The sequence below is a fragment of the Ovis aries genome, chromosome 4, assembly GCF_016772045.2.
Source record: "Ovis aries strain OAR_USU_Benz2616 breed Rambouillet chromosome 4, ARS-UI_Ramb_v3.0, whole genome shotgun sequence".
NCBI lineage: Eukaryota > Metazoa > Chordata > Mammalia > Artiodactyla > Bovidae > Ovis > Ovis aries.
The window spans coordinates 23,021,815-23,165,993 of record NC_056057.1 but is presented as its reverse complement, the minus strand read 5'-3'; the positions used below and the strand labels follow the sequence as shown (position 1 = coordinate 23,165,993).

The 144,179-nt window shown below is 36.9% G+C and overlaps 1 protein-coding gene across 5 annotated transcripts; it reads left to right on the top strand.

Moving 5' to 3' along the window:
- The first annotated feature begins 31,596 nt into the window (after positions 1-31,596).
- Positions 31,597-128,742, top strand: ETV1 (ETS variant transcription factor 1). Of its 5 annotated transcripts, XM_012176422.4 has the most exons (14): positions 31,597-31,700; positions 31,799-31,995; positions 32,127-32,258; positions 33,101-33,188; positions 34,541-34,588; positions 43,817-43,870; positions 83,271-83,400; positions 86,483-86,671; positions 91,017-91,264; positions 109,137-109,205; positions 110,758-110,826; positions 114,993-115,162; positions 120,993-121,094; positions 125,995-128,742. In XM_012176422.4, the coding sequence occupies exons 3-14, from the start codon at positions 32,214-32,216 to the stop codon at positions 126,214-126,216; spliced, it is 1,434 nt and encodes a 477-aa protein (XP_012031812.1). In that variant the 5' UTR covers positions 31,597-31,700; positions 31,799-31,995; positions 32,127-32,213; the 3' UTR covers positions 126,217-128,742. The 5 variants fall into 5 exon arrangements, with proteins under 5 accessions (XP_012031812.1, XP_012031813.1, XP_060270919.1 ...); XM_012176423.4 differs by lacking the exon at positions 31,799-31,995; XM_060414936.1 differs by lacking the exons at positions 31,597-31,700; positions 31,799-31,995; positions 32,127-32,258 and adding an exon at positions 32,399-32,571.
- The last annotated feature ends 15,437 nt before the right edge of the window (positions 128,743-144,179 follow it).

The window sequence follows — 144,179 nt, the reverse complement described above, 5'->3', positions numbered from 1 at the left end:
TTCAACTTCAACATCAGTCCTTCCAATGAACACCCAGGACTGATCTCCTTTAGAATGGACTGGTTGGATCTCCTTGCAGTCCAAGGGACTCTCAAGAGTTTTCTCCAACACCACAGTTCAAAAGCATCAATTCTTCTGCACTCTGCTTTCTTTATAGTCCAACTCTCACATCCATACATGACTACTGGAAAAACCATAGCCTTGACTAGACAGACCTTAGTTGACAAAGTAATGTCTCTGCTTTTTAATATGCTATCCAGGTTGGTCATAACTTCCCTTCCAAGGAGTGTCTTTTAATTTCATGGCTGCAATCACCATCTGCAGTGATTTTAGAGCCCAAAAAAATAAAGTCAGTGACTGTTTCCACCGTTTCCCCATCTATTTGCCATGAAGTGATGTAAGTTTATTATTTTTTAAATTAGATTCCACATATAAGTGGTACATAGTATTTTTCTTTCTCTGTCAGACTTATTTCACTTAGTATGACAATCTCTAGGTTCTAGGTTCATCCACTTAACTACAACTGATTCAAATTAGGTTCTTTTTATGGTTGAGTAATAGTCCCTTGTATATATGTAGCAGATCTTTATCCAGTGTTCTCTTGATGGACATTGAGCTTGCTTCCATGTCCTAACTATTGTAAATAGTGCTTCAATGAGCACTGGGGTGCATATATCTTTTTGAATTATGATTTCCTCCAGATATTGTCCATTAACAGGGTTGCGGGATACTATGGTAGGTTTTTATTAGTTTTTAAAGTAACCTTCAAAAAAAAATATAGTAACCTTCATACTTTTCTCAATAGTGGTTGTACCAAATTACATTCCCAGAAATAGTGTTGGAGGGTTTTCTTTGCTCCACACCATTTCCACCAATTATTCTTTGTATACTTTTGATGGTGGTCATTCTGACTGGTATGAGGTAATACCTCATTTCAGTTTTGATTTGCATTTTTCTACTAAGCAGTGATGTGGGACATCTTCTCATGTGTTTTTGATTACCTGTATGTCCTCTTTGGAGAAATGTTTATTTTGATCTTTCGCCATTTTTTTGATTGGGTTGTTTGTTGTTTGTATATTTTGGAGATTAATATCTTGCATGGCTAATCAGTTCAGTTTAGTTCAGTCACTCAGTCGTGTCCGACTCTTTGTGACCCCATTAACCGCAGCACAGCAGACCCCCCCCTTCCATTATCAGCTCCCAGAGTCCACCCAAACCCATGTCCATTGAGTTGGTGATGCCATCCAACCATCTCATCCTCTGTCGTCCCCTTCTCCTCCTGCCTTCAATCTCTCCCAGCATCAGGGTCTTTTCCAATGAGTCAGCTCTTCTCATCAGGTGGCCAAAGTACTGGAGTTTCAGCTTCAACATCAGTCCTTCCAATGAACACCCAGGACTGATCTCCTTTAGGATGGACTGGTTGGATCTCCTTGCAGTCCAAGGGACTCTCAAGAGTCTTCTCCGACACCACAGTTCAAAGCATCAATTCTTTGGCACTCAGCTTTCTTTATAGTCCAACTCTCACATTCATACATGACTACTGGAAAAACCATGGCCTTGACTACATGGACCATTGTTGACAAAGTAGTGTCCCTGCTTTTTAATATAGAGAACAAATAGGTGGTTGCCAGGTGTGAGGGAGGCTGGGGGAGGAGGCATACATTTGAGCAAATTAACAGGTACAAACTTCCAGTTATAAAACAAATAAGTAATAGGTATGAAATGTACAATGTTGCAAATATAGTCATTAATTTTGCAATATCATTGTATAGTGACATATGATTACTACATTTATCATGGAGATCATTTTGCAAGTATAGAAATATCAAATCAATATAGTATGCACTAGGAACTAACAGTGTTGTAGGTCAATTGCACTTCAAAAACAAACACATAGAAAAAGTGATCAGATTTATATTTACCAAAGGCTAGGGTTGTGGGTAATGGAGAAGGAAATGGCAACCCACTCCAGTGTTCTTGCCTGGAGAATCCCAGGGATGGTGGAGCCTGGTGGGCTGCCATCTATGGGGTCGCACAGAGTCAGCCATGACTGAAGCAACTTAGCAGCAGTAGCAGGGTTGTGGGGAAGGGGAATTGGAGGAAGGAAGGTACCAACTCTCAGTTATAAGATAAATAAGTACTGGGGATGTAATGTACAACATAACAAAGATAATTAACACTGCTGTATGTTATATATGAAAGTTTTCAAGAGAGTAAATTCTTGGAGTTCTTATGACAAGGAAATTTTTTAATATTTATTTATTATTTTATCTACATAAAATGATGGATGTTTACTAAATTTACTGTGGTAACCATTTTGTGATGTATGTAAGTTAGACCACTACGCTGTACCCCTTAAACTTACACAGGGCTGTAGACAATTATATCTCAATAACACTGTAGGAAAAAAATAAAAATGAAATGTCTGCCCTCTCCCCAACTCACTTTAGCTCAGGGGCATTGAAAACTGCTTCCAGCTCCCCCTTGAGTCTTCCTCAGCTCTTTTCTTCCTACTTATAACTAGCTGGAACTTTCTAGCACTCACCATGCATCTTCAAAACTTTTGGTTGTTAGCCATCTTCTATATTATAAAGTCTAAGCTTCTGAACATAGAAATCGAAATCGTCAAAATATGGCCCCTACCTCTTTTCAGCCATGTATCTACCCTATCCCTGACCTAGTATATTCTCCTGAAGGAAAAAAAAAATATCAACATTTCACATAACAAGTTTTGCCCCATTTCAATGCCCTTCCATCAGTCAACAATTGAATTTAAATTTCTTCCCATTGAAATCATCTCTTTGAAGATCCAGTGTGAATGCCACTTCCTCCCAAGAGCTTTTCCTAATCTTTTCAGCTGCAAGAGATTGCTGTCTTAAAGTCAGTAACATTCTTAAAACACTTAGATTTTTTCTTGTTTTCTATTATGTCCCCCTATTAGATTTTTCATTTCTTACAGACAAAAATAACACACCATCTTCCGTTCTATTCATCTCATGTTGTACTTGGCATAAGCTTTTGGACTCAGGATGGTTGTTTCAAAGGAACCACTGATGAATTAATGATAGCAACCTGTAAATTTAAATAATAGTTTTCTAGAGACATTTAAATTATGAAATATTTATCTTTGGCATTTTTAATTGTTCTTCGAATACCAAGGTGTCCTTGCTTTATTGACTATATATGAACTTTAAAAAACTAACCCATCCAACACTAGAACTACAGTGGGGAATGCAAATAACACAATGACTTGCCCAAGTCATACTATTAAGGATTATACTGTGTCCAAAAGTGTGTTGGACTAATTCTCTGTTCAAACATATTATATGTTAATTTCATTTGAATATATGTACACTTATATTTTTTGCCTTTTCATACTGTTCATGAGGTTCTTGAGGCAAGAGTACTGAAGTGGTTTGCCATTCCTTTCTCCAGCGGACAACGTTTTGTCCGCTGGAGAAAGCAAGCTTTCCTCAGTGATCAATGCAAAGAAATAGAGGAAACAATAGAATGAGAAAGACTAGAGATCTCTTAAAAAAAATTAGAGCTACCAAGGGAACATTTCATGCAAAGATAGGCGCAATAAAGTACAGAAATGGTATGGACCTAACAGAAGCAGAAGAGATTAAGAAGAGATGGCAAGCATACACAGAAGAGCTATACAAAAAAGATCTTCACAACCCAGATAACCATGATGGTGTGATCACTCACCTAGAGCCAGACATCCTGGAATGCAAAGTCAAGTGAGCCTTAGGAAGCATCTCTATGAACAAAGCTAGTGGAGGCGATGGAATTCGAGTTGAACTATTTCAAATCCTAAAATATGATACTGTGAAAGTAACGCACTCAATATGCCAGCTAGGGATGGTACAGGGAGGGAGGTGGGAGAGGGGGTTCAGGATGGGGAACACATGTACACTCGTGGCAGATTCATGTTGATGTATGGCAAAACCAATACAATATTGTAAAGTAAAAATAAATAAATAAATAAATAAAAGATACAACCAGAAAAAAAAAAAATGCCAGCAAATTTGGAAAACTCAGCAGTGGCCACAGGACTGGAAAAGGTGAGTTTTCATTCCAATCCCAAAGAAGAGCAATGCCAAAGAATGTTCAAACTGCTGCACAATTGCACTCATCTCACACACTAGCAAAGTAATGCTCAAAATTTTCCAAGTCAAGCTTCAACAGTACGTGAACCATGAACTTCCACATGTTCAATCTGGATTTAAAAAAACCAGAGGAACCAGAGGTCAAACTGCCAACATCCACTGGATCATAGAAAAAGCAAGAGAATTTAAAAAAAAAACAAACACATCTATTTCTGCTTTATTGATTACACCAAAGCCTTTGACTGTGCAGATCACAACAAACTGTGGAAAATTCTTCAAGAGATGGGAATATCAGACCATCTTACCTGCCTCCTGGGAAATCTATATGCAGGTCAAGAAGCAACAGTTAGAATTGAACAGGGAACAACAGATTGGTTCCAAATCAGGAAAGGAGTATGTCAAGGCTGTATATTGTCACCCTGACAATTTAACTTATATGCAGAGTACATCATGCGAAATGCCAAGCTGGATGAAGCACGAGCTGGAATCAAGGTTGTGGGAGAAATATCAAATAACCTCAGATATGCAGACGATTCCACCCTTATGGCAGAAAGTGAAGAGAAACTAAACAGCCTCTTGATGAAAGTGAAAGAGGAGAGTGAAAAAGCTGACTTAAAACTCGACATTCAAAGAAAAAAAGATCATGGCATTCGGTCCCATCATTTCATGGGAAAAAGATTGGACAACAATGGAAACAGTGACAGACTTTATTTTCTTGGGCTACAGAATCACTGCAGTCGATGAATGCAGCCAGGAAATTAAAAGAAGCTTGTTCCTTGCAAGTAAAGCTATGACTAACCTGCTGCTAAGTCGCTTCAGTCGTGTCCGACTCTGTGCGACCCCATGGAATGCAGCCTACCAGGCTCCCCAGTCCCTGGAATTATCTAGGCAAGAACACTGGAGTGGGTTGTCATTTCCTTCTCCAATGCATGAAAGTGAAAAGTGAAAAGTGAAAGTGAAGTTGCTCAGTCGTGTCTGACTCTTAGCGACGCCATGGACTGCAGCCTACCAGGCTTCTCCGTCCATGGGATTTTCCAGGCAAGAGTATTGGAGTGGGTTGCCATTGCCTTCTCCGATGACTAACCTAGACAACATATTAAAAAGCAGAGACATTACTCTGCCAACAAATTTCCTTCTAGTCAAAGCTATGGTTTTTCCAATAGTCATGTATGGATGTGAGAGTTGGACTGTAAAGAAGTTGAGCACCGAAGAATTGTTGCTTTTGAACTGTGGTGTTGGAGAAGACTCTTGAGAGTCCCTTGCATTGCAAGGAGATCAAAACAATCAATCCTAAAGGAAATCAGTCCTGAATATTCATTGGAAAGACTGATGCTGAAGCTGAAACTCCAGTACTTTGACCACCTGATGCCATGAACTGACTCATTTGAAAAGACCCTGATGTTGGGAAAGAATGAAGGCAGGAGAAAAAGGGGGTGACAGAGAATGAGATGGTTAGATGGCATCACCAATTCAATGGGTATGAATCTGAGCAATCTCTGGGAGTTGGTGATAGACAGGGAAACCGGGCATGCTACAGACCATGGGGTCACAAAGAGTTGGACATGACTGAGCAACTGAACTGAACTGAACACTTATATGTTAGCATATTTATATTTCACATTTGTAGAAGTTTCCTGTATAAGCTTATTCTCTTGGTTCAACAATCCTGTATAATCATCAGAGTTCCATTGACAAGCAAGAAACATCGATCCTCATGTTAAGGAGACTGACATCCAGAGTTTTTCAGCTGAAGTACGCTGATTTCTGGAATAAGCTACAGTTCAGCTGGGCTTAGCTACAGACTGATGACTGGGTTCAGGTTTTATTCATGTGTTTTTTTTTCTGATATCCAAGCTAAAGGGGCAGCAGCTATCCAGGGCATACTGATTTTTGCTTTTTTCTAAATTCTCACACTATCATTTCTGCCTACATTCCATTGGCCAAAGGAAGTAATTTTTATTATGTTTCCATTTATATTTAATATCTGAAATATGAATGTATGTCAAAAAGGTTTATTTCTAAAGATACTATTATGCTCCTTGTAACAAGTTCAACATGTAAGAAAATAAATGAAAATTAACCAATGTGAAAGTTTAATTTCTCTGTCTCCATTATTAAACTGGAAATATGTATATATGTACTAGGTTTTGTCTCCATACTTGACAAAATATTTAATGACTGGTCCATACTTATTATTCTTTATTTGGTAATATTTCTACTATATGAAAAATTATAGCGAATTCATTTAAATGTTAGCAATTTAAATGAGTAAAGCTATGTTTTAAAATATCACACCACTATATCTAAAATGGATAACCACCAAGGACCTACTGTATAGCACAGGGAACTCTGCTCAATGTTATGTGGCAGCCTGGATGGGAGAGGAGTTTGGGGCAGAATGGATACATGTATACATATGGTTGTATCCCTTTGCTGTCCATCTGAAATGATCAAAACATTATTAATCAGCCATACTCCAATACAAAATAAAGAGCTTAATAAGGAAACAAAATCACTCAAAAATATTGAAGTACTTGTGTTTTCTGTTTGCATCAAATAGAACAATTAAAAGGTACAATTTTTAGTGGACAAAAATTAAATTCATGAGAAAATTGGTTAAGATCTGAATTTTCAGGATTTACTCTGGTTGATTCTGATACATGTTACCCCAAATCAGTTTCAGTCAACACTTCCTTAAAAGGGAAACATCATGGATCATATTGATATAGATACACTGCAGAATCTTTTACACATTGAAATGGACTTCCTTGTAAAAATGATGTCATTAAACAAAATATTCAGCATTTATTACTTTTTACTAAATCGTTGCCACCCTGAGTGATTACTAGTGATCCCCTATTGTCTAAATAATATATTATATGTTATGCAATTTTATTTAAAAAATCCCACTACTTTGCCATGATACTTAGTATTATCTATCAATATGCATTTAGTTAAATGTTTTATTAATAATACTAAGATGGTCAGTAATACGGAAATTCCTTTCAATTCCTTTATGTACTGAATGAGACAGTTTTAGACATCTCAAATTAATGATAATTTGGGGATTCAGTTCAGTTCAGTTCAGTCGCTCAGTCGTGTCCGACTCTTTGCAACCCCATGAGTTGCAGCACGCCAGGCCTCCCTGTCCATCACTAACTCCCAGAGTTCACTCAAACTCATGTCCATCGAGTCGGTGATGCCATCCAGCCAATTTTTCATCTGTCGTCCCCTTCTCCTGCCCTCAATCCCTCCCAGCATCAAAGTCTTCTCCAGTGAGTCAACTCTTCGCATGAGGTGGCCAAAGTACTGGAGTTTCAGCTTTAGCATCAGTCCTTCCAATGAACACCCAGGACTGATCTCCTTTAGAATGGTTGGATCTCCTTGCAGTCCAAGGGACTCTCAGGAGTCTTCTCCAACACCACAGTTCAAAAGCTTTAATTCTTCAGTGCTCAGCCTTCTTCACAGTTCAACTCTCACATCCATACACGACTACTGGAAAAGCCATAGCCTTGACTAGATGGACCTTTGCTGACAAAGTAATGTCTCTGCTTTTGAATATGCTTTCTTCCAAGGAGTAAGCGTCTTTTAATTTCATGGCTGCAATCACCATCTGCAGTGATTTTGGAGCCCCAAAAATAAGTCTGACACTGTTTCCACTGTTTCCCCATCTATTTCCCATGAAGTGATGGGACCAGATGCCATGATCTTCATTTTCTGAATGTTGAGCTTTAAGACAACTTTTCACTCTCCTCTTTTGCTTTCATCAAGAGGCTTTTTAGTTCCTCTTCACTTTCTGCCATAAGGGTAATGTCATCTGCATATCTGAGATTATTGATATTTCTCCCAGCAATCTCGATTCCAGCTTGTGCTTCTTCCAGCCCAGCCTTTCTCATGATGGACTCTGCATAGAAGTTAAATAAGCAGGGTGACAGTATACTGTCTTCACGTACTCCTTTTCCTATTTGGAACCAGTCTGTTGTTCCATGTTCAGTTCTAACTGTTGCTTCCTGACCTGCATGTAGGTTTCTCAAGAGGCAGGTCAGGTGATCTGTTATTCCCATCTCTTTCAGAATTTTCCGCAGTTTATTGTGATCCACACAGTCAAAGGCTTTGGCATAGTCAATAAAGCAGAAATAGATGTTTTTCTGTAACTTTCTTGCTTTTTCCATGATCCAATGGATGTTGGCAATTTGATCTTTTGTTTCTCTGCCTTTTCCTTAGTTAACTGTTTTTTCCCTTTGGAAATTAATATGCAACTAGAAACTATTGTTCAACACTCATACTGAAGACCTTGGATATGAAAATTAAAGGTAAAAAGTTGTATAAATGATGTTACTGTAGCAAATTTAAAGATTCAATACTGAAATCTCTCTAACTCTGTTATTTTATATTTGTTTGGGTTGACTATCTAACCCAAAACCCACTGGCCCAGTTTTATTAGAATTTCCATGTCAAAATAGGCCTAACAATTCTGAATTTTTCTCCCACAAACTGTTAAATAATTTCTATTCTCATTCTCTTTAGGAATTCTGAAAAGAGCAACCCCTCAGGTATGTTATTTGCGTCCAGTTGCCAGTTAGAGATCAGGTAAGACAGATTTCATAAGCAAGTGGGTCCCTAAACTATCATTACATCATTACATCATAAATAAAAAATCATTTATTCCTGCCTAAACATTTTGATTTTCTGCTGTCTTGTAAGGTGGAGTGGAGAGGCAGGAAGAATGTTCTAATCTGAAACAATTTGTAATGAAATGAATTGTCCATTTCTATGCATTTACTGTTTTATTGATTGACTTCAACTAAGGTTTGTATCAGCCAAGACATATGTGCAAATTGCTCTGAAACTATAGTCATGTTTGGCAATGTTGGTGTTTTAAGAAATTCTTTGGTTTTCATTGGAATCATTTATCCCTATTCATAAGGTAAAGTGTTTGAATTTCTCTAAAACAAAGTTCCTGGATTGGGAGTTAACACTAACTTTACCATAGTACATGATGGTAAGAATGAGGATGTCTCGCTCTGGATCTTATTTTCATTCCTATAAAATAAGGAATTGGTACTGTCATGAGCTTCCAGGTCCCTTCTGATGATAGGATACTGGAGTAATAGACAGCTGTGCTTAGCCATTATTTTTATTTATCAGTATTTGTAATGATCAAAATACAATGTACATTGAAGGCAGAATGTGTGATAGGATAATTTATTGAAATATCAATTTGTGTGTTTTGTTTTCATTGCTATGGATAAATAATGTTGGCGAGGATGTGAGAAAAAGAGAACCATATGCGTTGTTGGTGGAAATGTAAACTGGCACAGCCACTATGGAAAAACAGTGTGGAAGCTTCTAAAAACATTAGAAGTAGAACTGCTGTATGATTCAGCAGTTGCACTGCTGGCATTTATTTAAAGAAAACAAAAACCCTACTTCTGAAAGATATATAGATGCTCATGTTCACTGAAGTATTATTTACAAAGCTCAGATATGGAAAAAACTTACATGTCTATCAATGGACGAATGAATAAAGAAGACACACACACACAATGTAATATTACTAATCCATAAAATAAAATGAAATCATGCTATTTGCAACAATATGGATGGAACTCAAGGGCCTTATACTAACTGAAATAAGTCAGAGAAAGACAAATACTGTATAGGTAGGTGTGTGTGTGTATACATTAAAAATATATCTATAAGACTAAGTTTATAGGTACAAAGAAGAGAAGTGATTACCAGGGATAAATGGGAGAACCATTTTGTTTTAGTAATTGAGTAAAAAATTAAATTAAAATATGATTTTTTTTGAAAAAGTGTGAGGGATATTAAGCATATCATTAAAATCATGCTTGACTAAAGAACTGAGACCTTCTCCCATTATCCAGTTTTTCTGTAGAAGTTGTGGATTTCTGTGTGGTCCTAGAAAGACAGATGGATGTTGCCAAAATCATTGAATTTGGATTTCTTATCAACCAAACAAGAAGAGGCTTGGAGTCAGATTCAATTAGATTTAATGACAAGAAAGATAATGTCACATTTCTTGCTTGTGAGTTTTAGAAACTCAAAATTATGACAGCAAGTATTGAGAAATAAAAATTCCTTTGAAAATTAACTATAACATAACTTCAAATAATTAAATTAGAACTACTTTCCTCTGTTACAAACATTGAAAGGCAAAGTTCAAACTATATATATCAAAGACACATATATGTTCCAAGAGAGTAAACGTAGTGTTATGGTTGTTAGAATGTATCATCATAGGTAAAACTTTCTAAGACCTTTTTTATGGAATAAAAGTGTATAATTTCAGCAATTCTAGATATGACTTACAGAGAAGGCAGTGCTTTAATATTTGTACTTAAAGCATGTCTTACACAATATAGAGAGGAATGATAAAATTAATGATAATTTTAAATGTTAATTTTTGTTTACTTAGAAAAGCATTCTATAATATATGTACATATAAACACCATGGCAAATTGAGACAATAGATGAAATTTTAAAACTTTATATTTTAGTACCTTTAGTACTTTTTCCTGCTTTTTTAATTAAGCTTTTAATTTTGTACTGGAATATAGCCTATTAATGATATTGTGATAGTTTCAGGTGGAGAGCAAAGGGTCTCAGTCATACATAAACACGTATCCATTCTTCCCCAAACTTCCCTCCTATCCAGGCTACCACACAACATTGAGCAGAGTTCCCTGTGCTATACCATAGGTCCTTGTTGGCTATCCGTTTTAAATATAGCAGTGTGTACCTATCCATCCCAAACTCCCTAATTATCCCCTACTCACATCCTTCACCCCTGACAACCATAACTTCATTCTCTATTCTGTGAGTCTATTTCTGTTTCTAGGACTTTTCAATGCACAGAAAAATTTAAAGCTTTCAAATTTGTTTTTACAAACCCAAGGGGTGAAGCCTAACATAAAAAAATACAGCATTCTTTAGTCCTTATCTTTGTACATTACTATGCATTCAAGAGATTTGCCTCTACAAAGCTTAGTTATTTTGAGAGACAGCCCAGTGAACTTGTCCCCATTCATGAAGCAGTGGTGGGAAAAAAAACTGTACTGTGTGTCAAGTATCCTAATTCTAGTCCTAGTTTCTAATTTGACATCTGTGTACTTGGTTAAATTGCTTAACTCTTTTCTCAAAAGTATTGTCTCTAGGTTAAAAAGATCATAATGAGATACTCCAAAGCTTCAGCCAGCTTGAATTTGCTATTACAATGATTATTTTTTCCAAATACTTTATTTCCCTAGCCTTTAGCCAAATATGCAAAGAACTGCCATCTTGACTGTCATTCATGTATTAACGTTGACAGTTAAAGGAGTCACTACAAAGATTCTCTCATCAGCTAATACTTTTAGAATTTCGTTTTCTTATACCTTCAGAGTCCATCTGAGTTACACAACAAAGTGAATCTCACTACTGGTATGTATTGATGCTTTTGAACTGTGGTGTTGGAGAAGACTCTTGAGAGTCCCTTGGACTGCAAGGAGATCCAACCAGTCCATTCTGAAGGAGATCAGCCCCAGGATTTCTTTGGAAAGAATGATGCTAAAGCTGAAACTCCAGTACTTTGGCCACCTCATGAGAAGAATTGACTCATTGGAAAAGACTCTGATGCTGGGAGGGATTGGGGGCAGGAGGAGAAGGGGACAACAGAGGATGAGATGGTTGGATGGCATCACGGACTCGACGGATGTGAGTCTGAGTGAACTCCGGGAGATGGTGATGGACAGGGAGGCCTGGCGTGCTGTGATTCATGGGGTCGCAAAGAGTCGGACACGACTGAGCGACTGAACTGAACTGAACTGAAACTCACAGCAGTGTTAGAAGAAAAGCAACATTATCAACTTTGTTTTAATCACAAGATGCCCTCCAAAAGATATAAGTTGTTTCAAAGAAAATCCACAATCTAAGACTCCCCTATATTAAAATTATTCAACAAGAATATGTTGCAGGCATTGATGCCAGCTACAAAGGATGAGATCTAAAAGTGTTTTAGGTGATAGCAATTATCTTTGAAATAAACAACATCCTTTAGTCTATATATTATATTTAATTCACTAAATATAAGGCCTGTATGTTTGCTTTATTTACTATTTTCTTCTAGAGATGCCCTTTTCTAGAGGCATCTGTTATGTCATGTGCCTACCACTAATAGAGAGCCGAAATATCAGGGCTCCAGCATTCTTTTGAATGGAAAGATCTAGAATGGTTGTTGGAACTCAGTTCGATAATAATACACTCAGAATGGGGATACTTCTTTTTTTTTTTTTTTTTGCACATTGGCCTTTATCAAAGGGCTATTTGCAATACTTCAATGAGACTAAAAGGCATTCATTTGAAACTCTGAATACTCAGGTACACAGGATTTTAGGGCAGAAAAGAAAAACTATTGGTTCCATTTTATAGCTAGGTGAAGCAGAGACATAATTTGAAATCCAAAAGTTATGGAGGAGGCAATGTTAAATCTAGAGCATAATGAATTTTTTTTAAAGACATAGAGTCAGCTACAAACTGGCACTTGCCATCTACCTCTGCAAGGATTAAATCATGTGCTGCTGCAGGTGCTGACCTTTAACATTCCCTGAAGGAGTTCAGGGTGGAGAGCAGCAATGAGGCACTCTGTGCTCAGGGATGCGGGGGAGGGGCAAGAAACTAGCAGGACAGGTCTTCAGATAGTTAGATATATTCAGGAGCCAAATTAATGAGCCCAATTTTTACATCTCCCCATATCTAGAATGGCACTAAAATCTTTCATTGTAATGACTGTTCCTTGTGACTAAAACAGAAAGCTTCATGAGACTGGTAGAAACCTTCTGGAAAAATATGTGCTTGATTGCATGTATTCCTTCTCCCGAAAATCACATATATACTGACCTTGCACCCTGGCTCTTCAGAACAGTTTCTCAGAGCTATCTGAAGCGTTGTCTCCCAGACTGCAGTCCTCATTTTGCCCCAAATAAAGTTTAACTCGCAATTCTCATGATGTACAGTTTTTTAAGTCAACATCAGTTTTATTCAGAAGAACACTGCATGCACTTATCACTTATACTATCTTAACAGGTAGCCAGCAAGTCTTTTCTTTGAAAAATTGATAACTACCAAAGACACTTAAATTAATGTAATGTTGACAATGGCCTTCCTTTTCTTGTCTTTCTATTTGACTTGAAGATTGATGTCCCAATTCACCCTAAATAAAATCCATATAAGAACATTATGCTTGTGAGGCAAAAGCACTACATGTTCCACTGCCCTTCCTCTCAGTCAGAAGAGACTGTTGACTGATTGTCATCTAAAGTCCTCCCATTAAGACATTCTGGAGCCCTATTCATGTGTTAGAACCAAGACAGAAGTCTAGAAGGAAAAAAGAACAATCAATGCAGACTTCAGTTAACATGCAACATCAATAGAATTGGTGAAAATTTCCATGGCAACACCCCTGAAAATGTTGTATAGCAACTATATTGTTGTATAGCAACTATATACTTAAACATTTATCTTCCATTGGATGGAAAGAAAGTTAAGCCATTTATCTTCCATTGGATGAAAAGAAAGTCGGATGGGTTAATTCTGTCGGTGAAGCATTCTGGCTGTCCTTTATATTTACCAAAGTACAAGAATATTTAGCAAACAAAGTTTGTGTCTACTTCTTAAAGAAAAAGAATAAGAATAACTGACATGAAGTAGGTAATACAGGAGGTGGGAGGAATGCAGTCTGTCTTGTGAAGTGTCTATGAAATTTTTACATCTAAACAGCAAAGAAATCTTATCTTTAGTTTCTTTAACCCACAGAAGATAAGCTAAGCACTCAAATTGTAAAAATTCGTGTGATTAGACAAATATGACATAAATATTTACCCCCATATTTATTTTATTTTTTAATATTTACTTAGTTATTTGGCTATGCCAGGTCTTAGTTGAGAGACATAGAATCTTAAGTTGCGTCATGTAAACTCTTAGTTGCAGAATGTGGGATCTAGTTACCTGGCCAGGGATCAAACCAGGCCCCCTGCATTAAGAGCTCAGAGTCTTAGCCACCAGGGAAGTCCCTCATCCCATATTTAAAAAATCTCTCTCTCTCTCTCTCTTTCTCTCTCTCTCTCTCTCTATATATATATATATATATACACACACATGTGTGTATGTGTGTGTACACTCAGTTGTGTTTGACTCTTTGTGACTCCATGGACTGTATCCTGCAAGGCTCCTCTGTTCATGGGATTTTCCAGGCAGAACTAAAATGGGTTGCCATTCTCTTCTCCAGGGGATCTTCCTGACCCAGAAATCAAACCTGTGTCTCTTATGGTTCCTACATTGGCAGGAGGATTCTTTACCACTGAGCCACCTGGGAAGCTCCTATACACACATACTTACTGTAAATTACCCATATTTTCAAACCCTTATTTAAAATTCTCAACTTTTTCCTCTCTAGACTTAAGAATTATGTATATATGACATCTTTTTGCCTTTTCATACTGTTCATGGGGTTCTCAAGGCAAGAATACTGAAGTGGTTTGCCATTCCTTCTCCAGTGGACCACATTTTGTCAGAACTCTCCACCATGACCCATCTGTCTTGGGTGGCCCTACGTGGCATGGCTCATAGCTTCATTGAGTTAGACAAGGCTGTGATCCTTGTGATCAGTTTGGTTAGTTTTCTGTGATTCCAGTTTTCATTCTGTCTGCCCTCTGATGGATAAGGATAAGAGGCTTGTGGAAGCTTCCTGATGGGAGGGACTGGCCTGGGGGAATCTGGGTCTTGTTCTGATGGGTGGGGGTGTAGTCAGTAAATCTTTATTCCAATTTTCTGTTGATGAGCAGGGCTGTGTTCCTTCCCTGTTGTTTGGCCTGAAGCCAAACTATGGTAGGGATAATGGTGACCTCCTTCACAAGGGCTTATGCCAGCAGTGTTGTATTCAGTACCCCGACCTTGCAGCAGGCCATTGTCAACCCACACCTCTGCCCAAGATTCCTGGACACTCACAGGCAAGTCTAGTGCAGTCTCTTGTGGGGTCACTGATCCTTTCTCCTGGGTCCTGGTGTACCCAAGGTTTTATTTGTGCCCTCAAAGAGTCCTGTTTCCCCAGTCCTGGGGAAGTTCTGTAATCAAATCCCACTGGCCTCCGGAGTCAAATTCCCTTGGGGTTCTCAGTCCCTTCGCTGGATCCCCAGGTTGGGAAATCTGTTGTGGGTTCTAGAATTTGTGTAACAGTGCAAGAACTTCCTTGGTATAATTGCTGTCTAGTTTGTGGGTCATCTGCTGGGTGGGCTCTAAGGCGGGGCTCACACACTGTGACTCACAGCTCAGCTGCAGCCAGAGGCCCTGTCCCTGTGTCAGGCCGCTGCTGACCAGTGCCTCCATAGGAGACACTCAAACACTCTACAGCAGGTCTGGCTCAGTCTTTGTGGGGTCTCTGTGTCCTGGTGTGCACATGGTTTCGTTTGAGCCCTCCAAGCATCTCTGGTGCATATGGGGTTTGATTCTAGATGTGATTTCGCCTGTCCTACCATCTTGTTGGGACTTCTCCTTTGTTCTTGGACGTGGGGTATCTTTCCTTGGGGGGATCCAATATTCTCCTGTGGATGGTTGTTCAGGAGTGAGTTGCAATTTTGGAGTTCTTGCAGGAGAAGATGAGTGCATGTCCTTCTACTCTGTGTCTTATTCTCTCTCAAGTTGGGAAAGGAGTACGTCAAGACTGTCTATTGTTACCTTGCTTATTTAACTTATATGCAGAGTACATATGCGAAATGCCAAGCTGGATGAAGCACACACTGGAATCAATAATCTTAGATATGCAGATGACATCACCCTTATGGCAGAAAGTGAAGATGAACTAAAAAGCTTCTTGATGAAAGTGAAAGAGCTGGCTTAAAATTCCACATTCAAAAAACAGATCATGGCATCCAGTCCCTACACTTCATGGCACATAGTTGGGGAAACAATGGAAACAGTGACAGACTTTATTTTCTTGGGCTCCACAGTAACTGCCGGTGGTGATCGTAGCCATGAAATTAAAAGACACTTGCTCCTTGGAAGAAAAGCTATGACAAACCTAGATAGCATATTAAAAGTGAAAGTTGTTCAGTCACGTACGACTCTTGTGACCCCCTGAACCATACAGTCCATGGAATTCTCCAGGCCAAAATATTGGAGTGGGTAACCTTTCCCTTCTCCAGGGGATCTTCCCAACCCAGGGATCAAAACCCAGGTCTCCCACATTGCAGGTGGATTCTTTACCAGTTGAGCCATAAGGGAAGCCCAGCATATTAAAAAGTAGAGACATTACTTTGCCAACAAAGGTCTATCTAGTCAAAACTATGGTTTTTCCAGTAGTCATGTATGGATGTGAGAGTTGGACCATAATCAAAGCTGAGCACTGTAAAATTGATGCTTTCGAACTGTGGTGTTGGAGAAGACTCTTGAGAGTCCCTTGGACTGCAAGGAGATCAAGCCAGTCAATCCTAAAGGAAATCATTCCTGAATATTCATTTTAAGGACTGATGCTGAAGTTGAATCTCCAGTACTTCAGTATACTCCAATATTGATGTAAAGAACTGACTCATTAGAAAAGACCCTGATTCTTGGAAAGATTGAAGGCAGGAGAAGAAGGTGATAACAGGGAATGAGATGGTTGGATGGTATCACTGACTTGATGGACAAGAGTTTGAGCACACTCTGGGAAAGGAAGCCTGGTGTGCTGCTGTCCATGGGGTCACAAGGAGTCAGACATGACTGAACAATTGAACTGAACTGAACTATGATATCAGTTGGAAAAAAAATCTTTCATAATAGCTTATAACTAACTCCTGACAATTATAGCAGTCATTTCCTAAATTCTATATATGTTATTCACTTTAGCAAAAAGGAAATGCCATTATCCTTCTTTATTATTCTTGCATTAAAGATACGCCACTTCATTGAGTTATAGAATTACGCTGAACATAAGTCAACCATTAGAATGAGATTATGAATACCAAATATACATATGTATGTTACCCTTTTCATTCTTAAAACTTTAGGAGAATATAAGGGAAATGTATGCATGCTTAGTTGCTCAGTCATGTCCGACTCTTTGCGACCCCATAGACTGCAGCCAGCCAGGCACCTCTGTCATTGGGGATTCTCCAGGAGAGAATACTGGAGTGGGTTGCCAAGCTCTCCTCCAGAGGATCTTCCTGATCCAGGGATTGAACCCATGACTACCGGATTGCAGGTGGATTCTTTAACATCTGAACCACCAGGGAAGCACAAATATACATATCTCTCCTACCCTTTTCATTCTTGAAAGTGTGGGAGAATAGAAGGTAATAGGAGAGACTTATAATGCCTCCAAGTAGTCCTGTCCTAGACAAGGGGCTCAGCATTTAACAAGGATCCATATACTTAAATAGACATTAACTTGTATTTTTGTCCCTAAATTTTATTTTGCCCTGAAAAGATTGATTGATTTGCATTTAAACATCATTTCAGTTGTTCTTAGTAATGATCTTTTATCAGAGATTCTTCTTTAGAACCAACAATATAGACAGCAAATGTTGTTACAAGTTACCCTTAATACTTCTCATTGCCTACACCCCAACATTTTATTATTTTAGTCATGGCTAAATTGATAATACAAATTAAGAAGGGATTTATGCTTGTGGAGATTAATGAGACAATGGAGAGAAAGAATGTTTTTAATGATAAAATTATATTTATACTGTAGGATTTCCTTAGTTTCATAGTTCCTTAAACAGTTTGGATCAGAGGATGAAGCAGAGGCCGTTATGGTTTCCCCATCTATAGCTACAGCTGTCACTCCATTGGAGTTGAGGCCAACATTCTGGATTCCAAGGAAAGGTGGCTGTAATAAGGGAGAAATAAAGTGCAAAACAGCTGGTAGAAAGTTAAATAAAAATAATCTTTGATAGTATATAGCTGCTATTATAAGTATTAAAAATTGGTCATTTAAACTATAATAACAAAAACCTTATAAACTGGATGTTATATTTCAACAATGTAGTAACAGGGCTTAGAGAGATTAAGCAACCTGCCTGGGATCACACAGCTGTTAAATGGCAGAAGCAAGGTTGGAATCAACAGGCATAGCCCCAGGAATTTATCTTTCTCAGTGTCCACCTCTTCTCCCTTCTCTATGTTGAATGCAACCTATTTCCTTTTTTCCTAATGTTTATTTATTTATTTGTCTGTACCAGGCCTTAGTTGTGGCATGTGAACTCCTAGTTGAAGCATGTGGGATCTAGTTCTCTGACCAGGGATTGAACCCAGGTCCTCTGCATTGAGAGTGTAGAGTCTTAGCCACTGGGCCATCAGGGAAGTCCCAACATATTATTATTTGGCTTCCTAGGTAAGTAGAAGCCTATTTCCATTCAGAAGAACTTCAACTGTAATATCAGTTATTTTTAAGATGATAAAATAAAATGGTATAATCTGCTAGAAAATGAATGTGCCAAGCATTGATCTAGATAAGAGATAATTCCTTTTATCCTTTTATCAACTCTGTGGTGGAGGTATCTAATTATCCCAATTTTTCAAAAGAACAGATAAAGGCACAGAAAAGTAAAATAACTTGCCCAAGGTCACACAGATGCTAATTAGAGAAGCTAGGATTTGCAACAAGTCAATCTGGCTCAAGATCTCATGTTCCTGAGTGAGCTGATTTCTCTATTAGGCACATAGACACAATGCCAAGGGCCTGCTGTATTTTAGAAATCATAAACATGCTTTAATCTGAGTTCCTTTTAAAATAAAAAATGGAAATAAAAATGAATTTAATAATAATAAGTATAGTAAGTATAATATCAAAATATAATACATATAATTAATGGTTTCCCAGGTGACTCAGTGTAAAGAATCTGCCTGTCAAGCAAGAGACCCAGGTTTGATCCCTGGGTCAGGAAGATCCCCTGGAAAAGGAAATGGCAACCCACTATAGTATTCTTGCCTGGGAAATCCCATGGACACAAGCCTGGTGGGCTGTAGTCTATGGAGTTGAAAAGAGTCGGACATGGCTTAACAGCTAAACAAAAACAACCCAACAATAATGCAGTAATTCTGAATATATAATAATGATTTCTTATGCCAACACAATCTTAAAATATAACAATATAATTATATATTTTATTAATAATATTTAAAGGAGGAAGGAGCCCATGAAAGCAAAGATGTTCAGGATCCACAGAAGTCAAATATAGCCATGTTCTTAACTACTGTGCTATGATGCTTCTCATTATTAATAAAGTTCACAGTCAAACACTCTTAAGTTTATTTGTGGAAATAACTTTCCCCAATAGTTATCTGCCTATTATTTAACATCCTTCATATTCATCAGGCAATGATATGTCATTATCTCTTCCCAACTAAAACAAAACAAGAAATAAAAATCATCCTTTTCATGCAAATATCAGTCTTTATTTCTAAACTACATACTGAAATCATTTTTAAAAAGCAGATACAGTAAAAGGTAGCTGAGGTCAATTTCACAAAGCCTAGGAGTAAAGTCAAACAAATTATTTTACTAGGTCTCATTAATTTAATGGAGATCCAGTTTTTTTTTTTGTTTGAGGGTGGATAGGTGATATTGGTTTGAAGATGTTCTGAAAACTAAAAAGTAGTTTATTATTATTATTTTTAAACTTTTCTTGAAGTATAGTTGATTTACAATGTTGTGTTAATTTCTACTGTAAAGCAAAGTGATTCAGTTGTCCATATCTATATTGTGCTTGTATTCTGGCTTTACAGCTTAAAAAGCTAAGAGGACTCAGTACCAGTTCAGTTCAGTTACTCAGTCATGTCCGACCCTTTGAGACCCCATGGACTGCAGCATGCCAGGCCTCCCTGTCCTTCACCAACTCCTGGAGTTTACTCAGATTCATAGAGGATAGAAATCAGTGATCAGAATGCTGAAAGGTCAGAACTTAAGTGAAAGCATAAATAAAGGAAGTAGAATTTTAGGCCTTGTTATGGACAATATTAGAGAGAATTTATAAGAAAGCGTAATAGATCTCATCTTGCCTTGAGCATGCCTCTAGTCAACTATTTATTCAGTGTGTATCTGGTGAAGGCTCAGTGTGGGCCAAGTTCATTTCCAGGCAGGCTTGTACATAAAATGATGAACAAGAACACCAGAACCCGCCCTACTCCAGGAAACTACTAAGCCCACAGACCACAACTAAGACCTGATGTAGCTAAATAAATAAATATTTAAAAAAAACAGTCCATACTGCTTTCCTGGAGCTTGCGTCTTGGAGTGGGGAAGGAGGAATCAGGAAACAAATAAAAACTTGGGCATATATGTAAATAAGTGGGAACATCTTAGACAAGCTAAATGCTGTGATGAGTAAAGCAGATGAATATGCTGGAGAGATGAGGTAGGGGAAACACAGGGTGAGTCATGGAGGGCCCTTCTAAAAGGCTGTTTTACTGTGCTCTCTCTACTTCCAGCTTATGCTTTCCGTCTGGCGGGGGTGCTGTGTTATTTGTGTCTTCCTCATATAACACAGCGCCTGGCACACTGTGATGATGAGTGCTGAGACCTGCTGGTAGCAGCTGCACTTCTCCATTTGCTAAATAGAGAATTTAACAAGAGGAAATAAGTTTCCACTTCAGCATGAGGGATTTAGTTTAGTTATTACTAAGCATATCCCAATCCTGAAGTGTTAAATCCCTAAATGGTGTTGTAATTTGCACTTCTCAATTTCCTCTGGGTCTTAGCTTGCTCAGGCTGCCACAACAAAATACCACAGACTGGCTTAACAATGGAGACTCACTGTCTCACCATTGCGAAGACTGGAAATACAAGATGTGGGTGCCAACCTGGCTTCTCACTGTGCGCTCAAGTAAAGTACCATAAGTCCCCTACCCACAAACAAGCTTCATTCCAAAAGTGCATTTGTAAGTCCGATTTGTTCTTAAGTCCAACAAAGTTAGCCTACGTACCCAGTTAACACAGTCAGCTATGTAGAACTGTACTATCATAGGTTTATAATACTTTTCACATACCAAATAAAACATTTTTAATCTTACAGTACCTTGAGAAGTACAGTAGTACAGTACAACAGTTGACATGCAGGGGCTGCCATTAACAGTCAAGAAGAGTTACTGATGAGCAGAAGAGGAGGTGGGAAATGACAAAGCTGAAGGATTGTCAGCAACAGGACAAGGGCAAACTACACTGTCATTCTGCCTGACATTGATGGCACAGGTTCTGGTTCCCTGGTGGAACCAGATGCACATTTCCATCTTTGAAATTTCGCAACTTGAATATTCGTCTGTAGGGCACTTATTGTAAAGAAAGTGGGAAGGGGTAGGGGAGAGACAGAATGAGAGAATCCCTCTTTCTTGCCCTTCTTACTTTTTTTACAAGGCCACTAAACTCACCCTCAGGAATCATCTAATCCTAATTACATCCTGATAACCATCAGATGGGGCTTCCCAGGTGGCGCTAGTGGTAAAGAATCTGCCTGCCAATGCAGGAGACTCAAGAGACGAGGGTTTGATCGCTGGAGGGGACGATCCCCTGGAGGAGGGTATGGCAACCCACTCCAGCCTTCTTGCCTGGAGCATCACCATGGACAAAGGAGCCTGACAGGCTACTGTCCATGAGGTCTCAAAGAGTTGGACACGACTGAGCAATTTAGCATGCGCACATGCAGCATCAGATTAGGGGTTAGAGTTTCAACATACAATATTTTTTTTCTTTTGGAAGGGGCGAACACAGATATTCAGTCCATATGCTTTGTTTTAGCATCTTTAACAATAGGATGTGTTTAGTAATTCCCTTAAGAGTCATTCCGCAGCTAGGTGACAGGAATACAACCATGAGTAAGAGGAATTCCTGTCTCCTGGAGCCTTGCGTCTAATTGTGGCATAAATTTGAATGGCAAATAAATGGATTCAGTCTGTGATGGACTGGGCATCTGAAAAGAGAGAAGTTCTTATAGTCACCTGCTAAGATGGTCTCCAATGATCCCACCCTCCTGTTATTCTTCCACCTTCTGTATCATCCCTCTCTCACGAGCTATTAGTCTGTACGACCAGTAGCCTGTGGCAGAACTGTTGGTTAGTCACTTTCAAGATTAGATTGTAAAAGACAGATTTCCATCTTGAGCTACCTCTCTTGGATTATTTGCACTGGGAAGCCATGTCATCAGCAGCTCTGGGGAGAGGAACACATGGTGAAAATCTGAGTTATGTGGCCAATAGTCCCAAGGAACTGAGATGGCCAGCCACCATATGAGTGGACTTAGATGCAAATTTCCTAGCTCCACATGTCTGCAGCTTGAATCTCAAGAGGGACCCTGAGCCAGAAACACTCAGCAAGTTTCCTCCCAGATTCCTGACTCACAGAAACTGTGAGATAATAAATGTGGATTAACTTAAGCCACTAAATTTGGGATAGTTTGTAACTGTGTGATAGATAACTAATGTAGATCTTTCAGTGCAGATGATTTGAGAGACAATGACCTAGAGTGTTCTTGATCAATGGTCAGATATGGGAAGCTTAAGTGAGAATTGATAAGCTCTCAATAAGCTAGAAAAATAAGAAGAGTAGCAATGGCGTTGATACCAAAATTGATGCACTACTGATGCCTGTTTGAGCTGTAAGGTTGAGTTATCCAGAATCCAAGCATTGATATCTCACATTTATGTCACGATTGAGTCAAGTAACAAGAGCTATTTATAATGAATGTCATGGCCTTTTCCTCTGTTTTAACTGGTAACACTTATTATTTTAAGAATTCTGAGTTATCAGGAGTAGGTGTCAGAATGTGTATATGTAGAAGAAAGAATATCTTTGTCTCAACTCTAAATGCAAAATTATTTTAAATTCTCATTCATATATATACCTGCTTTCTGAATGTCTTTTTGATAATGCCTTCCTTTATGGACTCAAATGATATCTAGAGCAGCAGATACAAATCTTTCCTAACAAACGTAAGGCTCTCATCATAAAAAAAACTTATTTTTTAGGGTAGACTATGTTGCTCCAAAATACATTTGATAAACCTTTGGGCACTGATATTATTTGACACCAGAGAAACAGGTAGTAATTTCAATTTAGAACATAAAAATGAACCAAGAATAAAAACCCAAGTTGTATTTAGAGTGTGTCTTACAGATACAAAGAAGATTTGCAGCTTTCTTTGATGTGCTCACATGAAATGCCTGCAGTCAAAGGGCTATTTTTAAACTTGAGAAGAAATTCGGGACAAAAGGAACATTTTAAATATAAAAGAGAACTCTCGGGAAGATCACAGAGAAGTGAAATCACTATTACAAAGTTCAAAGACACATTGTTCTTCAAATACCAAGAAGCTGACTTAAGGATCATTGGTGACCCTCATTCTGGGACGGTTTTTCTAGGTTTTAAGGAAGTGATGGCCTTGAAGCTGTTCTTTTGCCCCTTTTCAGAAATTGCTCTGTTTTGGACCACTTTTCCGCTTTACTTTTTTGAGACTAATCCCACTGTTGTCAGGCAACATTTTCTGTCTCCTTCAACTCCCAGGCTAGAGTTTTTGAACTCAGTGAGGAGATCCGAATTGCAGGTAATTAGCATGTCGTGTCAGGCATCAAGTTGGCTGATCACAAGAGGCTAGGGAAAGGAATCTGAGGTGTCAGTCCCTGGTTGGAGCAGGAAAAATATCAGAGATCAGGAGTTGCTCCCAAGCAGATGGGAAGCTGGAAAATTATTTTAAAACATGGGCAGGAAGCCAGGCGGACCAGTCCCTTGTATTAAGGGCCATTCTAAAAGTCAGCCGGAAGGTCATAGTGATAGATCTGTGACCTCAGGCCAAGGAGGACTGAGCCAGAGAGGCGGGATCTATTGTTTGATGTCAGAGAGAAGCTCTAACAAACAGGACAAGAAAGGCAACTTCTATGAGTACCAACTCTGAGAGGCAATTTAAATACATTAGCTCATTTCTTCCTCACAGCAATTTTGGAAGATAGGTTTTATATCCATTACATAGATGTGGCAACTGAGACTCAGAGAGATGAAGCAATTTGGCCTTTGGAGCCACCATTCATGTCCATGACTGTCTGATGCCAAATCCTCTTTCACTACACCACTTTTTATTTTCCTATGAGTGATTTTATTTAACACAGTCATTGACTAAAAATAATAAACTTAGGGGACTTCTTTCATAAGGGATCTCAAGAGCATCAAGTACAAACCCTTCATTTAATGAGCTTAAAAATGAAAGAAAGGTCACAGTGGTACAGGTTATGATTCTGAATTATATAATTCAGATACTTTGCTGTTGGTCACATATCGGATCCTTGGAAATCACAAAGAATGTTTATCTGTGTCAAAAATGAAAGAAACCAATACATAGGAGAAATATATTTAGCTCAGTGCATCTTTTAATTTTCTTTTTGATGATAATTTTAAGAATTTTTATCTAAAAGCCATTTGTACGCAGGTAGTCAGTCCGTTTCAACTATCCAGTAAATTTTGGTTTGTTTTCAGAACAGTCACTGCCTACAACACTGCTTACGGAATATCTGAAATGCATTTATATTTGTAGAATAAGGTAATTCAGTAGCATGGTGTCCACTCACTGGTTCATTCATCCTAAAACACTTTCTATATGCCAGTAGCTGAGAACGCAATTGTAGTCACAGTACTAAGGAGTTTATTGAATGAAGGATGGCAGTTAACATTTACACAGAATTTAGAGCTATCAAAAAATGCCAGCGCTGAGAGGCCACAGAAAGGAATGCTCCTAATTCTACCTCGGAGTAAAAAACAAGCTATACTTCCAGGAAGAGATATAAACAAGCTATACTTCCAGGAAGTACTTTGGAAAGTCTGTCTTGAAAGAGCCCTCCCAAGGTGTAATACATTGATAATAAAATGATTAACTTGTTAGTCATTCAGTTCAGTTCAGTCGCTCAGTCGTGTCCGACTCTTTGCAACCCCATGAATTGCAGCATGCCAGGCCTCCCTGTCCATCACTAACTCCCAGAGTTCACTCAAACACATGTCCATCAAGTTGGTGATGCCATCCAGCCACCTCATCCTCTGTTGTCCCCTTCTCCTCCTGCCCCAATCCCTCCCAGCATCAGGGTCATTTCCAATGAGTCAACTCTTCACATGAGGTGGCCAAAGTACTGGAGTTTCACCTTTAGCATCAGTCCTTCCAATGAACACCCAGAACTGATCTCCTTTAGAATGGACTGGTTGGATCTCCTTGCAGTCCAAGGGACTCTCAAGAGTCTTCTCCAACACCACAGTTCAAAAGCATCAATTCTTCGGCGCTCAGCTTTCTTCACAGTCCAACTCTCACATCCATACATGACCACAGGAAAACCATAGCCTTGACTAGACGGACCTTTGTTGGTATTAGATTGTTCTAAATCAAGTTGTGTCCCAGGAGAATAAGATTCCATTTCTAAAATGGACCTTGAGAATCCCTTTTTCCCTAACTTGTCTTTTATATTTGAGGAAAGCACCTCCACCACACCTGCGTCTCCCACCATGGTCCAGAAAACAACTATGAAGATAGAGACTGGTGACCTCTGCTGACGTTTTAGTGTTTAAAGTTATCAGTGCCATGCTTTCAAATCTAGAGGAAATGCCAGTGGTCCTCTTTCCAAAGAAAGGTAAAAGATTTATGTTTTGCTCTTTGTTCATTATTTATTCCAAAATTTACAAGTCACTCAAAGTTAAGATTCATGACTATCTAGATATATTGTTATTCTATATGAAAAGTTCTGTGGTTCTTACAAAACTAACTATAAACTGCTAATGTGTTCATCCCTTAAATGGACTAAAAATGACCATGATATGTGCATTTTGTATTAAACCATTCCACTTGCTAAAAGAAAAATGTAATGATCTTTTATGTCACAACTCTAATCAGACTTCCTGTACGTACATGTAACTAATAGTAAGAGATAGGGTGTGTATTCTTTTAGATGATAAAAATCAGTATTTCTGGGTAATTCAATACTTATAGAAAGGGAAAAATATAGGTATATACATTATACATTCGCAGTGGGGTTGATATTGCCCCAAGTGTTGAAAATTGGTTCTTGGAAGGATGGATGCTAGTATTATACTAATTTGTGATCTTACAAAGGACTACAGGATATAAACAGATAAACAGTGTATCCATAATATCAAAATTTAATAGGAAGGAAATTAGGAATAAAAAATGTCCACAAAGGCTCTTTGTGGGGTAATAAAAAATGTTGAGTAACACTGGTGTGTAAGTATACAAACACATATGTCTCATATATGTATATATAGGCATCTTTATGTTATTTTTCTTTTAGAACAAAACAGAATATATGATATTCTGTATCTGTCCCTTGCTTTTATGTTTTAATATGCTATATCACATATGACAAAGAATTGATGCTTTTGAACTGTGGTGTTGGAGAAGACTCTTGAGAGTCCTCTGGACTGCAAGGAGATCAAAGCAGTCAATCCTAAAGGAAATCAGTCCTGAATATTCATTGGAAGGACTGACGCTGAAGAGCCGACTCCTTAGAAAAGACCCTTACTCTGGGAGAGGTTGAAGGCACGAGGAGAAGGGGACAGCACAGGATGAGATGGTTGGGTGGCATCACACCTCAATGAACGTGAGTTTGAGCAAGCTCCGGGAGATGGTGAAGGACAGGAAAGCCTGGCTTGCTGCAGTCCATGGGGTCACAAAGAGTCAGACACTGCTGAGCGACTAAACGACAACAGCATGTCACATGTGAAGCAGGATTTACACAGGCCAATACTTGCAGGGATCAGGTATGTAACATAAATAAGAAAAATAAGAATTAGGGAAGAGGGGTGGACAGCAGCAAAACTGATACCCATGCTCCTGTACACAAGGGGGAAGTGGGATTCAGCTCCAGTTGACGGTTGCTATGTGGGAATTTGGTCTCAGTGTTATCATATCCTCTGATTTGCCAAGCAATAGTGGAAATACAAACTTTACGTGTTGACACGGAATTTTCCAAGTGTGTCAACATTTTGTGGGTCAAGTGAAACATGTCCAAACTAGTAAACATCGCAGGTCTCCCTTTGGACTTCTGGTAGAGGTACAACCCGGGGTTTCCCCAGAATGATTCAGAAGCTAACTACAACAAAATTCCTTGAACAGAATTTTCATGTGATGTGCTTGCTGGGCTTCAGTTCAGGTCTACTGAAGTAGAAACTCTATGGATCCATCCAGGAATATGAATTTTTAACAAGGTATTTCTTATGTAATCTCAAGTTTGAGAACCAAGAGCACAGCATACTTTTTAACAGCTCTATTACCTCCATAATTGGATGCTAAAGTAAGAAATGATCATACTGTTTAAAAACCATGTCCTTATTGGTGGGTATTGAAGTTGCTTCTACATTCCCCCCTCTATACATAATACTTCAGTAAATGTCCTTTTGCACATTGCTTTAATTTTTATAGATTTCTTAAATCAGGATTACTGGGTCTAATTAAGGTCTAATAGATATTGTACATTTTAGGGTCTAGCAGATACTGCAAATTTACTTTAAAAAGGGTTCAGAAAGTTACATTCCAACCAGAAATAAATACGAGTGTCCTAATCCCAACAGTAACATCACTGGACATTAGAATTGTTTTTCTTCTTGAATAAAGATTTAAAAATTTTCTTTTTGTAAATGAAAAATGTATGCAGTTAAGAATTTTTTTAGAAATAATGTTTACATTTTCTCTATTTGAGGAGTTTGGAGATATTTCCTTGTTGAGAATGGCAGGTTAGAGTGGAAGCTAACACCTTGTATACAGTGTCAATTTTATTGACACCTTTACCTGCTTCCTAGGGTCTACCCTTCTCTCAAATTGCTGCTTCTCTTCCCACAGGGAGTCCACTATAGCCACTGTGTTTCACCATTCTGGTATATGTTTCTGAGTTTTATGTTCACTTGTTCATTCCTATCTCCACTTGGAGGCTAAAATAGGTAAGACTATTTTAACAGTCTATCTTTTCCTTATTTATTTGATGTAGCTCTGTGCAAACTAGGCCATTAGCAATTTACTATAAAAGGTATTTAAAGAATTATATAGGTTACTGTTTTACTTAATAATCAACCCAATTTGAACAAAATTTTACTTAATTTCAACCATATTAACCCATTGAATCAATCAGTACCCTTAGTTTCTCTTTTTGCTTTTAGAAATGTGCTCTATTTATGCATTTTCAGTATAATGCTATAATAAATTAACTCCAGAATAATAGTGATTGTTATTTTATTAAACAACAGCAGAGGAACTATAAAGATTTAAATAGCTTTATATGCATGTTAAAAACTTTCCAACCTCAGAAATGGATTTTTATGGGGGGAGGAGGGAGAGAAATGGGCTTTCTCTCAAGAGTTTTAATTTCAAAACCCAAATGGAATTTCAAAATAGAAGTAAATAAATGTCAAAGCCTCTTGGCCTCTGCTCTGCCATTCTATGCCTGAAATCCTGCCAAAATGAAATTTTCCATTCAAGAAGAACTGGCATTTTACTAAGCTGATTTTTAAAGACTCACTTTTAAAAGTAGTGGAAACTTTGTGCAACTTTGGACGTTTCTCTGTGAATAGAACAGTTGCCTCTGTAGACATTTTCCACAATGATAATGTTTTCTGAAAAACGAATTTTTAGCCCTTTCAATGTCTTCAGCCACTGGGTCTACTGGTTTTTCCCAGTGCCAAGCATAGAAGATAAACAGTAATCAAACTACAAGCTAGTGTCTCACTAAGTACCACGGCACAAAAAGGACAGAGAAAAAGGACAGAAGAGAAAGAGAGAGGAGGGAGAATAGTCTGATAGTCCATTTGCTATACAGAAAGATTTATCTCAAAACTGTGTGCTCTTTCAACAAAACTGATCTGTAGACTGGCTTGAATATGTATCATCATATTCAATTGCTGTTAAGATCACACAGTTAAAAGCTGAGTTCGTTTAAAGAATCCATAGAGGGAATATGGAGACCCTGCAATACGTAATCAAATCCGAGGATTAAGTCTCCGATTCTGTTTGTCAATCCAGCCTAGGTGGGGAGAAGCGGCAGTGCTTTGGGGTGCCTATGAAAGAGTGAAGTTTTGGGAAATGGAAACTAAAACTGTCAGCCAGTGAAAACCTGCAGTGTTCGTAAAGGAAGCTTTAAAAAAATCAATAAACTATGGGATGCGTCTAAGGTAGAAATGAACATTACAGAACGTTGTGAAAAAACTGAAATCCATTTTACTGTTTTTTAGTCTAAGAGCAGTGACTTGCAGCAGCAAGCAAAAGTTCCTAGTTTGTCTTTAACGCTTTCTCGCACCTCTCTTTAAATTCTCTTCCTTTCCTCTTTTGCAGCTCTTCTCATACGCAGTGTACCCTGGAATTAACCCCGTCTTCCTTTCATTTCTAACTCCCGCCCCCACCCCCACCTCCACCCCCGCCCTTTATGCTCCCAGACCCAAGCCTACTTTTCTTCATCTTCTAATATTTGCTGGTTGATGGGGCTTGGAGGAGGTAGCGAGGCAGAAAAAAGTTTTGTGGTTTGGAAAACTTGGGCCTTTGTTGTGTCATTTCCCCTACCGCTCCCCGCCCCCACCACGTGACCAAGACAGGCCGGAATTTTGTGAATGGAGCTGAAAGGTGGGTGCAAGGGAGGGAGAGGCTCCGCCTCCTTCTCCGAAGAGGCCAATCTCCTAGCGGAGCGCTGCGGGGTCAGCAATAAACAACAATGGGCTGGGAACAGACGGTACGTTATTGGCTGCGGAGAGAACCTCGCGGGGCCTGAGCCCGAAGCTCCGCCCCCTCCTGTTACCCTGGTTACCCGTCCGGCTCCAGCCGCCGAGAAGGTCTTTGGAAACTGTTGCCCAGATTAGAGCGGCTGGGCTATCCCGGGAGTGTTGGGCGGCGGGGTACGCTTGCCGCCTGATTGCACTCTCGGAAAGTACCCGAGAGCCTCACCGTGCCGGCCTTGAAGCCAGGCTGCGCCCAAACCTGTCCCCGGCCGGGGTAAATGTGCGGTTCCTGCTTAAAATACTCTTAGGTGCGCGCCTTAGGACCGGCTAACTCTGATTTACTGCTTTTAAAGAACTCACGGTGTGTGCCCTTGCTGTCCACAGTTATTGTGTCTCCCCAGTATTAAGGTTTTTAATATTATTATTAATAAAAAAAATTGACACTTCCATGGGTCCGAAATTGAGTCTTGTTCGCTCATACTGCAGTTTAATATGGCTCCATAATGTTCCATTTAAGGAAAAACTTTCGATTAGAAATTGAGAATTGTAGCACGTCTCCCAACAGGCTGAACAGCTGCCGAAAACTTCCTTTGGTCTTTAGCTCTGGTCGCCACCAGGATCACAAATGAATTTTAACAGCGCTGAGTCCCCGGTGCCATTCCGAGGCCTCTCAGCCCGGGTTGGGCCGAGGCTTTCTTAAGTGACTCTTTACAGCTCAGCCCAGTTGGAGGGTCAGGCAAGTGGTTTCAGAATTGCAGCCCTCCCTTTTTAACGTCCTAGTCATTGTCCTTGAAACCCGACTCCCCTTCTCCCCTCGCCACCAATTCCTGGCTCTAGCAGTTTAAAAACTAGAGAGGAAGTGAAAGCGTCAAGTACAGTAAGTGACACCCTCCGCCTCCGTGTATACATAACAAAAGCTCAGGAAACGTGCGAGTCCCTAGGATATCCGAGCCACTTCAACCCATCCCTGCCCCTCCCCACTTGCACCGGGGACTCGAAACACCTAGTTGCAGTGCACACGTGGGACACGTTTTTATTTTATACTTTTCCTCACTTAGATAGCTCTGTAGTTCTCTCAGTTCCCTCTCCCAACGCAACCCCTTCTAAAAAGCAATTCCTCTGCTTCTCCCAAGGGCTTTCCCCACAGATCTTACTGTCTCATGAAAGACTGACTTGAGGATGACGTTTAAAAAAAAAATGTTTTTGATACACCATAACGGTGATGATGGGCGTTGAAAAACGGGAAGAGGACTTGGGCCAAAAGCTTAGTAGGAACGAGGCTGTATTGCCAGGTGGGTTCCTTATCAGGTTCAAAGTGGAGGGACTGGAGATCTCGAGGGAGGTGAGGTAGGAGACTAAGGACGCATGGTCTTGGAAGATCGCGTTTCAGAATATATATCTGACGCGAACGAAAGTGCTTTAGGAAAGTGCTTCAGCCGGATAGTGGACCAAACACACCAGTTAGGACAACTGGTGACTCGATACACATGGCTTCAGTGTCCCCAGGCGCCTTAACAATAAGCAGCGGGTTAGGACGGCAGCCGATTTGCTCTGTGGAGTTTCCAGGCTGCGGTCACAGCGCCGGCAGGCACAGCACCAGCTTGGGCAGAGGGGCGCGGGAGATTCACGAGAAGGGGCAGCGAGCCTCCTGATTGACAGCCCGAAATCTGATCTTGTGAAAGAGACGTGGAGCCAATGGGAGGCAGCGATCCATCAGTTTGGATTGGAGGCCCCTGGAGGAGAAGTAGAGGAAAAACCACCGAATTGAGCTCTGTCAGAGGCGCTTTCGGCTTCCAAGGGGGAAGTGCTGGGCAATAATTAATGTTTTTATTAAAATTGGAGGGAATTTTTTGCAGCCGTTCGCCTAGCGTGGCTTTCAGGTGGGTCTTTCCTACAACTTTTTATGTCTCTCCAGATAATTGCATGGTTGTGGGTTGCAAAAACTATCCTTACGAAAGAGGTGTCTCCGTCTCTTTAGTCCCGTTAGGTGCAAAGCAAGTCTCGCTGATCGCCATTGCTAGTTTTGCACACGTTTGCGAATCAGAGCTGCCCGGGGTACACCGACCGCGCAGGGAAACATCGAGAGTGAAAATAAATACATCGACTCTTGTTCGAATTTTTGCTACTAAGGAAAATATGTAAATTGTGAACTCTCTTGGCTCTCTTTGGATCCAGGTGAAGGAGGCTGTGTAGGGAGGGTTATTTTTGTGAATGGGACTGTCGGAGGATAATTAGCTATGCAAATTCAAGAGCTTCATTCATGATTTTTTTTTTTTAAGCCTAAAAGCCATCTTGTTCCCCTCTAGGTTGATAGAAGTCCAGATCCCGAGGAAATCTCCAGCTAAATGCTTAAAATATAAAACACTGAGCTGAGATTTGCGAAGAGCAGCAGAATGGATGGATTTTATGACCAGCAAGTGCCTTACATGGTCACCAATGTGAGTGATCAGTTCGAAAGTTGCTGTTTATAAACTTGACTCCGACGGAGGGGGTGGGGGGAGGAGGGCGAGTGAGAAGAGGGGGGAGCAAGGGGGTTGGGACTGCAGATACTTTATCTGCTTTGTTGCCACTGTAGGGCGACTCTGCTTCTAGAAGCCCAGTCTTCAAAATGAGCTTACCTTTCAGTGATTTGGATAAGGCATAGTTTTGTTTTTAAGACCCCCCCTTTTTTTTTCTGTTTAAAGTGCTCAAGATGAGTGGAAGAGGAGAAGGAGGGCAGCAGCAGCTGCTGCACTCAAAGTTTTTGGCTGGGTTTGTCTGCCACATTGAAAAGAATGAAGTTGAGACAAATGCTGACACTTTTTTGTTTACATGGGTTTTGTTTCCTTTTTTTTTTTCTTTTCTTCTTTCTCATTGTCTCTCTTATATTTTTCATTTCATCACTCTCTTTTTGTTCTTTTTTTAGGGGATTATCTGAGAGAATAAACTTCAACTGTGTTTTAATCTAGCTTCGATCTAGCCTAAAAACGACTTTAAGTGTAATTGCTTAGTGTTGTTTTGATACATGAATCTATGACTGATACACAGTGTATTCAGATCGCACAGGGAAGCAACTCTCCCTGGCTGTTGAATTCTCAGCATACGCTTTCACTGTCAAATGAATACAGAAAATGGATATTGGGATTGATACCATGGACTTTTATTTTTCTGTTTAAGGAGAGCATCCAGTAGACTTATGTATGCCTGTGTGTGTGTGTGTGTGTGTATGTGTGTGTGTGTGTGTGTGTTTGACATCTGAAGTTTACATTCTTTTAAAAGAATTTTATCTTTCCCTTTGTAGAATCAGCGTGGGAGAAATTGTAACGAGAAACCAACAAATGTCAGGAAAAGAAAATTCATTAACAGAGATCTGGCTCATGATTCAGAAGGTGAGGTTTGATTTAGAGCTGAATTCCCCCTCTTTACCTGTACTTCCCACCCTCATAAAGAAGAGAAGCATTCAGTCTTACATTAAGAATAATAAACTTTCAAATGATTGCATTTAAGCAAAACTTGTATTTGGAGCAATTAATGTGATGTGACAGTTTGCTGTTTTATGGCCCTGTCACAAACTAATGAAAGAAGGAAATAACTTAAAAGTGACATCCTTCTTTTAACCATTTTGTGTTTAAATATGTTTGTCCATATGGCATATAAGTAATCCCATACACTAAGGTAACAATTTGAAAATATCCAACACAGAGGAACAAATTAGACAGCTTAATTACTCTCTTCTCCTGCATTAGAAGTTGAGCAATATAAGTGACTGTTTGGTTTCCCATCTCCTTACACTAAACCATATACTGTTACCAAACTTTTCAGAGATGGTTTTGATGACCGTATGGTGTGGTCATAATATCTTGTTTATAGGCCTTTTAAGTGGTCAGTGAATCATAATTAAGGCCTAATTAATAATTGTAATACATATTTAGGAAATTAAGTTGAAGATTCTTTCTATGAACTGTTGATAGGAGGTCAATATGTTATCAATTATTCCAGCCATATGGGGGCATTCATAATAAACTTAGATTTAATTATCAAGGTTCAGTTTGCCATTTAGATTAGGTATATTGAATTCTCGAACTTCTTCAAATCATCATATAAATAGGAATAAGTTACACATACCTCTCCCTCCCCAGTGACAGAATACACAATTTCGGACTTGATAATAAGCAGGTGCCAGGGAGTTATCTCTTTACTTTTGTAAACCTATTAGTGTAGAAATTTTCCTCTAAAATCTTGTATTTAATAGTTGTCCCTTTGAGTTTTGAAGCAATGAACCTCAAAACATATAGTACTTTGAGAATTATACCATGTACTGTTAAATCTTTGATAGAAGATTTGGAAGACAGAAATAAAGTGTTATTTAGTCTTTCTGATTTTTCCCCTACCACTATTTTAGCAAGAATTGAATATGTTTAAAAAAAGTTTCTGAGGATAGGCACACCTTTATCTCAACCTTTTTTGACTTCTACTGTAAGTGTGTTGTTTGAGGTCTCTAGGCTTATTTATTAAGCTGTGTGTTAAAAGGGGGTAAAAAAGATACTGAGAAGCATTGCTTAGTAGGCATCAAAATGGGCAGGATTATTGGTATAATTATGTTATGAACCCTCATTTCTTTATTGATGCCCCTCCCCAAATTAAATTGATCTATAGGACTAGTTTCATGACAAACATTTCTATTTAATGTCGCCTAAAAGGTTTTCAAATCTTTTGTTTATGTCTTTGACTTGTTTTTTAGAACTCTTTCAAGATCTAAGTCAATTACAGGAAACATGGCTTGCAGAAGGTAAGGCAAAAAATTGCTTTCAAAGGAGGGGAAAAGCAACTCTAGAAGGGAAAGATTAAAAAAAAAAAAGTCCTGAACTTGCTGTCTTAATGTTCAGCCCAATTAATTGAGCTCTAAAAGAGCCACCTCATGTGTCATGCATATATTAGAGCCTCTGATGAGTTTGTCTTTGGGGAATCTGGGACTGCACTACCCAGTGTCATCACAAATTACCAGGAGAAATTGCTTCCAGCTCACAATCACATCTGCTTTTGGCAAGAACTAATGCACCAAGACTTCAAGTTCTAAGCCTCTGTTCAGATTTTAATTGCAATTGATCAGGTTTATATTATTGTACCTCGAGAGACCTCCTAGAGCCAGAACCCGGCTTGCTGTTTCCTTTAGAGCAGCGCATATCATTATTTGGTGTTCTGGTGGAGGACTTTTCTGATGGCAGAAATTAGTTTCACTGGGTTCATCGGGACGGGATGCTTCAAGATTTAAGTGCAAGTGTCTTCTTTCCACCTTGCTCGCAACACAGAACGTTAGGTGTGTATCCAATGCTAAGGATATCTATGGCTTTAAAATAAACCTTCGGGGGATTGGAAGATTTTTAAAATGTTTTCTGTGTGTTACTATGATGTGATGTTTGTTGAAATTGACTTTTGCCATTTTATTGCTTGTATTAGGATTTATTTAATGTAGCAAGGAGACATTTAAAGGCATTGCTTTTAATTTTGATTGCTTTTTGATAACATTTTGTGTTGCCATCTATTGTATCTTTTATTGTAACTTTATTTTATAGGAACAAGGAGATACTGCTTCAGTACAGCTTTGTGCAACTTGAGATATGTCTAATGTTGAGGGACTTTTGTTGGTGTCTATAATTTGAAATTTTTCCTTTGGATTTGTTATGCTAAATGTGAAATAATAGTTTTATTATATTATGTGTCTTGTGGGAAACATGAAGAGAAAATTATAGATATTTAAGCATTGAATATAGTTGTGTTATTTCTATCTTTACATTATATGGGAAACATGCAATTTTTGGAACAGATTTTTTTAAAGATGGTTCAAAGAAGAGAGAGGGTCTTTGAAATGGAATTGAGCATTGCTGTTGCTACTTTGAGGCAGACTGCTGTGTTTTTTCGGGTGGTCTTGCTTGTAGTTGATCAAATTGCTGTTAGCATGTAAAATAAGTTTCTTTGTGTTGCTGATATCCTAGTTTTTCCAAAGAGCTCCTACAATCTTTATGAAGCTTTTAAGTTAAATAATAGCTTTTCCAGAAGCCCTTTGAAAGAGTGATTGCACTTGTATGTTAATGAAAGTTTTAGTCATATTTAAAGGTCATTTTGCTTGTCTCTGTAAATGAAACTTACTGCAATAGATTACTTATTATTGCAACATAAACCATACATTCAAACATAACTTTCTCAACAAAAATCTGCACAGAGGCTCGTGCATGAACTTTAGTCTGTTAAGTTTTGCAGAGTTGAAGGTTGTAAGAACATTACATTTATGAGGGAATTTATTCACTTTTCCAAAATACCTTCTAATATCTATTTTAATTGTTCTAAAAGGTTTGTTGGTTCTTAAGATGTTTGAGTCTCACTGATTCCAAATCAGTGCACTTGCTGGCAGATTTTGAATGTGCATAGCAACTCTGTTCCTGGAATTTAAAAATGTGGAACTGTGACAGACTCTTACCATTTTTAATCACTTTCAGTGCAGTGTTTCACTTTTGACTTGTTTTGTTTCTTTGTTACTCAGATAAGTGATTTGGTAATTTATCTGAGTTTATTTTAAAACTCAGCGCTGAATATTCTTACCTGTGATAATTAACCTGACCTATAAATTGGATCTGAAGATTTAGTTTTCTATAAAATAAACCTAGAAAGTGATTGATGTATTTGAAAGAACATGGACTTTTACTTGGAAAAGAATTTATAAGCTTAAATAAGTTCAGGGATTAATCCCTGGAGTGTTTTATTGAATAACCAGGTGGGCTCCTTTTACAAACCATGAATAAGACTGTATTTTAGAATAATTTAATTCTATGATGATATAAGCATTAACAGTAACTTGATTTTTAAAAAATCTAATAGTAAGTAGAAAGGTGAATTTTTCTTTTTATTATTTGTTAATGAGCTGCACATTTATTTTTATTTTTAGCAATTTTACATAATTATGATATTTGCATTAGCATTTTAACTTATTCTACATCTTGATCAACATTAGCTGAGATCTCAAAGTTACATTAGTTTATTCGTTGCTAGCTAGATCTGTTCATTTATGTCCTTCTGGACATCCAGAAATCAAACATTGCCAAGCTGTCAGACTGTGAACCGTTTACTTATTTCTTTTCATAATGTTTTATCTCTAAGAAGGATACCATAGAATTTAAGGCATCTTGACCCTTTAAAAAAAAGATCATTAGCAATTAACCAAGTTTCTCCCCTGAGTAAGAATCCCATTGGAAAGTTAAACAGGTCTAAAAATTTATTAGACAGGAAAGTCAAGTTAGTTCTGATGTGTCATAGAAATTTTTTAAAAAATAATCAGAGTCCCTGAATACTTGGGAAACAATACATTATCTCAGGTTTAATTTGTTTTTTTCCTATAAGACTTTTTATAAAGTAGACCCAAAGTATACCATGAATTAATCATAAGTAAATTATTATACATTATGAAATGTGTTGTATGTCCAAGGAAAAATTTGGGGTAGATAAAGCAAGATTTGTATGAGGGTGAGGTTGGAACCATTCTTTTCGGTTCACTAAAGTGTTCTCCAAAAAATATACTTCCATTCCCCCCCACCCCCCCACCGCAATTTCTGAACAGGGATCAAAAATATGTTTTTGAAGAATATAACTTTATATTAGTATCACTTTTGAAGTACTAACGTTGCAATTTCAAGGTTTGTGTTTTTTTTTTTTAACATATATGCCACACTTTAATCACATCTCATTCTGAAGAAAATTGTAAAGGTAATGTCTTCAGTGGCCACAGTAGCAGTTAAAAAATGGAGAATGTGCTTATTTAAAATTTTGCCAAAGCCACTTTCTTATGTTGTCATTTTCCATGTACAATACTTTATTGATTCTTTGACTTTTGAATTAGATTGCCATTGACAGAAAGGCAATTCCAATTATTTGATCCATGAAATAATGAGTTCAAATGTCCATTCTAATAACATCTTGGTAACATACCTTTTTAGTGGTGCTTTAAGGAAAGATATCCTAGTATTCATCATTATAATGGAACCTTTTGTATGTGGAGGACAGAAATAGAAGGATGTAGAAGTGAGTTAAGAGGCTCACATTTTTAAAAGTTACTCATTAAAGCTTACCTGCTAACACAACTTAGAGCGAAATGATACATTTCATATGTAGCTGATATAAATTTATAGCAACTTTTGAGTGTTATTTTTGATGTTGGTTTAGATGTCCGTGAGGTTTCGTCAGTAGTTTTAAGGATAAATGTCAACAATGATTGGCTCCTATCAGGGCAGATGTTTTTCAGTTGTGATGTAAGTTAAATTTCATGCTGCCATGACACTTGAGTCGAAGTTGTATCTCTAAAAATAACTTTTCTACACTAAAGGTTATTATTACCTCATGCCCTTGTGCAGATAAGCTTTTTCCTTTTGTCTTCTGTGACCTTCCATTAATAATCAGGTTTGCTGAAAAGCAGAGATATCATTGTATCTCCTCAACTTTAGTGGTTGATACTAAATTTATATTCAAAATCATTTATCATGAATTTCCTTAAATGATATGTTGTTACTCAGTATGCATAGTGTCACCCACAATACAAAGCTATTACAATGCATTCATTTTTATTTTTCAAAAATTAGACTTTCTTTTTGAAATCGAACATAAATTGAATATGTACTCATAGATTTTTTTCCCCTCCATGTGATACAGTTAGGAGAAAAGGCTTAAAAACTTCATTATTTTGTGTGGTTAAAAAAAAAAAAGAGGAATTGAGAATTAGACATTAAATTACAGAAGTCCATACTATTTCTTAGTGTTGAGCAAGAGTCATTGTGAGGGGGCAAGAGGGAGCTACTGCCCATCTTTTTCTCGTACCATGAAATACTCTAAACTATGAAACAAAGACTTCTTGTTTGGACCTGATTAAGGGATACCAGTTGGAATAAACACATTCTATTTATCAGCATTTATTGACAGTATATAAATGCATTTCATCTAGAATCTATTTGCAAAATAGAAATATTGGTTAGAAATAAAATTTGGATTTCGTATAGCCTAGATACAGTTTTTCCAGAAGGTCTTAATATATGCTAATGAAATTACTAAGCTAATTCAGTTACAGAAAATTGTACTTTCTTAAATTTCATAGGAAAACTTTATTCCCTTTGACTGGTGTGCAACATTGTAATTAAAATAATAATAATAACAATAATAATAGAAGTCAGCTCTCAGTACCTTACAGAAAATGTTTTGCTAACAGCAACAGCTCTGAGCTACGCTTAAGTTTTCAAACCTCTATATAAGTTAAAGTTAGGAAACTGAAGTTGATTCGAGGCTAAAAACAACTGAAAGTTACTGTTTTCTTTCTCTTTGAGCATACAGAAAGCATGACTTTATCAATATTAAAGAATTTTCTGCCATGGAGGAATAGCCCCTTTTTTGTGCTGTTTAAATATATTTATACTTCTGCATTAATTAATGCTTATGCATTGGTACAGTCATTTTAATGTTAAAAGCGGATGTGGTGTAAAACCTGGCTTAGAGGTTTCATGATTATTTCATTCCATGGCCTGAAGCTTCATTGTAGGATTAAGCAAAATACAACTGTGTGAAGGTTGATTTTCTTGTTGTTTTATTTAAAAGAAAATTTAAATTTCTTCAGAGAAACTTGTTTCTTACCCTGTGAGAGGGAAATGCTATGAAGTTAAGCAATAGACTATTATAATCTTAAAATAAAAAGAGCATTTGAAGAATAAGCAAGAAAAAAAAGGCATTTCTTTAATGCTTTGTCATTTTTTCCCCTTTCTCTTTCCTTCCATTCTTCCTTCATCCATCCATCCATCCATCTGTCTTTCCATCTTCTTAGTTTTATACATTCAAATTTCTGTGACAAGTTACCCTATAAAGCAGGATGGATTAAATATATGTAAATGTATATATGGATTTCATTTTGTCATTTATTTAAACATATTCATTAATGGATCTGAACTGTGTTTGAGATAGAGCAGTAAAATTGGTATGTTTATATTGCAAGTTCAAGTTGACTAGCCTTAACTCTCTGGAAGGGTGTGACATGAAAAGATTGCGGTTGAGCCACATGGCTCATGCTGGACTGTGTTTTTGTGAATGGAGGCAGAACTCCAGTTCTGCCTGCTTGTCTGGAGGAATTGCCGAGGAGATCAGCTGTCTCATTCACGGGCAGAAAGAATGACTCATACATCTTCCGCCTTGTTTGGCTCCAGGTCATTGTTACAGTGGATAGAACTGGTTTTAATTAAATATTAACCCCTTTTCAACTTGACATTTGTGTCATTTGTAAGTTTTCCACTTTTCCCCTAGCTTTAAAAGAAAACCCAACAGGCGCCTAGTTTGTAAGAATAAGACGGTTTTTGCTTGTCTGCAGCCAAACTTGGAAAATATTTCAACATTCACCTTTTCTTAAGTAGTGATTACTGCTTTATTTGAACGTTAAAAGCAAGCACAAAAGAGAGACAAACTGTTTAAAAATTGTCTGCTCTCCATCTCACCCCCCTGCCTAGGCAATGTTAGTTAAGAAAGTATATATTAAAATTCAAAATAAGGATTAATGATTCTGTGACATCAAGATTGTCGTTAATATTTTCATGATTTTCTTTCTCATAATATATATTGCAATGTAATAAGAAAGACAAGGAGAGCGGGGGGGAGGAAAAAAACAACTTTCGATGATAATCTGGGTAAAGCAAATAGCTGAGAGTGCACGTACTACGCTTTTAAAGCCGAAGTCCTGAGACTTGATGGCAGCTTGTCTATTAATGTGCAATGAACTGACAGAAGCGCTCCAGCTATTACCAATAAAATCCACATGCTTCATCTTCTTGAAAGCCTTTTATTGGTCTTTTGGTATATACTTTCTCTTCCCCTTTCTTATTCTTCCCCTTCCTCTTTAATTACAGTGTGGGAAAACATTTTCATTCCCCAAAGGTGATTATTCCAAGCATAGTTTATAATAGATAGTAGTAAAATAACTATATATATATATACACACACACACATATATACATATATATATACATTTAGTTTGGCCTCTATTGTTAATTTTCCTCTTTGGAGTGGGTATGGCTTGCCACAAATTTTCAGGCAGCTGTAGTTTGCTACTTCATAGCATTTTCGTGAATGGAGGCAAAAAAGGAAATGTATAATATGAGTGTGGCAATACTTTGTCATATTTTCCTTGCCCAGATCCAACTTGTGTTTTTCGTTAACTGCTTTCCTTTGACTCTAACTTGAAGTTAGAGATAGACTGAAGCCTTTGTCTATTTAAGTGGCATGCTGCTTCATTTGGTCTATTCAGTTTCTTAAGATTAGCTTCTGTGAAAATGTGAGTCATATGTTTTTTGTTAAAATTCTGTAATATGTTCAGGCACAAGTGTGAAGTATTTATTCAGTATGTTAAGGAGTTAGACTAGAAATAGCAATTCTTATTCTTTTTACAAAATTGTTAGTATGTAGCTATTTTCTGTCTCTGTGAGGTATAACTTCTGATTTCTTCTCTTCCCAAAGTTTTGCCTCTGCCCCCCTCCACTGTCAACAACCTTCCCCTCACCCGCACCCCACACATATGCCAACATATACTACTTACCCATCAGTTATTTTTATACCTTTCTTGTAGTGATATATATCATGGAGTTGCAAATTTGTCTTATGAAAGTAGAAAAAAAAAAAAAGTCTGGCCTTTAGGACATTCATACCAGCATATTCTGTTACAAATATATTTGTTACTCACTTGCTATTTTTAACTATTCCTGTAAAGGGGTATTACGTTTTTATTAGATTCTTGTAAATGTTGGCTTTTTAAAAGCATAGTAATCGCTGTGGTTGATAACTTTCCATCTCAATGGTTATCTCTGTTTAGCTATTAATTTAGAGCAAAAACCAAAACGTGTAGATACGATAGAAAAAGTGTATAGGATTTGATTCTGTCTGCCCGCTGTCATTTATTAAATAAATATTTAAAACATTTTTGTACTTTTTTTGGTGAAAACACTTTAAAGGACATTTGTCCACATAATTTGTGAGTCTTTGAGAAAAATGAGGCTTACTGCAATGTCAAAAAATGATTATAACTAAGAGAATACTAATGTACAAATTTTAGCTGTGATTTTTTTTCCATCTCCAATCTAATTCATTAGAAGTGAAAATACTAAACTTGCGTTGTAGTAATTTTAGTAGTACTTGTGTATGAAAGGAAAAAAATGGTGGGTGGTAGAGTTTTGGAAAGAAGAAAATATGTAACATTTTTTGAGTATCTGGTATTGTGACTGGCATTGTGTTTAGACTATTTCATTTAGTCTTCATGAAAAATATGTATTATCACTGTTAAACTGATGACTAAAATGGAGTTCCAACACTGTTGCACAGTTTACACAGCAGAGCACAGAAAAATGATTTGAAAGTTGCTTGATTTGGTTAACCTTGGTATCAGATGTTAGTGGAACCTGAAGCAAATAAACCTTTTCCTCCAGTACCGACTGGTGAAATAGGCATCAGTTCTAATTTGGAAAAAAAGTTATTAACTTGTCTCATTTCCTTTAGTGGCAAGGAACGTAATTTATCTGTAATAAACTCAAGTATTGGTAAACAGAAGAAAGTTGTTAGAAAATAGTTGAATGTCCTGCTGCATATATTTTGGCAATTTGCAAGATTATCATTTATTCTGCTCTTGATATATAACAAATTTTTTTCAACAAATGTTTTTTTAAATCCTATTAAATAAGCTGACACACTAGACATTTAAATTGTGTGTATGTTGTGTTTCTTTCTTATATAGAACTTTTTAAATATCGAATTTCTCTTTATATGGATTTTTTCTTAATTCTATTACCAACCCCAAACTTTTTCAACAAAGACTGATTATTTTCATAAGAATTCCTCATACAGAATAGATACTTAAAAAAAATTACATCTGTTTTAATATGACTTGATTAGATAAGTTTCAGGATTAGGTAATATTAGTGAAATAATACTAGCCAATCAGATTATACCTAAAGTTAATTAGGATGGTAACTCATTATATTTTTGCCAAATTAAAAGTGACCCCACTTTTATGTAGTTTGTATGTGTGTAATTGTGCATATTTTTGTGTGTATATGGAAACTTGTTTTTGTGATATTATGTCAATTTGGAATAGGTTATTTTGATGCCTGAATTAACTGTGATAAAAATATTCTAGAAGTAAAAAATATACTTCTGTTTTGATTGCTGAATACATTAAGTTCTTGCTATTCATCGTTTTATTCCTTTACTAAAGACAGGGAAGTCATTTGACATTATGACTGATGAAATAGTGATATTCTTTTTGTTAGTCTTGAGTGGTCACCTGGAAAATATTGTGAATGAAAATATGAGGTTTATTTTTATTAATTATTATTTTTATGATTGTGACCATAATCACTGAGATATAATATTTTATTCCATATGACCAAAATCAATGACTGTCTTTCATGTAAAAAACTTCATCACATCTTTTGGCCAAATTTCGGGCAAATGTTAATTATGGTAGTCTAGCAGTAGGCCAAACACATCGAAAACAGACATTTCTAAAAGGCAGAGGGGTTTGTGTAATAACTACACATCGTTTGAAAGAATTCTGTGATAAATTTAAATGGGCTGCTTAAACATCGGCAGTAGGCGAATTAAAATACTTCTTACTCCATTCTTGCCAAAAACACTGCAGCTAATAGAATTCCTATAGCTGCTTTTATTTTCATGTTTCTTTTATTTCCATGTGGCAAGTAAAATGCCGAGGAACTACAACTGCCACCATTTTCTTTCTGATATATGTGTTTTCTGGTTGACATTGATGATTGCTTCTATTTCCCTTCTTGAATTTTGCTGTCAATACCATTTGAAATAGGAACTCACTGGCAAATAATCGTAGGTTTGGTCTCAACCTAAAAAAAATCTCCCATGAGAGATTTTACTTGACATTCTTTACACTTTGGCAGTTTCTCTCTTAATTTCTTTTTTCATTTTTTTTTTTTTCCCCCTTCAGCTCAGGTACCTGACAATGATGAGCAGTTTGTGCCAGACTACCAGGCTGAAAGTTGTAAGTACCGTGTGACTCATCTCTTGAATTTGTCTTTGTTTCCTCCTCTTATTCTTTCTCTGGGCTTGGTCTCCTCTTCCAGTGTCTGTTCTTGGTTCTGTGTCTGTGCCTTTTCAGCTTACAATCATGAGGTAACTGTATTTGTCTGGTTGAGACAGCAGAATTCCTCTGTGATCTGAACAGAGCTTGGGAAAACTGGCTGGGCTTAAAAGAGGATCCTGTTCCCTATTTGGTTAATATCCTTGGAGGAGAAGCAGGGTGCGAACCATGAATGCTCAGGTGTTTACTTTCAGCTTTTCAGTGGGTCCACCAGGAAAAGTCGGAATACTGATGGGAGACAGTCAGTAGTTAAAATCCTGACGAGATTTGTTGTATGACGTAAAAATCTTGGAACAAGCATTCTTTGGCTTACTGTATTATTTTACATTAATGAATATTCACTTGCTTGGATTTCATTTTTATCTTCATTATTTGCTTCCTGGACACAATGACACAAATGAAAGTTGCCATTGGCTTCCCTTAGAATCCCTTCGGTGTTTCTTTCCCTGAGCCTCACTCCAGGGCCTTTCAGAGGATACAAGAGAAGTGATTCAGGGGTTCTACCCCTCTAATAGCCCAATGAGCATTTTGCCTGTATAAACATGGTTGCCTCAGAGTTTACTTCTGATATTTATGGTTTGCCTCTATTAGCAAACTGCAGCTATTGGCCTGAGATATGAATAGTAAAGAAAAGGGTATAAATGCCATTCTGATTTTAAAACTGATCTAATACATTTTGTTCTCTTATTAATTTTTTATTAAAAAATTTTTTTAAATGAACATGGCGTACCCTGCCTTAGTTTTATTTATTTTACTTTTTATTTTTTTATCGTTTTTGGCTGTGCTGTGCCTCATGTGGGATTTTAGCTCCCTGACCAGGGATTGAACCCATATCCGTTGCATTGGAAACAGGAAGTCTTAACTGCTCGACTGCCACAAAAGTGTCATTTTTGTTCTTTTAGCACCATTTAAAGCTCTAACTTGTTTCATTTTTCCAGACCATTGACAGTTTCACAGGAGGCAGTAGCAAGAGCAACAACAGATGCTTAATACCTTATAACTTATCAAACTCGTATTTTCACACCTAATATCATAAATCTAATACAAATACCTACGTTTCTTTGAGTAACAGATGTTTGTGTGCAGTGCTTTCAACTTTTATGTTTGAAATCTTCTGTTTCCCAGGTGTCAAGGGTTGTAAGAGGTTTCTTCCAGATTCTCTCCCAGTTTACATAGTTTAGTTCAGCACCATTAAAGTTCTTTTTCATTTGTGGTGAAATATATGTATGCCAGAAAATTTTCCTTTTGAACCATTTTTAAGTGTGCAGTGTGGGGCTTCCCTGGTGGCTCAGATGGTAAAGAATCTGCCTGCATTGTGGGAAATGTGGGTTCAGTCCCTGGGTCAGGAAGATTCCCCTGGAGAAGGGCATGGCAACCCACTCCAGTACTCTTGCCTGGAGAATCCCATGGACAGAGGAGCCTGGTGGGCTGCAGTCCATGGGGCTGCAAAGAAGTGAACACAACTGAGTGAGTAACACTTGGGGGCAGTCACACTGTTGTGCAAACATGAACACTATTCATCTGAACTTTCTCATGATTTCTACTGAAACTCTCTACTGTACTTACTAAAAATTAACTCCCTACTTACCTGCCCCCAGCCCCTGATACCTGCTATTCTATCAATTTAACTTCTAATCTGAGAAAATAATGTTATGTACTGTTTAGTGTCTGAACATAGTTATTAAACATAGGATTTCCAGAAATCTGTTCAGCTAAGATACAGACCTTTGTTACAGACTCAGAAATTCCCAGAAAGATGATGGCTAAGGATAACAGCTTGGCAAGGCTTCCCTTTCTTTGATAAAGTGTAGGAAGAGAATAGTCACATTTCTGCATGTCCTTTCCTGTTAGGAACCAGAGTTCTTTCTAAATACTCTACCTGTCATCTGAGAGGGAGAGTTAGTCTCATGGAGTCACTTTACATCTGAAAAAATTGGTAATTTTAATACTCTGCTCCCTGGTGGTTCAAACTGTAAAGAATCTGCCTGCAATACAGGAGACCCAGGTTCAATCCCTGGGTCAGGAAGATCCCCTGGAGAAGGGAATGGCAACCCACTCCAGTATTCTTGCCTGGAGAATTCCATGGACAGAGGAGTCTGGTGGGCTACAGTCCATGGGGGTCGTAAAGAGTCAGATAGAACTGAGCGACTAACCTTTCACCTTTCACAAATGCCTAAAGATAACTCTTTACACCTTTTTTGCCCTCTCTAAGTTTTTCATATTCTTGGTTAATTCATCTTCTTGAACTCAGTTCTCTTGGTTCACAGCGTATGATTATTTTTCTTTCTCTTTTTACTCCTCTGATTACTCCTCGGAGAAGGCAATGGCACCCCACTCCAGCACTCTTGCCTGGAAAATCCCATGAAAGGAGGAGCCTGGTGGACTGCAATCCATGGGGTCGCTAAAAGTTGGACACTACTGAGCGACTTCACTTTTCACTCCTCACATCACGTATCTACCTTCTCTCTCTTGCCCAGGGTTTTGTCTGCAAGCCTTTCCTCTTCTTTTTCATATGCCGTGCCTGCACAGTTCCATAGACCAAGGGTCTATATCTATACCATTCAGTATAGTAACCACCCACCAGATTCGTTACTGAGCACTTGAAATGTGGCTAATGAGTCTGAAGAAGTTAATATTTAATTTATTTAATTTCTGTGATTTTAAATTTATGTGAACACGTGGCTATCGGCTACTGTAGTGGTCAGCACGGTTCTGTTGAAATAGGTCTCCTACAATGCTTATTGTAGGGTTGGTCTCCAGTCTGCTTCTGTCTATTGAATATCTGCCCCTGATCCCCCACTGGGGTCCTTGTGCAAATTAGAACTACGCAGCACCTCTGGACTCATCCCTTCCACCCTCAGCTGAGCATCAGCATGAAACACCGTTTACGCAACACCCCCTGTTTTCACTGCGAGGCTTCACTGCGAGTTCACATTCACTAAGGCCAACAGTGAAATCTTCCATTTTTTTCTGCCCAGCATCTCTCTTCAACTTCTGTTGCCTAAGTTGATGACATCACCAATCCAAGCGGAAAACCTTTAATTTATCTTCAGTCCCTCCCAGTTCTTTATCATCACTCCCTTTGGTTACCAAGTTGTTAATTCTACCTCTCCTCTCAGGAGTATCGTAATTTCATGGTCTCATTTCCATTTCTCTTTCGCTACCTTAATTCACACCCATATTCTGCCTCCACTGAACTTGTGAGTCAGCCTTTCTATGGGGGTCCTTGCCTTCAGATTTCCTTCCATTCTGCTCTCTGCAGTGATACTGATGCACAGCCATCTGACTTTGTTAATTTTCTTTGAACTTCTTTCAGCACAAAATTCTAATTTAGCTGTACAGAACATTATTCCATGTCCTGGGCCTTGGCTACCTTTTCGGTTTTAACTGTTGCTTTCCCAGTACCCTGTCCCTCCCCATTCTCTAAACTTGAAGCTTTCTAATTTTTCAGTTCCCTCAAAGAGTGAGACCTTTTATGCCTCTTTACCTTTGCACATGTTCATTTTGTTTAAAATTTTTAAGATCTTTCTTTGCAGTCTGTGGCATCTCCAGCTTCAGATTCAGTGGAGACTTCATCATACTGAGATCTTTCTTGACCTTTCTTTGCATCCTTAGCCTGCAGAGTTAAGACTCATGACATCTTGTATGTTTCATTTATTATTATATCTTAGATACACGTCAGTAAGACTGTGAACTTCTTGAGGATTAGGAGCATGTCATATTTCGTATGCCTGGTCTGTTTTAGAAGCACAGGAAGTAAAATTGTCATAACCATGATCAGCGTCTTAGTGCTTATTTTCATTCAAGTATTTTCAAAGTCCCAATTCCTTTCTTAAGGTATAAACATATGATCATGCCTTAAAGAATATATATAGCTTTCATCTGGAAAACATGCCGAAACCATGAATGTGTATCCAGGCATTTTCAGAATGCTGAAATTTTCCTTCAATTAGTGAATATTTACAGTTTAACAAATATGGCTCTGGGACTTCTGAATAAAGAACGTCATTATAAAGGGAAACCTATAAACACGAGTAAAAATAAATCTGAAAGAGTCCACTAAAAAAGAAAGTAGAAGTGCAATTTATTCAAGCTTCATTGAAATAAAGGACTATTGTTCTGATGATGGTGACCTGCTAATTTCAGTCTTTACTGAGGATGGAATAAGAGGGATATCATTTTAAAAGAGGAATAAGGCATATGGATTAGATTCTAAAGAAGATTTCTGGGTGGAGAAGTTTATCAAATATTGGAACCGAAAGGCTATATTGTCTTCTAAATGCCCTTTATAAATGTTTGATACTTGTCTGTCTGGAGATTAGTGGAGCAGAGGGACCCTATCTCTAGGAGCAGAAAGAAGCTACATCCTCTCTGTGTGGCCCATCTATTAATTCTATGGGGCTATTTTTTTCCATTGTGAATAATCAGATTTCCTTACATACCTCAATCAAATAAAATGCTTCTGTTTTTGCTTTTATTGCTTTAGCTGTTTGGTAAATGTAGGCTAGATGAATGAATGGCAAATTTCTGCCCAACTTTGTATTATAGAACATACATTTGACTGTAACACATATAAACATATATAGAAGAGTACTGACCAGAGCATTCAAAAAATCTGAAAAATGAAATTAAACTGTAACACTTGGGTATTTTTCTAAAAATTTTCCTGAACATTCCTTATTTTTGTTTATAAAGCATTTCACTCAGAAACCTGGAATTTTAATGATGTCATGCTATAGTCTGGTAACCTTTCAAGGATGCTGACTTTCGAATCATATATAGACATGAAAACAAGTGAAAACAAACAAAAAACCGCCTACAAGCCCATCCTAGGAAATGAATGGATGCTAAGAAAAACAATTATGTGGCTTGAACAAATTGTTTCTTAGAAATGAGTCCAGAATTCAGACATTGCTGACAAAAACAGAGTAACTATAGGATATACTTTCATCCAGATGAAGTGGAATTATACTCTTTAGAAAAGAGAATTGAAAGGGTATTTAGAATATAGATCAACCTTATGTTTCCAAAGTAGATACAAGTTTGTGTACACCTTGAATTTTTGTAAATCATGTGTTTTAAATACAATACATTGATAACCTTATATTTAAATAAAATATTTTTATATAGCTAATCCTTTGAAATCTACCACCCCTCATTTTCTTCCTTTACAAAGTTGTGCTATTATTTTTCTAACTAGCTTGTTTCCATTTGATGACATTAGTTCTTTTTGTGCTTCTTCTACAGTGATTCACACAATAGATGATGTTCACATTTACATTTTACGTTCTTCCAGAACATTCCCATGGGTATAGCCAGGATTAGGCACAATTCCCAGTAGCACAGTTCCTTGTAACTATACTTCTTTCCTTTATATCCAAGAAAAAACATTGGAATGCATGTCAATTAGAAGGATGTCATTAAAGGAATAATATTGCCTAGATTCTTCTCTGGTTTATTTATGAAAGTAAATATAAAAAGGTTGCAATTTTCTTTACTTTAACTGAAATTTGTAACACAATAGTACTAGTGACCCATTCAGAAAATAAAGACAAACCAGTGTGTGGGGGCTTAACTGTTTAAAGTTATTATTATATGGGTGATACTTTGTGTATGTAAATTAAATCCATAGCTGCACTTCATTTTCTTAGAATTTTTTTTTTTAAGAATAGCACTTTGGATCCCTTTTGCAGTAAAGTAGAGATAAAAATACCTTAACAGATTCTTGTATAAATCTGCTTCTGAAAAAAGCTGAAGTTAGACAGGTCTATGCAGACCCTAACTGAATAATTCCTTTCATATTAACATGTATTTCCTAGATTGGAAAGTTCCATTTATGGTTTGTGTTTCTTAATTTTCTTTTCTGCTAAGCTACCTTCCTGCATTCTGTTCCTTTCTACGTAGACAGTGAGTACTTTATAAAGTTTACTTTTTTTGTGACGACTTTTGAAACCTTTCTTACCCAATCATTTTTTGGATGTGACTTGACAGGACGGTTTTGTCTTTCATTTCTCTTTTTTACCAGAGGTGCGTACACGTTCAGGCTTCCTGGTGGCTCAGTGGTAAGAACCCGCCTGCTGTTGTAGGAGACAAGGGTTTTATACTCTGGGTTGGGAAGATCCCCTGGAGGAGGAAATGGCAGCCCACTCCAGTATTCTTGCCTGGAGAATCCCATGGACAGGAGAAGAGTCTGGCAGGCTACATCCATGGGGTCCCAAAGAGGTGAACATGCCTGAGCCACTGAACAGCAAGAACACGCACTCCCAGAGGAATTCCATTTCTGGGATTGGAGTGCATGATTTTGCAACTGTGTCTTGTCTTCTTTTTAAACATTTTCTGAGGAAAATTTGAGTATGTTGCTGTCATCAGACTCAAACTATCCATTTGAAGGGTGAAGTGTCTCCTGCTTTTTCATCTAAGATCATCTGTGCGCCTAAGATCTCGGCCGTCTCCAGCCCTGGAAGGCTGTTCGCTTTGTGTGTGCTTTTTGTTGTGGGTTTGGCTGTTCTTGGTCTGTTTGTTGCTTTGTTTTATGTCTTTTGCTTTTTTTATTTTAACAGTTTAAATATTTTATCAAAGCAGTATATTGATAGAGGAGGAGAAAAAGCACAAGTCAGATCATTCCCCGTTTTCGCACTCCTCTTCTGTAGAGGCAACCATTTTTTTTTTTTCCTTTGTAGTTAGCTCACATACTAAGTGATGTAATTGTACTGCAACTTATTGATTTATCAACTTTATATTTTTTCCTTTTGCCCTGTTCAGATAGATGATTATTTGGGGTAAATTTTAAGTTATTTTCCTGAAAGTCATGTTATATAATTTTATATGAGTACAGTAATCTTATTCTCATTTGAGTATAAACATGAATTACTTGGGAAGCTTGTTCAATACAGCATCATGGTCCCAGTCCTGTGAGAGTTTGACCTTTTAAGTCTGGAACTGAGCCCTGGAATTTCTAATGAGCTGTTAGGTGATTCTGATACAGGCCTTCTATGGAAATAAGGTTAGACAATTTTTTATTCTGTCCTTTACTTATTTGTAAAATAAAGGTAGCAACATCATTTTTTTTTTTGCAATTAAATTGTAAGGTGAACGCAATTCATTATGTAATAGATATAGTTTCTGAAAATGTTAACAAGTAATATTTTACCATATTATTACTGAAAATACTAGGCAATTAAGTCCATATAAAAATGATATTATTGAAGTGGTTTCTTCATTTTTGCTTGAGTTATTTGTATTTTCTATTTCCAAAGACTATTTTCTACTTATTTTCTCTTACCTTTAGCTGTAAGAGAGTCATTGCTGATTGTTCATCCCTGTCATCCTAGAATCAATTCAATTAGAAGGCTACCTAGTAAACTTGGAGTCTTCCCAATCTGGTTAGGAAAAAACAAACACTGGGGGCTCTGTCCTGTTCCAAGCACCTCCATTAAGGTTTCTTACCAGAGAGCTCACTCTGACATTCGTAGTGCACATCTACCCTATGTATGTCATTTTGGAGTCCAGCAGCCACATTTTCAGCAAAACCAATTTTTAGTTTGTTGATTGTTTCATGCACTCAGTGTATTTAGTCACTCGGTCATTTCCAACTCTTTGCAACACCATGGACTGTAGCCCATCAGACTCTTCTGTCCTTGGAATTGTCCCGGCAATTGTCCAGTGATGCCATTTCCTTCTCTATGACTGTTTCATAAGGAACATATTTTTCAAATCAAGATAGAAACCCAATGGAAAATAAGCTGCATCTTGCAATAATTTTCATTTTAGATAACCCACCAGAAATCCACTGAATTCAAGAGAAGAAATAAAATCTAAATTATATCTAAATTATACACCTTGGCCCTATTTTTTTTAAACCTTTATTTACTTAAACATAAAATGACAAAGAAATAATCTCTCAGACTCATGCCACATTATGATTCTGTGACATTTTTTTCTACACTCAAAGGAGGCAAAGGAAAAGTAACATCTAAATATGGTAAATGCTTACTTGCATTAAAAAATGAACTTTAGGAAAAGCATAAGTAATGGGGAAATGTATAAATAGAAATTATAGTAGATGACTATGGACTTACAAGTAAAAAGTTGCATCAGTTTTATTAAAATATACTCTAGTAGATAGATATTTTTAATAGTTTTTGGTTTCACCAGTTTATTCTTCGTAAGACAGATAGTTGAGACTCAATGCCAAAATGAAAGCCAAAATGAAAACCAAAATACAAAGCAAAACGACCCCCCTCCAAAAAAAAATTGGGGTTTTTATAGCTGACAGCTAAAATTATATATCACAAGCCAAGATATTTGCCTTTTGTTTCCGATTTTATTTATTCTTTAATTTGGCCTTCAGCATAACAAAGTATCCTAGAAATTAACTTCAGAAACACGCTCAAAGGGACTATGTCAACAAATACTTTCCAGTCACCCTGCCTATAATTAGTAAAAAATTATTTTGAGAAAAGTGATCTGTGCCTTCTTTGGTTGAACTTTACTCAATATTAAATAAGTATACTGTTATGCAGTAACTGGACTTATTAGTCTAAGAGCCAAACCGTATCTATTGGAAAATTTAGGTAAGGGATGAAGGTGGAAAATTATTTGTAGAACTAAGATTATGTTCTTTTTTTCTAGTATTTTTAATATATGCAAGACACTTATGTATAGTGATGAATAAAAAAGCAAAAAAAAACATTGATTAGTATTTACAAATAAAGCCAAAATGATGATGAAAGTAAGTACATTTTTGAGCCAGCAAATTTTGTATGTAAATTTTATGTAATCAGATGTAAAGGAGACACGAAGAGAGAATCTGAGCCAAACTAGTCCATGTGAATCTTTCTGTTATAATTGTATGTTTAGTGTTTTTATGGAGTTTTATTTATATCATTCTTTTTCCATTTTTTCCCTTTTATAATGTTAAATGTCTGCTTAATATGCATAGTGCATATTTGCTTCTGTCTGTTATTGAATTTTCTCCTAATAAGAGTTTGTGCTGTGTTTCACTAAGTAAAAGTGGTTGATTTAATGTAGTTGCTTTTTTAAATCTAATGAATTGTGCCCCAACAAGTATTACTGTGATTTGGCATTAGCTGAGGCTGTTGTTAACTCAAGAATGTATTTATTGAGAATTTGTCAGGAATGGCTAAGTTAAAAATCCTACTTATATAATGTCTGATTAAACTTTAAGAAAAACTACTTGTGGAATGGTTTTGTATGCCGTCTTTAAAGCTTATTTAAATCTAAGTTTTAGCCAAAAGTTCATTTTACTGTAGACGCTACATTGTTAAACCATTTAGGTTTGTTGCTGCTGCTGCTGCTAAGTCACTTCAGTCGTGTCCGACTCTGTGTGATCCCATAGATGGCAGCCCACCAGGCTCCGCAATCCCTGGGATACTCCAGGCAAGAACACTGGAGTGGGTTGCTATTTCCTTCTCCAGTGCATGAAAGGGAAAAGTGAAAGTGAAGTCGCTCAGTCATGTCTGACTCTTAGCGACTCCATGGACTGCAGCCTACCAGGCTCCTCCGTCCATGGGATTTTCCAGGCAAGAGTACTGGAGTGGGTGGCCATTGCCTTCTCCAAGGTTTGTTTCAGTTACTCCTGTTTGTTGGATTTACGGTCATGTTAAGCGTAATTATCAGATCCTGTGGAATAGGTTTTGAACTGTGATTGTTTCCTTGATGTGTATAGGAAAATATTATATTCATATTTCTGTTTGCAAAATTGGAGTGCTTGTATATGCTTACAAATGTGAGCCGTATCCATTATATTCATTTTTATGAATTGAAATATGAATAATAAATCTTAGTGGTAAACATTTTAATTTTTCTTATGAGATTTTAACTTAGTTATTGGCACACATGTCTATATAGTTTTATATTAAAACTGAGCTCAATAGATTTCGTGCTTGTGCTCAGTTGCGTCCACACTCTTGTGACCCCATGGCCTGTAGCCCGCCAGGCTCCTCTGTCCATGAGATTCTTCAGGCAAGAATACTGGAGTAGGTTGCCATTTCCCCCTCTAGGAGATCTTCCCAACCCAGGGATTGAATATGTGTCTCCTGCATTGGCAGGTGGAATCTTTACCGCTGAGCCACCTGGGAAGCCCATTAAGTAAATTTGTAAGGCACCAAAGATTTATTCATTCAACAAATGTGTTTTAAGCCTATTATATACCATGCTTTGATCCAGACATTGGTGATAACAGTGGTGGGAAAACCAGAAAACAATTACCTCTACTCTCATGACGCTTTTGTTCTTACCAAGTGTACTAATATAAAGTCTCACTCATCTCATGTTGAGGGATGTGCAGTTGTATCAGGGGTCAGTGTGTATGCACAATCATTGTGTCTGTTCTGAAGAAAATATCCTTGGGTGTTTTTTCAAACTTTATTTCCACAAAAAGCACTCTGCTTAAAGTGGTAGCCATGGATTTCCCAGGGGATGACTCTGTGTTCACACCTCTTTATTCTTAAACCTGAATTCCTGTGATGGTTGACTAAAAGAAGATATTTTTATGGCTTTTTAAAGTTTATGTACCCTCATGTTAATAATATACATTGTATATTACCGTATACAATGTATTAACCTTGACTTTTTGAGATCATACTCATTCTCTAAGATTCAGTTCATTTGTCCTTTATTCCTTAATTATCTTAGAATTGATGACTTCCGTGTGCCCATAGATGCTTTGTATACATCTCAATTTAAACATGATTTCAATTGGCTTGTAGAGAATGGATCATGTCCTACTCATCCTTGTATAATTCACATGTTGTGGGTATTCACTGAATATTGAACTGAATGACTAGTTTCTTGGGTGCTTAGACTCTTTTTAAAAACATTCATTCAGAGGTAGCTTGCATTGTTTAAAATCTTGTACAAATATCTGCTTTTATTTTCCTGTGTTTCATTTTTCTTTGAGGGATAATGGAAAGCTGTTTCCACTTAAGTAACATTAGAACTAAGTCTCAGTTATCAGATAAGAGCGCTCTGATAAATATTACTTAAGACTCATATCTCACAATACATTTCTCAGTAATCTTTATTTAGCACAAATAATCTTAAGTAACTTGGTATTGTTCCCATTTTATACAGAGAGAAATCTAGGATGTGAAATAATCTGGTAACCAAGGTACATGATTTGAGATTCGAGAGGTCAGACACCCTCATTCTGGCCCTCTCTGTGGAGATCTCCCTTCCCCGAGAGCCCAAACTTAGCCCACTGATAAAGATTTCAAAACTGTTATTAATCTTGGAAAAAATGTACATCACAAACAATGAATGTTCTTCATAGGGAACATCAATATTGTTTGCAAATTCTCCTTATCAAGGTGTGATAAGCTGAGGGAGACAAAGAGAACCTTTTTTATAGGGATTTGCCCCAAGAAAGATATTCTGTGAGCTGATGTGAGGTAATAGCCGGAAAGCATGGTGGGAGGGCTTGGTATTTGGGAACTATACCAGTTCTTATCAAGGTTACAGTGATTTTTTTTTTTCCTCTTCCTCAAATATTTTATCTTACTTATCTAGCATTTGAGAGATTTATGACAATATATTTTCATGTTTATGTGCAGGTTTTGACTTCAGAAATGTTTCAGACCTGGCATGTTTTCCTTATTGGGGGAGGGTGGATGGGGAAGAATGGCTTGGGTAATTAAGACAGTAGTTGTAGTTAGCAGCTGCAGAGTTAGAAGAAATAGTACTAGCCACAGTAGTAGTGTTGATGGAATTGCCAAAATAGTAGTAAATGTTCATGAAGATCCCAAAGCTGCAGCTTGTGGGTTAGTGATATTAGCAGTCTTATTTTAAAGATGAAAAACTGAAAAAAAAATGTTACTGGGCTGTCTCTGGTTTTAAAAAGAAAGTGTATGCTCATACTTGTGCCAAAGTGGGAAGATAGCAAGTAAAAATTATACGAACCCAGGCACTTTCACTTATTGGAGAATTTTTCTTTATCGAATTCTCTGTAACATTGGAGTAGAAAATATTTTTTTCTCAACCGTTTTCTTATTAAAGAAGGTACTTTTAAGTTCTGCAGACTTATTAGCACAAATATTTATTTGTTGGATGGAAGAATGAATTTAATTACAATATCTCTATACCAGTCTTTTGTGTATCTGCACTAATTTTAGTGTGTCTGTGGTGGTGGTGGTTTAGTCGCTCAGTCGTGTCTGACTCTTTGCGACCCCATGGACTGCAGCCCACCAGGCTCCTCTGTCTATGGGATTCTCCAGGCAAGAGTACTAGAGTGGGGAGCCATTTCCTTCTCCTTTTAGCTTACTATTACTTAGGCTTTTCACATTAAATAAGTATAATCAAGAATCTATAAACCACTATAAAATTCTGGAAATGTTTTGATCAAAAAAAAATATAGACTCCCCCCCACCCCGCTTTGTCCACTTTTCCCTCTGAACTTTTTAACACTGACATTTAATCCTAAAGCATGATATACTCTTCTTAGATTGTCTTCCAGCCACAGAGCTGCCAGCAGTTCTGTCAAATCCTCCAAAGGCCACTGGACTTGGTTAAAAGTGGCTCTTTCCTAACAAGATGTATGGATAACATTGAAGTAAACCCTTCAGTAGTGTGAGCTTTTTCCTTTGAAATAGTGGTCATGCAAAGAAGTTTGAGCTTTTTTGAGCTTTTACTGCTGTTTGAGCTTGTTTTTCTCTGAGTTTATGGACACAACAGCCTATTATGTTGATTTCATTTGATTCCTTAGTCCTTGGCACTGGGGCTATAGCATCAGGTGATGACTCAGTTATCTCTGCTCACAGGAATGCAGGGAAAGCCAAGTAACTGGATGTTACTGCTCCATCTTTCAGGATGTTTTTGCCTTCTTCAGTAGCCCCACATTCTTGTTTCCTTCTTGGGCAACCAAACCTTGTTTTCCTTTCTGAAAGCTCTACTTTCATTCACAGTTTTATGTCAGATTAAAGGCTGGTGCATTAGAAGGTTATCAGCTAATCAATAAACTTCAGTCATCCCATCTAGTGATAAACCTGTTTCATTGATCAAAGTGGAAATTTAGGCCCTTAGCTTTTAAATGGCAATTTCAGAAGGTTTGAAGAATGTGCTTGTGGAAAGTATAGCCCTATCTTCTTACGTGTATTGAGAGGCAGTTATTATAGAGTTTATGAAGTGTGTCTGATGTACACATAAGATCCACATATAAAAATGTCTATCTGGATTTTATCTATAATATTTTTCTGATTTTTCTTACTTTTTTTTCCAAATTCTAATCAGTAATTCTTTCTCTCTTTCTCTCTAAATGTATAAAACCTGTATTTGTCAGAACTGGTATTATGATGTCTTCTAAACCTCTAAGGTAAATTTTCAATAAATGCACATGCAGAAATAAAAAAAGGTTCAAATGCTGTAATTGTGATATCAGAAAAAAACCTCATTTTCCTATTAATTGTTATTAAATGGATAATAGCTTAAAAATCTTAAGATTTGGCATCTTGAGCGTTTTCTCTTGGTTGAGTTCCTACCATTGCTTTTTTTCTCCATAATGAAAAATAAGTGTAGCCAACAAATATTCATACAGTCAGGCATTATGCTAGATGCTAAAGAATGAAATTTAAAAGCAATATTAGTGATAATACTAATCTCTATTTGTTTAGCAATTTAGAATTCATAGATTATTTTCACACCTACATCTCATTTGTACCTCGCAAAAGCCCTGGGACTTAGGCAGAGCAGACAACTTCATGCAGGTTTAATGAAATTCCCAGTCTCTTAGATCGTGAATGGCAGAGCCAAAATTTATCTTGTAGTGTTTTCTCTTATACCCATCAGACAAATTGCAATAACCCATCATTCATTGAAATGATACCACTGGGCAAGTGAATTAAAAACATATAAGTATTTTGGTAATATGAATATATACATACATAAATTTGTTTATATAATAAGTTAAAGGAAATATGGAAAACATCCAAAAGTTTCTTATTGTGTATGGATGTCTTCTAATTTATAACTTAATATCCAAAATAAATCATATATGGAAAACAAAGGTGGAATAGACAGCCCTTTAAGTTCCTTATTACCCTATGAAAATCACCCTCATACTTTGAATTGTAGAAGTGTGGTTAAGTCCTGTGTCTACATAAGCCTGCAGCTTCCGGAATCCTGGATGTTTGATTAACAAAATAATAAAGCGCTCCAAAGAGAATTTTTAAATTTTGATTTGGAACACTATATCTCTTTGGACATTGTGTAATTTGGCCAGAAAAATGTTCCAATATTGTCCTGAAATTAATTGAACACTACATTTGGCATTTTGTCTGGTACAACTTTTTTTTAATATTTATTCAGCTCTTTTATAGTATTAATGCTGAAGACACTAAATACATATACATGGTATATGTATTACCCCACGTAATATAAATATAGAATCCTTTCAACGAACCAAGTGCAGTGTACTACATAAGAGCAAGGAATTGGACCTAGGATGCTTGGTTTCAGATCTCTGTTTATTTGGTGTGTGCTTTGTATAAGCAACGCAAAATAAAACCTGGATAATAAGGTTCTCATCCCCTAGGGTAACTTGAATTTTAGGATAACTTGTGTATTTTTACATAAAATATCTAAGTAATAATCAGTGAGTGATAAACTACTGTGCCCTTTTATATAAGGGACTTGGGTATTAGAATTTTGGTATTCACAAGTGGGAGGAGATCCTAGATCTAATACCCCGAGGATACCTACAGAATGATTATAATATGAATAACACGGAGAAAGCCCTAGGTATGGTTTTATTCTATATACACACAACTATATATGAAATATACGAAACACACAATTCATATTATTGTTCATTTGCTAAGTCGTGTCCGATTCTTTGTGAATCCACAGACTGCGGCACACTGGGCTTCCCTGTCCTTCACTATCTCCCGAAATTTGCTCAAAATCATTGCAATATTTTATGAATGTACTCATTTTGAATAACTTACCTTTATGTATTGTGTGTTTTGTCTTTGCCATATTCAGAAATTATATCTATACCTCCTTACTTAACTGTTTATTGAAACATACTGTAAATTTGTATAAGAGCAATTTGGTCTTTTAGTATGGGTTACACTAATAGTTCAGTGTATATCCACAGGGATGCTGTCAGGAGACACTTGGAAGTATTTGTACAAACCTATTGTCATTTTGACCATAAGGATTCATAAACAGAAGGTTGAACGGGAAACATTTGCTACTTGAAAAAAAGGCCCAGTTATAGGATCAGTTAACATCTTATGTTTAAGATTATGAGTTATGCACTCTGGTTGATCAGGGACACCCTAATCTGTGGGTCTAGGAAAATTGCCTGCATTTCAATGTTTTTGTTGTTTTTGAAGTTGATGTATTCATTGAAAGGGAAAAAAAGTGTTGATTTTTCAATTAAGATGCAACCTTTACAATGCAAAGCAATAATAATTATAGTGTTCACTCAGCCTGAAGAAAATATTTCACCAGTTAAATAGCAATAATCAAGATGAGAACTATATTAGAAGGGTGCTAATTTTATGATCATCTCTTATTTAAATAATAAAAATTAACCCCCAGGACCTTTGCTGTAACACACTGCTTGCAGTGAAAGCCATATCGGATTTAGATAAGGCCTGGGGAAGCACATTCAAAAGTTAATTGGTTGCTTAAGTTGTGAATAACCTAAGGTCCTCCTTATAAAATAGAATGAATGAATTAGCTAGGGAATGACTGAACTTCTACCAGTCCAGTAGTGTTTGACCCAGCAATCGGGCTCTGCGTGCTAAATTTAAGAAAAGTAGATTCTAGCTGTATTAAAAAAAAAAAAACCAAAACCTGAAATTATTAACATAAAATGATTTTCAAGCACTAAGTAAAGTAAACATCTTAAACAGTAGATGTAATTTCATAAGGTGACACCATGACTTTGAAGCCCAAATGTCTAGGTTCAAATCTTCAGTTGCACAGTTCAGTTCAGTCGCTCAGTCATGTCCGACTCCTTGCGACCCCATGAATTGCAGCATGTCAGGCCTCCCTGTCCATCACCAGCTCCCAGAATTTACCCAAACTCATTTCCATAGAGTCGGTGCTGCCATTCAGCCATCTCATTCTCTGTCGTCCCCTTCTCCTGCCCCCAGTCCCTCCCAGCATCAGGGTTTTTTTTTTTATCAAAGAGTCAACTCTTTGCATGAGGTGGCCAAAGTATTGGAGTTTCAGCTTCAACATCAGTCCTTCCAATGAATACCAAGGACTGATCTCCTTTAGGATGGACTAGTTGGACCTCCTTGCTGTCCAAGGGACTCTCAAGAGTCTTCTCCAATACCACAGTTCAAAAGCATCAATTCTTCGTCACTCAGCTTCCTTCACAGTCCAACTCTCACATCCATACATGACTACTGGAAAAAACATAGCCTTGACTAGACAGACCTTTGTTGGCAAAGTAATGTCTCTGCTTTTCAATATGCTATCTAGGTTGGTCATAACTTTCCTTCCAAAGATTAAGCATCTTTTAATTTCATCGCTGCAATCACCATCTGCAGTGATTTTGGAGCCCCAAAAAATAGTCTGCCACTGTTTCCACTGTTTCCCCATCTATTTCCCATGAAGTGATGGGACCAGATGCCATGATCTTCGTTTTCGTTTTCTGAATGTTGAGCTTTAAGCCACCTTTTTCACTCTCCACTTTCACTTTAATCAAGAGGCTTTTTAGTTCCTCTTCACTTTCTGCCATAAGGGTGGTGTCATCTGCATATCTGAGGTTATTGATATTTCTCCCGGCAATCTTGATTCCAGCTTGTGCTTCTTCCAGTCCAGCATTTCTCATGATGTACTCTGCATAGAAGTTAAATAAGCAGGGTGACAATATACAGCCTTGACGTACACCTTTTCCTATTTGGAGCTAGTCTGTTGTTCCATGTCCAGTTCTAACTGTTGCTTCCTGACCTGCATACAGGTTTCTCAAGAGGCAGGTCAGGTGTTCTGGTATTCCCATCTCAGAATTTTCCACAGTTTCTTGTGATCCACACATTCAAAGGCTTTGGCATAGTCAATAATGCAGAAATAGATGTTTTTCTGGAACTCTCTTGCTTTTTCCATGATCCAGCAGATGTTGGCAATTTGATCTCTGGTTCCTCTGCCTTTTCTAAAACCAGCTTGAACATCAGGGAGTTCACGGTTCACGTATTGCTGAAGCCTGGCTTGGAGAATTTTGAGCATTACTTTACTAGTGTGTGAGATGAGTACAATTGTGCGGTAGTCTGAGCATTCTTTGGCATTGCCTGTCTTTGGAATTGGAATGAAAACTGACCTTTTCCAGTCCTGTGGCCACTGCTGAGTTTTTCAAATTTGCTGGCACATTGAGTGCAGCACTTTCACAGCATCATGTTTCAGGATTTGAAACAACTCAACTGGAATTCCATCACCTCCACTAGCTTTGTTTGTAGTGATGCTTTCTAAGGCCCACTTGACTTCACATTCCAGGATGTCTGGCTCTAAGTGAGTGATCACACCATTGTGATTATCTGGGTCATGAAGATCTTTTTTGTACAGTTCTTCTGTGTATTCTTGCCACCTCTTCTTAATATCTTCTGCTTCTATTAGGTCCATACCATTTTTGTCCTTTATCGAGCCCATCTTTGCATGAAATGTTCCCTTGGTATCTCTAATTTTCTTGAAGAAATCTCTAGTCTTTCCCATTCTGTTATTTTCCTCTATTTATTTGCATTGATCACTGAGGAAGTTGCACAGTTTACCACATTTGGGATCTTGGGCCAGTTACCTTTTTTAAGCCTTGTATGTAAAGGGGAAAGTAAATGGATTGATGTAATAATTAAATGAGGTATCTTATATCAAGGTTTTGGTATACGGGTTAGTATTTGATAACTCACTATCTGTGTCGAAGGAAGACATTATCAGTGTCTATATTCTTTTGAGGCCAGAGGATTTCTTAAGCTACCAGTGACAGTTTCAGAATCGTAGGACTAATTATATAGTTAAAAATAATTAAAATGACTGCATTTGGTTGATCTAGTGGTGAAGAAATTTGGTTTGTTTCGTCATTCCTGCTGCCTACCACCTGCTGGTAATATACTTATCCTAGATAGAGACCATGAATAGATTGTTCTTTAAAAAGTAAAGATCTCACCCTTTTTTCCATTACCAACCCAGAAGGAGGGAGCACTACAGATGTAGCATTGTTATCTTACAAAATTGTGAAAGGTCCCGTACTTTCTCTCGTTTGTGTGGTAGGTTGTCTATGCCTAGTGCTTGAAGTATTTCTTCTAAGAAAGATAAACAGTGTATTTATGACTCTTAATTGGAAAAAAAAGTGGCGGGACAGATGAAACCATTTTTTTTCTTAATAGATTATTTTACTAAGGTATAGTTGACTTCTAATGTTGCAGGGACACAGCAAGGAGATTCAGTTATACATAAACACATACATTATTTTTGGAATTATTTTCCATCATAGGTTATTAAAGATATTGACTATAGTTCCCTGTGTGATACGTAGATGGAACCATTTTTAAACCGTGGTTAAGAGTCATCCTATTTTAGAAATCTTGTGAATTATTTGCACAGATATGGTGCCAAGATAAAGACAGACAAATATTTAAGTCTTTATTTATGTGGAATACAGTTTTTGTGCATATCAAGGTATGTTAAAAAAACAAAACAAAACTGTGATCCTTGAATTCAAAAAAACATACTAGGAAATTTGGAAGAAGAGGGTGAAATATGTCTGGGATGGTTAAGATACAGTACAGTGAGAAGTTAACATAGCCACGAAGAGTATACTGTAGGTTCTGGGATCCTAACTAGTTAGGCTCAGTACCTCAATCTACTACTTTTAGCTGAGTGACCTGGGCAAATCACTTAATCTCCCAATACTTCCACTCCAATGCTTCCTGGAGCTTACAAAAAGGCTCTCAGTGGCAAAGATGCTATAGATATGGAACAAGAATAAAACTAAACAGGGTATTCATAATTAACATCATTATTATTATAAAATTAAGAAAAGTCCTATATGACTAACAATGAAAAGAATGCTACATAAATTCTATAGCTTTTTTAAAAGTAAGAGATTATTGTAAATTGGAATAGTTAAGAATGCCTGCATGAAGAAAATGAAACGTGACCTGGAACTAGAAATCAGATCCTCAGAATAAAATGACCCATGAAATGCAGTGAACCTGGAGATTATCCACCCTTCACGGGGTGTAGTGAATACTTGCTCGGTGCTCCTTGTGTGCTGGGTACTTTTCTAAGCACTTTATATGTATATTCATGTATTATTCTATGTTTACAACAACCTTGTGTACTGTGAGCTATTAGCTCCTTTTATTCAGGTGGGAAAATTGAGGCACAGAGGGGTTAAGTGGCTTGTTTATCATCATAGAATGACCAGGTTACAGATCTGACTCTCAAGTTTACACCCATAACCACTTTCCTACACTGTTCCAGATAGAGCTTTGTGCCTGGACTAAGGTTACTGGGGCAAGAGAATTTGCCACGGTGACTAGAAGTTGATGCCCAAGTCGTTAGGCACTTAATCCTCCTTAGTGCCTAATTTTCAATATTTCTGTGCATCTAGCACCCCAGTTGGCTCTTCATGATGTGTATGATTTCCCCAGTCATTATGGGAGGACCCATTAGGTTAGATTAAGGCCAGGTGTTAATTTCTCTGCAGGAAATTTGAACATTCTCCATCCCTTGGGAAGAAAGGCAGTTGTATTTGGAGATTAGGTGTCATTGGATAGCAGGAGAGACGGAGTTTGAAGGTCAAAGTAAGGCAACATTTGTGAGGCAACAAAAATCAATCAGGTATATTTGGGGTTTATTCCTAAGGAAAAACAGGCCAACTTGGAAATTTCTAAGCATGCAATTAGATGTCACATTATTGAGGAAGAGAAAGTAGAAAGAAAAAGGCCAAGGGGCATGCACAATATATATATTTTGTACATATGTTTCAGCAGATAGGTACACTGTCATTAACCATATTTTAAAAACATACATACTAAGTAATGCACCTCTATCAGAACTGTTTTAATCCTATCAGTGGAATCTAATGTGGTAAATCTAAGAAATGTGCAGTGGCTAAGAATTTAAATGCAAGCATTGTAACAGGAGAGGGGAATCAAGCTTTATCTGACTTAATATTTATCCTCTGCACACCCTCAGTTTACAAGGCTCCTGTTAACTTCAAAGGGGTGAGGTGGAGAATGCAAACCAGGCCTGTTGTGTTTGTGATCATACAGTTGTTGTGCAGGTGGTGTCCATGTGTTTTTCCAAAGCTCATCTTTTCTATTTGCACACATGGAAAGAGTACTGAGTCCTCTTTGATCTGCATATTTTTGTAGTTTCTTAGAGCTATCCATTACAAAAAAGGGCTAGATAAATTCTTTGTGTGTTTTGGTGCTAATATAAGCTGCCAAATGTGTTAGCTGGTGACAGTATTTGACACACCTTATTGTCACTTTACACCTGCAGTTATAACAGATGCATTGACAGAGCTCTGTGTACCAAAGAATGAGGTTACATTTCAGAATACAACATAAAATGGAAATCTAAAAAAGAAGTTCATTCTGCTTGTGAGCTTCTTACATTGTATTATGTTGGTAAATAGTTCAGGGGCTTGAAAAAACATGCTGTTTGTTGTCAATGTTTGTCATCCTCTTTGATCACTCAGTGGTAGAGAAATGATCATTCTTGTATAATTTGTGATCAGCAGCAAACATTATAATATTCATTTATATTCACATGGGCTTGCTGTTAACATCTAAGTGTCTCAAAAGGCAAATTTTAAAGAGATGGTTCAGGGTGACATAGCAGCAGACATAGTTTTGACAGTTTTCAAAGAAAGCAGTTAAACATTAGAATATGTTGATTGTTCGGCTATACCACCTCATTTAAGCAAGGAGATACATTTATATGGATCTTACATCTTTAATTGTTAAAATCCACAAGGATTAGTAGATAATATTTAAGTGAAATTTATGGGAAAATTCAATCTAGTGGATAATTTATTAACTGGTTCGTGCATCTATATATTGTAACATAAAGACTTACATTGTGCGAGGATTAGTATGATTTGATATGTATTTTAATGATGTGCTTCCCTGGTGCCTCTAATGGTAAAGAATCTGCCTGCAGTGCAGAAGACCCAGGTTCAATCCTTGAGTTGGAGAGATCGATCCCCTGGAGAAGGGAATGACTACCCACTCCAGTATTATTGTCTGGAGAATTCCATGGACAAAGGAACCTGGTGGGCTACAGTCCATAGGGTTGCAAAGAGTCGGACATGACTGAGCAACTAACACTTTCATTTTTCTTTGATGTTACCACAGAATGCTTTGCCCAAAATAAATGTAAAAGGATTTTTAATATTGAAATATTATTGCTTCCATGCTATGATTTTCTATTTCCAATAATACCTGTATTATACTGCTGTCCAGTTATGCTCAACGTGTTATGTTTAAGATGATAATCTAATTTCCCCTTATTTGCAGTTAGCAAGTCAAACTAAAAAAATATAGATTGGAAAGTTGCCATGACATTATTGGCTCTGGAGCCAAATTTAGTAGCTGGTGAGAAATCTTGGTTCTGTCAGATGGGGTGGTTTCCTGAAGGACCAGAACAATCGTATTTCATGGCGTTTTCCCCTGTAATGTGGCCTCCAGGATGCACTTGTGGGGTCCTGCAGTAGAAAGGCTTTAGAGTAGGAAATAAAGGTACAGACATTCTTCGAGCTAGCAGCTGGGAAGTTATAGCAACAACTCTATGAAGTGTAATAAAAATTGGGGGATAATTTTCAACACATTTAAGAAGCTCTTCTGGAATACTGTGAAGAAGATGAAAATTAAGGAAATGTCTTAGGTGTTCAGCATGTGTAAATAGTTGCATAATGCTTGATTTCATAATTTTAGCTATTCTAACAATTGTATATTCCTGTATGTGTTAGTTGCTCAGTCGTGTCCAACTGTCTGTGACCCCATGGCCTCTGTCCATGGATTTCTCCAGGCAAGAATACTGGAGTGGGTTCCTATTTCCAGGGTATCTTCCCAACCCAGGGATCAAACCCAAGTCTCCTGCATTGCAAGCAGACTCTTTACTGTCTGAGCCACCAAGGAAGCTTCTTATATATCTCTAGATCATATCAACTAAGTCATATTTAATTGTAAATTTATATAAATATGTCTTAAAATAAATTGGGTTGTGGGACATAAAAATCAGATTTAAGAAATTGATATCCATGGATAAAGTCATTCTCAGTAACTGTTCATTGTGAAGACTGTGAAAGTGTACAAGAGTAACCTCTTAAACTCCTTATGTAATATTGTGTACTGACTTGGTTCATTTGTGATTCATAACTACCAACTGTTACACTGATTAAAAATTAAAGATGTGTTCCTCTAGGAAAAAAAATTATAATCTATCATGTAATACATTTTTGTAAGAAAAACATATTCAAAGGAAGTTATCTATAAAAAATGAGTATGTTAAAAAAATTACCGAAATCACTTATAAAATGCTAATATAATTCTGAAACTCTATTCCAATAACTGTTTTCTTGGGATTATATTCTGTATTTGTGGAAATGAGATATGTGTATATACTGATCCTTTACATTTGCTTCCTGCAACATTTGAAAGTAAAATCAGCTCCTCATATACAGTATTTTATGTGGTATCTCTTGATTATTTATTCCATGACCTAGGGTGAGCCTATCCAAGGCTTTCTTGGTTGGTTTTCTTTACTAGCCTTTGACTGGTTTGTTTATTATATTGATGAAGGCTGGGCCTGTGTCAGTAGAGACTTTTACAGTTATTGTTTTGATATCACTCTTACGCTACACACTTTTAAAAATTATTTAGTTTTCATCTCTGCTCTGCCGAGTCTTCGTTGCTGAGTGGGCTTTTCCCTAGTGGTGGCAGGTGGGGGCTACTCTTCACTGTGGTGTGCAGGCTTCTCATGGCAGTGGCCTCTCCTGTCGTGGAGCACAGGCTCTAGGGCACGTGGGTTCAGTAGTTGTGGCCCGTGGGTTTTAGTTGCTCCAAGGCATATGGAATTTGCCCACACCAGGGATCTGACCCATGTCCCCTGCATTGACAGGTGGCTTCTTATCTGCTGCACCCCCAGGGAAGTCTCTGTGCTATAGATTATTTTAAGGTGATATTTGTTGTTAAAAAATGGAAAAAAGGGCTTGATTGGCATCTAGAGATGCTGATGATCTTGTCACAGTTTTGAAAACAGACACTGCTACTTAGCTATGCTTCTTATTTTTAAAGAAAAATCTTCATGGATTTACATAAGGAAATTTGATCAACAATATTATCTGCTGTATGAAAAATAATATGTAGTTTTCTAAAGGTTTCTACGTAATAATTAAACAGTGTTTTCTTCCTAAAGATTATTTTGAGGTTAAAAAATGTGACTCCCAAATCCTGGTATTTCTTTTATCTCTCATGCATCTCCCTTTCTTGGGGAGCATTCTTAATCTGGTGCAGTTACATAAATATTTTTCACGGTAGGCAAGATAGTTTGAGTGCGAGCTTTTCTGTAAAAATGGTCATTTCTTATGCAAAATGCTCTAGAATACATTGAATTAAATATTACAGAGCAAGTTTAAAGAAAATCTCCAAATTTATTTTGGGGGAGAAGTTATAAAAATTTTGAGCTACATACTGGTTGGTTTAAGTAAAATGTGTCTGTGGGATTTACCCTCATTAGTATTAACAGCTATAACCATTGAGGCCAACTGACAGATGATTTCTTCCTAAGAAGGTGTTTATTGTCAGGAAAATTGCAAAGTTGCCTTTGTAATTACTCTATCTTTGTTATTTTGGCAGCCTGTAAGTTTTATTGGCATTTACTGAAAGGTAATTTTTTTTTGGCTCTAGCCAGCTGCCTTTCTTTTTTTGGGCAAACTTTCCTAGCTCTGGTATTCAGACCATATTTTCAACTTTTTCTGCCGATGGGGTCGTTTTGAACAAGGAGCCAAATGGCAAATAATGTCTGAATTGTTCTCAATCATGTTTTCAGGAGAGTGACATCAGAATACTGCAGGTGTACTTCAGTCATTTGAGTCTTGCCTCCTGCTTATCTGGTGTATCATTTTGGTACTGAAGTGGTCAATTTAAGACCATGCAAATTACAGACTCTGACTGTTTTCACATACAGCCTGGAGGAAAAGTATGTTGAAATTATGAATCAAAAGTGAGGATTCGCTAACTTGAAACAAAATCGAATCTTTCAAGCAATACAGGGTCATAAAATCAAAATGGAAAGATTCTTTTCAGGAGGTTAGTATTAGAAGTAAGGCCCAAACATTTGAAGAAACAGAGCTATGATATAATTTTTTAGACTTGTGGGTGTGAAATATAGGTTTGGAATTTCAGTTGTCTTCTTGGGGATATTCACTTTATAGATTGTGTACCACTTTTCATAACTCTGGGCTTATTTAAAGACTTTTCTAGTTCATATGATTACATGTGAGATGAATTCTAAATTTAGAATTATACTGCCCTAGTTTTGAAGACTATGATAATAAATTCATTTAAGCAAATCTTTGCATCACTAATTATTTATTTCATTGCTTAAAAAATACTGGAGAAAAGTGGTTATATCAACACTTAATTTCATAAAAGCTTATTTATTTGACTACATGTTCTTAGTGAGTAAAACTTACAAATTATGGAAAACTGCTGGTCTTTTTAGTAATTATTATTCTAAATTGATGACAGGCATATTAGTAATTGGCAGTCTTCTTTGGCAATGAAATACCATCTTACTTTTTTTTTTATGTTACTATGGTCTGTAGAGTAATTAATGTAAGTCGCTCAGTTGTGTCTGACTCTGTGCGACCCCATGGACTGTAGCCCACCAGGCTCCTCCATCCATGGGATTCTCCAGGCAAGAGTGCTGGGGTGGGGTGCCATTGCCTTCATTCTTTTCTATTGTCTATTGTCTGCTTCCTTTGTTTAATCAGTAGATTTCAAAGAATATATTAAGCCCATTTTGAACCACTTGTTAGAGATCTAGTCTGCAGGGGCTGGCACTCTGGGGGTTGTTCTGGAGAGATGGAGGAGGCAGCAGTGCAGGATGGAAAGAGCCCACCCTTTTCTGTCCCTCCTATGAGAAGGACCTGTCTTCATGATCGCACCGTAGTGAGGACAGAGCACCCTAGGCGTCTGGATATTCTGGCCATCTGTCATGACCACCCTCAGGACTTCTTCATGCTAGACTGAGAAACACCAGGTAGTGTGGGCATCTTCCAACTCAGCTAGGAATAATAATAGATCCTGCTCAGCCTTTTCCAAAAAAGTGTGGTCCATTATTTGAAAGAAATCACAGAATTACAAGGTAGGGAAGTAATATTTATTTTTGTGATTTTATAGGGCTTAATGAGTAACCATATCAAAGCATAGTGGAACAATTTCTGCACAAGAGGTATCCTCCATATTTATAAAGGTTTTAATTTGGTAATTGATGAAGGAGGGTGGTTTTTGAGGGGTGCAGGTTTGGGTGGCTATCTTGATTCAGAATGCCATTTCAATTTATTAGATCTGTTTCTCAAATAGCTGCAGCTTGTTCAGGTTTGATTCCTGCCAGCTGGATATGAAGTACTCTCTGTTTGGGCTCACTATATGGAATCTGTTTCCAAAAAAATAGTGTCGTGCTGCTTTCCATCTACTGGACCAGTAGGGGTAGGAAGGTCTGATTTGAAGCCAATGCAGAAAGCAAAACTGATTAGATTGTTCTAACAGGAGGCCTTCTTTTCCCTGTTCTTACCCTTTTCCAGATGGAAGAACCAGTTTCCTTCCAGGGCACTTTCTCCTGGCAATTAGACTATGAAGATGAGGTTCATTTAGCACTACTACTGCTCAAGTACTATTATCTTAGGATTAGGCTTTAAAATTTAGAGGAATGAATCAACGCTGTTTGTCTGAGCCTTGTTTGTCTTTAATTTTCAATTAATGGTGCTTGTAATGCTTTTAAATTAGGAATATAACTTTTTATCTTTTGATCCTGCTTTTTGTTTTATCAATATATTAATAATAGCGTTACTTTCCATCATCAGCTGGAAAGTAGGTGGTCCATGAAATGCCTTTTAAAGCACCAGGCTTTTTAAAATGTTAACCATATGTTCACCTTTCTAATGTGCATTATGTACCCTCCTTTGAATATAGTAGATTACACTCAATTTTGCTTTTTCATAGTGATTAAGGCCCATTATGAATTCCAGTGATCACCGTTTGCTAAAATGCAGTAATGCCCTCAGTTATTATTGAGGTACTTAGAGCTGTGTGGCCTCAGAATTTTATGCCCTCTGAATTCTTATATCAAATCTTTAGATTTTTCTTAGATATTAGTGAACAGTTACTTATATCCAGAGTTACATTTTAGAACTACAAGGTGGCTTAGTTTGATACTTTCATTTGGAGATTAGGAACTGAAGCTCAGAGAGGTTGCAAAGTCTGCCTGGAGTCACACAGCTAGCTAGCAGTGGGGTGGGAACTAGGTCCAGATTACTGGCTTCCTCATCCAGTGCTCATTCTACCAGGCCATGCTGTTTGCTTTTTCCTTCTCTCAAGGTACCTTCCTCACAGATTCTCCTCCATGTACACATTTTTGCACTTAGTGAGTGGTTGACTTAATGTGAAATGGAAGACAAGATGAAATAGAAAAAGTAGTGCAGTAACACTCTGATGGCTGAAGTCCTGCTCCTGTCATCAGTCACTTTACTTCCTTGAGTTTCAGTTTATCCTCTGTGAAAGGAAGTGGTTGGAGTCATAATGGTAATAACTAACATTTCCTGAGTGCCTACCATTGCCGGGTACTATTCGAAATTCTCCTGTGCATTACCTCATTGAATTCTCACACAAACTCCATGTAGCAGGTCTACGATTAGCCTCATATTACATAGGGAAAAACCAAATCTTGTAGTAGCTCCCTGGTTGACCAGAAGTCCTTCAACTAGTAAGTAGCAAAGCCAAGGTTCCACTCCATGCTCTTGGCCACCGCTGCTATGTTTCCAGATGATCTACATGCTCTCTTAGCTGTCGTGCCTAAATATTCTGGGTTTGAATAATAACTATACCAATAGCAGATATTACTGAGTACTTAATGGCACCCCACTCCAGTACTCTTGCTTGGAAAATCCCATGGACGGAGGAGCCTGGTAGGCTGCAGTCCATGGGGTCGCTAAGAGTCAGACATGACTAAGCGCTTTCACTTTCACTTTTCACTTACACGCACTGGAGAAGGAAATGGCAACCCACTCCAGTGTTCTTGCCTGGAGAGTCCCAGGGACGGGGGAGCCTGCTGGGCTGCCGTCTATGGGGTCGCACAGAGTCGGACATGACTGAAGTGACTTCGCAGCAGTAGCAGTACACACACTGCACATACTGTGTCCTATTTATTTAATCCTATCAGCAACTCCACGAGTCAGTTGCTGTTATCATGCCCATTTTTTATAGGAGAGTAAAGTGAAGCTCAGAGAAGCTTGCTCAGTTTTACTACTGGTAAGTCAAAGTGGTGGCAAACTTTGAAACCTGACAGATTGAAGTACCTGCTGCCTTTGCTGCCATGCCTTATTGCCTGAGAAGGGTACTTGAGTACCTAAGCCTGAACGTGGTATGAGTTTTATATTATTTTTGCTGATTAGAGGTAATGCGTACGTGTCTGAGCACGTGCACATCCACATGTAGAAACACACTCACTAATGATTTCTTAGTTATGTGTTTGGTGAGGTGTAGAAAACACTCATGCCCAGTGTAGAAATGAGGGAAGTGAATTTAGTGCAGGAGATAATGGAGTGTGGAGTGGGAGCTATAGTGAGGACTGTGGCAAAGAGGAAAACACAGGTTCTGGCTGAAGAGGAAGCTGATAATGAGCTCAGTCAACTTTTGAGGCTGGAAAGTAGAATCAGTGTTGCTGGATATTGTATATTCTTTTTTTTCTAGAGAAGCCAGAGTTTTGGATTTTTAAACCAGAAAGAGATTTTGAAGCTGAGTTTTAAATGATCTCAACTAACTGAAATTATCGGAAGCTCCTATGTGAATCAAATAGAAACCCTCTGGTTTAGACCATTAGTACTGCTAGGTAGATGAGTGATCTTCAGGTGAGAGAAAGTTGACTGCATCACAGTATCACCACTAATTTTAGAAGAGAGGATGGGTCCCATATCAAGAATATTTGTCCATCTTCTTCTGTCTGTTAAAATGGCATGATGGTACACTGTGATGTAGAGAGAGTTGAATTATGAACTGCACTTCTAAGAAATAACTGTCTTGTGAGGCTGTGGAACCTTGTCAGAAGGCTTTACTTGGCAGACCCCCAGGATTCCTGGCTTCTGAGGATTCAGTCTATAAACACCACACCTGATTCTGGATGGGGCCTTGAGGTGTGTGGAATGGCTTCAGGGACTTTTATACACTCTGTCCTCTCTTTTGTTCAGATACGTACACCCCATGGCAGGACCATTTAGGAATCCCTGCAGTGGAGTGTGTAGTCCCTATAACTGCTTGGAGTTTGTATTTAGGGAAAAAAAAAAATCTGATTATTGTCCCCTTCTAAGAAATGTGTGGCTTCTCTGAGATTCAGTTCTGGTTTCCAAACTGCCCAGGAAGTTCCTTGCAGCTACTGAGTATTTACTTTCAGTAGCAATATAGGGATAGGTTAATGACTGTTTTCCTCCAGTGTGCTCCTCTTAGCACAGCGAGGCTTCTAGGTGATTTGCTCACTTCTTGTCTGTTACATTTTGGTAATTTTCATAATATTTCCAATGGTTTTTTAATTACTATATTTGTTATGGTGATCTGTGATCAGTGATCTTTGATGTTACTGTTGTAATTGCTTTGGCATTCTGTTTTTTAGCAAAAAAAAAAAAGTATTTTGTAATAAAAACGTAGGTCCTCTTTTTTTATCTTTTTACCCATTTTTGTTATTTAGTCACTAAGTTGTGTCCAGCTCTTTGTGACTCCATCGTCGGCAGCAAGCCAGGTTTCCCTGTCCTTTACTGGTTCCCAGAGTTTGCTCAGATTCATATCCATTGAGTCGATGATACTGTCTAACCATCTCATCTTCTGCCACCCTCTTCTCCTTTTGCCTTCAATCTTTCCCAGCATCAGGGTCTTTTCCAATGAATCAGCTGTTTGGAAAAAAGTCATACCCATTGGGCATTCACTTATGATTCCTTTAGCACAGAGGTTTCTGGTAGAAATATCAGCTCAGTCCCTAAAACTTGATCACATATAATGTTTTCAATTCAATAATTCTGGGATCCATAACAAGGGATGAAAATCTCCCTTAGTTCACCTTTGTGATTGTTACTGCCCAGAGTTCTGTGTGCTGCCAATAACATCAAAGGACCAACTAGATATGGTGTCTAACCCCACTGATAATATTCCTTTTTAAAAACAGAAAAAATACACATCAACTTGCTGTGCTATGGTCTAAATTTTTGTCTCGGAAGTATTATAGGTGAATCTATTTCCAGATGCTGCAAATAACGGAAAATAATGGAAAACGGGAATCAGGGTCTCTGTCCTTAAAATGTGTTTCAGTTTGCATTTTGATAGCGGTTTAGAAATGTTATCGCTTGTTTTGTCACAGACATAATTCACATCTTTCTTCGGGTACTGTAAACAAGAGAAATGGTTTAATGGCCCCATAAAGGCACTCTGCTGATAGCTGAGATTAGGCCCTTTAGTAATGGATGTCAGTGTGTGTATGTGTGAGTGGTATGTGTCCGCAGTGGGGGTAGGGCGAGCTTGAAAGAGGTAAATGTACTGGGAAAGAATCTATGAGAGGCTTAGATGCAGCCGAAGTGCCTGCCGATTTTCTGTAAGTCTTGGAAGATGGATTTATTAAGCATGTAACACTATTGTCTTTATTTGTACACAAACGTTCACCTTTGCTTCTGGAATTTAACCCTGTACTAATTGAGGTCATTGCCACCCATTTATCACTTGGAATTGGAGTGATATTAACTTAGAGTGAATGCTTTTCATCTGGTGAGTGTATTCCCAACTACATATATTTATATAAAAGGCTACATGCATTTTTCATGCCATACTTGTACCTGGCCTTAAATAACCTAATTTATGTATACCATTTACTTTTTCCCCTTTTTACAGAGACTTTTTAAAAATTCACTGCCATAACCAAGTGAAATTTTTTTACAAGTGCTTTAGTGTCCACAGAATGATTTGTTTTGACTTTCTCAGTTATATTTTGTAAACAAGTATAGAAAACTCTCTGCATTATACATAACCATGGTCTAAGTAAATGCTTTGAAATTCCTCAAAGCACATAAATTTCTAGTGTTTTAGAGCCTCAATAATATGTCATTTTTTTCACCATCATGTTTGTGTATATCCCTGTAAATTGGCCACACAGGGCTGTTTATCTGATTTGGAGAGTCAGAGTAAACACAGGGTTAATAAAGCAAACTCAAATGTCCCTTGTTAACTAACTTAGCGTACCCTAACACTAGGAGGTGTCACTATGCCATCCATCCACTTTTATATTTTCTTTTTTCTTTTTCTTTACAGACCATAATCTAGAAAAGGGGATCAGCAACTTTTTTTTTTTTCCTGTAAAGGATCAGATGGTAAATATTTTAGATTTGGTGGGTCAAAGGGTTTCTGTCACATTGTTACTCAATGTAGTCCTAGCCTCTACATAAATGAATGGGTAGAAAAGTGTTCCCATAAAACTTTATATTCCAGAACAGGTGGGAAACTGGATTGACCCATGGGCTGTGTGATTTGCCAACTCCTGTTCTAGAATACTGTTTTTGTCTTTCTGTTCAGTCGCCAAATTGTATCCAACTCTGCCACTTAAGCACACTGGGCCTCCCTGTCCTTCACTATCTCCTGGAGTTTGCCCAAGTTCAAGTCCATTGAATTGGTGATGCCATCCAACCATCTCATCCTTTATCACCCTCTTTTCCTTCTGCCTTCACTCTTTCCCAGCATCAGGGTCTTTTCCAATGAGTTGGCTCTTCACATCAGGTGCCCAAAGTATTGGAGCTTCAGCTTCAGTATCAGTCCTTCCAGTGAACACTCAGGGTTGATTTACTTTAAGATGGATTGGTTTGATCTCCTTGCTGTCTGAGGGACTCTCAAGAAATTTGTTCAGTAGATCATTCTAAAAGAGATTTTTTTGAGCAGCCCAGAAATCTCACCATCAAAATCAAGAGATTCTCATCAAGGCTCTAAACTCCCAGCTAATATTGATTCAAAAACTACAGATGTGATTCAAAGATGTAGTTTTATTTAGATAAGTATTTTAAAATGTGATGTGTTTCTCTTCCCAGGGTAATTGTGTTGTACTCACAGAAATTACTGCTGTATTTCACTTGCATCTATGATAAGAGTTGGGAGGAAAGCAAAGTGAAAGGTCACAGCTGAGACAACTTATCATTGTATTTGTGCTCACTGTCCACATAGAGAAGGGGACCCATCATTTGTGACATTTTGGTTATCAGAGTCACAGGGAAGCTTCAGTTGTTGGATAGCAATATTTTTCCTTCAGTGGAATATGAGTGGTGTGAATTTTTAAATGCCTTTGGTCCCAGCAATAAATTGAAAGTAGGCAGAATGCCTAAAAGCAAGCATGAATGCTCTGAGAATTGTTTTCATTGAGATGCAAGTGCCAAGAATATATTATTAAGGTTATGTATATAGAAATATGCATTGCATACACATGCATTAATCAAACTGGAAGACTGGCTAATATACTTATTAGAACTTTTCTTAAAATATAAAGCAACATTGTGAAGCTCTAATTGGACTTCTATGAGCTCTTGATGGTAGGACTTACTGTTCAACTTCTTCTGTAACACCACATGTCCTGTCCCTTAGCAAATGGCATAATGTCTAGGCCAGTAAATGGATGAATTAATGAAGAAATATATGGATAAAGAAACAACTGATATAATGTTACAATGGTTCTCATGCATGGTGGAAATCTTAAGTGTGCCTACACAAAGTAAATTTGAATTGTATAGTCAAGGGTTCAAGAGTTGCTGCCCAAAGCCCGAGGCTTTAATTCCTACCTGTAATAAATTAGTCCTAGGCTTTTAGTTAGGCATGAAGCATGCCTCTTTAAATTTTTTTTTCAAAATTGGAATGCTAATGTCCTTCTTGTCTTGAATGATGAGAATCCAGAGTTGTTGAAGATTCTTTGAAAACTTTATAATACTGTGTAAATTTGAGTTTTTTTAGGCTTTGTAAGAGTGTTTTCTCAGAGAAGGCAATGGCACCTCACTCCAGTACTCTTGCCTGGAAAATCCCATGGACGGAGGAGCCTGGTAGGCTGCAGTCTATGGGGTTGCTAAGGGTCAGACACGACTGAGCAACTTCACTTTCACTTTTCACTTTCATGCATTGGAGAAGGAAATGGCAACCCACTCCAGTGTTCTTGCCTGGAGAATCCCAGGGACAGGGGAGCCTGATGGGCTGCCATCTATGGGGTCGCACAGAGTCAGGCACAACTGAAGTGACTTAGCAGCAGCAGCAGCAGCAGCAGCAGGAGTGTTTTCTATCACTGTTCCAAACTCAATGAGAGTTCAATATATTAAGATTAACACCAAAGTTAAGCATATTATCTTTCTTAAATTTACTTAATGTTCACTATAGAAATATAAATAAAAACTGAATTTATAGATTTCATTGTTTATTGTCTGAACTAACATGAACCAGTCAATCATAACATGGTCTGTTTTCAGTGTAGTAGTACCAAAAAAAAAAAAAAATACTTCAGGGTCATGATTGTTTAGGAAATTATTCTTCTATGAGCACATAGTTAAATTCATTTTCTACATCAATATTGTAGATGTTCACATATGACTTATCATATGTCTACCCTGAACCAAGGGACTCCATGATGGCTTAGTGGTAAAGAATCCACCTGCCAATTCAGGAGACTCAGGTTCAGTCCCGGAGTCAGGAAAATCCCCTGGAGAAGGAAATAGCAACCCACTTGAGTATTCTTGTCTGGGAAATGCTATGGACAGAGAAGCCTGGTGGGCTTTACAGTCCCTGGGGTCACAAAAGGGTCGGACACAACTTTGTGACTAAAACAACACCCTGAACCAAAGACTTGGTTGTATGCCAGCATTGTTGCATTTGGAGAGCCAAGGGCCCCACATTCTGTGCTCCAGGAGAATGATGACAGGAGTGTGCCTCTGGTCTAAAATGTGGGCAGGAAAAAAAAATGGAAGCCAAGATGATGCCTCAGAGTACATTGTTCCAAAATGAAAACAATCGCTAATCTAGCAAATACTTTACGATGAATACCATAACCCCAAGTAAACTTTGTGAATTAAGAAGTGGTTAAGTTTATTTTGGAAGTGCATTTTTTAATGTCTTGGTATTTTGGAGCTCTTAAATTTAACCATTAGAGGAACTCAGTCATTGTAAGTCAGCCTTAAGATGTGGTTTTAAAGGTCAAGCCTCCATCAAAGCAAAAATGCAAGATGCATCTCTTGAGAGTTCTCTTGGCTTCTCCTCCTAAAAATCTGATTGTCCGGAGGAGTTGCAGGTCATAAAAGTTTGCATGGAAATGTGGTTGAGGAAGTCGGCAGATGAATGATATGAATTGTCTGAAGTCAGGGATACATTGGGAGCCATCACTGGTTTGTAAATGAAGTGAGGGAGTTAACTCTGTTGATGTGATACACTTGAAGAAGGAAAGATTCACTGTAATTAAAACTACAAACAATGATGATGCCTGTAGCCCTCTGTTGCCGACACAGGCAGGACAGTACAATAAGCGAGATGAAATGTACCTAGCAGCCTCGGCAGCAGGCTGGAGCCATGTTCAGCGAAAGTAATTTAATTAGTGTTGATCATGACTGCAGATGATGGTGATTTGATAAGGAATAATTTAGTACTTAACAGCCTTTTACATGCACCAACTCCATGTGGGAAGGTAAAGCAAATTGCACAAAATGAATGTGCTGCTTCCACTTGTGCCCGTGCCAATGAGCTGGAAAACTGCCTGTTCGCAGACTCTCCGACTCTCAGCCTTGCGGTGAAATACCCAAACCCGGTCTCCCCTCTGGAAGGAATCTCTGTACTACCCTTACAGAAGAATAAAGAAGTCATTTTTGAGATCTGAGATCTCCAGGAAGCAGAAGACTGAAAATGAGGAAAATAAAGTTGCTTTGGTTCTTGTGCAAAAGATTGAAGATCTCAGGTTGGCTTCTTTTTTCCTCCTCAATGCAGCAATTAAAAAAAAAAAAAAACAAACCCTAGCATTTGGCTTATGATTAGAATAAAAAGTCATGGTTCCAAGAGCCCACAGCGATTTAAGAGGCCCACACACGGAGAGAGTACAGGAGCCCTAAACCTCTTGGAGAACCTGTGAGAATCCTTGAGTGTTGGCATCTAACAAAAAGGAAGACATTGTTTGACTTCATTTTTTTAAAAATCTTTTCAAGTCTTGGACCTGTTTCAGGGCAGCGTACACTGGATCCAAGTGTTGCCAAGATCATTGTGGATCTGAAATTTGTCTGGTTATGAGAATCACCTAGGAAATTTTCAAAGATAATGCTGATTTGTATACCAGCTGTAGTGAAGCAGAGTTCCTGGGAACGGTGTATGAGTTTGCTAGAGTCACCGTTTTCGTTGTTGTTTAATCACTGAGTCATGTCTGATTCTTTTGTGACCCCATGGACTGTAGCCCACCAGGCTCCTCTGTCCATTGGATTTCCTAGGCAAGAATACTGGAGTGGGTTGCCATTTCCTATTCCTGGGGATCTTCCCGACCCAGAGATCAAACCTGCATCTCCTGCTGGGCAGGGAGATTCGTTTCCACTGAGCTCCCAGTGAAGCCCAGGGCTGCCATTACAAAGTATCATAAACTAGGTGGCTTAAAAAGTGGAAATTTATTGTCTCACAACTCTGGAAACCAGGAGTCTGAGATGAAAGTGTTTGCAGGGTTCTGATGGCTATGAGAGAGAGAGTGTTCTTTGCCTCTTTCCTAGATTATGGCAGTTTGCAGGCAATTTTGGCAATTCTTGGCTTGAAGAAGCATCAGTCTAAACTCTGCATTCATTTCGCATGGTATTTTCACTGTGTTTCTCTGTCCTAATGCCCTGTTTGTACGAGGACACCAGTAATGCTAGATTAGGTTCCACTCTAAGGACCTATCTTAACTAGTTTTCCAAATAAGGTCATGTCTGAGATAGGACTTCAAGTTAAAATTTGGAGGGGACACAGTTGAACTAATGACATATGGAATATTAGAATCCCTGTTTTTGTTTTGTTTTGTTTCAAAATTTCCCTGAGTACTTTGATGATTGGCCACCTTTGGGGACCCTCTGTTTAGGGATCAGCTTCCCTCTGAGTACATGTTGGGTGTCCTTACGTTCTTTCTTCTATGATCACTCCAAGAAGTTCTTGGAGCCAGCCTGAAAGCTCCAGATGATGTATCTACAAGGATGAGTTATGCTTTTTTGCTTCTAGGTTGATAGTAATGGACATTTTGATAGAAGGCTACTGTCCTGCTAGGAATCTTTCCTGATGGTACCCCAGAGTTATCATCCCTCCTCTGATTCATCTGGAATTATTTATCCTGTGAAGTTGAAGCACATTATCAGATGTCTCTACTGGAACAGGAGGCCAGGCATTTTCAAACACCTCAATTTGTAGAGCGTTGCTTGATGTTTCTCATATTTTTAAACCTTTTTCTGGAGCAAAACATTTATCTCAATGTAAAAATCGTAAGTGTATAACTTGGTGAATTTTGCATATGTATATACTCGTAATCACTGCACACAGCAAATATAAAATATTTACAGCTCTATAGAGAATCCACCTGCTAGAGCAGGAGATGCAGATTTAATTCCCAGGTGGGAGAGAACCCTGGAAAAGGAAATGGCAACCCACTCTAGTATTCTTTCCTGGAAAACTCCACGGACACAGGGGCCAGGCAGGATATATTCCATGGGGTTGAGAAGCAATCGGACATGACTTAGTGACTAAACATCAACATTAGATTACTAGATCCCTCTCCATCGTTAATACTCCCATCCACCAGCGGAAGATTCTTTCACTATCAGGGTGGTCTGTTCTTCAAATTCCTTTACTACCTACTCTTTTGTGCTTGTCTTCTTTTACTCAGCTTACCATCTGAGAGATGTTCTATGTGTCACCAGTGTGTTCCTTGTTATTCTTGCAGAGTATTTCACTGTATGAATAAGCCACACATTATTTATCCATTTTTCTGCTAATGAACTTTGGAATTTTTCCAGTTTTGATAGTATGAGTAAAGCTGCTATGAATATCCTTTTGGTGAACATATTCAGTCCTTTCTTTTTGATATCCACCTAAGAGAGTCATTACTAGATCATAGGGGAGGTTTATATAAAGACTTAGTTGATACTGCCAAAAAGTTTTCCAGAGTGTTTGTATGTGTGTACGTGTGAGTTTATACTCTCAGTAGCATATATTTAAAAGTTATTGCTTTAGGTCTTCTTCATGTCAATGTCAATGCGAATCTTTAGCCATCCTAGTCGGTATATAGTATAACCTGATGTGACTTTATTTGCAGTTCCTTGATGAGTAAAGATGAATACCTTTTCATATATGTTCATTTTGTTGCTCATTTATTTTGCTATTTGGATATCTTCTTTTACAAACTGCCTGTTTGAATCTTTTGCCCAATTTTAATTGAGTTGTTTCTTTTCTCTCTTTGTAACAATTTTTATTAGGTTGAGTATGATATCTTTGATCTTTCTATAGCAAGTAATTTCTTGGTGTGTGTAGCTTAGTGTCTTGAGGAAGAGAAGTTCTTAATTTCAATGACGCCTAACTCATAGATTATTTTCTTTTATGGTTAATGCCTTTGCATCCTGTTCACTAATCCTTTCCTACCTCGTGATCCCAAAGACTTTTAAAACATAGTAATGTTGAATATAGTAGTCTCTGGTAATGTCTGATATTTTGATAAATATGATCAACTTTGCATTGTACTGCTAATTTATTAGCTTTTGAGATCGTATCCATTTTATTCATACAAATTAGTTCTGATCTCTCAGGTATGATTTGAATTCCTTTGTTGGTACTGTTTTTTCTTAGGAAAATATAAAACCCAATACTTAATCTAAAGTGCTGAACTTAAGGTATACACATTTTGTTGTACATGTTCAAGTAAGTCACAAAGAGTTGAAAACTATTTGTTAAGAAGGAAGCAAATGCGTGATTAATATACTACAAGATTTCATTATGTAGTATGTATCATTCTAAGAAGTAGCATGCACACACACATACACATGCAGAGGGAAAAAAATTTCTTAAAGGATGCTACTTTAAATCCTTTGTGTTTTTGTTTGATAATTTAAAAACATTTTATCTTCTAAATTTAGAATTTAGATAAAAGTAAAGAGAATAATGTAATGAACTCCCACTGACCCATCAGTCTGCTTTTAACATTTATCTACATTTTTCTATTTGATTCTTCCCCTACACATCTTTTTCTAGATTATTTTAATGAAATTCCAAGACTTATTTTTTTATCTGTAAATATTTTATGAAGCTTTAGCTTTAAACCTTTTTTTTTTTTTTGGAACAACTGCCATTTCATTATCACAGTCAACAAAATTAACAATAATTTCTTACCTAGTCCACATTAAAATGTCTTACTCATTGGAAAGTTGTCTCTTTTAGTTGTTCAAATCAGAATCCAAGCAAGTCCTCATGTTATGAAGTGATTCCTGAGGTTGTTAAGGCTCTTTCATCCTAGCATTTTATAAATTATAACTTTCTAACTTGGTAAAGTTAATGAACAGATGTACCATTTGCATATGAAAACATACATAATTTTCCCTTTGTTTCTGTTCCTCTGACTCTCTACTCTGAGTAGGTATATTAGACACACATTAAATTAGAAAAAATACTTTGAAATAGATCACTCAGTGAAATAATTGTATTATTATTTATTAAGTTTTCCTTAGACAACTAATTTAGGTGACAAATTTGTTTTCCACAGTGCTTCAGATGTTTCTTTAATATCACTGAACATTTCAGTCAAAATTATGTGCTTATATTAACAAATTTATTTTCTTGGAGCTTGATAGTTCTTGATATCAATTTCTTATACTAAAATTATATGACGTTCAAGCTAGTACAAGTTTATAATGCTGTGATGTTATGATCAAGATTGAATGGCATCATAAACCACAGAGTTTCTCTTCTCTTTGTTTATAGTATAAGTACTTAATATTTTGTATTTTAATCTCAGGTTTTACAGAGTTGGGATAACTATCCACAGTGTGTCCTTCTTGGGCTTATCCTTGATTATTCATGCCTGTGTATATTGTATGAAACTAAAATTCATTCTCATGTCTGTTTTTCCTCTTATCTTTTAATTTATTTTGCCATTTTTACTAAAACTTCAGTTATTCTGGGGATCTCTAGTGTATTTTTTCAGCTTCATTTAAAATAACAAAAATATATATTTTTGTTTTTATTTTTATTTTAGTTTTTGGTTTGAGAGATATGATTCCAACCTAAATATACATGTTTCTGGATATTTCATGATATTATCTTTATATTATATTGAACAGTAATGACATGACAATGTCATATGAAAAAGAAAAAGCTATCATTTCATATAGAATAATTGCTTTATGGTCATAATATACAAAAATAACTTTAATGAATTTCTCACAATGTATCTTCACACTTCTCTTAAGTAGTTAGACAAGTACTTTTATCTGTAGTTTAATATATAAGCACTGGCCACAGAGATGTGGAGTTTTTATCCTTTTGTCCAAAGTATCATCAGTTACCCTAAGAACGGCAGCTGGGGTTTCTTTGTCATAGTTCAGTTTTTATTCCATTAAACCATTACTATTAATACACTTGAAATATTTTCCTTTCAGTTAATTCTTAAAATTATGCTCCTATTTTCGGTTAATTCTTGAATAATCAGTTGTGTGTGTGTGTGTATTTTTCCTGCTTGGTAAACTTGCTGAAATATTTTCAAGCTTATTTTCTGAAAACTGAACTTCTCATTTTGTTAGTGTCAGCTAAGCCAGTTACAAGTAGTTCATTTCACTTTAAGTAGTGAGAAAGTTTAAGCATGCATTTTGTTATACAATAAAAGCAAACAATGAGTATATGGAGAGTATATAAGATTCTCCAGAATCTTTTCTTGCATGAAATTTGTCCATTGTGATTTTTCTTATGTATGAGAGTTAATATGAAATGTTAGTAACATTTTAACCAAGAGGGATAGAACAGGTTAGTGTACTTAATTCCTAACAGGATTTCATTTTTGTGGGTATTTTTGTTTTGTTTTCTAGTGGCTTTTCATGGCCTCCCACTGAAAATCAAGAAAGAACCCCACAGTCCATGTTCAGAACTCGGCTCTGCCTGCAGTCAAGAACAGCCCTTTAAATTCAGCTATGGAGAAAAGTGCCTGTACAATGTCAGGTAAAGTAATTGAGTGTATAGCGAGCGCCTGATGGTTCTTACTGAAACACAAATTTACCATAATATAAAATCTCAAGTCGTAGTTTATAAGAGTTACATCTTCAGCATGTAACGAACTAATTAGGTCTCGTGTTGAGCAGAACTCAAAAGGACCATTTACTGTCTGATCATATACTTCTAGAATCATTTTAAAGCAGTAATTTTTATCCAGATCATGAGCTGCTTTTCCACAACTGTTAGGGGATGCATCTTGAGATTGTAAAAAGGGTGTTAGGTGGCATGAGCAGGTACCGAAAGTTCAGTTCTCATTAGAAAGAATGCATTATGCACTTTAGAGTTTGTAGGGGGAAAACAGTGAAGCATTTGGCAGGTCTGAACAGTACATTAGTTATCTGACAGGCTTTGCAGATGATCTGGAAGATGCATTCATGGACAGTTGCAGTAAACTTAGAATTTTATAAGGCTTAGCAGAGGCTATTATCTGTTTAAAACCCAGTTCTTCCTTCTGATGATAATAAAGGGTGGAGCAGTAGAAGTACATTGTTCCTCTGTTGGAAAATTTGATAACATGTATGTTCATTAAAAACCCTTCACAGTAAATTGCATTCTGCTACTTTTCATATTGGCCCCTAATTGCATAAGGAAAAAGTTGGCTCTGTATATTGTATGTTATTACTCTCAATTACAGTAGAGACTTAGTCCTTTAAAGGAGTTAGTTTAGAAACATATAAAAATGATTACAAGTATTTGCGGTCTTATAAATTATGTTGATTCAAGTTCATAATGCATTATGATTCAGAGGCGTCTTCTGTTTCCTCAGATGATTTTTTTTTTACCTATACTCTGTTGTTCCCTTCTGCAGGATAATTTTATTTTTTTTCCATTCTTTAAATCGAAGGATAGCTGAAGGTTAGAGGTGTACAATATAGTGATTCACAATATTTAAAGTTATTCTCCACTTATAGTTATTATAAAATACTGGCTACCCTGCCAGTGTTGTACAGTATGTTCTTATAGATTATTTTACTCCTAGTAATATGTACCTCTTAATCTCCTACCCTATATTGCTCTTCCTGCTTCCCTCTACCCACTGGAAAGCATTCACTTGTTCTTTGCATCTGTGAGTCTTCTTCCTTTTTGTTACATTCAGTAGTTTGTTTTTTAAGATATTTAAGATAAAAAAAACTTTGATTCGTATACAGTTTCATGGTACCTGACCAGTGCTTGGATATTTCATTACTGTTTGTTCTTGCAAACTTGTCTTCTACACCCTCTTTTCTAGATGGTTCACCAGAGTCTGAAATGATGACGGTGGTTCAATTGAACTGCAAGGCTTTTATAAGATATATCTCTTATAGAAGCCTACTATTAAAAGCATACTGAGTTCAGATAAAACAGTATTGATCAATCTGAGTTTTATTTTATCACACTTTTAATTTTTGCATTTTCCCCTTATGAATACTATGTATCCACAGAATAATTACTTAACGTATTAGAGAATTTTTAATTAATAAACCAAAAAGGTATAGAATTGTCATTGCATTTTAGCATTTATCAGAAGTGTGATTATAGAAGAACTACTGCTTTATAGACATATTTTAAAAAAACGACATCTGACTTTCATAAATTAATGGTAGAATTACCTGTATATTTTGAGATTCTTCTTGAAGGCCAGTAATTCCTGCAGTGATTTATTGGATTAATTCTGTTTTTTTCCATTTCTATATGAACAGTGTAACTCAGTATAGCATTTTATGAGAAAAAAGTAATATCCTAGGACAGAAGATGATTCCTTATTTTTCACATGGGAATGAGACAGGTGAACCATTTTATAACAGAAGTACATTCTCGTTCAGAAATATTGGTAAAGGAAACAGGTGGAACCAAATAGTGTGAGTTTGTGGACTTTGCTGTAAAGGAAGAAAGACTTATGGAGCCCATACTCCTCTACTTCTATAGTTTCATGCGTGGATGTAATTCTTTTGTATGGATGGAGCAACAGGAATTACATAAGTCAATTTTTTTTAAGTTTCTTTTTTAAAGAAAAAATATACTGGCAAATGCTTTTTATCTTAAAAGGAAACAGAGTATTTTAACCTAGATATTTTTTTGTTCAGAAACTTAAATATAATTTGTTTTCAATAAAGTATTTTTAGATTAGAAGAATTAGTTAAATCATATCCCTGAGAACCATGCTAAAGACTGGAACTTAAATTCATAATGTGTATAAAAACAAGCTTACTCATTTTATTCTTTTCTAATTATGTTTAGAAGTTAGACTGTGATAACAGGATTTTATTCTTAAGAACATTATCTTGTGCCTATTCTTATGCTCCAAGAAGGTTTAAATATATCAGAGACGTTTTAATTTGCCTCATAAATCTTTATTATCTCATGTGAGGAAGTTAATGCCAGGCATCATTTATTTTATACTTAAAGAATGAAAATAAGGCAAAAGCATTGGCTTCTTAGAATTCTACAACAAATAAAGGTGAGTCAGATATGATCTGCATCTCGTTAAACCGATACAACTTCTTATTCTAAAGTCTTCTGTATTGTAGAAGAATTATAATATCAGAAATATTTAATGATCTAGAAAAGATCTATGAAGCTTGCTTAAGGAGACATGGTAACAACAGATGGTAATAGGGACTTCCCTGATAGTTCCGTGGTTAAAACTCCACACTTCCAGTGCAGGGAGCATAAGTTTGATCCCTCGTAGGAGCCTGCATGTCTCACAGTGTGGTCAAAAACAACAACGAAGAATGGATGGAAATATTGTCACTGCTTTTGCTGACAGAGATTTTCCTTATGTTATGTTGTTTGTATATGTATTAAAAATAGATGTTTTATATTTATGCTGTTTCCAAGTGATACATTATCCTATTTTCTGTTTAAGTGTGTGGCTGTTTTGATGATTACATGTTTTCAAACTGCAAAAACCAAAAGCCATACCATTCTGAGCTTCCTTAGGACTTTAGCCTGAAATATTTTTTTCTTTCCTTGAACTGTTGGGCGGGGGGACGGAGTTTTAGTTTTTCCCAAGAAACACACGTTCTCTTTTCTCTTGTCTCCTGGGTAGTGCCTATGATCAGAAGCCACAAGTGGGAATGAGGCCCTCCAACCCCCCAACACCATCCAGCACTCCAGTGTCCCCCCTGCACCATGCATCTCCCAACTCAGCTCATGCTTCAAAGCCTGACCGCGCCTTCCCAGCTCACCTCCCTCCATCGCAGCCCATCCAAGACAGCAGCTACCCCATGGATCACAGGTAAAGTGCAAGTACCTTATAAAAAAAGTTTATTGAAATATAGTTGATTTACAATGTGTGTGTTAGTTTCTGCTATACAGCAAAGTGAATCAGTTATACGTATATCTACTCTTTTTTAGATTCTTTTCCCATATAGGTTACTACAGAATATTGAGTAGAGTTTCCTGTGCTATGAAATATATCCTTATTAGTTATCTATTTTGTCAATGGTAGTGTGCATATGTCAATCCCAATCTCCCAATTTATTCCTCCCTACCCCTTATCCCTTGGTAACAGGAAGTACCATTAAAAAAAAAAACAAAGCAAAACTGTTTTTAGCATTCTTGGAAGAAATTCCTTTTACTGCTTCCTAGAACCTATAGTAAATTCAAGGCGAGTGTATTAATTTTGCACATCTGTGCAAAATATTTTTAGAGTTTGCTCTGTCTTTAGCTATAAATAATTTGTGGAGAAGGTCATTTGTAAACATTCCTTTATAAACATTTAAATTGGTTGCTAAAATGGAAAATTAATCTATATACTGACATTTGAACATTTCCCTTTCTCTTTGCTTGAATTAAATTGCTTCACTTAAACTTTAAATCAGATCATCCCATTTTTATGAGCATATGTGTGTACTTGTAAAATAAAGTTAGGAGACTAATTTTAGTAGATGGCTTATGGAATTAGGTTCTTTACCTTAGACTGACTGGTTTAGCTGTACATAGTTTTGCAGAAGAGAACTTATATGATAGAACTCTCTTCCCTGCTTTCCGAGTGATGGATATTTAATGTCAGTAGACGCATGACCCTGAACACTGAGAATATAACATTAAAGTGATAGAGACTGAATTAGTATTACTTAGAAAGGAACAAGGCAAGACACAATGTAGAGCTAGAGAATATGCTATGTCAGGTAGTTCTCAACTCTTAGAGATGTAAAAATTTGTGTTTAAATAAAATATTGAAGGACCGTTAGAGGCCTTAATAATACAACTTAAAAACACAGTTCAGTTGTATATAGCATTTATTTTTTTCCTCTTCTACCCTGTACTTACGTTGAACGAGTGGTGTGTTGGTAAATGGTTAACAATAGGATCTATGGAAGAAAACCCAAAAGACTTTGATCTGTAGCATTTGATGAGTCTGTGATGTAAATATTGCCCCCATGGCAGATTCCAAGCTATCAATATGACCACCCTGAATGTGGAATTGGAAAGAGATGTATAGTAACATGCCATGAAATAGTAGTATTTCTACCAAACAGATAAAACAGGCATAATCTCAAGAGCATGATTAGTATGATGTTGTTCAGTTGCTCAGTTCTGTTTGACTCTTTGCGACCCCATGGGCTGCAGCACACCAGGTTCCTCTGTCCATGGAATTCTCCAGGCAAGAATACTGGAGTGGGTTGCCACTCCCTTTCCCAGGGGATCTTCCCAACCGAGGGGTCTAACCCAGGTCTCCTGCATTGCAGGCAGATTCTTTACCTTCTGAGCCACCAGAGAACCCCAAATTTAACAGTAAGCCTGTGCAAAGGGGTTCTGACACAGCATTTTAAAAATAATTCAGCCAAAGGAATCCTCCAGATCAGCAAAGAAAACCCAAAGATGGGCCACTGGCAACTTTCTGAAAATAACGGAATCCTCAGATCTGCTTTTTATAGACTATTTAATGGGACTCAATCTCAAATTCAGTCACTCTTCTGATATGGAAGGATAAGATGAAAGCATTCTTTCCAGCATGAAACCAAGTAATAATGTTTCTACCTTGGTTTCCATCCCTGTGTCCTCTTGTGCTTTGGTTATGAAACACTGTCCATTATCTTTTGCTTCTCACCCTGTGGACCTGAGACTTTCTCAGAGTGTAATGGTATGAGCATCTGTGTAAACAGTTTTGTAAATACAGATGAAAGAAATCTTATTGCCGGGTGGGCCATTAAACAGATGCACATTGTGTAGGACTGATGGGGGGATAGAGAGGACGATGCAGAAAAAAGCAAGTTTTGTTTTGTCTACTTCTGGAGACTTCCCAGAGTTCTTGGTACCAAGCCTCTCACCCCTCAGACGAGGGTCAGAATTAGAGGCGGTACGGTTGGCGCTCTCTGAAGTTCTCTCTTACGGAAGGCGACTGCTGAACAAGCAGTGTGGCTGTTTTTAGGTGACCTAACTAGAGATGCCATAGCCAAATCCATTTGAGTTTCTCTACTTGAAGTCAAATATTTGAGACTGTGAACAGCCGGCCCGGAACTAGGAGAGGGAAGCTCAGGTCTTTTCCCAGTGTCCCCCGCGGAGCGTGGAGGCCAGTACCAGCTGGCCCATCCCAGGAAAATCTCTGAAGCCGTATGTTTCTGAGGAGGATTTCTTGGAGAGCTCTCGCCAACAAATGACAGTCCCTCAGTTATAAATGGCAAATTTGCTCTGGGAACAGATCCTGTCCCCAAATAGCCCCCTCCAGCCCAGCACCCAACCTCTCTCAGGGAACGCTTCATGGCCAACTGGGCTGCACCCCGCTTCCTCTCCTCAGCCTCTCTCTGCTCCTCAGTCCAGCCCTTTGGCACGTTTCCCTGAACCCACTGTGCAGGAGTCCTGTCTCTTTTTCTCTGTTTCCCACCACTTAGACACTGTTTTTCTATACCCAAGAGTTCATCAGCGTGCTCTCCTTACCCATGCACTCTCTTCCAGAAGCTTCTGAGTCCGTTTCTCTTTACCATCAGTCATAAGAATGTCGCCACAAACTTGTAGTTTCTTAGGAAGCATATGTGTGTTGATATACACATGGTCCTCAGTGAGTACCAACTGGAATCTTGTTGACTTCTGCAAACAAATGGCTTGACTTTTTTTAAAACAAAGCTTTTAGCAGAAGTATTATTAACTTCCTTGTATGGCTTCCCAAGTGAGCAAGAGTTCTTATTTTAACTTCAAGTTACAATTTTCTGATTCACTCCTTGACAGTTCTTAATGATAATTTCTGTTTCTTTTTTTGGCTAATGAAATAAGCAAGAGAAGGGAAATGAACGCAGTGCCCGTCAGCCTAACTGTTTGGCGATATCTGAGTTTCTGAGTTGGTTTTCTGCAGGTGTAGTTGGAATTTCAGTGCTTTTCCCGGCAGCTGGTGAGGGTAGAGTTAAATCCCAGGGTGGAGTGTTCTGAGAAACACTGAAGCAATCGCTCCGCCATTCTTTTGCTCTTCCCTTGTTTTCATTTAACGTTACCAAAATTAAATGTTAACTCTCCAAATTAAAGTCACAGGAATGCTTTTAGAAGGGTGCAAGGGAATTAATAGGCATACATTTGCTCATAGAAATGTCGGATAGGTTATTTTTAAGCACTCCTGGGCATTTTAGAGCACTTTAAAATCTTTAATTAATCCACATCTTTGTGGTGGGTCAATGGTATTAGGATGAATCACGCAGAACTGAATGAAGATGTGATGAGCCGGTCAGTACAGTAGATAACCAAGAAGGAAGGAGTGTAGAAACTCACCGTCAGCCTCTGCCAAGGCCTCAGAGCTTCCACGTGACCTAACATCCTGACGTGTTGCAATGCTACGTGATGCATGCATGTTCTTTCCATCTTCAGAGGGCTGCTGTAATATTTTATGCTTATTTTTATCAACCTGATATTTTGTCTGAAGCTCTCGGAAGCCAGTGTGTTCTGTGTTGCTGTTTTGACAGTAAAGAAGTGGTCTAAAAACTAGGTTGGATTTCATTCTCTATAATATTGCCCAGTTTAATTTCTCATTAGAATACAGTGTTCTTTAGGACATTGTTGAAGATGTAAGAGTCCCACCCATTTGAAAAGAAAGCCATTCCTTTCTTCTTTCCTCAGTAGCTGATGATAAGAAACGGAAAACCATTAAGAAGGTTTTTATTTGGTTGATTCTTTGTTGATTAGCTTGATAACGATTGAAAGAAAGAGGATGCAGTTTGAGATTAGATTCTTTCCAGAGTCTCTGTTTTGCTTTTTTCCCCTTGTCTATAATTATTTGAACTCACTTCATAAGGAAATTTGGTGAGCATTCGAGTTGATTTCTCACTGGGCATTTTAACTGTCAGGGTATGTATTTCTTGCAAATGCTACATTGCTCTCCTTAGCCTTACTTAAGGGACACCTTTAACTTCTTGTAATATACTGAAATGGTGCTGAATGGAACTAATTAGAAGAGGAACACAAGGTGCATTATGATTGGAAAGTATATTGCTACTGACCCAGGAAGGAGAAATCTCATCTTCATTGAAGATTTACACTTTGCGTCAGTCAGCTGGTGTCACGTTCAGTAACTAAGCGGTTAAAAATTGTGCCAGTATTTTTAAAGGGTATTTCTTGTTACCTTTTTATTTGAAATATGCTCTCTTATTTCCCAGATTTCGCCGCCAACTTTCTGAACCCTGTAATTCCTTTCCTCCTTTGCCAACAATGCCAAGGGAAGGACGTCCCATGTACCAACGGCAGATGTCTGAGCCAAACATCCCCTTCCCACCTCAAGGCTTTAAGCAGGAGTACCACGACCCAGTGTATGAACACAACACCATGGTTGGTGGTGCAGCCAGCCAAAGCTTCCCCCCTCCTCTGATGATTAAACAGGAGCCCAGAGATTTTGCATATGATTCAGGTAGGCCTATGCTTTAAGTTACATTTATGATATCTTTTCACTTGCTTATCGCTTTCGGTAGTGTTGACTGCAGGTTAGGTGGCTCCTGACTATTTTTTGGTGGAAACTTTCTGATTTATTCCTTCTTTGAATCTTTCTCTTTATGTGAAGCGTTGGACTATCAAACCATTTTGGCATGAGTCGATGGTTGAAATAATGTCTAGAAATGAAACTTGTTTGAGGAAAAGTACAATTTGTAAAATTAAGCTCTCCTATCTCAGGCCAGGAGAGTAACAAGGTTGTTCTTTTCTAAATTCTGGGCTTTTTTTTCCATTTGCTCCTGTGGCATTATTTACAATTATTTACAGTGTGACAATATTTACAGAAAGTAATATTCTATACTAACTTATTGCTTATTAACTATTTTTTTTCTTTATTGGTATGGCAAGATTCCAAGGGTTCATAAATAAGAATTCTTCCATATTGGACAAAGAATAGCAAAAATAGCAATAATAGAGCTTAGCTGTTATCTCACTGAGCCAAAAAGGCCCTGCTAAGTATGTCAAGGTAGAGAATTGGGTTACCTGGAAATAAAGAGCATTTTTGTCTATTGTCAATGTTGCCAAAAACTTTGCCAATATTCAACCTTGAGAACTCAGAAAAATTACTTAATCTGTGTTCATTTTATTTTACAAAATGAATTGAATACATTCAAAATGAATCACACTCAAAATACACTTACGGAATGAATTGTCTTACATTCAAACAAAATGAATTTGTTTTACAAAATGAATACATTTTTCAAAATCAAGACACCTGCCTTTTAGAAATCTTGGAAACTTTGAAAAATAGTGTGAAATAAAAGCTAATGCTTCTAAGAATGGCACCAGGCAAAAAAATTGCTAACATTATTGTAAGCATAATCAATAGATGGTTGTAGACTTAAAAATATTGGAAAGCAAAGTGACTTCCTTTCATGTGGATAAAAGTTTTATGGATATTCTTTATGAAGGAACAATTGCTTCTCTAGGCATAACTCTGCTGAGTTTTTCTATCAGTTCTACTTGATGAAGGAAAACTGTCTCCTGGTCTTGCTTCCTTGTCTTAAGTTAACTTGTATAAAGTTACCTGTTTTATTATAAACTGATCTTAAAGGTCAGCAAGAAGGAGCCCTACTGAGAGCCTCCTTCTGGCTATCCTTTCTCATTGGACAACAAGTTCAAGGAACTAAGAGGAATTTCTGCTGAGAGACTCGGACTCTACTTCTAGACGGTACACTAGCTACCCAGGACCCATGCCTTCCCTGCCCAGTCAGCCCTGAGTCAGCTTCCAGGACTGGAGCAAGTTCATCCCAGGCCTGGTTTTCCAGGCAGAGCACATTGCTCCTGTGTATACCTCTGAAGTCCAAGGAGGTAGCCAAGGGGCAGCTGTTTGTGAGAGGATGAGGATGGAGCCTGGTTGTACCCATAGGTTTGGTGTGTGAGGCTCCTGTGGTATGGAACCGTGAGGGCTTGAGGGATATAGGAAGTGAGGCAGGAAATGGGGTGGGCTGGGGTCTGAACACTGAAAACTGGCTCCATACCATTTTCTCTTTCAATTCTCCTCCTAGAAATTTCCCCAAAGTCTAGGTTTGACCTGGCCTTCCAAGTTGCTATGTTATCACATTTTCAAATAGGAGGAGAGAACATATTTATTTATAAGTTTGTTTGATTCATAGTTTTAGATTTCTTTTTAAAGATGTTTTTGATATGGACCATTTTTAAAATCTCTTTTGAATTTGTTACAAGATTGCTTTTGTTTCATGTTTTGGTTTCTTGGCTGCTAGGCATCTGGGATCTTAGTTCCCCAACCAGGGATCAAACCTGTACCCGTTGCACTGAAAGGCAAAGTCTTAACCATTGGACCACCAGGGAAATCCCCATATAGTTCTAAAAATTTAAACATATGGTGTGAAGGACTTTATTTGAATGCTTGTCCCAGACCATGTAATTTTAAGACCATCCTAAAATGTACCATAGTGGTTATAGTTTAGAGCCTTTTATATTTGTCCATGATTTATGTGCATAATTAAGAACCCTCCACGGCTGCTGCTGCTGCTGCTAAGTCACTTCAGTCGTGTCCGACTGTGTGCTATCCCATAGACAGCAGCCCACCAGGCTCTGCCGTCACTGGGATTCTCCAGGCAAGAGTACTGGAGTGGGTTGCCATTGCCTTCTCCAAAATCATTTAAACTAACCCAAATAATTGGTTCAGAAGGAACTGCAGGGCATAGCATTTTTAGAAATTTCTTCATGTTTTCTAGAAATGATTTTATATTTCAGAAAGATTATAATTGGAATCATTTTCTTGATTCTTTGGTTTTCCATATATTTATATTATTATATATAAATATGCATATATTTATATTAATACAACATTCTCCTTATATTTATATCATATATAAAATCATATATAACATGGTATTGAGAATGTGTAACTTTTCTTAAGAAGATGTGAACCAAATAAAAAGATTTAAGTAATCCAATGAGAAAAAAAAAAAAAGAACTGATACTGTGAGGTTTAATTGCTTTAGTTTTGGGCCATATGTAATAGAGTTCTAAGTCAGTTGCTGTCTGGCCCTCAGAGGCACAGATTCAGTTACTTATAACCAAAAAAGGATAGTCCATGCTTTAGCTCAGCCTGCTATAATCAGATACCATCAATTGGAAAGCTTAAACAGCAGACATTTAACTCTCACAGTTCTATAGGCTGGAAAGTCCAAGATCAAAACTGCCAGCAGATTCATTTCCTGATGAGTCTTCTCTTCCTGGCTTGCAGATTGCTACTTACTCACTGTGTCATCATGTAACAGAGAAAGACAGAGCTATCCTCTCTTTCTCTACTTATGATGATACTAATTCCACCATGAGGGCCCCACCCTCAGGACCTGGTCTTATTCTAATTACCTCTCAAAGCTGTCCTCTCCAAATACCGTCATGTTAAGCATTAAGGCTTCACAATGAATTTTAGAGGACTTGATCATTCGGTCCATAAAGAGTGTAGTATCCTATTTTAAAGGTACATAGGGCATCTTTTTTGTAAGTTACCATATACTTTGCCAATGACTTGTGGAATATTTAAGAAGTTGTTAATGTATGTTACTTCTCCTCTCTAAATTATATTTCAAGTTGTTAAAGTTGGATGGTACCTTTGAATTCTAATTTCAGTATTGCCAATAAGATATAGTTCAGTTTTGCTTGAATAGTTAAATAGTAAAGTTACATATTCTGAATGGATGAGGTCTAAAGAACTGTAGTAACTGTGTAACCAGGGCTGATGAAAAATTAACCTGTGCATTTCAAAATGTTATGCTGACCACCCACTTGCTGCAATTAGGTTGACACATCTGCCTATGTCCTTCATGCTGTCACAAGTATGATCTCCAGATATTTTGTTTCATTGTCTTGAGTTCTTTCGTCCTTGCTGTCAATTTATTAATCTTTTTTTAGAAAATATAATGTGTTTATCACGGAATCATTGAGTGCTTAGTTCACTTAGTGATGTTGAACAAATAGCACATTAGAAAATACTTTATGTGATCTAAAGACAATGCGAGAAACATTTCATAATCCTTTTATTCAGCATCTATGATCCACAGATTGTCCTTTAAGAAGGCCTCTAGAACTCTTCATTGCTTAATTCAATATAACATAAATGTTGTGAAAATAAAAGAAGCTTTGTAAGTGAAAAGGCAACATGATTATGCTCTAATAAAGCCTGACATTAATTATGACATGGGAAATGGAAGGTCTATTAGTCATAATTATAATTACAGGAATGCAATTTCAACTGCTGAGTATTTAAGCTAAAAATTACAAAATATTATGTTAGTCAAGTAGAAATTTTTTAAAACTTAGATCAGAGGACTCTGAAAAGATAAAAAACAATTGATGTTTAGGGCCAGTGTGGTGAACCAGTACAATATGATCATGATTATAATATTAAGTTCTCAACAGTCCAGTACAATAATAGATGTAATTATCTATTATTATTGTTTTCTTTCTCTGTTTCTCTAGCCTAATATTGCTGCACAAAGCAGGGACACAGGCTTTTTTGTTGGTTGCTTGGGTTTTACTGAATCCAATCTGATTTCTTCCTTTTTTGCCTCTGTGGCCAAGTTCAAAAGAATTGAATAAGCCCTGTGTGCTTCATATGGGTACAGTGCTCTATTTAAATAAAACTGTGGCTGTTTTCCCGTTTTCATACTCACAAATGAGGTTTTGCAGATTCTGAATGCCCAATGAGGTAAATAGTTTAGATATTCGCAACACATATTTTGCTAGAATTTATGTGTTCATTGATTGGTCTTTTGGTTTGGTTTTGGATAGCTAAGGGTATTTTTAGGATAGTGGTGAACACATGAAACTAAAGTTTAACTCAAGAAAATATCAGCACAAAATGCTCACACACTTTGATCAAGTATTTTCACTGTCAGAAAGTTATCTTAGGGAAGGGGAGACCCATGATGAATATTTAGTGGTGGAGGAATATCATAGAGTAATTGGTAATGTAAGTTATGGCTATCAATAGCAAATATTATGCAGTCATTAGAAGTCAGACTTCTAATACTATTTAATGAAATGAGACTACTGAGTAAAAAAATTATACATGTCAAGTGTGGCTCAGGCAAAAATAAGACCCAGTATAGAAACACTGTAGGGCTATATATGCTGTGATATTATAGTCAGTACCTACTTTGCCTATAAAGTGCTTTGTCTTTTAATTGTGCTTAGTACAGCTTTTCTAATCAGATAGGGTAAGTATTAAATTGTCAAGTATCAACCAATTTAGAGTTGAAGAAAAGTGTCCAGGTTAATCACATCAGTCCTATAAGTAAAAAGAACAGTAAATAAAGAAGGACATAGTCTCATTTGTTGCAAACCTGGCTTTGTATTCCTTTGTTTCCAGGGCTGCCTTAGAGAGGGAGGAGAATGAATATGATACTTGGTCCATTTCAGGTTCCTCCCTGCACTGTACTTGCAGCCCCATTATTTAATGCTGTTATGTTACTTTGCATTTGGGGGTGGTTTTAAAAATCTTAACCCAGTAGTTGATTGAAGAGGTGATACATTAATAAAGTGTTTTTAACACTCAGGGCCTATTCTGTTGCCTTAATTAATTTGAAAAGCTGCCTCCCCACCATGTGGTGGAGCAGTTTTAGCCAGGAGCTGGGAATGAAGAAGGGAAAGAACTTTCAGAGACATGAAGAAGTGTTTCTGAAATAAGAAAATGGGGGAAAGTGCATGCTTATAGCTGTAGGAGGGAAGGAAGTAGTTCTAAAGGGTAGGGGGAAAAGCTGGGATCGTGTTTCCTAAAGAAAATGTTTCTGTATTTTGTCATTGTTTTTTAGGGTCATTGTGTTTTTTAGGGTCATTCTTTCTGGTACTGATGAGGCCTTCTTTCAGTTTGGAGGCATGTCACATGTATGTGTTGGCAAATGCAGCATTATTTTCAATTGGGAAATTGACACAAATAGCTGTTTCATAGAATCATAAGTCTTTAAGCTCATGAAAGCTCTTGGGGATCACCTCATTGAAATTCCTTCTTTACACTCCACTGTAGAGATAAATGTCCAAGGCTCATTCAAGTTAACTTGCCATCAGTTGCACAGTTCTGTGAAATAGCCAAAACTAGAACTATGGTTTTCTTATTCTTAGTGTACAGTTCACAGTCTTTCTATATAATTGTCCAAAGTAAAATTCTTTAATTCATAATTTGTTAGATGCATTATTTATTCTTTTCTCTAATTGTAGCCTGAATATTTGCAAATGATTTTATAAAGCTCTACATGATGCAGGGCAATGAAAGCATTTGCATTAAAACCTAAGGTATGCTTTTTCTAATTTGAAGGTATTCATTTCATGTTAGACAGTCCTCAAATTTTATTCTGATTATTAGGTACTCACTGTTGTAAGACAGGAAAATATAAAACCTCAAATGATATTTTGGATTAAAATGTGTTCTGTCTTCTTTTTAAAAATACACCGTAAACATTATCAAAATTTGAGATTGTCAGATAAGTGACTTTTCCTAATAGTTCTTCTGAAAAAGGATGAATGATAATTAGAAGGAAAAGTAACAAATCAGTGTCATAGCCAGCTCTAAAATTCTTTGATTATGTAAACTTTGAGTTTGTCTGAGTCTTCTTTCTTATTGCACTTCACTCTTTGTTAAAAACACTTGATCACTTGATGGCTTAAAATACAAGAGTCATTTTCAAACTGGTGTCAGCTCAATCTATTTTTTTAGTAGAAAACTTATGAAGAACTGCAATATGTAAAGAAAGCTTACATTTGGAAAAGTAAGATGGGCCTTTTCTCACTTTCATTTTTAAATCCAAGCAACCCTTTCTACGTTCTCCATATAGATTTCTTCATCATCTAAGGACTTTAATGAAGGCCAGTAGACAAACCTTCAAATTTAGAGAATAATTATATGTTCTTAGCATGTAGAAAAATTATATGTAGGCAGAGAAATGATAAAATAAAAATATTTAGCTCATGTTAAATATGTTAAAAACTAGAAATGTGTTTAACTTTCAACTGTCAGAACTGACAAATATATCTGGTACTCACATAGGCTCAAGCTGGCACTGCAGTCATCAGAGTTAAATAGTCTTGGGTTTCTGAAATGGTGAGAGAAAATTTTTATGTTGTAAATGTTATTCTATGTTTTGCTGTGTTGATGGGTACACATCTTAAATAGCAAAGAAATTAGTGAAGTAATTCTTAACACTGCTCTTAGTGAGCATTCTTGGAATTTTTCTTGTAAAATTTAGAATATGATTTTAAATTTATGGGATGAAATCAATAGCTAGTAGAGCAAGAAAAAGATAATTATTTTCTGCAGCTACATAGAAATATGAGTATACATAGTGCTTTATTTTGGGTTGAAGATGATTTGTCAGGGCCTCATCAGCTGGTTCAACTTGCTCAAAATTAAAAACAGACAATTCAGAAGGCTAAATTTACTCAGTATTTTATTTCTAAATTATTACTATTATGATTGTTACTACTACTACACTACTGCTGCTGCTGCTGCTGCTAAGTCGCTTCAGTTGTGTCTGACTCTGTGCAACCCCATAGACGGCAGCCCACCAGGCTTCCCCGTCCCTGGGATTCTCCAGGCAAGAACACTGGAGTGGATTGCCATTTCCTTCTCCAATGCATGAAGGTGAAAAGTGAAAGTGAAGTTGCTCAGTCGTGTCTGACTCTTCGCGACCCCATGGACTGCAGCCTTCCAGGCTCCTCCACCCATTGGATTTTCTAGGCAAGAGTACTGGAGTGGGGTACCATTGGCTTCTCTGACTACTACTACTGTAGTAATATCTCAGGAATTCTGTCATCAGGATATCTTTTTCATTTTTAAATGATTCTTTATTATTTACTTTGTAAGAGGAGATATACATTTTAGGGAAATTGGCCTCGTATATGTGTTACGACAAATATTCTTACATGCTTAATGAACAGTTGATCCATATGTAAGTAAACAACCAAAAATATTATTCAAGAGATAACAAGGAGTGGAGTGAAGGCAAAAGAAAACTGTTGAATATGCTAATTAGGTTTCGATGGAACAGTGAAAATAGAAGTAAGAGCTCCTGATACTTATTTTACACGTTCAGGTCTGCCATAAAGCTTTGTCATTTCCAAAATGGAAGGCCTCAAGACAGATAATTATAATTTTAATTTTTAAAAATATGAAATATGACATTTGTAAATATTCAGCTTTACTTCATCATTTTTACTTACCTATCTTTGAACCACCATGAAAACTAGTTCTAGATACTGAAGTTTTTTTTAAGCCTTGAAAAAAGAATGTTATTCAAGAATTAGTAATTGAATATATACTGACTCTTCAGCAGTCTTGTTCTGTTCTGTATTTTCTGTGGATGACATGTTGTAGGTTTCCTTATCACCTCTCCTCCTGGCTATGTTAAGTATTCTAATTTTAGTTCAAAGTTAAATATGCTGGTAACTTTATTTTCTGTCCTTTTATTTGGTAGATATTAGAAATTAGAAGAGAAATATTAAATTATTATGAAATCATATTAGCAAATCGTGCACACATTTAAAACCAAAGACCATGCATTTTTCGTGTTTCTTCTCTCTTCTTCTGTAAGCATAGTGAAGATTCCTTGAGAAATCAGTTAAAGATCTATTCAGGGATTGTTGACTGCAATCATTTCGTAAGATGGCTTCAGGTCACTGGAAGAAAGAAGTATTTTCTTCCCTTCAGGGTCAAGGACCAAGTTACAGATGGCTGGTAAAACCCATGATATGTTTTGACAGTATTTGGTAGTGGACTGAGTCTTTACAAACTGTTCCCATAATTGCTCATAAATAGCTTTTTTCCCTCCTAAAAACTCTAGATATTTTTAAGTATTACCATCTTTAGTAATTTCCAGTGTAGTGATGATTATGGTTCCATGAACTTTGGCTTTTTGTACCTGATATTTAACACTCCCAAAGGCCAAGCCTTGGCCCTACTCCATGACAGAGCATCGTTTGCTTATGGTCACATTTTCTCCTGAAACAAAGCAACTGATTTTTTTTCCTCTTAACATTAAAATTGTCACTTGAAGAATCAGAGAATCACTTGGGAATTTAAAGGAATGAGTTACTGAATCGTTCAGAAAATGGTAACATCTTTCTTACCTGTTTCTCTGACATCCAAAGATAATTGTCTTTTATTCAGCCAGTAATTTGTGGATTAGTAGGTCACATAATCTCTGATTTTTAGGTGCTTCAAATGTGAAAAGTCATGGTGATGTCTTCCTAATTGAGCTTGTTATTATAAGAGAGGCCATGGATTGGCCTTACAACTTGACATTGCCTTTTTCTGCTTATCAGATCTCGTATGAGTTTTCCTATTTCAGTTCTCAGTGAAAATAGCAAATCTATCCAAGATTTGGTCCACTCTGTCAGTTTTTCTAAGAAATACTTCAATATGCTCTAAATCTACAGTTACAGTAAGTGGCATTGGCTAGTGATTCGATTTGAGAATTGAGACCATGGTCTGGATTTACTCTTTATGCATTAACACAGGTCAAATGGACAGGGACTGCATTTTAAGTCAGTAATGGAAGGCTGAAGGCTGTTTTAAACCAATCATATCAGTTTTACCCATGACTGATTGATCCCTAGAGGCACAGCCCTGTAAGCATTTCTCCTACATGAATGGACTCTATAGAGCCTGGAGTTTCATTCATAAAATGGAGACTGAAAGGAAAAACATACAGACACACACACACATACACACTCTGACTCTCTGGAATGTCCATTTATACAGAGCTGAAGGGTGTAGTGTTCCATCAGCTGCTGCTTTTGCCAGTTGACTGGAAGTAATGATTAATGCTCATTGGTCCTGCCTGCATGTAACCTGACACTATTTATGGCCGTGCAGTGTTCATAATGTATAGTGAACGGAGAAGACAGCATTCTCAAATCAGAAACATAAACAGGAACTGGTGGGTCTGAATTCCATTCAAATATGTCATTTCAGCCACACAGTGTTTGTCTAACTTGGATTTTACAGGCAGGAAAGGGGGAAGGGAGGGATAGTTGGCTTGTGAGCTGTACTAGCATGAAAAAAGGGAATTAGAATGGGGAGGGGAGTGCACTTTTTTAGGGTGGGATTTTTAGTTTCTTTTTCAAGAAAATGACCACGATGCTTAGGCCCAGAAATGCTTATTCCAAGTGGGTGAAATGAATATACAACTGTCTTCATGTGTGCAACTTAAGATTTGCAATTAAATGAGACAGTTGAAGGATGTACATTTGAATCTCTCCCTGTGTGTGTGCTTCCTAAAAGTGAATAAGGGAGGGAAGATAAATATTATTTTTTTACAAGTGTATGTATCTGAGTACATATTTTTAGGTTTAGAATATTGTTATAGAATTTTTTATACTCTATCCTTTAGGGACTTAATTACTTAATAGTTTAGAGAAAAAGGAGACTTTATATTTCATAAAATATTTTTACCTAACGTGTGTGACTTAATGGAAATGTTTTCAAGGAATTTTTGTCAAATTAAATAGCTGATTATTTTTGTTATCTTGTGTGTGCATTTTCTATTGAATTGCTTCTAATACCATCTTGGAAATTTTACAAAGACAGCCATTCAAAGGCACATGTGAAAAACAGAGCAAGGCAAAACTAAAAACAGAGCATGTCACAATGACATGCATGTGTCACTGTGATGGATTTAGTGTTCTCTGAAGTTTAGAAAAGTATCCTTAAATGTTCCATTCTGCTAACACTTCCACTCAGTGTGGGCGCTCACAGCTCACTGTTTTCATTCACTTGTTTTTATTATTCTTAGTGTTAAAAAATAAAGCCACCCACTTTGTATGACACTGGAAACATTATACGAAACCCTGGCCCTGTTAGCTGTTTACTGCTGGTGTCATTTTGTTACCTCCTTTGTCCTCAGTTGCGTCATTCATAGAAAGGGACAAATGATCCCTATACCTTTTGTGTTTTTGTGCAGCAGTCCATGGGGCCGCAAAGAGTTGAGCGACTGAGCGACTGAACTGAACTGACTGAAGGATTCAATATGACTATGCTTGTAAAACGTTAAACTATTAAGGGTCCAGGCAATTATAATAAGGATTTCTATTGGTATGATTTTTATCTTCTAGAGATTTCCTCAAAGATTGTTGCTAGTTCTTGAATGAAATGCCACTGTTATATGTAACATTTACAAATACACTTTGGTGCTAAAGGATAAGACAGAAGAGATGTTCTTATGTTAAAACAATCATGTTGTGTATGGCCAGTAAGATACTGTAGTATTAGGGTGTTTCTAATATAGTGAAACAGTCCTACTCAACTTATTACTAGGACTACCTGTGTTCAAAGCAAATAGACAAAATCATCTGAATATTGTGATGATCCAAGGAGAAATGAAAGTGAGAGGACAATTCATGGTGTATTTGTTTCAGATCACGTGGATTCCAGAAAGGGAACAATTCAGTATTGAAGCTCATCATAAAAAATTCCCTCACCTCAGAAACTTTTTTGTGGCTTGTTTGGGCAACTAATGGTATCTTTTCTTTTAAACTTCTACTAGTTGTCAGAGTACAGTAATATATAATATTATAAATAGTCAAAGTTAAAATTGTACTTATTTTATGTAACTGTATTTCCTATCATTTCAGCTTTATTTTCAACTCTTAGCAACGAAAGCTCCACAGGCTTGTAAAACTTGTAAAACAGTGAGCCAACTAAATCACAATAAGCCAATCCTGTTTGAACGTGGTTGTTATTTGTGTAGGATATTGTCTTCACCCTAAAATCAGGTGCTTCCAAGAGAAGTTGGTGGTAAAAGTCTATGCTGTTATTTAAGATTATGTTGTTATTGTTCAGTCACTCAATCACGTCCTACTCTTTGCGACCCCATGGACTGCAGCATACCAGGCTTCCCTGTCCTTTAGTTCTTTTAAATCATGTAGCCTTTAAGTTTTAAAAGCATCTGACTGCAGATAACTGCTTTATGCTTTTTTTTTTTCTTTTTTAAAGCTTTGCAAACACTATTCTGGGCATACAAAGACTGACATAGTTCTCTTTCTGTCCTCAAAGTATGTCATCAGTAGATTCAATACATCTGAACTGTGACAAAAGAAATATCTCTGCAGATTTTACAGTATTTATTTTTACAGTTTACTAAAAATCCTAATGACAAATTTCCCATCTAAGAGTGAATGAAAACTCCAGCTTTTCTGCCTTCTTCGCATGAGTTTCAGTGACTAAGTTGTTACATTCACATACAGATTTTGTGAGTGACAACAGATACCTCTTATAAAACTTGACTTTCTAGCCATCACACTTGATTTCGCCATACTTTAATTCAAACATACTGATACTGGGCCTTATTTTTAGAACTAATTATTTTCAGGTTTGTTCCATAATAGAAAGATTGTATGGGTGTAAAAAAAAAAAATTCTCACATTAGCATCTTTTTCAGGGAACTTCATAAAATATGGTTTCTTGATCACCTATAAAAATCTATTCATGTGCAAGTGGATATGCAGAGTCAAAGGATGATACACTAGTATGTATGTGAATAGTTTTGCTTTTAAATACATCCTTACGAAGTTTATGTTATTTACGTATCCTGGAAAACCTTTGGATTTTAAATGTTAAACTGTGAGTTTGCCAGGAAATGAGTAGAAACAAAAAAATTAAATTTAAGACAGACAAAACGTAGGCAAGATCTGTCATAATACTTATGTTTCTTGAATGAAATCGATGCCATTAGTTCTTGGTACAACTCAATATTTTTTTGGTAAATGTTTTTACAAAACTTATTTGAACTCCTATGTTTACATTGAAATACGCACACACGCAAACATATTTCTCACCAAGTACCTGTTAATTTCTGATGTATGTCAATGCACTCATTTTGGCCCTTTGCTTTTAATGTGCCAAATTTTCCACTGTCATCATTATACATTAGACAAATTTAGGTGGACTTGATTTTCTCACACCACCTCCTCAAGGAGTTAGTTAGTTAAGTGTGTAAACAATCCATCCTTGCATTGCACACTGAAATGAAAGTAAAAATCACATTAAAATATAAGATCCAATGTATTCCTATTTTACTGAGATTTCTCATTTACTCTTTGAGATTTGTATGCTTAATTAAGTCATCACACCAATTATTTTTTTCAGGAATTTAACCACAAGCATCAAATGAAAGCAAGGTGCTTTCTCCTCTTAAATAGAATTTGCAATCTGGAGTGTTTTCAGGTTTGTACACTGCTGCTGCTGCTGCTAAGTCACTTCAGTCGTGTCCGACTCTGTGTGACCCCATAGATGGCAGCCCACCAGGCTCGCCTATCCCATTGATTCTCCAGACAAGAACACTGGAGTGGGTTGCCATTTCCTTCTCCAATGCATACACTATTTGATAACAAACAGTTTCAACACATTGTAGGGATATCTCATACAAATGTGGCAGATAGTTGCTCTCTGATCTGGCCTGTTCAGCTCCTAGAAATTTTAGGCAAACCATGCCCTGAAGAGGAAGCTTCATTCTGGACTACAGGGTAGCACTTAGGCAAACCAGAAAAGTGCCTGGCAAATGCCAACTGCACTTTGCGAGCAGGTCTTCGGCAAAGCCTCCCAAATCAGTATTATATTTCCCACTACAGCTGTAAAATGCAAGTCAAGAAACAGAAACAGAGTTTTTAGTTTCGTACCTTTGCATCTTTATTAAAGGAAATTTTGCCAGTATTAATAAAGGGGAAGATTAATCAAATGAGGTAGTTTAGGGTGTTAGTTTACTCTTAACTTCCCCCCCACAGTGTTTAGGGCATTAAAATAACAACCGTGTTTTGCTGCTTTGAGTTTTTGCAGCATATTAGATCAGCTTTCATCACCATGAACTCATCTGTGACAAATTTTAAGCAGTTTAGTTTCTGCAAGCTGATTTGGCTATGTCTTTATGACATGCTCTTTGATCCATAAGTTTCAAAATTTTAAAAAATTATTTATCCTAAATTAAGTAGACATGATTCAATTTACAGACTGAATTTAAAATTTTTTAAATGAAAGTCCAAATGTAGCAACAAATATTGGGGTATAATACTGTAAAAAGGAAGCTTAAAAGAAGTACCTCCAAATATTTTGAAAATATAATGGAGCATCTCACGTAAACCTTATACATCATAAATTTATAATGAATTTAAATCAATATTTTAAATATCATAGGTTAATATATTTATGAAGAGTATTATGAGTAAGCATATGAATAAGCAGTGTCAGCCATCTCAGTAGATACCTTCTATAAGAATAGAAAATTAAGATACAAAAATAATTTTGATACATAATTACTTTTTGTTGTAAGTACTGTGGTTCCCATACTTTAAATACTTATGAGAGTCACTTAAAAATAGATTCTGTTAATAATAAGTACCTTGTATTAAATTCTTAGTGTTCTCAGAAACTGGGCATAATGTTACCCATGTTGCTGCTGCTAAGTCGCTTCAGTCGTGTCCGACTCTGTGCGACCCCATAAATGGCAGCCCACCAGGCTCCGCCATCCCTGGGATTCTCCAGGCAAGAACACTGGAGTGGGTTGCCATTTCTTCCTCTAATGCGGGAAAGTGAAAAGTGAAAGTGAAGTCACTGAGTCATGTCCAACTCTCAGCGACCCCATGGACTGCAGCACACCAGGCTCCTCCGTCCGTCCGTGGGATTTTCCAGGCAAGAGTACTGGAGTGGGATGCCATTGCCTTCTCCTAATGTTACCCATGGCTTGTTCCATATAGTTTTATCTTTGAAGGAAATCACTGTGATTCCCATTTTACAGATGTGGAGGTTGAGAGAGATGTTAAATAACTAACAAAATGTTTTGCTCCCACAAAACATCAGAACTGAGATTTCAAAACCAGGTCTCTTAGATGACAAGGTATATGTTTGTAATCACTGCCATACTAATGGTCCTAAGATTATAATTATAGATGCATATCAAGACAGTGTAAATATGCAGTCGTCTTAACATTTGTGTATAGGCTAAACTGCAGCTTATGATTGTCACTGAATTATAGAAGTTTTATTTCATGAATAAATATAAATGAATATGTATGAAATGCCTCCATTCCCTGCTACAAAACATTTGCCTTTGAAGTCGCCACTTGGCTAGTTTGGATCTGAGTTGAGCATTTAGCAAAAGTTAAAATGTAATGCCAAACTTCATTGGTTGGATTTTTTATTAGATAAGGTAGAAATGAAAGCAGCAGGCAATTTAATTAGCAGTAATTTTTCTGGGCAAGTCATTACTTTGATGAACTTCAGAGCAATGTTTATGGCTCCTAATTAACCATGTTAGTCATTTGATTGAATAATCACTTTGGAAATGTTTCTACAATTTGATTAGAGTCTGACCCACTCTGATGGTCATAAATTAACTGATATCACTTTAGGATAACATGACTTTAGTTACTTTAGGGAAATAAACTCCTCTTAACCATATATTTTCAGGCTTCTCTTTTCTGTATAAAGGATGCTGAATTTAAAGACAGACTGAATTTAGACATTGCAGCCAAGTGTCTCAATTTCAAGAGCTAGATGTTAATTTTATTTACCCTGAGGTGTAATAAATAGTATAAGAACTGGCATAAACACAAATATATTCTTACAGATACATTTTTTTTCTAAATTGCTGTTTGATGCTTTTTTTTAGAACTTAGATTATAAGTTGAGCCTTTGGAAATGTAATGGAAGCCTGGCATCAGGTGTATTTTATATCATTAATTTATGGTGAATTTTAAATTAGTATACTTTAAACATCATATATTAATAAGGAGAATTTATGAAGAATATTAAAGCACAGCAGAAAACAATAAATTGTCCAGTTCGGTAAATACCTGAGTGTTAGTGAAATTACACATTGAATCCTATCTTTGATGTCCAATGTCTAGTTTTCCAGAATATGCTTATTTTGTGTGATATTGGAGTACTTTTATAAACTGGCCTTTCAACTTTCTCAGAAATGCTTGAACTTCTTTTCTCCCCCTCTGGGGAGGAAGGGCTACATTTAATCCCTCTTATATATAATAGAGTTTAACCTGTATGTTTTCTAGCTGCCTCCAGAGCCAGCCAGCTGTTTTGCAGCCACACTCCAGCTGTGCAGCAGTCAGTAAAAGTATTTTGTGGCAGGGTGTCAACATCAGTTCAACAAAATGCTTGCCTCTAAGCAGCTGCTGAACTGATGGCAGAGTCATTAACACAGTCCCTTCCAGGCCCAGCTGCATGAGGGACCTTATGCCTTGGCAATAAATCAAAATAACATTAAACATTAATTTGAAGTACCATTGGTTAAGAAGTTGGGATAAAATGGATTGCTAATTATTTGGTGACCCAGAAGATCAGCTCCATTGCAACTCTATTATAAGCACTGATATCAGAAAACAAGGTTTAACCTTGCCTTTTATAGGGTTGGAACTATAAACTACATAATACTTTAAAGAAGGCACAGCACAATAAAATGTTTGAAAATGAGTTTGACACTATTTTCAGCTTGTAAACTATTGATTGCTAGATGCTTTTCAATGTTATTGCTATTAGGGATCGCCATTAAGATGTTTTTGACTAAGATCTTATAATGTATGCTTTTTTTCTGTGAAATGATATCTCATATTTTGGTTGACATTTATCACCAGGCAAATTTTTAGAAAATCAGATAGACTTTACAAATGGAACATTCCAGACCTAAAAAGAATGACATGTGGGCTAAATAATAGTCATTATCTATTATAGCATGAAAGTTTATAGACTGATAAGAGCCTTTATATTCCAATTCACTTAAATGCTATTACTTGTTCAGAATTACTACAAGGGGTGGACGGTTGTATTCTTATATTAAATAGCAACCTGTCATATATTTTAAACATCTAATTTTGTATGTGCTTAGTTGCTCTGTCATGTCTGACTATTTGTGACCCCATGGACTGTAGCCCGCCAGGCTCTTCTGTCCATGGGGATTCTCCAAGTAAGAATCCTGGAGTGGGTTGCCATGCCCTCCTCCAGGGGGTCTTCCCAACCCAGGGATAGAACTCGGGTCTCCCACATTGCAGGCAGAGCCACGAGGGAAGCCCCCCCTTTTTGTATATGTTTATTTTTGTAGATGTTGCTTTAAAATCTTTAGTAATTCATACAGAAGATAGAATCAATGTAATCATGTTTATGCATTTCTATGGAAACTGTATATGTTATATTCAGATTTGGACCCAGGTTTTAGGTACCTAAAGACTTATAAAATGTGGAACCTGAAAGAAAAAGTAAATGAAATGGCATATACAAAATTAGGTTTACGGTCTCAGCAGTACTTTTGCACGTGGAGGGTCTTGAGGTTGAACCTTCAGTCTTCACCCTGAACTGACCTCTGTTTATGTGAGTGAGCTTCCAAATTCAGAGTCAAAGAAGAGCAGACTCAGATAACATGTGACCCAGCCCTCTATTTTATATAAACTTAGAAAATGGCTCATCTAAAGTCATATAGCTTTATTAGTAGTGAATGAAGGACCTGAATTTTTATCTTTTGTCTCTTAAATCTGTATTTCTTTCCTTTTCTCCATATCTAGGCTGCTAAACACATTAGATACACAGCCATCACTATGACTCAAGTTTAACCATTAACCAAATTTTATTTTCTCAGGAATGAATTAAGTTGGTCATACAAGTAAGGCCTCGCTCTTAAGATAGCAATGGTGTTTGCTGTTGGATTTCTGCTGTTTGATTTGTTGCTGTTGAATTTGTTGCTGTTGGATTTCTCTTTTATAGCCTCACTGGCTTTGAATATGGCCTGTGGGCTTAACAAAATGAAAAGTCAATCTTGTTTTTGTCTGAAGAAAAAAAAAATAGCAGTCATCTTACTAGGCTGAAGTAATTATAAGAGACATAACAATTTTGTCTTTTCATCGTGATTTCTAGCCAATGTTCATGAAATACACTAGGAACGAGTCTTTTATTGATCTTTGCTTTGGTTGCCAATGGGTGAGCAAATTTATCCCATACATATCCTGAAATGTCTTTTAACTCATGACGCTATTTGTTTTGAGGACTCCATCACATTTACGTGCTGTTGCACAGCCAACCTTTAGTTTAGTCAGGCTGGTGTGGGTAAAACTTCGAATTCACACACCTGTTCAGGAGAATCACTGTTCACCATGGTTCTCAACCTTTATGTCTCTTACGCAGGCCCCACCTGCAATGTTAACTATGTGTTGACAAGTTCCCCTCAGGAGACTCGTGTCTGTTTCTGTTACTTTCCTATCTGCACTCTGTCCACTGATAACATGTTTTCAGCTCCAGACTTCTCTTTGACCGATGTTGTTTCCTCTTTCAGAAGTGCCTAGCTGCCACTCCATTTATATGAGGCAAGAAGGCTTCCTGACTCATCCCAGCAGAACAGAAGTTAAGTTTTTCATTATTGAAATTCTTGTAAATACTTGTCAACATAATCAGCCATCCTCAGGATGCTGTCACATTATCATGGCATACGGGAAAAATCACTTAGGCCCACTAAACCATTGTTGTAAAATTTTTGAAGTAAAAGGAGGATTTTTCGGGTCATGATCTCTTATATTTTGTTAACATGAGTCATGTGCATATAAACAGCTGATAAATGAATTTCTCTGTTCTTTTTTTGCCAACAACCATATCCTTTTAAAATAGAACATGTGCTTTATAGATCACCCACCTTACTGCTGTCTGCCGAAATGTATCTTCAAGGAATTTTCAGTTTTGCTTGAGAGAGCTAAGTCATTGTGTTGAGATAAAATGCAGTTGATTTAAATACATTCACATTTAAATGTCCTGGATTTTACATTTTGGGACAAGTAATTGTTAAGCCTCACATAAGAGGCTTAGAAAAGGTGTTTTTCTCATGGATGTGTTATAGTAACTGCGGTGGGATAGTGTTGTTCTAATGGGCATGATATTTGCAAGATCATGTATGAAAGTTCTTTTATCGGGATAGACTAACCTTTAAAGTATTTCCTGAATTATGTGCACAGTCCTTGATGTCAACAGTCTGTGTTTTCAGTGAAATGACTTGGATCCATCTTCTAGGTTGAGTCTAACATTGTTTGTTTAGCATAAGTGATATCAATAGAAGTTAACCGCTGTGTTTAAAGGATAGTAAAATGAGATGGAAAATCCAGAATATATGAGACCAAACTTTTTCACAAATGCAATTTAATTGTTGTTGTTGTGAATATTATGTACCTACCACAGAGACCAATACTTATGAGAAATAAAACTGTGACTAAATTATGTGAAATTTCTTCCTAGTAATTAAAGATAATAGCAATTAAATGAAAGTCCCACAGTCAAGGATATTTGGGGGAGAAAATGATTGTAGAAAGCCATCAATTTATTTTGCATTTTTCCTAAGGATTTAGCAATAAAGGAAAATTCTTTTTTTTTTTTTTTTAAATCTGACTTGTCTATTGAAGATGAAATCATGAGAAGGTTAATGCAACTAAATATTTCTGTAAAGGAGTGAGGGGGTAAACTGTATTTGTTTCAGTTCATCAGGGTCATAATGCAATATAAATGTCAGTAATTCTCATCTGTTTGAATAAGGAAACTTGAAAGAAAACAAAAAAGAAGATAATCTGTTTTACATAGCAGGTTTGCCAGTGTTTACATGAGCATTATTGGGTTAGTAATAATATATATAGCTAACTTTCATGTATTACCATGTGCCAGTCACTGTTCTAAAGTTGCATATATTGAACCATTCAATCCTTACAACAGCCCTATAAGATAGGTGGTTTATTATCATTCCCATTTTATAGATGAGGAAACTGAGGCACAGAGGTTAAATAATCTGTCCAAGGTCACAGAGTGGAAAAGCGGAGAAGTCCTTTTCTGCCTCCATTTTTGCATTTGTGGTTATATTTTGAATTGTTTGTGAGTTTTATTTCTGTTATGAATAAATGTATCCCATTTCCCCTCCACAGGCTGCATGTTTGAAAAGGGCCCCAGGCAGTTTTATGATGATACCTGTGTCGTCCCAGAGAAATTCGATGGTAGGTTTTTCGTCGTGTATCAAGTTTTGATTTCTGTAAGAGGCTGTGGAGAGATCACCCTCGCCTCTCCTGAAAGCAGTCAACATCGCTACTTAAAGATTTTCATGCTCATCACTTACAGTGCACTCAAGTCTCGCTAAACTTTACCTCTTATAAATTCCCTTTCCTTTTCCCATTAAGAAGCTTTTCTCTTTTGTCCTATGAGAGATCCCATTTTTAAAGACAGAGTATCGTTCTTGCTGAGCTTTATGTAGAATAAGAGAGGGCCCTTTCCATTGCCCGACTGAGTACATGCAGCTTGTTGTTTGAGATGTATTGAAAGCTGATCCTGTAATTAACAAAGCGGAGCAGAAAGCTTGCTACTGTGGACGCACAGATGACTAATGTAGCCTCTTGCCTTTTATTGTTCATGAAAAGATGCATTATGGAACACAGGAGCAACATAGCTGCCCATTTAGTTAGTGATTGTGCATCCTCTTTTTTTTTTTCCTTTGGAAGATGTTCATTACTAATGCGACATTAGTTTGTAATTGCTCCAAATGGATTTAGGAAAGCACTACCTTTTTAATATCACTTGCTGTGGCAATGAAAATGAAAACATCACCCCCACATGTTAGAAAGGGGTATGGGGTGTCAAGTTAGAGATACTCTTCTTCTCTTGACAAAGCGCAACAGTCAGCATCTAGAAGGAGGCTTGGGTAAAAAGCGAACAGTTGATTGACTTAGTGGTTCTTCGGAGTGGTCCCATATTTCCTGCTTTGATTGTTTAACAGGAAATGAGCAGGGGCCTTCTGATTAGCTGATTGCACAAACTTTCAGGATCATGGCTGTAATGACTTGGTAGCTCTTGGGAGTTTTAATTGTCATTATTTAAACAGCAAAGGGTATGCACAGATTGCTCCTCTATCTCTAATTAGTTGCTTGAAGGCTACTTTGTTCTTGATGCTTTTGCTACTTTTAGACTTATTAGACAGAATGACCAGTCTTGGGAATATCTGTTTTCTTAGCCTCCCTTTAAACTGCTAAATTCATGCCAAGGTCATGGGTTAAATGGATCACCTTTTCAGTCTTATTCTATAATAAATGTTAGTTTTAACCTTTGAGTTTCAGAGGTTTGATGTGGGTTATTGTATTTAGCACCATTAGCAGAGTATCAGAATGCTTAAAATCTAGTTTTTTCCTCTTGAAATAAAGCAGAAAGTCTATTTTTTGGAATGACCTTCATCAGTTCCTTTCATAGTTAACTTTTTAAGAAATGACGATAATTAGTATGGGCATGTAAGGAAGAAAAACAGTTCAAAATATAGACAAGATCAGGGTATAATCTAACAGGGCAAAGACAGAGTCACACTTGTGTTTGGGAAAGCTAATTGTCTTGATTATTTTTCCCCTTTGATTTTTAAATACTTCTCAGCTTTATACTAAGAAAATATTTTGGGCATAATAGTGTATTGGGCTTACATTTTATAAGGAACAGAGAACGAGAAGAAAGAAAATCAAATTATTTTTTTTCCTTGTGCAGGGCGAATATGATCAGTCAGTTTTATAGGCAGAAGCAATCTAAAGGTTAGAACATTTGACAGTGTTTCATTCCATCTACAAAATTATTGATTCGCCCCCATGAAAATTTCTAAATCTCAGAAGGAAAAACTAAGATAAATAAAACTATCACTGAACAATATGAAGAGACACTTCCATATTCTATAGCTTAGACCAAAATAGCATAATGATTTTTAGCAGCTATTGAGTGAAAAATTTTACTTTGATTTTTTTAAAGTATTTTTTTTCTATCATAATTTCAAGAGGTGTATTTCTGTCTTCTGACCAAAGGAAAGTTTTAAAAAGCTTGTGATTTGGGCTGTTCTATAATTCACTCTTCGGGTTAGTATACCACCTTAAATATATTCTGTCTAAATTGTTTCTAAGCAATTTCCCTCTGCATGAAGGAGAGAAATTCATGCATTAATAGTGATATGCTTATAGGGCCTTAGACATTCAATTCCCAATGTGACTGGTTCCACATATTTTTGAGACAGTTTGCTGGAGCTGGAAGTGTATAATAAGTAGTCATGAAACTGAGTTGTGTTTGTGTTTTCTTTTGTTCGTTTGTTTGCTTTTGGTAAAACCAAAATATCTGACCAGATTTATACCAAAGAATTGGAAACTGACACCTTTATTGCTGTAATCTATTTAATAGACTTTAACAGTTTGTATGTAGCACAAACAATCCTTTCTTGTTTAAAAATACAGATTTACAGAAAACTCTGGTGTGTTGGTTTTTATGTGTATATGCATTTTTGAATTGGAGTTTCAGAAAAAGAATAACAAGCTAAACTCCAATAAGTGCAATGTAAACAAGAGATAAGGAAAAATGAGAGAATTTTCATTTGCTGCCAGCTGAGAAAAGCATGGTGGCAATATGAAGGTGTAGAAAGACGGCATGATGGTAATCCAGTATGCCTTGCATTACCCATGATATTTTCCTGAGTTTTACTTAGCTCACAGAGTTTAAGCTGCTATTAAATTTGCTTTGAAACATTTGCATTTAAATTTTCAATAGTTTGTCACATGCAAATCAATTAGGTATTTATAAATTGTAGTTTGCAAATTTTAATTTGTATAAATAAAGTGCCTGGAGCTTAAAATTGATTACTCCCTCTCCACTGTTGCTTAGAGTAGTGTGTGTGTGTGTGTGTGTGTGTGTGTGTTAGTTGCTCAGTCATGTCCGATTCTGCGACTTCATGGACTGTATAGCCTGCCAGGCTTCTCTGTCCATGGACTTTACTAGGCAAGAATACTGGAGTGGGTAGCCATTCCCTTCTCCAGGGGATCTTCCTGTCTCAGGAACTGAACCTGGATCTCCCACATTACAGGCAGATTCTTTACCATCTGAGCCTCCAGGGAAGCCCTGCTTAGAGTAGTAAGAGATGGCATTAGCAGTGAAGTAAAGAAGTAGGTTTAGGTACTATCGTTTTTAAAATGTATCTGAAGAAAAAAAAGATACAGCCTTTTTATAAGTCAGTGACATCTGTGCATTTATTTTGCCCTGTGTGCATTTATATTGACCTATGTGTAGTTAACTGTAAGTTTGCAGATTCCTGGTTTATTTTCAACCATTTAACTGCTAAATCCCTATTTCAGTTCAGTTCAGTCGCTCAGCCGTGTCCGACTCTTTGTGACCCCGTAAATTGCAGCATGCCAGGCCTCCCTGTCCATCACCAACTCCCGGAGTTCACTCAAATTCACGTCCATGAGTCAGTGATGCCATCCAGCCATCTCATCGTCTGTTGTCCCCTCTCCTCCTTCCCCCAATCCCTCCCAGCATCAGAGACTTTTCCAGTGAGTCAACTCTTCACATGAGGTGGCCAAAGTACTGGAGTTTCAGCTTTAGCATCATTCCTTCCAAAGAAATCCCAGATCTCCTTCAGAATGGACTGGTTGGATCTCCTTGCAGTCCAAGGGACTCTTAAGAGTCTTCTCCAACACCACAGTTCAAAAGCATCAATTCTTCGGAACTCAGCTTTCTTCACAGTCCAACTCTCACACCCATACATAACCACTGGAAAAACCATAGCCTTGACTAGACAGATCTTAGTCGGCAAAGTAATGTGTCTGCTTTTCAATATGCTATCTAGGTTGGTCATAACTTTCCTTCCAAGGAATAAGCGTCTTTTACTTTCATGGCTGCAGTCACCATCTGCAGTGATTTTGGAGCCCCCCAAAATAAAGTCTGACGCTGTTTCCCCATCTATTTCCCATGAAGTGATGGGACCAGATGCCATGATCTTCATTTTCGGAATGTTGAGCTTTAAGCCAACTTTTTCACTCTCCTCTTTCACTGTCATCAAGAGGCTCTTTAGTTCTTCTTCACTTTCTGCCATAAGGGTGGTGTCATCTGCATATCTGAGGTTATTGATATTTCTCCCAGCAATCTTGATTCTAGCTTGTGCTTCTTCCAGCCCAGCGTTTCTCATGATGTACTCTGCATATAAATTAAATAAGCAGGGTGACAATATACAGCCTTGATGTACTCCTTTTCCTATTTGGTATTTCATAGAAACTCTTTTAGTTGTGGTTTAATCATGTTTAGTGATTATTTTAATATAAATTTTATATTAATGTCATAATAATGCTAATCATAGGAACTTAAAATGTTTTTAATTTAGGAGACATAAAACAAGAGCCAGGGATGTATCGGGAAGGACCCACATACCAGCGGCGGGGATCACTTCAGCTCTGGCAGTTTTTGGTAGCTCTTCTAGACGACCCTTCAAATTCCCATTTTATTGCCTGGACTGGGAGAGGCATGGAATTTAAACTGATTGAGCCTGAAGAGGTGAGTTTCATAGGTTCTATTTAGGGAAATCAGCTATGTCAGAATAGAAAGATATACTTGATTAATATACCAAAAATTCATTTTTTAATTTTAAAACTTTAAGGGAACATTTTGAATGAAAAGGTAGTCCAAAGGAAAAAAAAAAAAAAAAAGCAGGTATACATGTAAAATAAGACATGAACATGTTCCAGGCTTGTTCCAGTTGAATACCATCATATAGAATTGATGTTGAAGAAAATCAACAAGAACTCTACTGTGCATGCGTGCTAAGTCACTTCATTTGTATCTGACTCTGTAGGGCAGGGCCTGGGCCTTCTCTAAAGGTGCATCTGAGTTGGGCATGTTGGATGGTCTTTGAGAAAGAGAAGAATGTGCATCAAGTTCAACTCGTTTTAGGGAGAAAGGAACTGTTCTTGAGATTTAGAAGTTATTAATTCGACAATCTTGATTTTTGGTAGGAGGGTCGGAGAGAAACATTTAGAGAACTAAGTCATGTGTAAGAGGGTTGTAGGGGAGACACAGCTGTGGGAATAAAGGCACTCAAAGGTCACAGTGGGAAATTCTCACTCCTTAGGTGTCTCTTAGGAGACACAGACCTATAGGAATATTGTTTCCCTTTGATTAATGGTGATACCTGTTTCAGATCAGCTGGGCAGTGTACACTCCATTGGAAGGTAAGAATAAAGTTTAAAATGTCACCATGATACCTAAGAAATTGCCAAAATGAGAGGACTCTGGATATACTATGGGTAAATGGAATTTCTTTCACTCTGTTCAGTTGTCTTACCCCCTTCTAACCTGCCCTTGTGTACATACAAATGGAGTATTTTCCTATAAAACTTCTCAGTTCAATGTTTATTCTTCCTGGGAGTAGCTTTAAATTTAAGCCTACTATTATTGTTACAGTGTAACCTACCAAATAGCATTTGGACCTCAAGAGAAAGGTGACATTTTATATTTATTTACACGTTTTTTTTCTTTCTCTCTCTTTTTTTTTTTTTTTAATTTTACTTTATTTTACTTTATAACACTGTGTTGATTTTGCCATACACTTTTAAAAGAATTTTGTCTGTGCTGGGTCTTGGTAGCAGTGCAAGTCTTCTCATGTGGTAGCTTGTCTTGTTGTGGAGCAGGGTCTCTAAAGCACAGGATCAGTGGTTGTTTGTGACACGCTGGCTTTAGCTGTCCCTCAGCAGGTAGAATCTTCCCGGACCAGGAATCGAACCCAGGTGCCCCACATTGGCAGGCAGACTCTCAACCACTATGCCAGCAGGGAAGTGTGAAGGGCAAAGATGCTTTCTCTCTTTACATTAGCTGAGAAAGCATTGGGAGACTTTAAGCTAACATGGCTATGACGCATATTGGCTGTTGTATCTAAACACCCCAGAAAAGTAAAACAAAATTCAGAGATATCTATTTTTTTAAAAAAATTAGTTCGTTTCATGTAGATTTGACATCTACAACCTAGGCTAATGGACCTATATACATCTTACATTATCTGTGTGTCTGTGTATTCAGTTATAATCAGATAATATGTCCTAATTTGATATCCAGAAGATAAGATGATATACTTGTAAAGATTTAAGGGATTATCTGATTTGAATATGGATTGAACAAAGTATGAAATGAGAAGAACTGATGAGCACAATTAAGTCTACTCCAGGTTTTATCAATGAGAGGTTATGTTTGCATTTTCTTTAGCCCCACACCAAGTATACACAGATACATGCATACATACCTACCCACATACAGAGGGCTCAGGTTCAAAACCGTAAGTATCCATTATCAAGGATGGGCTAAATGTTTGGGTAGTTGAATTTTGTATTGTGTCTAAAACTTAATTTGGCTGTCAAAGGAAATTCATTTTTATGTAGATGTACTTAAATAATGTAGGTGAAAGAACCACAAAAATGTGAAGCAGTAAAGATTGAGGCTAGAATCACTTAACGTAAAGTAATTTGAAAGCCCGTTAAGTAATGATGAGAATATGAGCTCTTCATCTCATGAAAGATGTTAATAATCACTGCAAGAGTTGGTTCATACTAGACCTTAAGGATATCCAGCAGGGATTTATATCAGTTACTTCTGTCCATCTGTGATTAAAGTGAGCAGAAACAGAATTTTTTTATTGTTACCATGGGCTTCCCTGATAGCTCAGTTGGTAAAGAATCTGCCTTAAATGCAGGAGACCACAGTTCGATTCCTGGGTCAGGAAGATCCCCTGGAGAAGGGAAAGGCTACTCACTCCAATATTCTGGCCTGGAGAATTCCATGGACTGTATTGTCCATGAGGTTGCAAAGAGTCGGATGGCCTTCACTTCCACTTTCATTTGTTAGGATAGGGGTATGACTGAATTACATCATACTGATCCACTTAGAAGTGTAAAAATTCTTAGGCAAGTGATTAAATTATGTGTAGATTTTTAAGCTGATCGTGTCGGAACAACTAGCATAGGAGACTTGACGAGGGGACCATTATGTTACATCAGCTTGTGAATAATCTCTGTGACTTTTTAATTTTTTTAGCCTAGAAGGAATACAATTATATCTGTTCTTATGACAAACTAACATTTAGATACCTTTTCTAAGCAGACTCTGAAAGTAAAAAAAGAGCTGAGGAATTCAGTGTCGGCAGACCATTTCCAAATAGTAACTAACTCCCTGGTAATAGCTAAGTAAGCACTGAACGTCTCCGAAGGCCTTTTGTTCAAAATGAAACATTCCATTTCTGATTGCTGCATTGCTCTCTGCTACAATTGCTTCCATCAGGCAATGACTCTGCTGTTTATGTTTAAATTTCTTCTTTGGGAAGTGTTTGTGAAATTCCTTTAGTCTCCGTGGCCCCCGGTCACCCTCTTCTTTCAATCACACAGCAGTTCTTTGAGGGTCTGTGACAGCGCAGCTCATGAAAGGTGGCTGTGAAACCATCCTTGTTGGAATTACTTTAAGTTCCACTTCTGTGTATTCCATCTTGCAGTTTATAATGATACCGAGTGAGACTTCAGTCTTGCACTGATCATCTGCTCCATGTGTTTAGGATAACTTCACCAAGCGTATAAATTTTACCTTCTCTCTCTTTGAGATATTTGAAATTATGGGACCTTATTTTCGAATTAATCATGGGTGTCTGACTCTTTGCAACCCCATGAACTATAGCCTACCAGGCTACCTTGTCCATGGGGATTCTGCAGGCAAGAATACTGAAGTGGGTTGCCATTTCCTCCTCTGGGGGACCTTCCTGACCCAGAGATCAAACCCATGTCTCTTACATCTCCTTTATTCACAGGTGGTTTTTTACTACTAATGCCACCTAAGTAGAAGTCTTGGTAATATTCAAGATTGTTGAGCTGGAAGACTTAGAGAAGTCTGATAGCCAGGCCCAGGTTGTGGTTTCTAGGTTTACTGTTGCATATTCAAGCATGATTTTTAAAAATAAATTGAATAATATTAATAATTGAACAATAACATTGTCCTATTTAATTCATTTGACAATAAGGGTAACTGCTATAGTGCTACAGAGGTCTTTCCACTCTCCTCATTGACAGCCAATGTTTTCATTTGAAAGAATGTTATAAAAAAGTTACTAAAAGTATTGTCATCATTGTACACGCTCCATGTTGAAAATGGTCCTTTGGCTGGATGTAGTGGTGATTGTGATGGGTCATTCGTGAGGGCTGGATGGACTTTCTTAGTTGTTGGATGGTCTAACCTGTCCTGGAAGTTTTTATGTTATCTGTTCATTTTAAGTTTCAGTCTTTTAAAACAATTTTATTATGATAGGAACACAACACGGGATGTATCTTCTTATCCAGTTTTTAAGTGCTTGGTCCAATATTGTAAACTAGAGGCACAGTGTTAAAGCAGATTTCTAGATCTCATTTCTTTATCTCCCATAACGTGTCTGCATCTCCTAGGCATATGGGTATGTCTCATTTTCTTCAACTTTATGATAAATGTGATATCGAAATAGCTCTAAAAATAAATTTGATTGTTTTAATATGTCTACTGATACCCACAGTGCTGTGAATTAGCTGGCATCATAAAAGTCAAACTCTGCTTATGATATTTAAAAAAAGACATCTTTTTCTCCCTAAAGACTTCCTTTGGGGAGAGAGAAAGTTATTGTTAAGTTTGTTGTTGTTAAGTTTGCCGCAGGTTATTCTGCTTTCTAGGTACATCCTGGTGAGCGTCTAGAAAAAAATTATTAACAAATGCCAAAGTATTCAGAAATTGTTGTTCAGTTTAAGGAGATACTGATAATTTATTTTCACATCCCCTTCAGGTTCGCGGGCTCTTCAGTTGTCCTGTCTGTTAAAGATTCACTGATGTCCATTGTTAGCTGTTTAAAAGATGTTTTATTTAGAAAGTATTTCTTTCACTTATTATTGCCACTTGCCCATCACACTATTGCTCCCAACATTTACATTAAAATTAAGTTTATCTTAGTTAATGAAATTAATGGGTTGATTAATATTAATGGAATCCATTAGTTAGTTAATCCATTAATTAATGGAATATTAATGTGTGCCTATCACTGTGACTTTCTATTTGGGGATACATAGTCATAGGGATTTGACATCACATATTTTGCTTTTAACTGATGTATGTGACTAAATTACATTGTATCTTCATTCAGGAAATAGAAATTAGTGAGAGAGAAAATAGAAAAGATCATTGTTTTTTAAAGAAAAAAAAACAGAGAAAGGTTATTGCTAACAAAATAGAGTATTTCTGCAAAGCATTCTGTAAGATCTTGGTATATGACACACAACAACAACTTGGAATCCTGTGAACTTGAAGGAGAATGCTAACCCTATTAGAAAATGCTCTCTCCAGGTTGCCAAGGTATACACGGGAGCTGCAATTTTTGCTCAGATGAAGCAAAAGTGGAAATCAATGAGGATGTGACTTTGACTGGGGTCACAAAAGCAGGCCACCCTGCCCTGGATCCTCTACAGCTAGCGCAGGGTAGTGGGGAGGGAGGGGATACCGATTCGTTGAGGAAGGAAGTTTTACTAAAGCTCTGTTGAAGAACTTTGTCTTTGCCAGAAAAGTTGCGCTTCCAAAGCTGTATTATAAAAAGCTCAGAGATTGTTCACGAAACCACCAAGTGGATATTCTGCTTTAGAGATTTTTGTTTGTGGACTCATATACATGGTGACCTTTTTTGCTTCCTTCTTATTTTTAGCATCCAATCACTGTTCTTTAAATGAATGCTTAATTCCACCAGTTTAGTATCGACTGTACTTTTTTTATTTTCTGATGCTGCTTCAGGCAATAAAAATTATGTACAGTTCAGCTTACTAATTTGTGCACACTATGCCACTTGTCTTCTAGCCAGTGTGTTTTAGCCAGTGTCAAGCAAGGTGTCTTTTTTCCTTTGATTTATCATAACCTCAAAAACACCTTTACCAAGAGATCTTTATTTATAGATAAAGTTGCTCTTGATCTTTAGTTTTTAAAATCTGAAAAAGAAATAAGGAAAAAGCAGAAAGGGGACCTCAGAATGGGAAATATGCCTCATTTTGGTGAATTGCAGCCTTTTCATTCCTGTTGTAAACACATTCCCTTATTTCCATTTAATTTTGTATCCAAAACAATAGTGACAATGAATTCTATTGTGATGTTTCAGAATGATCACTTAGTGCCTGGTTGAAAAAGCAAACCAAGACCCAGGAAATACAGATCATGATAGCTTTTGCCTCCTGTATGTATGCCATCAATTTGGATATGTTTTAGATGGTTTGGAAGTAATTAATGAATTAACTTAATTTTTATGAAATATAAAGATAATACTTAACACAACAATGTGATTCTGTCTCAATGGCAGGTGGCCAGGCGTTGGGGCATTCAGAAAAACAGGCCAGCTATGAACTATGATAAACTTAGCCGTTCACTCCGCTATTATTATGAGAAAGGAATCATGCAAAAGGTGAGCAGCTAACACAGCATTAAAATTTATTGAAATGTTTCGTATTCATTCGCATGTCATACTTGAAAGCCACATATCATTACATTGCTGAAGCAAGGTTTTTGCTCACTTTAACGTATGCTTAGCTGTTGGTTTTCCTATTACAAGACCTCTGTTTATAAATTTATGAACATTATAGGCAAATGTGTAATACAACATTGGAGATCTTCTCGAAGTCCCCACTTTGCTGTGTTTCGTAAAAAAAAATCCTGCTTTGGTACTAATATGGCAATATATGTCCCCAAAAGTTGTTGACATTTTGCTCATTCTCCACAATTATACAATTTTGAATATTAGCTGAATGTTTCCTTGTCCCCTCTTTTTCTGATTCTTAAAACATTCAGAGCATTTCTTGTTCTCATTCTGAAAAACATCTTTTCTTGGCTGATTTCATTACTTGACAGTTTAACATCTTAAACAGTTGATTTGAAATGAGTATTTAATCTTATCTTGTTGGCGTAATGATATTAAATATGCTTTATTTCAAATGAGTGTGTCTTAATATTTCAAGGTAGCTTGTTTAAAAAGTGTGAGATAAAACAAATGAATTGCACTTGGGACAAAATCTAATATTTTTGAAGAAGCTAATGAATAAATAAAGATAAAACATTTGGGTATTTGTTATTATTAACATCCTTCAGCCTTGCATGTGTATTCAATCTATTAGTCTTGACAGTGAACGGAGTTTTAGCCTTTATACATTGTGAGTGTTACATTATAGTTTCATTATGTGTCCTTTGTTCATTTGTGGAGACATGAACATAGTTACATATTACAGACTATAGCATAGTTTTATGTTATGCCAAGAAAAACTATACCAGTTGGTCCATGACAATGGTAAAAGAAGAGGGGGAAATAGCTTCATTTGGGCTTTCTAGACCAAAGGCAATCTGCTGTCTGGTTAGCCAGCCAGTAAGTTAGGACTTCAAAGAACCTTAAAAGATAAGGCTGAATTGGATTCTTAATTGCTTCCTGTTTCCCTGAATCTCACCCTCGAATTGTAAAGTTACTATCTGCTCTGTCTTCTCCATCTCAGTCCTGGAGTCTTTTTTTAATTCTTTCCTTTCATTCACCAACCACTCCCGTTTACAGCCAGCCTTTTCAGATACATACCATTCTTTCAGTTTTCATCACTGTCTTCGTAGTCAGGCATAGCAAGTAAACTGGCGCAGTAGGTCCTCTGCAGGCCCCCTGAGCAGTGTTACACAGCAGTAACAAAGGCAGTCATGACTTTGGTTTGCAGGTTAGCATCGTGTTACATTACTGTTTTTGAACAGATTCTTCTGCTAGTAAGAAGCAATATTCTTTCCTCATGAAGCTGCTGTGAGCGTTAAATGAAATAATATACTTGAGACACTTGCCTTGTACCTGGTGCAGTGAAAGTCTTCAGCAGATGGTATCTGTGAATAAATCTTGCACCTTGAAGCCAAGACATATATAGCTTGTATATCTTGACTAGTAAGCCCCTTACTAAAGGGAGCAGTCACAGAAAGCTAAAAAGTATCTCAAAATATCTAATCATACCTCAACTTTTACACAGTGTTTAAAAGGGTATCTGCAGGATGTTATGTCTGGTCTTAGATATTCTCAAAGGTATTCAAACTTATGCTTATTACTGATATCATTACTACCATATTCCCATTTATTTATCCAGTTATCACACATCCCATTTGTACACCTCTTATATTAAGAAAATAATAAGGCAAGATGCTTTCAAATGATCAAATGATAGCATAGATGTTGGAATACAGAGAAAAATGTTGTGGCTCCTCAAATTTTCCCTATTAGGCTGTAATTGCCAAGATAAACTGTTAGCAACTATTTATCAGCCAATAAAGGATAGCAAAATGTGTACTTAACAGGCCTTTTGGGGTATCACATATGATATAAGGAAGAATAGGTCGTTTAAAGGTGAAAATGCAAAAGTTGAAGTGTACTTATAACTAGCACGACAATTAAGACTTTTGACAGGTTTTGCAAACATAACATATTTACTCCTCATTACACGTGTTGAGCCAGTCTGCTTGCTACCCTCTGATACACCTGTGGCTTTCTCATTGCTTCATTTTCTCCCTGATAACATAATGGATAAGTAAGTCCTAATGTAATCATTCAGAGGAAAACTGTGCAGTCCTTTAAAAAACATATGAGGTAGAATTAGATATTTTAATGTGTAGGGGAAAATGTTTATCTGATGATGCTTGTATATGAACTTAAAACTCTGTATATGTAGTGTATGTCAAAGAATATTAAGTGAAAAAATTAAAAAATACAACCAAAGTATATCAAAACATGAAAGAAACCCTGATTATTTCAGTAGCGATGAAGGAAGAAATGGTGAAGTAATGATTATTATACATTATAGATGATACATGTATATGCTTTTACTTCAAAATTTAGAAGTGCCTAAATAAAAGTATTTATAGACATATAAGTATTGGTTATTTCTGAATGATATAATCAAATTATTATTTCTTTTGGCTTAATCTGTAATTTCAAGTTTTCCTCCAATATTACTGTACTATTTTTGAAGTTTTAAGAGTTAACACATAATTTAAATAGCTAGCCTTTCAAAGCACAGTTCAAAAGATAACCTCCTTGTTTAATTCTGATTCATCTCTCTTGCAAAATTAATGTTTTACCTAAGCATTACTATTTATATATACTCAATGTATAACATCCATATTGTAATTGTATTACTAATAAGAGGATTCATTATCTTCCTTGGTTGTTTATCAGTCCTTGTTCTAAACTCTGTGGCATTTAACATAATCCAATAAATAGAGTAGTAGCTCTAAATATGTTTACTGAAAGAAAAAGTAAAACAGTGTATCAAGGCAGGGTGCTTAAGAGATTTTATAATGCTGATTGCATATCATACATTTTAATTCCCCACAATGATTTATTAAATAATTTATAATTATAACCAATAGCAACAGGTTATACATTCCAGTAGTCTAAAGCAAAGCAAATGCCTCCTTCTCAGTGGCCACAAACAAAACAAAGCCAGTTATTAAATGCTCTGAGATATGCTGGCCAATTACTTCATTTTTTTCTCAAAATACTTTGAACAAAGGAACGTGAAAACTGGGATTTAGTATTGTTGAGCTTTGTTTTTGATAGGGCCTATTTTTACTTTTATGGCAGTTTCACCATTTCACCTTTATGAACTTAATTTCCTTTTTATAAAGGGCTAAAGTGAATAAACTTATTCCAGACTCCTCTGTTTGCATGCCCTGTGCTAGAAACTTCCATCTCAGTCTTGCAACAGGCTTTCCAAGAAGCCATCCCTGCTTCCATTTCATCAAAAAAGAAAAAGGGGGGGGAACTGAGAGCGGTTTAAGAAACTTGTCCGAAACCTAAGTGTTGGCTGTTTTCAAGCCTAAGGATATTCACAGTATTTGAATTCTCTTGAATTCTCTAAATTGGTTTCATTTAGAGGGTAAAAAAAAAAAAAAATCCAGGGCAAAAAAACATTCTAAATCTGAGTCTAGAACAACAGTGCTTGCTCTTTGGTAGTTTTTTTCCCACAAACATGCACAGATAGTTTATAAACCATGAATTCACTATTCCCGCATGGTACAAAGCAACTAGTAGAGGTGTTGAGTAATTTTCACCTTTCTAAAATTACCGAACTCAACATACACACAAAAAGTTAGCATCAAACTTAATACAAAGAACTGTATTCATCCACTCCCACCCCCTACCCCCAACCCTCTGGGGTTTTGAGAAGCTCAGCATTGTCTATTAATGGCAGCGGGGGAGGGCTGTATTTTTTTCTGCTCAATTGTTTATAATTTCCTAGAGAAGCATTACTCTTAAAAATTTAAGTTTGGGACGTGTCATTTCCTACAAATTAGGCTACTTCTCCTTTATTTCAGGCAGCTGTCACATTTCTTTTTCTCATTTCCTCCCTATGTATTGTATATTTTAAATTCCTTCCACTTTTTTTACACCTCTTAATTCAATTTGACACTATATACACCTCCTTAACGTCTGTCTAAGGCATCTTGCTTTCATTTTTAAAAGTGATGTACCCAGGATAATACTGCCCTGTTGATCCATCCTTCATTTAAATAAGGCTATGCATCTTTCTTTTTTCAGATGAGAATATACGGTGCAAAAGAAAAAAATTAAAGGAAAGAAAAAGAATAGTTCACCCCGCGAATCAGTGAAGCACTAGTCAGTCTAGTCTTATTAGAAACACAATGCATTTTTTTTTTCTTTTAAGGTTTGAAAGTTTAGCTTTTCTACAATTTCAGAAATATAATGTTAAGAGGGAAACACTACATTTTAAAGGTCTTGTTATTTTATAAGTACAAAAGCTATTACCTTTTCAAACAGAGGGGAAAATAATTTAATGTGAGATGCCTGGATGAAATCATTGATTTTTTTTCCCCAAATAATAATGTAAGTTTATATTTATATTAAAACAACAAACTGCTTTGTTTCTAGTTTTATCTAAAATGAATGTAATTATCACTCAAGGTCAGCATTTTGCATTTCCCTAGCTTGAACTGTAATTTATCCCACAAAGTGAGGAATTTTTTTTTTTCCTATATGTATCTGTTAATACTCGATTGCCTTTTCTTTTGTTATCCATCCTTTCTGGAGCATTAAACCATGTTTTGTTCATTTCTCTCCCTGCATTCCCCATTTGGGAATGGTGAAGATGAGGTGGTGTTTTTTGTGTGTGTGTTTTAATTGAGGTGTAATTGACGTAACAACCTTGTGTTAGCTTCCAGTGTAAAATATAATGATTGGATATTTGTATCTCTTGCAAAACGCTCAGTGCTCTAAGTTTAGGTACCATCCCGACATCCCACATAAGGATGGGCTTTTTCTTCCATGTTTCCCTCAGGTGGCTGGAGAGAGATATGTCTACAAATTTGTGTGTGATCCAGAAGCCCTCTTCTCCATGGCCTTTCCGGATAATCAGCGCCCACTGCTGAAGACAGACATGGAACGTCACATCAATGAAGAGGACACGGTGCCTCTGTCCCACTTTGACGAGAGCATGGCCTACATGCCGGAAGGGGGCTGCTGCAACCCCCACCCCTATAATGAAGGCTACGTGTATTAACACAGTGACAGTCAAGGGCCTCCTCACGCTTCTGCTCTTTTGCAAGATGAAGAGAATTTCTGAATTCTCTTCAATATTTGATTTTTGTCATTTGTATTTTATTTTTAAATAATAATACACAACAAGGGGCTTTCCTGTTGCATTATTCGATGGTCTGCAATGGACTGCGCACTTTATTTGAGGGTGGGTGGGGGTAATCTAAACATTTATTCTGTGTAACAGGAAGATAATGGGTGAATGGGAGGGGGGATTGGGGTATTACTTTTTACTTAGGCTTGGGATGGGGTCCTACAAGTTTTAAGTATGATGAAGCTATATCATGTTGATTTGATTTCATAACAACCTAGAAAATGTTCATTTCCTCTGGGTATCTATGGTACAGTTAATTCACATTGTGTAAATATCCACTTGGAGACTATCTGCCTTGGGCATTTTTCCCTATCATTTCTGCGTCTCTGCAAGGTGTACAAAAAAAAAAAAAAAAAAGAAAGAAACTACTGTAAAAGGCAGTTTAATTGTTAGAAATGACTGTTTTTGCACCTCTTGTAAAAAGTTATGTAGAGATTGCATTTACTGTTTTTTTGTTTTGTTTTGCTTTATGTATGACTCACAGAGGAAAACCATACAATGGGTATTCTCTCTGAAGCTGAGTATCACCATGACTGTAAATGAGGGGCACAATTTTGGACTCTGGCTCCAAACTGAGTCACAGGCCAGTAGCAGTATAAGTATTTGGTGCCACCTTGCTATTTAGATACGAATAATACTGTCCTTTAAATATTTTGAAACCCATTTCAGTTACATGATATTTTTCATGGTCTTTTGAGATCTTCATTTAAATGTTAAATCTGGGATCGCAATGAAGCAAAAAATATCTGTCTCCATTCACTTCCTTCAGTACATAAAAACATTATTTAATCAATAAGAATTAACTGTACTAAATCACATAATATGCTGTTCTAGATACAGCAAGCACTTCTTAAAAAAAAATATCCAATACACTAAATAGGTACTATAGTAATTTTTAGACATGGTACCCATTGATATGCATTTAAACCTTTTACTGCTGTGTTATGTTGATAACATATATAAATATTAGATAATGCTAATGCTTCTGCTGCTGTCTTTTCTGTAATATTCTCTTTCATGCTGAATTTACTATGACCATTTATAAGCAATGCAGTTAACTACAGATAGCATTTCAGGACAAAATAGATGACTCAAACCATTTATTGCTTAAAAAATAGCTTCTGCCATGCTATGCTATAAGCAGCTTTTATGCACATTGACAAAATGAAGAGTAAGCTTCAGCTTGCTAAGGGAAATTGTGGAAACTTTTGGTGAAATGGAAAATTATTTACAAACTGTTAAAGAATATGATGAAGTTGCTGTATGACAGAGTGCTGGCACTGATATTATCCATCGTCTTGTTTTGGACACTTGTGTAAATGTGATTGGATTGTTTGAAAGAAGACTTAAAGATTTAAAGTTTCAAAGGTTTTTGTTTTGGTTTCGTTTTGCATTTGGAGGAAACAGAGAAAGCAGGGTATGTTCTGTTTACCTTGACAAAACCATAAGTAAGTGGTGTTATAGTACCTCTGATTAGGTTGCTAAAATGATTCAAGCAAAAAACATAAATTTTGTTCACTATCTCAGAGGAAAAAAAATTTTAGAGAGTCAATACCAAAATTTTTTTTTAAAAAAGTCCTAAACACAAAGCCAAAATCAACTTACAAAAGATTTTCATGATGAACACAGGAAAAATTGTTGAAAGATGATCTGCTGGCTGCCCATTTTCCAACGTGACATTGATCATAGTTCATGTCTCTAAACTCAACAGTTATTGGGAAACCCACATAACATAACCTATACTACTCACATTTATTCCTACCCAAAAAATTCTAATTTCAACATATCTATGTAACCCGTGATTTCAATGGTTGTTCTACATTTACATTATATATCATTAGGCCCATTTTGGGTTAACAAATATGCCTTAAAAATCAGAATTCCCCCCCACCCACTATCCTCATGTGGCCATTTACAGTACTTAGAATAAAAATGGATCTTGAAATATTCAGCTAAAATTTTATTGGAAAGAGAATTGACACATTTGGAGAAATTGAAAGTGGGTCTTTAAAATATGATCCAAGTGAAAATTATATTGAGGATACTTTTTCTTTTTTCTCTCATTTTCTTTTATTCTTTTAAAAATTCTAGTTTGATAGTGAAAAAGAATCGGACTATGAGCTATTTTAAAGAATCAAAGAAGAATTGGTATTGATTATATAGTATTTAAGGACAAATTATATATTTTGCTGTTTATGGTAGTAACTCACTGAATAAGTAATTGGCCAACATTAAGTATATTTCCAACACAGAAGGGTTCAAAACATTGCATTATAAACTCTTTTGGGAAATGTATCTAAAGGGTTTTTTTTTTAAGTTCTGTTCTTATTCTACTTTTTATTTGGCTGTATTTTTATTTTCAGATAGATTAATAAATCTGGCAGCTGATTTCTGCAAGATTCTTGTGTTTTGAATTTCTAATTGAATTGGCTGTTCAAACATAGAAATCAATAATGTAACATTTTCCTTCCTCTTGGTAAAAGAAACTAAAGAAATATCTTCCTTCATGTTTGCTGCCTCTCGATGCCAATACTCAAGGGGCTAATTACAATAAAGAATGGTACCTCTCCAATAAGTAATGAAAAGTGACTTCCCTTAAGTTATGTGTATAAAAATGCATAAAAATAAAAATTCACTCAGCTGACAGTGCAGAGCAGTTTCCTCAAATTATAAAAAGATCTTGGAGGTCATATACTTGAAGCTCCTTTTTTACAGATTTTATCAGTTTCATGTTGATGTCATAACAAATTGCCACAAATTTAATTACTCAAAGCAACCCAGATTTATCCTCTTATCGTTCTAGAGATCAGAAGTCCACAGTGAGTCTAATGGGGCTATAGAAAGATTCAGGGGACAACCCCACCCTGTTGTCATTTCTGTCTTCTGGCTTTGTCACTCCAGTTTCTGCTTTTGTGGTGACACTTCTTTCTCCTCTGCTGTAGTCAAATCTCCCTCAGCCTATCTCTTGTAAGGACACCTGTGATTACATTTAAGGTCCACCCAGACAACCCAGGGTTATCTCCCTATCTCAAGATCTTTAACTGAATCACATTTTTTCAAATCCCTTTTGCCAGGTAAGTTATTCACAGGGATCAAGGGGCAGATAAGGGATATGAGGGGAAAAGGTGGCTGTTATTCACTTTACTACACAGAAGAAGACATGGTGTATTAAAAATACTGATTGACAACATATGGACAAAAATGTTTTATTGATGGATCTAGGATTAGAAATTACTAAAGATCATTGTTTTTTTTTTTTTTACCATTGAGATAGTCTCACTATACTCTTCATAAAAGATAATGAGGACATCTTAGGTTAAAGTTCACCTACTCTACTAAAGTGTCTGGTAATCACATAGAGCTTTTAGATTATTTAATCCCCTCTTGTGTAAACATGTAATGAGAAAGAAAAATTAAAAAGTGATAATTACAGAGTCATAGCAGAATGAATTAGATTGCCCAAGCCAGATCATATTTTTTAATATAAACTTCTTTTGGTGAGATTATGAGTTATTACTGTACAATCTTAACATTTACAAGTAATTACTGTTTAAGAAAGAATAATATGTAGAATATATCTATTACTCAAAAGGCCAATTCTAAAATATGAGTCAACTAATGTTTATTTGACAAGGAAGAAAATCTATTTACCTGGTGTATAGCCTTTGGCCAGATCATAGATGTTTCTAAAATGCATGTCCTTATCAGGCAGCATTTTCAGAGCTTATAATGACAAAACATTACAGAAAGGAAGACCACTTGAATGTTTCTTGGTATCTTAAAAGAGAAAAACTTGAATTTGAAAATAAGTTGCAGTTTGATATGAGGAAGGGGAAAAACAGAATTGTAAGAAAAAAGAAAAGGTTAAAAATAATAAAAGGAAGTTAAAAAAGGCGAATGAACATATTAAGCAATTGTGATAAGAATTGCATAAAAACTAAGTTTTCCTAAGACACCAGTGTTGGACATGATACTGAGGAATTTGGTTCAATTTATTCAGAACTTAACTAGTACTTGTAGGACTTAGCTGGTTTTTTTTTTTCTTTAATGTGAGATTACTTTAGAAAAATGTATTTATTTTAAAAACCCAGTTTATAGAAAAATATAGTTTAAGAAAAGGAGAATTTGAACAGGGTAGTGGATGCCTGTATAGCAAAAAAAAAAAAAAAAATTGATGATTTTAGAATGTTCTATTAAAAGTACATATAAAATAGCTATGGTTTATAAACCCATGTAAAATAGGATTGTTTTCTGTTTTTGCATATAGACTCCAATATTCTTATTTAGTTCTATTCTAAAATCATGTTTCTATGGAGAAGAAAATTTTAATTCACTTGGGTGTATTAAAATTACACGTACAGCTTGAGAAAACATTCTATGAAATTTATGTGATTATAGCAAATAAATGTGCTCAAATTTTAAGTCTAAAATAAAAGCCCAGAAACTGAAAATATTGCACTATCGTGATCACTCTGGAAGGTGGCATATGTAAAACTGATAAATATCATCTACATGTTTGACTTGCTTTTGAATCATTTTAATCATTTAATTTATGGCCACGACACTGGAATTCTGTAGCTTCAGTTCTGTCCAACTCTTTGCAACCCCATGGACTATAGCCCATCAGGCTCCTCAGTCAGTGGAGTTTCCCAGGCAAGAATACTGGAGTGGGTTGTTATTTCCTCCTGCAGGGGATCTTCCCCACCCAGGGGTTGAGGCAGATTCTCCTGCATCTCTTGCATTGCAGGTGGAGACCAGGGAAGCCCTTAGGTCCTAGGACACCTGATAAATCTTTTTCTGGTACTGTGTTCTATCTCTTTAAATGCATTTTTTTTCTCTAAATCTGTTCAACTATATCAGGAAGAAATTCCTGAAAAGGAGCTATCTAAATTATTTCAGTGACTCTCATGTGCCAACCAGCATACATGCATGACACATGTTACAGCTTTCATGACATTGGCTTTGTCTGAGAAGCTGAGGCTAACGACAAAACCAGAGTCTTTGTGTTAAGACAAGGCAAGTGATCACAGGCAAGTTTATAAACCCTTCTTTCTTCTGTAATCTTTTAACCTAGCTACTTTCTTGATTTAAACTTTAAATAACAAAAACGTATGTAACAATGATTCACATTTTGCTGAAACAGGTTTATTTAAAATGTATTTCATAAAATATTTTTCATTAGTCTTCATAGAAAATCTGAAAAAGAAGTCAAGTACTACTTAAACAATAGCAATATCGAAACATGAATTTTTTTTGAGTCTTTAAGCATTTAGAAATCAAAATGATTGAAGTATCACTTTGGTTTTTCCACTGGAGAAGGATACAGCTTAATGATTCCAAAAGAGACAGGTCAACTTCTTCATAATGTTGTAAACACTGCCCCCATGACTAATGCTGTTAGACATAACTTCTGAAAGTAATAAATCTCCCAGAAAGGTAAAAGTCATGTGATTTGGAGTCATGTGATTCAGAAGAAGCAACAAATGAGTGGAATGAATTGGGAGCTTGAGACTGTAACATACACAATACTATGCATAAAATAGATAACTAATGAGAACCTACTGTATAGCACAGGGAACTCTACTCATTGCTCAACACTGGACTAAACAGAAAGGAAAGCCAAGAAGCAGGGGATATCCGTATAGGTATGGCTGGCTTGCTTTGCTGTACAATAGAAACTAGCATAACACTGTAAGGCAACTATGAGAAATGAAAGTGTTAATCGCTTAGTCCTGTCTGACTCTTTGTGACCCCATGGACACCCCTGCCAAGTTCCTCTGTCCATGGAATTCTTCAGGCATGAATACTGGAGTGAGTAGCCATTCCCTTCTCCAGGGGATCTTTCCAACCCAGGGATCAAACTCGGGTCTCCTGCATTGCAGGCTGATTCTTTACCATCTGAGGCACCACAGAAGCCTTAGACTCCAATAAAAACAAAATAAAGTAAATCAATACAACACAATTAAAAAAATTATATATAAAGTAGAACTGAAATCACAGCAACCGTTTTTTCAAAGAAATCTGAATTTTTAAAAACTATCATATTGTTTCAGAGGGGCCTATGACATCTTATGTGTGTTTAAATTTTATGACCAGCCCATGAAACTGTTTGTCCTGTAGAAAATGTTATGTGAATTTAATTGAAAGAAGAAAAATATGGCATCAAAAAAATGTGGAGAAAATAAGGTAGTACCTGTGGTATTACAGTTTAAACTGAAAAATGCTATCTAATTCTCAAGAAATACTTAGAAAATATTTTAAAATTTAAAAATTTTTTTAACTTTTCCCATTTAAAAAAGTTATAGTAAAATATATGTAACATAAAATTGACCATTTTGAGTATCCACTTCAGTGATATTAATTGCATTCACAGTGTTGTGCAATCATCACCGCTAGTATTTCCAATCCATTTAGGTTATTTTATTCCTAAAACATTTTTAAAAACTATAGGAAATACTTTGTTAAAAATGTAAAAATGCAATCTTATGCTTTCTAATAATTTACATGTTATAGTTCTTTTATTAATATGTTGGCCTTGATTTCATACTGTGGTTTAATTATTTAAAAAAATGTATGTATAAAGACTATTTCTAGTAGCCAGGACATGGAAGCAACCTAAATGTCCATCAACAGAGGAATTGATAAAGAAGATGGAATGAAGAGGGGATAAATGTATACACCTAGCTGATTCACTTTGCTGTAGAGCAGAAACTAATACAACATTGTAAATAAATATATTCCAATAAAAAATACTATGTCTACAAATTCTCTATGATTTCAGGGAAAAAAAGTTCACTTAGATACTGAGTTTACTAAGTGTTTGAAAATAACTCAATAATTTATCTCTATATTAACAAGTAAAACAGCCCAGCATTTTAAAACAAACCACATCAAACAGAACTGACAGGTTGCACTCAAGTTTCTTTAGTTTGAATGGACAGATCTGATTAACATCATAAAAACACAAAGATACAAAAGTTACACTTAAACTCTTTAATACAGTAATAGTTACAGATAACAATTTTTAAGGAAAAAAATCCCAAACAGAAACATGATAGATTTAATAAAAATGTATTTTATTAATGTAAAATCAGACTAAAACAATACATTGGGCACCATGCCACCATCCTTCATAATATTTTTAGTATAAACACTAAGAACTTGCTAAATTAAAATGGAAATTGAATATTTTTCTGTGACTTTTCAAATCTCATAGATTCCTTTCTTATCCTCTGAAATATGGTACTTAATCACAAGATGACTTGTTTAGAATCATTCACTTATGGAGTAAATTTTGGTTTATTATTGAAAGGACAGCATCTGAAGAGATAAGATTCTATTATTCATTTTTTCTCAGATATATAATATCAGGCCCAAATGTGATAACATTCCAAATTTGTTTGTTGATTTTTGTTTCCTGAAGAGCTTGCCTTGCTGATTTATTCATTGAGTGAATATTCATTCATTAGAACAGATTTTGAGTTATTCATTTCAATTTGTTCTTTGTTGGGAAATATATTGATTTAATCCCTCAAAATTACCAACTATGAATCTTCTACAAATTGATATTAAACATTGCTATCAAATCAGTCGGGCTTCCCCGGTGGCTCAGTGTTAAAGAATCCACCTGCCAGCGCAGAAGACACAGGTTCAATCCCTGGCGGAGGAAATGGCACCCCGCTCCAGTATTCTTGCTGGGAGAATCCCATGGCTACAGCCCATGGGGTCACAAAGAGTCAGACTCAATTGAACAGACATGCACACATAAAATCAGCTGGTTTCCTCCTTTGTCGTTATGGTTATTCAGTGGTTAAGTCTTGTCCGACTCTTTGTGACTGCATGGACTGAAGCACACCAGGCTTCCCTGTCCTTCACTGTTTCCTGGAGTTTGCTCAGACTCATGTCCATTGTGTCAGTGGTGCCATCCAACCATCTCATTTTCTACCACATGCAATTTAGGTATACCTCCCCACAGGAAGACTCTATAGAAGATATAGTAGGTTTATAAAAGTGATCCTTTACCTCAAACTAAATAAGACTAACCCATGTGAATCCAACGCATCCTTAGAGAACTGCATACGGTGTATCAGTTAAGCTTAAATAAACCCCTATTTAATGCCTACACTCTATGGAAAAGGAGTATGATAAAAAAAAAGTGAACTTAAGAATGCTAGTGACAGTAGCAGCAGGTTTACTTTTATTCAAACATAATGTGTGCAAGCATGCATGCTAAGTCACTTCAGTGGTATCCGACTCTGCGACTCTGTGGACTGTAACCCCACCAAGGTTCTCTGTCCACAGGAATCTCCAGGCGAGAACACTGGAGCGAGTTGCTATACCCTCCTCCGGAGGCTCTTCCCGACCCAGGAATCAAACCCGTGTCTCCTGTAGCTCCTGCACTGCAAGCAGATTCTTTACCACTGAGCCACTGGGGAAGCCCAAAATATAATGAGTGTTTCAGGTCAATAGCTCCTGTTACTATAAAATGAAGCATGCAATTACTCATAGACTTGCATGCAGTCTGTGTGGCCCATCATGGAGAAGAATACTGAACATTTAACGAAAACCAAGGCAGACCAGACAACTGATTTCATTAACTTCTGGGCTTCCTTGACGCTGAACATCTTGATTAACAGCCTTTATTATCAAATGCCCACTTGCTGTTTTATGTGTACATTCCTAGTAGCAAGAAATAATCATCAATCTATTCAGGTCACCAGTGCTAAAATCCATGATTACCAACTGTCTTTCCATTCCTGCATTACTTTACCCAAGATTCAGAGTCCAGGAGAGTGCAAGGGTTTGCCCTTGGATTGCGTCCTCACTCCTTGCCTATAAATGGGCATAGATCATACAGTTCCATCAAGCCCCTGAATGCTGGATGAGAAGTAAGACCCTCAAGTAACTGGCAACTTAAGGAGTGAAATTGCCTACTGGTGTCGTCTTTCTCAAAGTCCCCCAAAATAATATTATCATCCATCTTCAGAATGAGAAAACTGCTGAATATAGATTGTCCTTTTTGTTCTTCCATTTCCTTCAAGAGTATTTTGATTCCTATGTGTCTTGTACTTTGGCCACCTCATGCGAAGAGTTGACTCATTGGAAAAGACTGATGCTGGGAGGGATTGGGGGCAGGAGGAGAAGGGGATGACAGAGGATGAGATGGCTGGTTGGCATCACCGACTCAATGGACGTGAGTTTGAGTGAACTCCGGGAGTTGGTGATGGACAGGGAGGACTGGCGTACTGGGATTCATGGGGTCGCAAATAGTTGGACATGGCTGAGCGACTGAACTGAACTGAACTGATGGGTCTTTAAAGCCTGCTGACATGGTAATGTGCATAAAAACAATGAGTAACAGTTACTGGATGTCTTTACCAACTTCTATAAGAGTATACTCTAAGAGGAATAATGATGAGAGCAAAACAATATGAGTTTAGGATGGGTACTAGTTTACTGGAGCCACCTGAACAAAGTATTTATTACCAACAGGGTGGTTTAAAGTGCAGAAACCTATTGTCTCAAGTTCTGAGGCTAGACGTCCCAAATCAAGGGTTTTTGCAGGATTGGTACCTAGGGCTCAGTCTGTTCCAGGTCCCTTTCCTTGGCTTGTAGCTGTTCTTCTTTTTCCCATTTTTCTTAATCTTTCCTTTGAATCTACCTCTGTGTTCGCTTTCTCCTTTTTCAGAAGGATACTGATCACATTGAGTTAGGGCTAACCCCGACGACCTTATTACTTACCTCTGTAAAGACCCTGAAACCATGATTAAATCCATTTTACCTTCCTTCACCAATCAAGGTTCATTTTTAAATTTGCATGTTCTCCAAGCTGCATGTGGCCTAAACAATAAGATGTGTTCCCGAGTTGTTACCTAGGAACTTGGAGTCAGCTCTCCCTAGATCAAACTGCTTCTGTTAAAGCCTGACCCTGACCCTACAACTAGGCATGCGCTAGCAGCAGACGCCTTAGCTTAGTTACACCTGTGCAGAACCACACACCTTTCCTCCAATCACCTCTCCTTGCTTCCCTGTAGGGCCTCAAACCATCCTGATTTCTTATTTGTTATCCTCTCAGTACCCAGGACCCCTTGTGTTGGGGAAGGTGGCTTTGATACTTTTATCCTGCCTCCTCACTGGGCTGCCTTGCACGTAAGTCCTCTCTTACCTGCAAACCTGGGCGTCTCCCCTGCTTTGACTTGACAGGAAAGGCAAGCCTGGGTCAGCAGCAACCTCATCCAAATAAGGTCACTTTCTGAGCTGTTGCAGTTAGGACTTCAGGTATCTTTTTCGGGGAAGACACAGTTAAACCCATAGCAGGTACTTAAGTTAGGCTCAAAGGAAAGAATCCATTAAAATGAAATGATTATTATCCATTACGTGTGAGATTTAAGCTTGAGAGAAATTACAACTGTATGTGTCTTATATTACATGACTAATGTAGACAAAGATATTGCATAAATATAACTGAGGCATTGCCCTTTATTCTTAACGATAATGTTTAAAATACATTTTATTCTCATAGTCCTCTTCCTTCTACCAGTGAACACTTTTCCTAAAAAGATGTTAGAGGGAAATAGAAATGAAGGGGTTACTCACATAATATAATGAAAATCTAATCAGGGATTGTAGGGATAATAAATGGGAAAAAGAAATCATATAAAAACAAAAAGAAAATGTGGCAACCCTAATAATATCAGTACACTGTTTCTGGTCTCTGTCTTTTAGGACCTATGAACTTCCTATGTGCTAGGAGAAAAATCCATGAACAAAAACACTATAGGCTTTTCTGAGCTAAAATGAGAAGTTAGATGAGGAAATTTGCATTGAGCACTACTTATCATTTAAGCACCATTGAGCAATAAGCAGCCTGGGTTTACAAAGAACAAATCATGCCAAACAAACCTGATTGCTTTTTTTTATTGAATTACAAGATTAGTGGATGAATGCAATGTGGGAGATGTAATACATTTGGGTTTTAGAAAAACATTTGATAGAGTATCTCATGAACTCTAAAATGGATTTAAAGAGTCAGGAATATTAACACCACGATAAGGAATGGAAATTAATGAAGGATTGCGAAGAAAAAGAAGTAATAATCAACCATGAAATAGCAGCCTGGGAACACATCATCATAAGGTGCTACAGTGATCACAGGATTTATTCAGGCCCTATTAACATTCACACAGCTTTCTCAGGCTTGATGAAAAGAAATGGAATGAAGAATTCAGAATGCACCTTGTGGTTTCAGGCTGTATATAAAGTCAATGCAGATTTAGGGGAAGGAGAAGAGAGACTAGAACTCACGTATTTTCGATGGCTTTAAAAATATGTCACTGGATCATTGAATTCACTTTGTGCTCTGAGATTTTGTCATGATGCTGTTCTTTGATCTTTTTTCTGTGTCTCAAGACTAGCCCATTTTTTATGTCATCCATCTTCTTATATGGGGTAAATCATACTATAATTTACTGTAAGTCTGCCTGGCCTTATACTAAAGATCACTGAAGACAACACAAGCTCTCAGTTGCCCAACTTTTTAGTGTTCAAGTGACTTGAATCCCACCACTCTGTCTGGACTTCTTGGTAGATACTGCCCTTAAGGTGCAAGCTCAAAGGATACCTATTAAATAAATAGAAAGTAGTAGAAGCATTCCCTCTTCCTGTGGGAAGCTGGCTGGTTGGTCTACAGGGTATGATTCTTGCCTGAGACGAGAGGTCCCAGGTTCAGGTCCCAGATGAGCCCTTTTCTTTGGGGCTTCCCTGGTGGCTCAGACAGTGAAGAATCTGCCTGCAATGCAAGAGACCTAGGTTTGGTCCCTGGGTTGGGAAGATCCCTTGGCAGAGGGCAGGGCAACCCACTCCAGTATTCTTGCCTGGAGAATTCCAGGGACAGGTGACCCTGGAGGCTACTGCCCATGGGGTTGCAAAGAGTCCAACTCATCCAAGTGAGTAACATGGGGCCTAGCAGTAAAGAACCAACCTGCCAATGCAGGAGACAGAAGAGACGCATGTTGGATCCCTGGGTCAGGAATATCCCCTGGAGAAGGAAATGCAACTCACTCCAGTATTCTTTCCTGAAAAATCCCATGGACAAAGGAGCCTGACAGGCTGCAGTCCACAGGGTTGCAAAGAGTCGGACACGACTGAGTGACTTAGCACACACAGAAACATTCCAATAAAATCCGCAGTTGATACTAAATCGGGAGGTGCTGCTAAAAAGCAGTAAGACCAGTAAAATCATGACTGGTGCCCTGGCACAACTGAGAAATGTATATGTCAAATGCAAAGTGCAAGAGTCACCTGGAAAGGAGAAAGACATTCAGCAGTGAGCCAGAGGATGCCAGGAGGCAACAGGAAACAGCAACTTGCATGTGAGTTTACAATATCGGATACCACCCAAGAGACGTAACAGGATGTTTGATCTACTAGATGAGCTTATAAAAGATCCATCAGTTTCTAAGACAATGCTCAAGTCCCTTCTGGAAGACTGAGTTTATTCCCTTTGGAAACATCCTTTCCAGAGTAAAAAAAAGGTACAGAGAGAAGTCAGAACACAGCAACAAAAAACTGATTATGAAGTGGAGGATGGCCTCACAATGAAAGAAAAAAATATATATATAGCATTATTGAAAGGGAGAGGAATTATATATGTATAACAGATGTAGCAAAAGAGTGTTTTCTAAAGAGAAAGAAGAACATTCAACTGAAAAAACTTAGAATTAGTGAGTATATAGCCACATTAATAAAAAATAAAATTCTGAGAAAGGGAGATACTATGTGTCTGAGAAAGTCTTCAGATTTTTACCCTTTGATTAAATAATTGACTTGAGAATGTACCAAAATTCAATGGCTTTCTTTTCTGTTAATGATTTTTCAATTTGAAGTATAGTTGATTTACAGTGTTGTTAATTTCTGCTGTATAGCAAACTGATTCAGCAATACCTATATAATAAATGTATATACATTGTTTTTTTTCTTATTCTTTTTCATTATGGTTTATCATAGGATACTGAACATAGTTCTCTGTGCTATGTGGCAGGACCTTGTTGTTCAGCCATTCCACACATAATAGTTTACATCTGCTAACCCCACCTTCCTACTCCATCCATCCCCTAGCCCCCTCCCCTTTGGCAGTCACAAGTCTGTTCTTTATATACTTGATTCTGTTTCACAGACAGGTTCGTTTGTGTCGTATTTTAGGGTCCACATGTAAGTGATATCACATGGTATTTGTCCCTTTCTGACTTCACTTAGTATGATCATCTCTAGTTGCATCCATGTTGCTGCAAATGGCATTATGTCTTTTTTATGGCTGAGTAATATTCCATTGTGTATGTGTATCACAGCACCTCTTCTCTAAGTATTCCTCTGTTGATGGGTATTTAGGTTGTTTCCATGTCTTGGCTATTGTGAATAGTGCTGCTATGAATGTAGAAGTGCATGCATATTTTTGGATTAGAGCTTTGTATATATGCCCAGGAGTGGGATTTCTCGATCATCTGAAATTCTGCGTTTGGTTTGTTCTGTTCTGTTTTCTGTAGTGGCTGCATCAACTTACATTCTCACCAACAGTATAAAAGAGTTCCCTTTTCTCCACATCCTCGCCAGCATTTGTTATTTGTAGAGGTTTTAATGATGACCATTCAGCCTTGTGTGAGGTGGTACCTCACTGTAGTTTTGATTTGCATTTCTCTAATAATTAGTGACGTTGAGCATTTTGTCTTTCTTCTTTGAAGAAATGCCTATTTACATCTGCCTATTTTTCCATTGGGTTGTTTGTTTTTGTTGTTCTTGAGCTGTATGAACTGTTTGTGTATTTTGGAAATTAAGCTCTTGTTGGTCACAACATTTGCAAATATTTTTTCCCATTCTGTAGGCTGTCTTTTCATTTTGCTTATGATCTCCTTTGCTGTGCAAAAACTTATAAGTTTGATTAGGTCTAATTTGTTTATTTTAATTTTTATTTCTCTTGCCTTGGGAGACTGATCTAAGAAAACAGTGGTACGATATGTGTCAGAGTATGTTTCACTTCTGTGGTCTTGGAAGAGTTTTATGGTGTCATATCTAAGTCATTTGGGGTTAATTTTTGTGTATGGTGTGTTCTAAGTTCACTGATTTACATGTGGCTGTCCAACTTTCCCCAACACCACCTACTGAAGAGACTGTCTTTTCTCTATTGTGTATTCTTGTCTTCTTTGTCTAAGATTAATTGATGGTAAGTGTGTGCATTTGTTTCTGAGTTCTGTATTCTGTTCCATTGATCCATGTCTGTTTTTGTGCCAATACCACGCTGTTTTGATTGCTGTAGAGAAATGCAATGGCTTTCTGAACAAAGGTTTGCCAAGAACTTAAGAATCTTCTTGACAAACTGATATATTCAATAATTTATTTGAATAGAAATTCAAATCCCAGTACTTTATATATCCATTATGACCATAACTGTTGGATCTACATGCCCCTTCCTTCCTTCATTCCTTTTTTTTTTTGTATGGTTAACCTGCATGTTTCTCAGTGGTGTGTGTGGTCCAGTGTTTTGCTAGCAGAACAGGTGGCATTTGGGCCAGACAATTCTTGAACAAGATTCTTGTGCTTTGTAAAATGTATGGCATCTGCAGGTCCCAGACATTACATGCCAGGATGTCCTCTAGTAACAATAACAGTCAAACCCTTACATACACATACACACAATTTCTAACTGCCCTTAACATCACTCTCTTCCCCAGAAAGTTTAAAAAATAGTTTTAAAACACACTCACCATAGAAATCTCAGTAACTAAGTTTTCCATATTTAGGGGTTTTGTCATACTTGCTTGGAGAATTCAAGAGTCTAGTGTCACAGGAATCTTGCATCAGTCAAGATAAATTAGCTTGTGTTGAGTGACTTATAAAAACAAAGTCTATTTTTCTGTTCAGCTGCAGTCTCATCCCAGACTTTTTTTGATGGTGCTTTGATGGTGCAGTCTTAAGGCAGAACATTGATGGTTCTTATAGGGAAGAAGAACATGGCTCTTGGAGCTTCTGCTATGAAGTTACACTATCATTTCTGTTCATACTCAGGCAAAGAATGTCACTTCCCTAAGTTTGAAGTTCCAAGGAGTAAGAATGTACAACATTTCTGCTAGGGGAGGGAGGGCATTTAATATGAGTAAACAAACTTTCTTTGGCTCTTAATATTCGTTTTGAATTTCAAGGAAAATACCATTGGAATTCATCATAAAATTTCCCAATGGGAAAATGACATCTTTAAATAATGTGATGGTTGCTACACTGATATTCATAGTAAAAATTTTAGGGAGTCATGGAATAGAACTGCTTTGCATCTGGCCACACAGAGTTTTCTAGAGATGAGAGGGTCAAAATTGCCATACTAGAACTGGTCTCACTGACTTCCTTACTACTCTTACCTGAGATATTTGGTTTGTTGTGTCCATAAAACAAGAATTCTTAATTACTTCAACATATATTTATTGAATAAGCTCTGAAAATGACAAAAAGAAAGAAGCTTCCTCTCTTGAGGAATTCAGTCTTGCAAGCAAGAAAGACACAGATCACTGACTATAATTCAGTGTGGGAAATTTTGTATATGACTATCTAATAAGTATCTGAGTACAGTTATGAGAGCAGTTAATCTTGCTTGAATGTGGATATGGAGACATCTTTATAGATGAAATGATATACAGCCCAAGCTTATAAATTTGGTGGAAAATTTCACGATAACAGGGACTGGCAAGTGAGAAGAAAGAGAAAATCTGGGAATGTCAGAATCTTCTGGGAAACTTTCCTAAGCCATGCACCCCCATCCCCCAACTCCCACTGACGCACAGAAAAAAAGCAGAAGACTTGCTTGTGCTGATAAAATTTCAAAGATAATTCTAGCACAACTCATACAAACACCACCACCACTCAGTACTTTGCTCTACTCTCCAGTAGGACAACCACCTACACAACTGAGTTCTTTAACACTGGAGTCCTTGGGACCTTGATTTTAAATAAAGATTCCTGAGTTTCAGATTCAGTAAGACTGGGATTCTTGTTGTTCAGTTACTAAGTTGTGTCTGACTCTTTGAGATCCCATGGACTGTAGCACACCAGACTTCCCTGTCCTTCACTATCTCCTGGAGTTTGCTCAAATTCATGTCCATTGAATCAATGATGCTATTGAACCATCTCATCTGTTGCCACACTCTTCTCCTTTTGCCTTCCATCTTTCCCAGCATGAGAGTCTTTTCCAATGAATCTTAATCCCATGTGATTCTACTGTACAAGATCCATCAACCTCACTTATATGGGATGGAAAATATGAGGAAGTGTGCCTAGAGTTGAGGTTATTGGGAGAGGCTGAAACTAGAGCTTGAAATTCTCCTGTGGAAAGATAAGGGTTCATGCAGTCTGTAAGTATGGGGGTCTACTATTCTGCCTACCACAACATGTAGGCATTGAGCTACATAAAATTCATATATTTACAAACCAGTAGGAAAGTTTTTAATTATACTGTATGTTAATTTAATTCATAAAATATCAGTCAAATTAAGAGGCTCAAGTGATTCTTTTTTTAATGGATTAAAAAAAAAACATTTATTTATTTGGCTGTGCTAAGTCTTTGCTGTGGCACACAGGATCTTTTTTTAGTTGTGGCATGTAGGATCTAGTTCTCCTACCAGGGATCAAACCCAGGGCCACTGTATTGGGAGTTCAGAGTCTTAGCCACTGGACCACCAAAGAAGGCCTCATATGATTGTTAATATAAAGCAAATTTTAGAAACTCAGCTTTTAGCCAAAGTGAGCCATAAGAGTCCCTAAGCATAAGTATAAAGAGGTTACTTTTGTTTAAAAAAATGTTCTTTTGTAGATATGTGCAGATATATTGGAGGATACAGCATGGAGACAAGCTCATCAATTAGAATGCAGCTAGCTGAGTCAAGAGATAGGTGAGGATCATAATTAGACCCTAGAAGCTCATTTTCTAGGGACTGTGAGCTCCTCTGGGAAGAACAAAAGAGAAGGGTGCTGGGTTTATCTTCTCCCTTTCCCCTACCCAACAGTTGTGTCTGCTCTCCATGTTAAAATCACAAGAAAATTGTGAAGAATACAAAGTTATCATCTTCACATCTGTTCACGAGAAGCTTAAAATTTGGCATTCCCAAATGATAAAAGAAATAAACCTAGAAAGAAAGGGTGCAGTGGAATGGAGGTGAAGAAAGGGTGTGGGAACAGTGATATCCTGCTGTGGAGAGGTTGCTTTTAAATATTCAGTACTTTACAGATAATCTTGGGGAGGTCAGCATCACGCTCACATCTGCACAAGTTGGTTGGAAGGTCTTTTAAATTCTGCCCCAAATTGCAGCTCATTAGTAGCGTCCTGCCTCATTTATAAATGACAGAAGAGACTAAAGGAACAGGTCTATCTGAACAATTTTTCAGTGTTGCCACTTGCTACAGAGTACTGTGTGAGCTTCAAGATTGGAAACTGAATGGCTGTCTAACCCTTCAAAATTCCAGGGTGGGGTTTTGGGGCTTCCAGCTTGAGAAAGATGGACTTTTATGCATTACTGATTGAGTGTCTTTGAATGTACTTGAATATATATGTATTTAGGCTAGTGAATCAACCTGGCTTCTATTACCAATGCTCCCAGTCATAGGTGATAAAAAGCAAAAGATTGAAAACAGTTAAAAGAGCAAAAATAGCTCTGTCTAGCTCAGGCCTCCATCACTTAGGGCTTGTTAGAACAATTGGCACTGAGAAACAGAGGGTAGTTGAAAACTTTTGATGCCAGTAGAAGCCACAGAATAGGCAGACTCTGGTCTGGTAGCATCACAGCGTGAACAGGGGTGGG

What these genes read in the sequence shown, in the direction of transcription:
- ETV1 (XM_012176421.4), top strand. Translation starts at nt 32,513, where the DNA reads ATGAGTGGAAGAGGAGAAGGAGGGCAGCAGCAGCTGCTGCACTCAAAG. An exon ending in GCCACATTGAAAAGAATGAA is followed by an intron (nt 32,600 to 33,100) that starts GTTGAGACAAAT and finishes TTCCCTTTGTAG; the next exon opens with AATCAGCGTGGGAGAAATTG. An exon ending in CGTCCCAGAGAAATTCGATG is followed by an intron (nt 110,827 to 114,992) that starts GTAGGTTTTTCG and finishes TTTTTAATTTAG; the next exon opens with GAGACATAAAACAAGAGCCA.